A 134,921-nucleotide genomic window follows, 5' to 3' on the forward strand; every position below is an offset into this window, starting at 1 on the left:
GAGCATAGAGCAAACATAGCAAGAATAGCAGAGTTATAAGAGGTAGCAGATGGGGGCAGGCTTGAGCTGGAGGCAGTTTTAAAGCAGGGGAGAAGGTGGGAAGGGCTAGAATGAACTTTGTATTGTGTACAGATACTTGTGATTCCAACATGTGCTTTGATATGCTGATAAGTACCAAAGGTAGCCAAAAGTCCCTTTGGCCAGAGGTAAAGAAAATAGACTCCTTTTGGTTGAAGGGGACTAGTTTCCCAAATTCCTAAGGAATGCAGGCTTTCATCTGGCACAGAAATCCTCCTATAGTCCAGGTTGAGTTCATTTCTGGATCTTTGGACTCCCTTATGGGTTGTGGGTAATTTTGTTTGCTTTGGATCTGTGAAAATAAGAGGGGATCAATCTCTACAGAGGCATATTGTTTAATCAGGATGAATGTGGTAGTCTCTCTGGAGACTGTGCACTGGGAACTTGATGCCATAAAAGGGAAGTTGGGAGTGGGAAGATTTCAGTTTGCAGACCTATTTCCTGCTTTCCCAAAGACAAATTTTGATGGAGGTCCTTATGTTGGCACCCTTGTCAGTTCTTCTAGGCCTAATGACATGTGTTCCCTACAGGTGTCTCCCCCCCCCCAAAAAAAAGATACACACAACACACACACACAGAACCAAAAAAAAAAAAAAAAAAAAGATACCTACAGGTGTCTCCCTGGTGCTACTGCTATCTTGTCAATTCTTCCTGCTGCAGCAAGTTCTTCAGGACACCTCAGATTATTAGCCCTTAAGGTCTTCTCTTTTGTTTTTCAAGACAGGGTTTCTCTGTGGCTTTGGAGGCTGTCCTTGAACTAGCTCTTGTAGACCAGGCTGGTCTCGAACTCAGAGATCTGCCTGCCTCTGCCTCCTGAGTGCTGGGACTAAAGGTGTGCACCACCACCACTTGGTCCAATTTTTACATACCGATTTACAGGAAGGATCTCTTTTCCTTAGTAGATGGGTCATGAATAATCCACTCAAACATCACTTGGTCCAATTTAATTAAGTCTTGTCCTTCCAGTGATTCAAACATCACCAGTACATGCTCAGGCCTAATTTCCAGGTCAGTCTGTGGCAGTTAAGAGTTGGAGCCCACCTGGCAAAAGATATCAGGCTGAACTTCCATGAGTGACTACCAGTAGAGCTGCTAGCTACTCATCTTGCCATCAGTGGGCCAATGAGGGTAAAAAAAAAAAAAAAGAAAAAAAAAAGCCCAGAGGTTATAATGCAACTGTATGTGCTAGGTGGTGATAGTCCATGCCTTTCATCTCAGCACTTGGGAGGCAGAGGCAGGCAGATCTGAGTTCAAGGCCAGCCTGGTTTATAGGTAGGGATATATAAACACAGTTATAACCTTCCTGTCCCAGAAAACTTAGTACTTAGTATTTCAAGCCCTAAATAGATGGAGGATTCTATTTGTAATGGTCTTACAAGACTTTTGAGATCTCATGTACCCTAGGTTATGTGGTACTGGGGATCAAACCCATGACTAGGCAAATATAGCAACTGTGCTATATTCCCCAGGCTCTTTTTAGTTGCCCAGGCTGGCTTGGGGAAATCTTCCTGTCTTGGCCTCCCTGGCGATGGGATTCCAGTATTTAAGCCTCTTTGATTTCTCCAAGAGGGAATTTTAATATTTCACTGTATGTCTTTATACCACTGTCCATCACCATGTCAAGAACAATGAAAATTGCTATAGCATACATATCATTTGTGGCTGGGCTTATTTTTTGGCTTTCTGAGACAGTTTCTCTGTAGGTTTTGGAGACCATCCTGGAACTCTTTGAAGACCAGGCTATCCTCAATAGCACAGACACTGCCTGCCTTTGCCTCCAGAGTGCCAGGATTGGCTGGGCTTATTAGGGACTTGGTTAAGCTTAGAGCAACTAAGTTGAGAACTAACATTCACCTAACAAAGGGAGTTGTAGACAGTGAATCTGCAAAATGTACAAAAGGAAAACAAATGTTGGGCTTTTGAGTAACTACAAGGGCTGGATTGACTGATTTAAAAAAACTACAGAAATGAGCTAATAGGATGAGAGGAAGAACAAAAGGATTTCCATTTAAACTAAGCAAGTTACCCTTTGTCCTTTATATACTTAAAATTTTTCTGCTCATGTGGTTTGCCTGATTTATGTGTACCATATATGTACAGTGATCATGGAGGTTAGGAGAGGGTTATTAGAACCCAGGTAACTTGAATAAGCAGTTGTGGGCTGCCATGTACTAGAAACTGAATCAACGTTTTCTTCAAGAGCACCAAAGGTTCTATTGAACCATCTCTCCAGCCTCATTAATGAAAACATATTTTTTTAAGATTGGGTCTCCCACAGGTAAGGCTGGGTAGACACATCTAGTTCAAAATTCTACTTGTTAAGTATGCATAAAATAATCCTTACATGCAGCTCCTTCCTTTGATCTATATAATCCATTCACCATCATTCTAGCTGGCTGTTATTTACAGAAACACCCACCACACAAGACTCCAAAGCTCTAATCATCCAAGTGCTGGGTTATTGGCCCAGACTACCATACCACTCTTCAAAGTTGTTCCTAGCTAGGGGATGGTGGCGCACACCTTTAATCCCAGCAATTGGGAGGCAGAGGCAGGCGGATCACTGTTGAGTTGGAGGCCAGCCTGTTTTACAGAGTAAGTTCCATGATAGTCAGGACTGTTACACAGAAAAAAGTCTGTTTTTTTTTTATTTTGGTTTTTTGAGACAGGGTTTCTCTGTGGCTTTGGAGGCTGTCCCTGGAACTCACTTTGTAGACCAGGCTGGCCTCGAACTCACAGAGAACCGCCTGCCTCTGCCTCCCGAGTGCTGGGATTAAAGGCGTGCGCCACCAACGCCTGGCCAGAAAAAGTCTTTAAAACCCACTCCCCCAGCCCAAGTTGTTGTTTCTAATGTCTCAGTTTCTGATGAAAGGGACAATGAGCAAGTAGCATACAACAGACTTGTTATAAGGCACTTTATTAATATAAAAGTGCTCACATCCCTTTAATGCATTTACCTATGTCCTGAATAACACGGACTAATAAATACTGCACACCAATTTTGCCTTCTAATAGAAAAACTACTATTTTAATAAATTTGTTTCATTCACCTTCCCTTTACATATTTGTGTGTTGTGGTATTGCTTATACCTAAAACAGCTGCTGTAAAAAAGCATTTATAGCCAGTGTTTTTAATTGTAAAATCAATGCTACATATAACAGACTCAAACAAGAACACCAGGTAATTTAAATTTACACCAGTTTTGAGAAAACCATTTTTATTATCACTGCCCAGCTCGTGTGTGCAGATTATGTACCAAATGGCCAGATCTTCTAAAGAACATCTACATAACATTTCTTTCATGTTTCAAGAGATGAAAATAACTGTACAAGGTTAAGTACAAAAGTACACAAGACAGCGGACACGAGAAAATCTATGTATGAGATTTTATCCCACCCGAAGCTTTAATATATTTGAAAAGTAGAATTCATGAACTAAAAAATATTGTCCTTCTATAGTCCTGTCAAGTTTAATGGAAGTGGGTTTAACCTGATTACAACACTAACACCAGTATCACTGATCTGATATTTACAAAAAATCGTATTTTTCAATAAATTAAAGTCAATGCAACACCCATGCAAGCTAGAATACTAGCTGTTTGGTGAACAAGGACCGACATCAGAACAAGTCTATAAAGTCCCAAATGATATTTTTCAAACTGTATCCATTCCACGCATTGAAGATGTGAAACCCAAACCCATTCCTCTTTGTGTGTGGGTTTGTGATCTTGCCATTTCATACTGAGCATCAAGGTTCCGAAAAACTTCTTCTTGTTGCTTCAAAGTCTTGTAACTTTCTTCATCAACTGAGCTACAGCCAGCTTCATCTTCACTCTAAATATAATAACTTCCTGTTAGTAGTATGGTCAAGAATAGAGCAAAGATTGAGCATATAAATACCAATCATAGAGTGAAACAGGGATACACATGTTTCAGGAACAGAAGTGTTAGCTATTTTACCAGATTTAAAAGAAAAAAACCATGTAGGCTTTGGTGGGAAGAATAGTCGTTATAATGGTGGGGGTGCAGCACGTGGAGATTACTCTGTTAAATGGGAGGGAGAGAGGCGGTGGAGAGATGACTCAGCAGCTTTAAAAGTACTGGCTGCTCTCTTCCAGAGGTCCTGAGTTCAATTCCCAGCAACTACATGGTGGCTCACAACCATTTCTAGTACGGTTTGCTGCCCTCTTCTGGCATACAGTTGTGCATGCAGATATAGCGCTCAACAACAACAACAAAACAAAAAACAGCTTAAGCGAGCATCAAATTAATTCCCTACATATTAATGGTTAGGGATTTTTTCTTTTTCTGGTTTTAAGAGACAGGGTTTCTTTAATCCCAGCACTCGGGAGGCAGAGACAGGTGGATCACTGTGAGTTCGAGACCAGTCTGGTCTACCGAGTGAGTTCCAGGACAGCCTCCAAAACAATACAGAGAAACCCTGTCTAGTAAAAATCAAAAACAAGAGAGAGAGACAGGGTTTCTTCTGTGCGGCCTTGGCTGTTCTGACTGCCTCTGAGTGCTGGGATTAATGGAATTCACCAGCACACCCGGACACTTTTAACCTAAAAGAACATTAACAAATTCCTCACTCCTTTTTGAAACCTTAAGACCAAGAAAGATAAAACAAAACTCCACAGGTTTCCATGTAGCCAAGGCCATCACAAGAGTCTCTATGTGGCCTAAGATGATCTTTGGCCAGGTGGCAGCGCACATGTCCCAGCACTTAGGTCTACAGAGCAAGGGTTTGCCTCCAAAACCCAAAATGGTGAACTTGAGTCCTTCCTGCTTCTACTGCCAAAGTATTAGTATCACAGATTGCTAAGCAAGAAGTAGAGCCTGGCCAAGATACACTTCAAGATCCTATGGTATTAACTTGGAGATAGTCTCAATTACATACGTAGAACGGACATACCACAGAAACACATTAAAGCTGGAAATCAATCTTAAGGCACAACTCACCTTAATGCCCATTAACTTCCTAAATTTGACATTTTGGTCCTTGTTTCCAAAATTCAATTTTTCCCATATTTCAGCAGACTGAGATTTGTCCTGTTAAAAAGCACTGAATTTTAGAACATGTAAAACTTACTTCATAAATTCCACAATGCAGTCAAAAATCAAACAATTTAAAGAATCCAATTATTGTTAATTTATAACTATCTTAACAGGAGTTTTCAAGGAAAGAAACCTAAGTGAACATTACCTCATAATATATCCTGTGCCCATGGAGAAAGCATCTCACTCTGTAACCCACTCTAACTCCTGATACACTTGCTTCAGCCTCCCAAAAGCTGGGACTACAGGCATGAGCATAGTGGCTCATGCCTCTTCACAGACTAAGCTGCTTAGTTTCACACCCCTTATAAAGTTATGTAAACAATGGTTTTCTTTAAAAGCTTGGTTCAAGAGAATTCAACATTTTGACATTCCAGCACAGTGTTATCATCCAAAAAGGTCACAAATGAGTCACAATTTTTTCTAAGTTGGACATGTAACACATTTTCAATTTTAATTATGGCAAATTTGATCATTATAAACAGGCTTTTGGAAATGACAGCTTTCATTCCAATTTGTTTCATGCAATCATTAGCTATTGGTGAAATGACAAGGACACAAGAACTTACGCCTTCTTTCTTGCCTTGCCAGAGCATTTTCCTCTTTTTCTCTTGCTCAGCAAACTTCATTGGATTCACAGCAGCTGGGTTATAGTAGCTGGGTACAGCTATGCCAGTCTCTGCCAAAGCTTTCGCTTGCAGGGCTGCCATTTGAGCTGCCATAGCTATCTGAGGAGTCACTTGTGTTCCTGACGCCAACAGTGCAGCAACATTGAGAACAGAACCCCCAGTGGCCGCAGCTGCTGAAAAACAGAAATGGATTTTAAAATACATGTTAGTGTGTTAATCAAGACATTTGCTTATTACTGCCAAAGAAATATACACAAAATAAGGCATGATTTAAGTAAAATGAACTAGGGCATCAGTAGCAATTTGTGTATATGTGTGGTTTTTCAAGATAGGGTTTCTTTGTCTAACAGTCCTGACATCCACTTTCTAGACCAGGCTTATCTCAAACTACCTGCCTCTGTCTACCAAGTGCTGGAATTAAAGGCATGTGCTACCACTGCCCCACAGTCAGAGTCTACCAATAAGGAAGCTGCCAATGCAGAATATAGCTGCCACCTTTAAAGAAAAATATTCTTGGTTTAGTGGTGGTGGCACATGCCTTCAATCCTAGCACTCTGGAGGCAGAGGCAAGAGGATCTTTCTGAGTTAGAGGCCAACCTGTTCTACAGAATGAGCTCCAAGACAGCCAACCTTATCTTGGAAATCTGAGTGTTTGCTTTCATGTATGTGTATGTACCACATACATGCCAAAAAGAACAAGAAACCACTGGATTTTCTGGAATTGGAGTTACATATAGTTGGCTCTGTGCTGCAACGTGGCTACCAGCTACCAGGAATCAAATCTAGGTCCTCTGGAAAAAGTCAGTACTAGTAACTGCTGGAGCTGGCTCCTTACCCCATCTCTTTCTTTTTTCTTTTTTTTTGGTTTTTTTCGAGACAGGGTTTCTCTGTGGCTTTGGAGGCTGTCCTGAAACTCACTTGGTAGTCCAGGCTGGTCTCGAACTCACAGAGATCCGCCTGCCTCTGCCTCCCGAGTGCTGGGATTAAAGGTGTGCGCCACCAACGCCCGGCCCGACTTCATCTCTTAAGACAGGGTCCGGGTATGTAACTCTGACTAGCTTAGTACTAGCTAGCTATGTAGACTATGTTGGTAAGGAACTCAGAGACCATCTCTACTGTCTCCTGAGTACTAGGATAAAAGGCCTGAAGTATTATCCCCTACCAGAATACAGTCCTCTTAAAAAATTCTTTCTCCCATACCTTATGTTTTTGCAGACAGTCTTGCTGTATAATGAGCCCTGGCTTCCTTTGAATTTGTAGGGAGCCTCCTGAGTGGTTATGGGACACCATATATATATCTGGCTCTAAAAGTTCTTAAGCTGACATTATAGGAAGTCAGTTATGGAGGCTTATTACCAAGAATAAGCATTATTCACTCATCAAAAATTATCTGATCACAAGTCAAGTGAGATAGCTTGGTTGGTAAAAAGAAAAACCTGACCACCACAGAACTCAAAGGAGGAGGAGACAACTTACTTCAGAAGTTGTCCTCTCACATATACATGTCACCAGGGTATCTAAGTAGTTACTTAGACACGGGCACGGGTGGGCATGCATGCACACACACACACACAAAATCTTAACTGCTCATAATAAAGAAAAAGCCCTCCAACTGATATAGCTGGGTTTGGTGGCACACACCTATAATATTTAGTATCTAGGTTGTCATAGGAAGATAAAATATTGAAGGTCTAGCTGAGGTAAGACTGTCTCAAAAATCCAAAGACTGGGATAGGTGAAGGTGCCTGCACTAAGATATCAAAGAGTTTTTCCATGACCATCACATGCGCACTGTGGCACTTTCAGGCAAACACACACTAAAAACAAAACACAGACCTCTAATATAATATAAAATCTCATTACAATAAGAGAACAAGGGGCTGGATAGAAGCAGAGTGCCTGCTTGGCAGGAATAACACCTAAATTGGTTTTTTTGGTTGGTATTATTGAGACAGGGCCTCACTATTCAGACCAGGTTGGCCCTGAACTCAGAAATCCTCTTACGTCTGTCTTGTAAGGGCTCCCACTGAAACCACTCAGGGCCATAAAAAGGTTTCTGAGAAGATGAAAACACTCAAGATATTTATACAGTAAGGATAAAGGTGAATTTTTCCTACTACATTTTCTGTATTTTCCATGTTTTTTAAGAATCATGTAACTCATAGTAAGTTACCTGCAGCCATTTCTTGTTGCTTTTGCTTTTCAACCATCTCCTTTTCTCGTTGTTCTTGTAATTTCTTTGCCCTTTCCAATCTATCAAAGACAATTCAAAACAATTTGATGAAAATCAGTATGTATCTTCATGTATATATACAAACATTTTATACACAGAACTTTAAATTAATGAGTTATCATATTCTTCCTATCAACATTAGGCACCAGGTCAATTACTGAGTATGTCAATATAATTCTCTAAACAATTCTTTTTAGAGTAAGGGCTGTGGCTTATGTTGTCTTCTGTCCTTGAACTGCAGGGCTATAGCAGGCTACCAACCAGGGATGCAAACTTTGCTATATTCACCCAAGTAGGATATGCTTAGCCTTGAATTCCTGACTCCCCTGTCCCTACCAGACCAACATTTGGATTATAGGTGTGTACCACTGTGACTACTCTTAAATAATTTCTGAATTGGTCACAGCAAATTTTTTACAAGTACCCCTTCCACCCCAAATGCTTTAAATTAAAAAAAAATCTCTAGCCAGCCATGGCAACACAAACAGCACACAGAGGTTAAAGCCTTATTACTTGGTGAAAACCTGTCTAGAAAAATCAAAATGGTCCAAGTTGTGGGGTGTGCATGTCTTTTAGTCCCAGAAGCTAGGAGACACAAGAACTCAATGAGTTCAAAGCCAGTCTGGGGGGCTAGAGAGATGGCTCAGATGTTAAGAGCACTGGCAGCTCTTCCAGAGGTCCTGAGTTCAATTCCCAGCAACCACATGGTGGCTTACAACCATCTGTAACGAGATCTGGTGCCCTCTTCTGGCATGCAGGCAGAACACTGTATACATTAAAAAAAAAAAAAAAAAAAGCCACTCTGGGTCTTAACCCCCCCCCCAAAACACAAAGGTCTCCAATTTCTGTCAGTGCTGTCTATGAAAGCAAAGGTAAAATTAAAGCCAATAAACCACATATTGGTGCTAGGTAAGTTATAATGCATGCTTAAGTATTAAAATAGTATCTATAATATACTGCATAGGGAAGAATGCACCTTGATTAAAAGTAGTCTATTTAATATTCACTTAAAGGATCACTATAATCTTCAGTTCAGATAACATAAAACTCTTCTTTAGTCTACTAAACAAAGAAAACAAACAAACAAGCAAGAAACCCCACAATCTACTAGAGAGGACAAACTAAATCATGAATTCTGGTTAGCAAGGGAACTGGTATAACATAAAAATTTCAAAAAAGAAATATATATAAACGAATATAATGTTCAGTCAAATTCATTTTCTACATAACAGATCAAAAGTATTATCACTCAGTCAGTTCTTGAAAGAGAAACCCATAAATGCCACATTTTATTAATTTGGTTCAACTCAGCCAGGATTGAGAAAAAGGTTATCTTTTTGGTTTTCAGGCACACATATATTGTATTATAGTGACAGCAAACAGATATTTGTGTTTTTTTTTTCTTTCCCAGAGAGTGTCATGTGGTCCTGGATGGCCTCAAACTAAGGTAGAGAGAATGACCTTAAACCTATGAGAATTCTGGCTTCTACTATTCAAATGCTAGGATTAGATATGTGCCACAGTTGATTTTAGGCAGGGCTGAAGAACTCAGAACTTTTGCATAACAGCAAGGACTACACCAACTGAGGTACATCCTCAGTAGATACTTGTTACAACAAGGACACATAATTTATTTCCAAAACTGCTTTAAATTCTGACACTTAAAACCAAACAAAAGAAATACGTTTACAAGTTTCTTATAGATGAGTCAGGGACTCTTTATGTAGCCCCTAGAGTCTGTCCTAGAACTCTCCATGTAGCCCAGAGTGTCTTCTCTGCCTGCGTCTGCTCCTTGAGTACTGGGATTGAAGGCATGGACCAATATGCTTCAAAGGTTTCTTTTAGGGGGTTTCCTGTCAGATCACGATAGTCTAACCCAAACACCTTGCAATGCAAGGATTACAGGTATACACCAACATATAACAGACGCGAGTGTAATAAAGAATGAACTTCAATACTTCGAAAATACTATAAGTCAATAATTATATATTAGATTTTTAATTCTGTTGTTTGAAACAAGACAACTATTGGTCTATCGGTTGCACTTGTAGGGCCATTGCAGGTCAGAACCAACTCCACTCACTAAAGTGAATGGATGAAGAAGGGGTGAGCTCACACCTTTGCTGCTGCTGTTCAGTGGAGTTTCTGCCAGGCTGGCTTCACAGGGCAGCAGCACATCAGGTAACACTGTGATAACTGTATTTTTATAATGAAAAAAAAATACAAACTCAATTTTGTAAGGAAAAAAAAAACCCAAATTTAAAAAAATGTAATTTTCAGAATATGCGAAAAATTGCAAACAAGTGCTTGGTTTTGGCCTCCCGGGGCAGCTCTTTTCTTTGGCTGCTGCATGTTTCTGTCACAGACCTGCTCTAATGTGGCTACACAAACGCCCAACATTCAAACAGAACTTCAGAAAGGCAACATTCTCTCTACACCTCAAGAGAATGAATTGGCTTAGGATGTTTACCTACTAAAACTAAAACTGAGTTGACAGAATTCTCAGTGTTCAGGTGTTTTCTTTTCTTTAAAGAAAAAAAAAAAAAAATCAAGGAAAAGACAACTTAGAGGTTCCTCAACGATTTAAAACCCCAACTCTCCAAAAGCAAACAAAAGACATTTGAATATCTGCTTCTTTCATGGGGATGTTAATAAAAACAAGTTACAAAAGCAAAATCTTCTCAGTCTTTCAGCATGTGCAAATTAAAAACAAACTAAGAAAATCCCCACTAAAAACCTACTTAGATAGCTCTGTATCACAAATGTGCAACAGTATTTATGGTTAGATTTTTTTGGGAGGTGGGGTAAGGATTATGCTGAATTAAAAGCATTCAATTGCCCACACAATTGACAGCTACTTGAAAAGGAAAAAAACAAAAACAAACAAACAAACAAAAACCCAATGACTTAAATGGGAAAATACTCATACCTCCTAGCCAAAGCTTCCTGGGCGTCCATTGCTGTGTTTCTTCCTCTGAAGGGAGGTGGACTTGGTGTCCGGCTTAGGCTTCTGCTAAATCTTCTTGGTTTTTCAATTCTCTTCTTTCTATCTCTGAAACAAACAGTATTCTGTGTTTCATTATGACCATCCAATAATTATCTTCAACAAAAACCAAATTTCTTTACATAGCTCAACAAAAATCAAGTTATACATTAAATAAAGATTAAGAAAAAAAAATCCACATATCTGCCTATGCAATATTTACATGCCCGGCACAAAGGCCTTTTGGAATGGGGGTTCCAGATGAGTGTTGGGAATTGAACAAGAGCAACCAGTGCTCTTAAACACTGAGCCACCTCTTCAGCCTTATCAATCAATACATCTTTCATAGTAATTCTAACTTTTTTTACACATATGGTCAGTTAGCATCCATGTTACAGCTGGAATCACACTGGATATCCCACTTCTGCCTGCATATCTGGTGGCACAAAGATTTGCTTTATACATCCTGTATGTTAGTATGTACACAACGAAGATTCAAATATTCCTACTATTTTAAGTGGAAATATTGATGTCCAAAAAAATTCATCTAATGGGGCTGGAGATGGCTTAGTGTACCTGCTATTTTTTTTAGGAGGACTGAAGTTCAGTTCCCAGCCTGCATGTTGGGTGACTCACAACTGCCTGTAATGTAACCCTAGATCTAATGCCCTCTTCTGGCTTCCACTTCCACTTGTAAGATGTATCTAGGTCCTGTGCTCAAAAATAAACAGTAGGAAACCCAGGAATGTTAAACACACAGGATTGTTCCTTCCAAGAAAACATACCTGTTTTCTGCCCAGAAGGATACCCTATTTATCTGAGTCAAGCAAAGAACTATCCTCCTCCATACCCTTCATTGTTTACCTTGAATCTGCTTCCTTAATCTATAGAACATGTCTTCATGGAAGATGTCACTTGTACAAGTGTTTCAACATAATCATTCCTTAAGCTCTGTTGTGTACACCAACTGAGTTAATTATCATCAGGAAACTTTTTTCCCCGAATTGTGCTATGCTTAATAAACTACTGAGTGCCCGACTCTACTAAGCCATGCTGGACTGACTTGTGGTCAGTGCTGGAAGAGACCCCAATACCCACTGACATCTGTACACAAGGGAAACACACATACACACACACACACCCCAAATCTCAAAAAAAGGGAGAGGGTCACTGGCCTGAACCCATCTATAAGAAACATCAAAGTGAACTAATTGCTTGAAAAGCAACTAAAATGAGTTACAACAGACTATATTTAGGTATATATATATGTACATATAAATATATTTATGCATGTAGCAACAACTGATGAAGAAACCATGAATTTTTTTTTTTTATTTTTTCGAGACAGGGTTTCTCTGTGGCTTTGGAGGCTGTCCTGGAACTCGCTCTTGTAGACCAGGCTGGTCTCGAACTCACAAAGATCCGCCTGCCTCTGCCTCCCGAGTGCTGGGATTAAAGGCGTGCGCCACCAACGCCCGGCCAAAACCATGAATTTGAAGCGGGGAGGAAGAGGGTATACAGGAGGATTTAGAGGGAGGAAAGGGAAGAGAGGAGTGTAACTAAAATAAAATTCCCAAACTACACAGACAAAAATATCAATGAGTTAAAAGATGGTTGAGTGGTTAAGAGAACTGGCTGCTCTTCCAGAGGTCCTGAGTCCAATTCCAAGCAAACATATGGTGGCTTACAACCATCTGTAATGGGATCTCATGCCCTCTTCTGGCCTGCAAGCATATATGCAGACAGAGCACTCAAACCAAAAACCAAACAAAACTCCTCAAACAACAATAACTGACCCCCCCAACAAAATCACCTACCAAGGGAGCTCCAGAACAGCCAGGGTGAAGGACTACATAGAAAGGAGACCCTCTTTCCAAAAAAATGAAACAAATAGTACTTGCTCTGAAAGCAAGAGGACTGGAATTCAATCCCCTATCAATCCATGAAAAAAATTGGGCATGGCTATAACCCTAGTATTTGGGACTGTGGGGATAGGAAGATCCCAGGAGCCCGCAGGTCATCCTAGCTGAGTATGTGCCTCAAAAAATAATAAGAACAATAGAGGAAGACATCTGACATTCCCCTCTACAGGTACATAACAGACACACACACAAGCTAGAGATGACTCAGTAGGCAAGAACACTTGCTGCTCTTACAGAAGACCTGGATTTGGTCCACAACCACCAGCAACTTGTCATAAAGGATTTGATGGTACTCTTTTGACCTTAGGTACCATCATGCATAAAGACAGAACAAACACATCAAACAGGAAAATTAGGAAAACAAAACGAAATCAAATGATCTGATAATATACAGCATTAAATTAGCTCTTCTGATTAAAGAGAAAAAACAAACAAACAAACAAAAAAAAACCACCACCACCAACAAAAACCCCAACATTAATTGCTGGGCATGATGGCAAATGTCCTTTAGGGCCACACAGAGAAATCTTGTCTCAAAAAACCTCATATCAAACCAAACAGAACACACAATAAATTTAGGTTACTAATACCTTCAAATCACATACTAAGTGTGTAAGAATGCATAAAGGAATTTTTGTGATGCAGGACACAGAACCCATGGACAAAGCATACTAAAACACACCCACTGAGACCCCATCACTAGGTTCTACGTTTATTTGTATTGATAAGGTAACGACTTAAAATACTTTAGATCGATCAGTCTGCTGTATAACTGAAAAACAGATGGACAGTGAAGAGCATGCTCTATTCAGGAGAATGAACACTCACCGACTTCGACTCCTGGATCTGCTCCTGCTTCTAGTTCTATGCCTGTGTCTGGATCTTGATCGGGAACGTGTTCTAATCCTTCGTTTTCTATCCCGGCTTCTAGATCTTGACTTCTTCCTGTCTCTGCTTCTGGATCGAGACTTTTTTCGATCCCTACTCCTAGAACGAGACTTCTTCCTCTCTCTGCTTCTACTTCGATGGCGCCTGAAATTCAAGTGCATAAACATTAACTGATCATAATCATCTCCCTTTTAAAGGAAAGAGTCTTACTACATATCCCAGAAAGACCTTTAACTACTTCCTAATTCCTGAATGCTGAGACTGTATGCACGTGTAACCTCGACAACCTAATTGTCTTTTCCATTTACACTTTATAAACAAACAAACAAACGCTTGCACCTTAATGCCAGTTTGTTAGAAGCAGCACAAATTTGGTGCTGAGGCAACGAGTAGATTTTGATTCGGAAGTGCAAATGGTCATTCTTACCAATCTCCCAGCTTTGGCTTAATTTAAAACAAAATTTTATGCTATGTCAGCCAAAACTAGCATCCATCACTACAACGATAAAAATACTTAGCTGGGCACATGAAAAATACTACAGAGAGCCGGGTGTTGGCGCACGCCTTTAATCCCAGCACTCAGGAGGCAGAGGCAGGCAGATCTCTGTGAGTTCGAGGCCAGCCTGGTCTACAAAGCGAGTTCCAGGACAGACTCCAAAACAATACAGAGAAACCCTGTCACGAAAAATACTACAGAGCACATGCACTGGCTATCACTGAGCCACCTGCTTTTGTTATCAGAAACACAACAGAACAGACTGGTGAAAGCAAATCTTAAAACTTTTTTGTTTGGTTTGTTTTTTGGGTTTCTCTGTGTAGCTTTGGAGCTGGTCCTGGAAATCGCTTTGTAGACCAAGCTGGCCTTCAACTCAGAGATAAAAGAAAAACACAACATTTTAAAACAAGTTTGTCAAACTTTAGAACCCCCACACCACAGCTCAGTTCTCTTTCAAGAATTCCTAACATCCACTTTGCATAACTCCAGTTACAGGGAACTCTTCCGCACTTCATAGGTACCAGTCACATACATGGTATGCACACACACGAAGGCAAAATGCCCATACATATTAAAACATCAACATACATATTTGAATCACAACTCTATCTTCCAAAAGGTGTTTTATTGTGACTAAATATTATAATACAATGCTGTTTTCTTTTATGCTACTGAGATACAGCTTAAGATTCTAAAGAGCCGGGCGTTGGTGGCGCACGCCTTTAATCCCAGCACTCGGGAGGCAGGCGGATCTGAGTTCGAGGCCAGCCTGGTCTACAGAGTGAGTGCCAGGACAGCCTCCAAAACTACACAGAGAAACCCTGTCTCGAAAAAACCAAAAAAAAAAAAAAAAAAAAAAAGATTCTAAAAGCTTAATATCCTATTTAAGATTATGTGTGTGTAATGTTGGGCTAGGAATAACCTACAGGTTATTGGAAGATACCACACTACAACCCTGAAACTAGTTACCTTTCACGAGACCTAGATCTTGAGTGACTTCTGCCTCGTGATGACTTCCTTTCTTTGCGTTTGTGTCTGTCCTCACCATTTTCAGATGAATTTAATCGCTCTCTTCCTCTCTCAGAAGAATGTTCTTTGTCATTGTGCTCCTCAGACTTATGTCTCTTAGAGGACTTATCTTTGGATTCATGTCTTCTTGCCTGTTTTAACAAGAAGTTGGTTCTTTCAGGAAAATAGTGCAACAAAAAGAGTTAGTATGGGTATCAGAAAACAAAAATGTTGTGATGCAACATTAGTAACCTTAGGAATGTGTGGCAAACAAAATCATCTAGTTTCTTATCACCTAAATGTTGCATATGTAATTATAATTTTCTAATTAAGACACAAAATTGCAGCTTGTTCACTAAGCACTTTAAAAACAATAACAAAAATAGATACTGAAAAGCCATAGTTCAAGTGTAATCGGCAGTTTTCTTAAAAACAAAACAAAAAACGAACAAAACCCATTATAAATCCAATGGCTACACAGTTAAGTTTAAAAAATAGGACCAGATGTAGTGGCACACACCTTTAATCCCAGCACTAGGGAGACAGAGGCAGGGGGAATATTGGAGTTCTAAGCCAGTCTGGTTCCACGGCAGCAAGGGCTACAGAGAATCCCCCATCTCTAAAGAAACAATGACAACTCCCCCAAACCACAAAACAAACAAATAAAAAATACTGGAACTGAGGGATGTAGCTCAGTAGCAGAGCATTTCATGAGCATGCATAAATTCCTAGGTCAATCCCCAGTAATAACAAAAAGGAAAACTTAAAAAAGGAGAGAATAGGTAAAAATACAAAGCAACACCTCACAAAATGCACTTCAAATGAAGCAACTATTTTAACAAAAAGTTCATACTTCCTGCTATTTCAAATTATGCAGAGTAGCAATGTCCCATTTTAACTGACACTTCTTGTCACATTCTCTCCAATCACTTATCAGCTTGCATCAACCCCAACAGGCTTAAAGCTTTATTACATTGTATGAACCTAGGGTAGAAAATAGCAACTACCATTTTTAATTGAGAGTCAAAAAAAGTAGAGCAGGGATAACAATTCCTATGCCATCATAATATAGATACTTTGAACTCATGTGTATAATCAAATCACAACCCTACCACTCAAATGTAGAATTTGGAAGCATTATGTATTTCCCAACCCAAACTTGTGAAAGCCACCTTGGATTTAAAGCTTAAATCCCACGCAACTCAGGGCAGTTAAACTTAAATATAAGACACTCAGGTCCTCTACACATAGAAAGAGGTGGAAACACAAAGCTGCACAGTAATTCAACTGGCCTGGACCCGTCCTTAGCTGCTTGGGCCACCACTCCTCCACTGTAACACAACATGGACAGTTCCCACAACGGGACATAGCACACTTCTTTTGACTAGAGGCTAACTTAAATGCAAAGTCAAAAAAAATCAACCAGAAAGGTGGAGTCAATCATTTTGGAACATGCACAATGACACATCTGAAAATGATCATAGTGACTTTTTACTTGTGCAGAAAACTAAGAGACCTGGAGACACAAACTAAACTTTAGTTTTATGACCAGTTCTCTATAATATGACCTTAGAACTTTCTCAACTTTGCTATATAGTAGTAGACTAGAAAAGCTTTAAATGGTTAAATTTCCAGAAACTTAAAGAGTTTAAATTTCAAACATAACATTGCCATTAATTTTATAAAGCATTAAAACCCTTAACTGATTTAAGATATATTTAAGGGAAATAGGAGTTTGAATGACTAATAGTTACCTTATCATGAAGTAGGCTTATTATTTTGCTATCTGAGTCTGCAGCGTCTTCAGTTCAGTCTCTTCGCGCATTAGCACGCTGAGTATGATTTATTATAGAAATGTTATCATGTGAGCTAAACAAAATAGTCATTTTCACAAAAACTCTCCTAAATAAAAATTTAACAGAGCTTCCATTAGGGGAAGAGGTGAAGTCCCTGCCCATATTTGTTTTCGGAGTCCCTTGCCCAGCCCCCTGAGGCTCTTTTCCCTTTCTCACTGTTAATTTTCTTCCTGGGTAGCTCAGTCCTCATCTTCTTAGGTGGGTGAGGCAAGTTAACTCCTATGCAGTACAGCCGCTGCCTTTGCTTTTCCTAAGGCTTTACTGTAAATGGGACCTCTCCAACTATCCCTCACATTATTGCAATAGTATAAGGTTCATTGGCTAGCTTCACTAAAGAAAGGAAAGAAAACTCAGTACTTTCAATGAAGAAAAAGTAGCCCACAAATAGGGTAGCGATAAAGATGACTGATACTTAAAAATCTCAAGCAGTTGTTAAAGGATAAAGAGACCCGGGACCTCAGATTAATGGAAGCTCTGTATCACAGGCCTAAAAGTCCAGCTTATTCTTCATATGATATTTTTATTGTGAATATTTTTCACAATATAATAAAAGTTAATAGCTTTTGAAGGTACTTTTTATATAAACAACTATCTTCTTGAAAAAAAATGATGAATCAAAATCATGCTTATTTTAAAACCCAATTAACCTTTTAAATTTCAAGTTTTGGCACTTACCTTGACAATGGCAAATAGTCACACAAACATTTCTACCAGACACTTTACAAGAATCTTAAAGTACCTATTCACTACAAAGTGTTAATTACCTCTTTGCTTCTGCTCCGGCTCCTATGTTTTCTTCCTTCATTATCTGTGAACACACACAAAAACCCAAAGTACATAAACATATACAAACATCTTAAATACAAATTACAATGACGTAACAATAAAAAAGTCAGTAGTACAGGACTTTCATGACAAAGTTCAGGTTTGAATTAAAAGAGGTGAAAAAGCAAATCAAACAATCACTTCCTAAATTTCTAGTTAGGGCTAATTACATTGCCTTCCAAAGAGTCATTTTTTTTTAGTCATCCTTAAAAAAAAAAAAATCTTGAAATAGAATGGCTTTGCGGATCTCTGTGAGTTCGAGGCCATCCTGGTCTACAAAGCGAGTTCCAGGAAAGCCTCCATAACAATACAGAGAAACCCTGCCTTGAAAAACCAAAAAAAAAAAAAAAAAAAAAAAAAAAAAGCCGGGCGTTGGTGGCGTACGCCTTTAATCCCAGCACTCGGGAGGCAGAGGCAGGCGGATCTCTGTGAGTTCGAGGCCAGGCTGGACCGACAGCCTCCAAAACAGAGAAACCCTGTCTCGTAAAACCAAAAAAAGAGAAATAGAATGACTTTATGTTACGCTGGCTGGCCAGGGACTAGAACTCACGATGCATTCAAGGAGTCAGTTCCCCTCCTTTCACCGCTTATGGGGGCTCTGAGTGTCAAACCTTGATTGTCAGGCTTGCACATACATGTCCTAAGCTATCTCACTGGATGTCAGCTCCTGGCTTTCACATACCTGTTCTCACACACAACATACCACACACATACTAAACAAACACTCACACAAAACAAACAACAACAAATCCACACAAAACAAAACAAACAAAACTTCCCAAAACAAAGAGTTTAAAAAAAGAAACACATTTGGGTTGAGCACACAGAATCTCAGCACTCAGGAGAGTTAGCCTGGGTTACATTTGACATTTATAGTCAAAAGGATGTTAACTAAAATTTTTCTTTTTTATTCTTCCTTTTTTTAAAGCTGGGGTTTTATGGGCCCCAGAATGGATTTAAATTTTTGATCATCCTGCAATGTCATATCAAGCTTAATGTTTAATCCAAATGTGATCACAATGCCCAACAGATTTAAACACACCAAAAAAACTTGAGAATTATCTACATACACAAATAACACATGACTAAGCTCCATTTACAACCTGTAAACTAACTGTTCTTCTGTTTCTCACTTTATTCATTGACTTTTACCCCAGCCCTGCTTTCTTTCTTTCTTTCTTTTTTTTTTGGTTTTTCGAGACAGGGTTTCTCTATGGCTTTGGAGGCTGTCCTGGAACTCGCTTGGTAGTCCAGGCTGGTCTTGAACTCACAGAGATCCGCCTGCCTCTGCCCCCCCCCGAGTGCTGGGATTAAAGGCGTGCGCCACTAACGCCGGGCCAGCCCTGCTTTCTTTAAATAACAAAATGTTACCCTTTAAATGCTACTTATTTTCCTTTGGTTTTAAAGACTATTTAGCCTAGGCTGGCCTAGAACTACTATGTAGTAGTTCATCCAGTCCTTATAGCACTTCAAGGCCTGGGATATAATGCAATGGCAGGGACTACTTGGCAGAGTACTGGGCTTCTATTCTAGCCCTAGTGATAGAAGAAAAAAACATAGTTAAAACATACAGAATATACCACTATCTAGACAATGTCTCAGCACAATAAATTCCTTACCTGATTTTCGCTTTCTTTCTCTTGACCGTGATCGTGACCTTGAATAATGATGTTTTGAGGCTCTAGGAGAAATAGATACATCTGACTGTTCTTTTTTCTTTTCTCTATCTGGGGATGTCTTTTCTGGGGCTAGTCCATCTCGATCTGTATCAGTAGCCTAAAAGTTAAAAATAAAAATGATCAAAGTTAGTAATTGCATTTCCAAGTTTCTTGGTTTTTAAAAGGACAAGGAATGAAGACAGTTGAGTTTTACCAGAAAAGAAAACCAAAACCCAAGTATGGCTGATTTCCAAGTGGATGTATTTACAGTAAAGTAACAGATGTAAAAAGATTTGGCTGTTGGTATTTCCAATAAATATTTAAAGAAACTATAAAACTTTAGAGGTGTGAATTAAATTTGTTGACTTGCCAGTAATCAAATAGCTGTTCATTATTATTAAAAAGCTATCTAGAACTGAGTTGTTAAAAGGTCTAAAGGTACTTAGAATTGTAAGATATTAAAACAGCACAGGGAATATTTCTGGATTATAAAAGAATAAGCAGAAAATTACCTTACCTGAGAACCTAATTAACCTTCTTTAATGAAAATATCCCCTTGGCACAGAGGTACAGCAAAACATGTTCTGCATCTCCGTATTTATGCTCTGGGCTATGGAAACATCAAGCCGTTTCCATGTTAAAGCATTTTATAGGCAATATTACAATATAAAGTTTATTTTGATGTGCTAAGGATTAAACCCAGGTTTTTTTCCACGCTTGTTAGACAAATTCTCTATTACTGAACTAAATCCCAGCAAAACTAAAACAAAAAGCATAAAGGCACACATTTTCAGAGACCTGAGTACCTAAGGTTCAATTTCTTGTCATTTTCTAGTTTATAGAAGGCTATCTTCTGTACTTGTAACAGCAACCAGCACAGAATTCATGAATAAATGCTTGAGATATGACTTTCAGTCATATGCTCTCACTAATGATATTTCTGGTTGAAGACATAGGTCAGTGGTGTAAGTGCTTGCTTCAAGTGTGAAGTTCCATCTTAAAAATCACTAGAGCTGAAAAATAATCCTCAATCACCTCCAACCGTTTTACTATAAAACTAATACAGAGGGGTGGAATTGATGTATAGCTGTACTCATGTATGAAATGCTAGAAGATACTTTAATTAAAAGGAAAGCACCACCTACTACCTGGTGATGTTAGCATACAGCTTTTATCCTAGCACACAGGAGGCAGACAGATCTGAGTTCAAGGCCAACCTGGGCTACAAAGAAACCTGGGGGGGGGGGGCAAACACCCATTCACCCACAGCCACAAACAAAAACAAATGGACAACTGACTTAAGATGGAATAATAGAAAGTATTTTCAGCCAGGCGGTGGTGGCGCAAGCCTTTAATTCCAGCACTCAGGAGGCAGAGGCAGGCGGATCTCTGTGAGATCGAGGCCGGGCTGAACCAACAGCCTCCAAAACAATACCAGAGAAACCCTGTCTCATAAAAACAAAGAAAAAAAATTTTCAAGGATACACTAAATCCTGAAAGTTCCCTTGAACTGGGTTTGATTTTGAGATGACAAGCCCTAAAACTGAAATTACAGATAAATGCCACCAAACATTTAGTTGATTGAATTCTGGTAAGAGGAATTGGAAATAAACACATCTGAACCCTGTGCAGTGGAATGGTAGGTATCTGACAGGAGAAGGTAATAGGAAAATAAACCTGTTCACTCAGGCAACAGATCACTCAGGACAAGAGCTGGCAAACTACATTACTTTTCTTCCCTCCCTTTCCTTTGGCCTCTGCTGGGATTAAAGGCCTTTGTTACTGATCCTAGAATTTTTTTTTATATTTAAAAATCTTGGTAAAACAAGCAAAAAAATGAGAAAAATTGAACATCACCCACAAAACTAAAAGTATTTACCAGCTGCTTCTTTTTACTAAGTGTTTACCAATTTCTGACTTAGAACTTCAGAGGGCAGTTGGTGGTGCGAGACCAGCCTGGTCTACAAGAGCTAGTTCCAGGACAACCTCCAAAGCCATAGAGAAACCCTGTCTCCAAACATTACTAGCTACACAGGGGTTTCTCATTCCAGTATCCTATACTCTTGTTCCAGGACCGGTATAATTTTGTGCTGAAAGGCATTCATCCTCCAGAATCAAGGTCAACCTTACTTTACACCCAATACCCAGAAACATTACCTGACTCCCCTAAAATACCTGACTCAATTAAAATACTGTAATGTTTGCTATCAACTAGTAATACATGTTGCTCATTACAAACATTAAGGATGACACATTTTTTTCATTCTTGCTCTTACTATTCTTCAAGACTATCTCAACTTAAGGCGCTTCAAACACCAACCACAAGCACCCCCACCCCTGCTTTGAGATGATGTCTGCTATGAGTTCACTGCTGCCCTCAAACTTTTTAATACCCTGCTGCAGCCCCTCCCCCCAGTTGTTAGGATTACAGTAAAACACACTCCCTTTTCCTGAGAACCAACAGGAGGACAGATAACTATAGAAAAAGACATCACCTAGTCCACTAAGCCTGGCAACAGAGGAACCACTGTGTGACACAGGTTATTAGCAGTTACTTTCATATGTAAAACACAGACAAAAACACAACTTTTGTTTTCCTAAGAATATTTACAATACAACGGATATAGAAAGCCCAATTAGCAAAATCACTCAGCTTTTACTTCAATTTAGCTGAAATCCATGAAAACACTGCCTGAAAACTGCCTTATACTTATTCACTGGGTCTATCGGAAAGCCTTCTTCCTACAATTTACATCCTGACAACCCTAGATAAGTGAAGCACAGCATATAATTCCTTTCCCAGTGCAAAAGAAGCAAAGCAGCAGACTTAATACTAGGCCAGTCCTCTGGGGGATTGCCTTTATTGTGGAGGGCAGTGCAGAAACCAAATATTTGAATTCATTTCACTTAATGAAACACAAGAAAAACAATACTCCTATTTGCTTGACACACCTTAGAAGTATTACTCCCGTAATTTAAAAAAGCTTATGTACTCTTTGAAACCTCATAAAAATTATTTTTAAATTCAACTAGACATGAAGGGTAGTGAGATGTAGAAAAACCTACTTGTACCAATCTAATTTCAAATGTTCCAATTGTCAGGGAGAGCAATCCTCGTCTACAATATGAAGTTAAAGCCTTTTAGTCAGTAAAATGCTCGCAAACATATTTTCTCTATGTAACTAGAAACAAAACAGTCACAGGATAATATGATTCATTAAAAAATGGGCATAGTATATCCAGGGCAGGCTTCCTGTTCGAAGAGGTCACTTAGGTACGGTTTTTATTTGGGTCAAGAAAGGGGTCGTAAAGAAACAAGGCCCGCGGCTCTCAAAGACTTAAAATGGTAAAACGGATCTCTCTGAAGCACAAGTGTGCCAGGGAATGGAACTGGATAATTACAATAATTTTTGCTCATTAAAACCATCTCAACTCCAACCGAGAAGGTTCGCACCGACAAACACTAAGCAAAAAATTAGACAAAGTACCCCACGTAAGGGTTCGCCCAAAAGGATTAGGCTGTTTCCTCATACACTGTCCTTTAAACAGATCGCCAGAGACGATCTGATTTTTTTCTTTCCAGTCGCCACTTCTCCAATGTTAGCATTAACTCAGAAGCCCTACCAAAGCGCAACACATACCACTAGTCTGGGTCAACGAGGTGAGTCCCACAGCTCGGTGGGTTTCTTAAAATCTGGGGTGAGGGACGTGATGAGGAAAGTTCTGGAAAAAAAGAGCCATTCCCTGCGGCTCCCCACCCCCATCCACACCGCCTTACCTCCCCCTCCCTGCAGCAGGAAGCCATCATGGCGAGCGCAGAAGGCGGCCGCGGCGCCATTTTGTCCACACACAAGCACGGACAACAGCTCCGAGAGCTGTTCGCTCTGTGTAAAGAAACAAAAACGACCCCAGCCCTGGCTTCCAAACTCCAGTTAGCACCTACCGCCATCGTTTCTGAGTCCCGGCCGCAAAGGCGGCACCTCTGCTTGACGCGCTCAACAGTACTGGCCGCCCCGAAGCTTCGCCACAGACTTTCTCTGGCGCGAGAGACCCGGATGGCACAAAAGGGATGAGGCCTGGCGCGGCGCGCAGATTGCTGGGAGAAAAAAGGGGGTGGCGATAAGAGTTTCTATAACAACGCGGTTCGAGATGATGATTGGTTAGTCTTTCGAAGGGCGTGGCGCAAAGCCTGCGACGTGGGTGGGGCCAAGAATACACAGTGAAATGAATCCTCCCTAGCAGGGATTCAATTTGGTCTAGGGTGGGGCAGTTTCCTATTTCGAGTGTGAGAGAATTTTGGCCTGCTTCAGCCCCCGTAGAAGGGGTTGAACGCGGTGTTCTCCCGCCAATTCAAAGCAGTGGCATGGAACCTAAAATGAGTAGGAGCGGTTGTGTGGGTCAGGAAGAAGAGTGAGAAACTCGAGAGTTCTCTTTTAGTTTCTCCAGCTGCAGGTGAGAGGGCTCAGCCGCGCTGCTGTAGGGAAGCGGGAGTCGTGTCAGGTGAAAACAGACGGGGCTTCAGCCCATTTCGGGGCTTTTCGTCAGATTGACGCTGGCGGGAGAAAAGTTGGAGGCGATTCCAGCTGGCTGGCCCTCTGAGCGTTCGTGGATAACTTCATTAACTGTCTTATCTCGTTCACGATACTATATTGTCCCATCTGTTTTCCTCCCGCAGTCAACGATGCGAGAAGTCTGTGCTTATCACCTGTTCGCTTAGCTCGCTTCCTTGCACTAAGTAGAAAATTCAGTCTAAAAGACCTTACCTCTCTCCCACCGTCTCTGAGCTTTTGCACTCTTCCGAGTGCCTGCAATCACTATTTTCTTTGACATAGTTGGTTTCCCGTCGCTCAGGATTCAGCACCTCCTTTGCCAAACAAGTATTTTATTTAATTTTTTTGGCTTTTCGAGACAGGGTTTCTTTGTCTGGAACTAGCTCTTGTAGACCTGGCTGGCCTCGAACTCACAGATATCCACCTGCTTCTGCCTCCCGAGTGCTGGGATTAAAGGCGTGCGCTACCAATGCCCGGCTCTTTCTTTTTTTTTTTTTTTTAGAGACAGGATCTCATGTAAACCATGTAAACACTGCCTCCTGAGTGGTGGGATTAAAGGCGTGCACAACAACTGCCCGGCAAACAAGTATTTCTTAAATCCTTCACTTCTCTGGACCTTCTTTGCTGTTGTAATTATACAAGCATTCATTTACTTGTTGGGAGACAGTCCAAACAGTGTAACTTTACACTTATTTTCCGTAATATGGTCTGTTATCTCGCTGGTGTTAGAAATTAAATTCCTGGACCATAAAAGGATAAAATTGCCGAGCATAACACTTGACACGCCGGGAGTTGGTGGCGAGTGCCTTTAATCCCAGAACTCGGGAGGCAGAGCCAGGTGGATCTTTGTGAGTTCGATACCAGCCTGGTCTACAAGAGCAATTTCCAGAACAGCCTCCAAAGCCATAGAGAAACTGTCTCCAAAAAAAAAAAAAAAAACTTGACACAGTGTTCAACCCTTTGGTTACTAGTCTCAACTGTAAATCTCAGGGCTGGAAATGTAAGTCAGTTGGTACATTGCTTCTCTAGCATTTGGCCAGGGTAGGAGCCTCAGCAACACATAAATCATATCATCCTTGTCTACACAGCAAGTTTGAGACAAGTGTGGTTTACATGAGATCCTGTCTCTAAAAAAAAAAAAAAAAAAAAGAAAGAGCCGGGCATTGGTAGCGCACGCCTTTAATCCCAGCACTCGGGAGGCAGAGGCAGGTGGATCTCTGTGAGTTCGAGGCCATCCTGGTCTACAGAGCGAGTTCCAGGAAAGCCTCCAAAACAATACAGAGAAACCCTGCCTCGAAAAACCAAAAAAAAAAAAAAAAAAAAGAAAAAAGAAAGAAAGAAAGAAAAAAGGTAAACCATAATAGCAAAACATTTTTCTGTCTCATTCATAATTGTTCTAGCTCTCTCTTTTCAAGACAGTGTTTCTGTGTGTATCCCTCTGCAGACAAGGCTGACCTCAAACTCACAGAGATGGGGCCTGTCTCTGCCTCCCTACTGCTGGGCTCCAAAGCGTGTGCTGCCACTGCCCGGCTCATATGCTTAAAAGATAAAGATTCTATCATTCTTTTGTGTGCAGGTGCTTGTGGAGTCAAGAAGAGGTCATCAGATCACCTGGAGCTGGAGTTAATAAGTAGTTGTGAACCATCTGATGTGAGTGCTGGGCACTGAATTTTGGTTCAATGGAAGAGCAGCAAGCACTTTTAACTGATAAGCCATCTGTAGCACCCCCCTTCCTCTCAGATCTCCAAAGTTATCTAGGGACATTTTCTATCCTGGTGCTTTGGTTTCACTCGGTGTACAGATGATATGAGTTGTGTTTGTTAATGACAACAGCCTCGCCTGGGTTTCAAGTGTAGTTTTTTTTTTTGGTTTTACGAGACAGGGTTTCTCTGTATTGTTTTGGAGGCTGTCGGTCCAACCCGGCCTCGAACTCACAGAGATCCACCTGCCTCTGCCTCCCAAGTGCTGGGACTAAAGGCGTGCGCCACCACCGCCCGGCCATCAAGTGTAGTTTTTGATGAAGGTAGGAGCCGACTCATGAAGGAGGGCATAGCCACGATAGAGCCCTTTCCTGCCATGCACCTAACTTCAGTTCCACCCCAGTATCATATACAAACTGGAACCTAATCCCCCCTCTTTTGTTTGGTTTTGAGACAGGGTTTCACTCTGTAATCATGGCTGTCCTGGAACTCACCCAGTAGACCAGGCTGGCCTCAAACTCACAGAGATCAGCCTGCCTCTGCCTCCCAAGTGCTGGGACTAAAGGCATTCATGGCCTCTGTCCAGTCCGAAGAAGTTAACTTTTAATATATTGATACTACTTTTTGTTATTTGATTAACACTTCATTACCCAAAGAAGTGGATCCTATGCACAAAAATAATTTGGTCTGTAACTTTATTTGTTGTAGGAAAGACAGTAGTCCCTCCCTCTCACAGACAGTCTCAGAAGCATGTGGAACAGTGTTGAGCTGCTAACAAGTGATGACACTGGAAGTGGACATCTCAATGGTGGCTCAAGGAAAGAAAATGTGACTGCACTGTATCAAGTAGACCTGCTTGGGAGGATCTCCTCTGAGAAGGTAATGATCTCATACTGCCTGTGAGTCATCTTAGCAGCGTTTCGAGCGCTCCCTAATTCACAAGCAGGGTGGATGCAAGCTGCAGTATATGTGTTGGATCAATTCTGTGACTCCAGTGTCTGGAGGATGAGACAGGTGGGAGGCTAGCCTGAGTCATGGAATGAATCCAGCCCAGTTAGGGAAACATTAACCAGACACTGTCTCAAAATTAAAATAGAAACAACCCTGGGGGGGGTTAGTATATATAAACTGGTATAAAGAATTATAATCCCAACACTGGGGAGGCAGAGGCAGGTGGATCTCTGTGAGCTTGAGGCCAGTCTGGTCTACAAGACTTAGTACCAGGACAGCCTCCAAAGCCACAGAGAAATCCTGTCTCAAAAAACCAAAAAAAAAAAAAAAAAAAAAAAAAAGGAATTATCTGCTGTCTTCTTAGAAAATAAGATATTCCCAATAGATTTGAAGACTAGGGCTCCCTCCCTGATCTGGTCTGCCCCATTCTCTACCAAGATAAGCACTCTTAGGACTGGTGGTTGGAGTCCGGTGTTTCTACTTTCTGGGACTGTTTCCCAAAAACTTGAAAATAATAATTCATCCAGGCTCAGAAATAGTAAAGAGATTTTATTCAAGGCAAAGCAAAGCAATAGAAAAGACTAGAATGCCCTGTAGGAAAGCAGCAGGAGGAAGGATACTCAAGGCCTCCCTGGTTTGTGGCTTCCTTTTATGGGGTTCAAGAGGAAGAGGCATTTGATTGCTAAGAGGCATAATATAGGCAGTTCTCTGTTTTGATTGACAGATTAGGTCATAATCATTTTTGTTTGTTTTTCAAGACAGGGTTTCTCTGTGGCTTTGGAGGCTGTCCTGGAACTAGCTCTTGTAGACTAGGCTGGTCTCAATATCACAGAGATTAGCCTGCCTCTGCCTCCAGAGTGCTGGGATTAAAGGCATGGTGGTCATAATCATTTTTATGCTGCACATGTACTTTCCAATAATAAAGTAAATTGGGGATTTTCCCTAAAAACTTCTTGATACAATTTTGCCTTACTGCACATGTACTTAAAACCAGTTGAAGCCCAACCACGTTTCTGTGCTTTGTACCTAACTGCATTGGAAATACATTTGACTAGAAACTATTTAAATTTAATTGTTAAGGACACAGACATTTATTTTACTGTTCAGAGATTGGTATGAGTAGCCTGATGCAGATGCCAGTCTGAGGGCATTTGGAGGTAGTTAGGTGTATTGTTCAGAGGGGTGTGTGTGTGTGTGTGTGTGTACTACACAATCCAAGCCAAATATAGTCACAGGCTAAATGAACTCTGATAAGTTAGACAGTGAGGCTGAGGCAGAATTATTTTCACTAGACTTTCAATGTCGGTGTTAGGTATATCTATCCTGCCTTATATGGATTCTTTTTCAGGGAGGTGTATATTCTCTAGTTCACACAGTTCACCAGGGCTCCCTTCCCTAGTTTCAGTGTAATACTGAGACTTTAAGTCAGGCTTGAGTCATGTATTCCTCTTGATGCCTGGTACCTTAACTTGATAGCAGCTTTTGGGAGACAAGTGGTTAAACAAGATACCTTTGCTCTTCTGTGTCCATCCTGGTTCATATCCTTACTTAGGATCCTATATAAATTTGAGATATGCCATACAATATACAAGTACTTGATGACTGACTAGGCAGACTAAAGAGAAAAGTCTTGTCTGGTTATGTTTTAAAGTAAGGTATATGACAGTACTTTTGTTTGTTTGTTTTTTCAAGACAGGGTTTCTCTGTGAATCATTCTTGCTTGTCCTAGAACTCATTCTGTAGACCAGGCTGGCCTTGAACTCACAGAGATCCACCTGCCTCTGCCTCCTGAGTGCTATGATTAAAGGTGTGCGCCACCACTGCCCTGCTGAACCAGTCTGTTATGCCCCTTAGTTCTCTAAGACATTATAGCTGTTCCTAACTACATAAAGAACAAATGAATCAGATTGGTTGGATTGAAAGTCTTATAATTTGTGTTGGTTTACCATGATGGAAGACACAAGGAAAGTCCCAAATCTTTAACCTCTGATTGATGAAAATGGTAACTGTAACTTGACAAGAAATGTTTGTGGTTTTTTTGCTTATAAATCTGGCTTCTGTCCCTGCTTGGGACTGCCAGGAGAAACAAGGCTTCCAAGTCCTTTTCCTGCAGCCCTGATTGATCAGTGACCCGCTTAATACAAGACTCTCGAACCTGTAAGTGTTGTCTCCTACCTTATGATGTATAATGTGCTAGGTATAACATACTGAGTACTGGAATCTTATAAAAAAATGGTGTACACTGCTACACCTGGCTCTATGAAAATACTAGTAAGTACCATGAAGCTTATATGAAATTATTTTACTTTTGGTCATGTTTTCTTCTTCTCCAGGCCTCACTGAGTCCAAAGATACAAGCATGCAGCTTAAGCGATGGCTTTGTAATCGTTGCTGACCATACAGTGATATTGCTTGACAGCACATGTAGAGCACTTCAGTTGCATCTTATATTTGGTAAGTCTGACAGAGTAAAATACCTGAGAGTCAACCTGATTGCTACTGGATGCTTTTTTTTTTTTTTTGGTTTTTCGAGACAGGGTTTCTCTGTATTGTTTTGGAGCCTGTCCTGGAACTCGCTCAGTAGACCAGGCTTGGTCTCGAACTCACAGAGATCCACCTGCCTCTGCCTCCCGAGTGCTGGGATTAAAGGCGTGTGCCATCACCGCCCGGCTTGCTACTGGATTCTAATGGGCCTTGTTTTCTTTAATCCACTGTTATAAGAATTAAAATTAGGTGAATTTCAAGGAAATCATCAGTACTTGTTGGGCCTTAGGTTCAGAGGATGCTGACATAATCCTTGCCTCAGAATGTCTAGGGGGGCATTCATGTAAGCAAGCCTTTTATTTTCTTGTTGATTTTGTGGTATTTCTTCCACCTCTCCTCGGTTTAGTATTTGAATCCTAATGTTTGAGCCATTTGTGGTCAAATTCCTAATCTTGTACACATTGTAGGTTTGTACAGATGAAGGAGGCGGGTTGCCAAGTTCCTTACTTCTGGGATATACCACCCTGTAATAATCTTTTAGAATACACATGTGATACAGTGTGCAACCTGGCTATGTATAAATTTGTGATCCTCCAACCCTGAGGAGGCAGAAACAGGTGGATCTGAGGGATCTGAGTTGAGGGCAGTCTAGTCCATAGAGCAAGTAAATTCCAGGACTGCTGGAGCTACACAGAGACACCCTGTGGATCCTCATATCTCTGTTTCTTGTATGTTGGGATTGTAGGCATGCATCATCATATTTGGCATAGATTGCTATAAATCATTGTCTTGTTGGTGTGAAAATTTTGCACTTTCTAAATTGAAATTAAAGATTATTGAAAGTCTCCAGTAATGTTGATGTGATGTGAAATTTTCAGATACTGATGTGGATGTGGTGGGCCTGTGTCAAGAGGGAAAGTTTCTTTTGGTCGGTGAAAGAAGTGGCAACTTACATCTTATCCATGTAACATCAAAGCAAACATTATTCACCAAAGTAAGAGCCCTGTTTTCCATTTTTACCCCAACAATGTCTTAGATAACCTACTCTGGTAAGCTGTTACTTAACCTGCATTTTTTTTTTTTTTTTTTTTTTTTGGTTTTTTCGAGACAGGGTTTCTCTGTATTGTTTTTTGGACCATGTCCTGGAACTCGCTCGGTAGACCAGGCTGGTCTTGAACTCACAGAGATCCGCCTGCCTCTGCCTCCCGAGTGCTGGGATTAAGGGCGTGTGCCACCACCGCCCGGCTTAACCTGCATATTGAAGTAAAAGAAAATTGTTATCTTGAGTTTAAGAATCAGACTGCAGGAACATGCAAAGTAAACCCAAAAGTGAATTGTGAAGCTCTGAGCACACTGAGTGTGCTTGTCCAGTTTTCCCTTTCCAGGCCAGAGCATCTAGGGTGGAGTCTGTCATTGCTAATGTTAGTTGATGAGTAGGGCTTAAACAGTATACCCCTCACTTGTTATTTATCTCCGTTTCCTCTTGCTGTTTGGAATTCATTTGTGATTAGGCTTTTGTGAAGACAGCTAATGATGAGTATCATCGTACTTACCAGAATCTCATTATCGAGAAAGATGGTTCAAATGAAGGTAAGTTTCTTTGAATTTTTGCATGTTTTTTTTTATGAATAACCCAATCAAGTATGCACATTTATGTTTAATAAACATTGTAAGTTCATTGCTGTACCATCTAAATCACAGTACGGTTTCTGTCAATGCAATTAATACAAGAAACCAGTTTTGCTTGTTTTAGAGACAGGGTCTCACTATATAGCCCTGGCTAGCCTGTAATTTACTCTGTAGACCAGGTTGCCCTCAAATTTATAGAGATATGCTTACCTCTGTATCTTGCTGTAATGAAAGATTTGTGATACTATATCTGGCACATTTTTCTTTTTTGAGCAGAGTGGATGTAGATTATTAAGGAAAAGTAAGAGAGCTTCTGAGAATAGGTGTTTTTTAGATGGAAATATATTTTTAGCTTTTTTTCTCACAAATACAAATTTTTTTCATTGTGATGTTACATTCCTGTAAAATGTCTGTGTGGGGGCTAGAGAGATGGCTCAGAGGTTAAGAGCACTGATTGCTCTTCCAGGGGTCCTGAGTTCAATTTTCAGCAACCACATGGTGGCTCACAACTATCTACAATTCAATCTGGTGCCCTCTTCTGGTATGTAGGCAGAACATTGTGTCTGTGTAGGTTTTAGCATGTAAAAACTTTTTTTTGTTATCTTTTTTCTTGTTTTTCAAGACAGGGTTTCTCTGTGTAACAGGTCTGTCTGTCCTGAAACTCACTTTATAGACTAGGGTGGTCTAACATCACAGAGATCTGCCTGCCTCTGCCTCTGCTTCCCAAATTCTGGGATTAAAGGTGTATGCCACCACTACCCAGCTCATTTTTTTTTAATTTTTTTTATTTTTTTATTTTTTTATTTTTATTTTTTGGTTTTTCAAGACAGGGTTTCTCTGGCTTTGGAGCCTGTCCTGGAACTTACTTGGTAGTCCAGGCTGGTCTCGAACTCACAGAGATCCGCCTGTCTCTGCCTCCCGAGTGCTGGGATTAAAGGCGTGCGCCACCAACGCCCGGCCTTTTTTTTAATTTTTTAAACTACACTTGTTTTGTGTGTATGTGTATGCCCAGGACCAAATTCCTTGTTGACAGGTTTTAGAGCTGGTTCCCAGTATTGCCTTGACTCTCCTATTCACTTCCTTTTAGAGAAACTGGTTTTGATTTTATTTTACCAGGTACCTATTACATGCTGCTTCTAACAAACAATGGATTTTTTTATATTACAAACCTCCAGCTTTCACAAATTGAACAAGGTAATGTATTTTCTTATTGATTTGTGACAGTGTTTATTAGTTTTTAAGTAACTCTTCAAATATTCCCTTTAAGAATATTTTAACTTAGTTAAAAAAACCTGTGTTACTGGGTGTAATTTGAAGTATTCAGAGCACACATAACTCTTATCTGCTAAAGCTATGGTAGAATATGAAGAAATATCATTTGGTTACAGCCTTCTAACAGTTTATAGCTTAACTGGTAAGAAAAGACATATACAGTAGTAAATGACTTTTTGTAATACTGAACATAAGGCCCAGGGTCTTGTACATGCTAGGCAAGTACTTTACCATCGGACTGTATCTCAACTAAGTGGCTTTTTGAAGGAGAGAATGAACACAGTGGTGGAAATGACTAACCTTAAATATCAAAAAGTGAGCTGGTGAGATGGCTCAATAGGTAAGAGCACTTGCTTTTTAAGCGTGAAGACCTTGATTCAAATTCCCGTCACCTGTGAAAAGCTGGCATAGCTGCCTTAACTCCAGCATCATGGGTGGGAGTTGATGTAAGTGGATCTGCAGTGTTTGTTGGACAGCCAGCCCAGCTGAAACAGTGAGTTTCCTGTTTAGTGAGGGTCTCAAGGCAGTCAGACAGAGAGCACAACTATAGAGGTAGACACCCAAAGCCCTGTTCTAATCTCTGCATGTGTATGCAAGGTGCATGCACCCATACACTATCATGCATATACCATATATAACAAACACACAAAACAATGCACTGAGCCAGGTAAAACTGAGGAATTTGTTTTGACAAACTTTACCAACATCTATTGCAGGCTTAATAATATGTTAGGTCCCATGTATATGATTAGGTTTCATGATGCATCATTTTCGATTGCAGTGGTGGCACACATCCTTAATCCAAGGTCTGAGAGGCTAGAGCATCTCTGAGCTCTAAACCAGGCTGGTCTACATAGTTCCAGGACAGCCTGAACTACACAGAGAGACAAACATTTAAAATACATCATTTTTCATAGTTAATGCAGGATCAGAATAGGTAAAAAATGTTCTGAGCCAGAATGGGAAATGGTGAATTCTTTGCAGGTGAGACTTAGGTTTGAGTAGAAGTTGGGGTGGTATAGAGGTGCTTGATAAGGCTCTTATACAGCTAACACAGCCAATCTCTTGGGTATCTCTCAGGCTGTCAGGGAAGATCCTTGGTCAAAGAGACTAATTTATGGATCCTGACCTGTATCCTTTGGCCTAGGATGTATTAATTTCACTTTAACTGAAAAGGAGTTGTCTTATATTTAGTCTGTATGAATGTATGAATCTGTGGATCGATACTATGTCTAGATGACTTTTTTTTTTTTTTATGAAGCAATTGAGAACACAGACTTGGATTTGGCCAAGAAGGTAAGAAAAGAAAGTCATATTATCTTTTTAGAACTTTTACTTACTATGAATGTAGAGGCTGTTTCTGTGATTAATCATTGTACTAGTGGTACTTTAGGAATTGCTATAATATAACACTTCAGTAATGTTTCTGTTTAAAAGCACAGATACTGATTTGAACAGATTTCTGTGATTTTTATTCAACACACATATATACATGTATTATTCTAATTTTTTTTAAATTTTGCAGTTACAAGGACAGTTCAAATGTAGTTTCATTTCTACTGAAAATTACCACAGTCTTGGCTGTCTTAATCTTGTGGCTGGAGAATTTGCATGTGAAACTCCTGTGATAATTGGGGTAATTCTTTTTATGAATTTTGCTTTTACATAAAATGTTTCTTTTTAGTTAAAGTACAAATTAATTTGTAATGTGACAAGAACAGGGAAATCAGGGCTGGAGGCTCAGTGCTTTAGAGCCTTTGCTGCTCTTGAGAAGGATCAGAGCTTGGTTCCCAGCACCTAAATTGTGAAGCTCATGAATGTCTGTAACTCAGCTCCATGGGGTCTCATACCCACTCATGGCCCCTGGGTACCTATACATATGTGTATATACACAGAGAGATGCTCACTCACATAAAACATAAATAAAAGTAAATCTTTGTCAAAAGAAACAAGCCAGGCATAGTGGCACACAGCTTTAATCTCATCACCCTGTTTCCAAAAAAAAAAAAAAGTAGGGGTAAAAGGAAATTATAAAATTTCTATGTTAGTCATTAGGTGTTTAGTCTCTCTCTGAGATTCTTTACTTTTTTGACACGGTCTTACCGTGCAGCCCTGGCAGACCTAGAACTCAATGAATATACCAGGCTGACCTTGAACTTCGAGATCCGTCTGCCTCTGCCTCCTGAGTTCTGGAATTAGAAGTGTGTGCCACTGCTGCCTGGATTTTTTTTTTTTAAATTAACAAAGGCTATACTTAAAAGTGTTGGAAGAGGTTTTCTTTAGGATGAGATGTTTGAATATGTGTACTGAGATATTCAAGTGGTAACAATGAATATGAACACCTTACTGTTCTCCTCTGTCTGTTCTTTTATTTTTTTATGTGTGTGCCATGTGAGTTTGGGTTCCTGCAAAAGCCCTAAGAGGGTGTCAGATCCCTTGGAGTTGAGATACAGGCAATTGTGGACCACTGGTAGTGAATACTAACAAACAGACTCAGGTTTTCTGTTAAAACTGCAAGCTCTCTTAACCAGTGAGCATTTCTTCAGTCCTTCCAGTCTGCTCTTGAGCTAAGAGAAAAACTGAGATAAAAGTTCCTTGGAGCTGGGTGTTAGCCCATGCCTGCAAGCCTAACCTACAGACCTGTCTGGTTCGGGGGCCTCACACAGGAGGATCTTAAGTTTGAGGCCAGCCTGGGCAACTTAGCACAAGACACTGCCTGGAAATTAAGTAAAAATGGCTGGGGATATGGCATAGTAGGTGAGTGCTTGCTTAGCTTTGCTAAAGCCCTGGAGGGTCATGCTCCAATACCCCCACCCTATCCCCTGTAACCACATACACACGTGTGCTTGCACTCAGAATGTGTACAGCTTATGTGCATCTGCTTTGTGGAAAATCCTGGAAGGTTTGGGCTTGAGATTTCCAACTGATGTCTGTTTTCTCTTTCCCAGGGAGCTGGTAGTTGTGCTTTCTCAAAATGGGAATCAGATCCTACCAAAAAAGAAATGTCCCTTAAGAACTTTGTGGACACAGAGATTATTCAAGGTAAAGATAAGCCACTGACACTACTTTCTGTTGCCACTCTTAGATGTGCCCAGGCTGGACTCATGCTTGCTGTGTAACTGAGACTGACCCTGAACTTTTTTTTTTTTGGTTTTTCGAGACAGGGTTTCTCTGTGTAGCTTTGGAGGCTGTCCTGGAAGTAGCTCTTGCAGACCAGTCTGGTCTGGAACTCACAAAGATCCACCTGGCTCTGCCTCCCAAGTGCTGGGATTAGAGGTGTGCACCACCAATGCCCGGCACCTTGAACTTCTAATCCTCCATCCTTCACGCCGAAAGTGCTAGAAGTACATGCTTGCACTGCCATGCATAATGCATGTACTGCCAGAGATTGAATGATGTGTCTGTTTTTGTGTGTGCACATGCCGGAGCGAGCGTGCGTGCGTGTTAGAGGTTGACTCTCAGGAGTTGTTCTCTTTCCACTGTGGGTTCTAGGGCTTATTCTCAGGTTGTCAGTCTTGGTACCAACAGCCCTTTCCCACTGACCATCTTGCAGGGCTCCTGGTCCATTTTTACTTTGTTTTCCTTTTACATTTGTTTAGTTTGTACAATACATGTACAGATTTGGTTACGTTAATGTACGTGTGGCAATCAGAGGCAAACTGGGTATCTGTTCTCTCCTTTTACCTTGTGGGTTCCTTTGAGTGAGCTCAGGTTTTCAGGCTTGGCAAGTGCTTTTATGAGCAAGCCATCTTATCAACCCTGATTTTGGTTTTGTTCTTGAGGTGGACTCTTGCTGTAGTCTGTGCTGACCTGAAACTCACTATGTATCCAAGACTGACTCAGATTTGAGGCAGTTCTGTGGGGGTTTCTGTGATGCTGGGGGTATATGTATAAGCCACTTTTCCAAGCATGGGCCATTTTATTCCACAGTGAATGATCCGGATTCATTTGGTGATTCTTCACACATGTTCATGGTTTATTCCAATTGTTACCTTTGGAAAGAATTTGTTTTACTGGTCACCTTGAAACTAAACAATAACAAAAGCCAAAACTGAGGCAGCAATAGATGAAAATGGGAACTTCATTAAACTGTAGTCTACCTTTTCATGAAGTGTCACGTCTGCAGCGTGGCCTGTGTCCGAGAACGTGCGGAGGGTGTCGGGGATTGACAACACAGAGACTCGTTCAACGATATAAAGAGAACTTTAAACAGGCTCCAAAAAGGTTCAAGAAAACCTCCTAAGAAAAGCTCCCACCAGAGAAGCTTCTGCTCTCTCCTCTCCCCTGGCTGGTTCTGCTCTGACCCCAGAGGTGGATGTGTGTGGGTTTTTGAAGGTGCGGTTAGTCTTTGGACAAGGTCGAGGTCAGGGCGGTTTCCGTGGGAAGGCCTTTCCCAGGAACTTATTGTATCGTTTTTTAGTAAACATGTTTTTACTAAACATTGTCTTACAGCTGCCTACTCCCAGGCAGAAGGGGAAGTGGCCAGGAACTTATTGTATCGTTTTTAGTAAACATGTTTTTACTAAACATTGTCTTACAGCTGCCTACTCCCAGGCAGAAGGGGAAGTGGGTCTCTGCTCAAGGTCTGGTGTTCCCACAATGAAGATGGTAGTTTACAGCTGGAACAGGGTCCTATGTAATAGTGAAATAAAATCCTTAGGCATTTCCTTTCTCTTTCAGGTGCAAAGTCATTTCAGCTGATCGACAACCTGCTTTTTGTGCTCGATACTGATGTATGTTTTTGATACTTGTTCAGTGTTTTCATTTTACTATGACCACTTTTTTGTTATTTGAGCCTTTGCGCTATGGAGTCAGCTCACAACCTCATTAATGCCATGCGAGTGTTCTGTCATGAAGCTCCATCCTCCACCCTGATAATATGTCTATTAATAAAAATGTTAGACAAGGACATTAGCTGGGGTGCATTTGTGTGTGTGTGTGTGTGTGTGTGTGTGTGTGTGTGTGTGTGTATGCATGCATGCTTCACTTCAGTGTGCATTAAGGAACATAGCCTAAAGTTTAACTTTGACATGATAAAGATGTCTAACTGAATACTACTTCTGTAGAATGTGCTGAGCTTGTGGGACGCTTACACTCTCACTCCTGTGTGGAACTGGCCTTCTCTTCCCATAGAACAGTTTCTTCTCACAACAGAGGCGGATTCTCCCTCATCTGTTACCTGGTATGTTGGAGTCTAGTTAGTGGTGATTTTCATAGCACCAGGTTTATTCAGATCATTTATTATGGTTTGTGTTCAGAACCACATCTGAAACAACCTGGCAGAGGAGGACCAATTAATTATTTGCCAGTTTCTATTTGGCACAAATAGGTAATGTAATAGGAACTTGTACATAATTATATTAGACACAGATTCTGTGAAAACGGAATCCACGGTCTTCTCTGAATGTGTTTTAACCTTCCTGTGAGAATGTCACTTTACCTTAGCTTATACTTAGCGGCCTACAAAGCTAGTTTAACTTGAGCTTCTCTTCTCTTCTAGGCAAGGGATTGCAAACCTCAAATTAGTCACTCTGACAGCTACAACAAAGGAGAAGGTACTATGAGACTTTACTTCATAATTGTCTGTTTTGTGAGTTAGAAATCACAGTTATTAGCCACTTCTAGTGGCTCAGGCCAGTATTCCCATCTGATCTGCGAGCTGAGGCAGCATGGTCCCAGCTGAAGGTCTGCCTGGGTTACAGAGAGAAATAATGTCAAGTAATGCCCACAGCATGCTAAATTGGCATGCACATAGACTTTGAGAAACTTGAAGTAAACCTGCTGAACTGGTTTCCATTTTTCAGAGAAAAAAATGAAAATCTTGACTCTTCATTTCAAACAGAATATTTTAGGAATCAAAAAGATTGAACTTATTTGAGCTAGATGTGTTATCACACACCTGTAGTTGTAGGATTTAGGAGACTGAGACAGGAAGGTCATAGGTTCAGGGCTAGTCTAGGATACCCCAAGCAAGTCCCTATGACAAAAGCCAAAGGATGAAGATGAATGAGTGACTGCCTAGTGTATGCAAGGCACTGAGTTTACTCTCCAGAGCTGGAAGAGAAGGAATGGGATGGCAGAGAAGAGGGAAGATAAAGAGACTAAAAAGAGAGGGAGGGCCCAATGGAGAGAACATTTACTAGGGTGACTGTTGTGACAGTGTAGCACTGTAGAGTTAACTGAGGGGATTTGTGTGCGTGTTTTCGTTCAGCGGATGGAGAGATAGACCTGGCCATTGTTTCTGTCTTTATTTTAAAGAACACAATTTTGTATATAGCATTTAAATAATACCAGTGAGAAGGTTGTGACTTGTGTTTAGCTTTGTGCAGGATCTTTTAGTAGATGTCCTGATGGGACGAGCTGACTTGTGTTGATCAGTTTGTGTTAGCTCACTGAACTGTTTGCATCTCTTGTAGATGAGAAACCTCATCATCTATTCTTTGCCTACAATGGAAATACTGTATTCTTTGGAAGTATCAAGCGTTTCTTCTTTAGTTCAAACAGGAATTAGCACGGTATGTGTATGCACATTTTTAACTACTATGGTATAATTTTCTTCCTTAACTTTTACAAGTAAGAAAAGCATGAGTAGAACTTATCACTGCCTAGCAATTGTGATCCTTTTCAAAAAACATTTTAGTATATTTATTCTATCTCTTTTTACACACACACACACACACACACACACACACACGGATGTTATATTTTCCCACACATTTTGGAACTTGTATACTTCTTGATCTTTCACCTCTAAATTCCTCAGTATCTTTTAAGAATGAGGCTATAGGATTGGAGAGATGGCTCAGAGGAACTGTTTGATTCTCAGCACCCATACAGTAGCTCACAGTTACCTGTAACTCCACTTCCTCTTTACCATATATGTGTGTGTGTGTGTGTGTGTGTATTTTTTTTAATTTTTGTTTTTCAAGAGAGGGTTTCTCTGTATTGCTTTGGAACTTGTCCAGACCAGACTGGCTTCGAACTCACAGAGATCCTACTGCCTGTGCCTCCCGAGTGCTGGGATTAAATGTGTTCACCACCAATGCCCGCCTCACCCAATATATTTTTATGGCCTTTGTGGGCACCAGGCACACAACCCTTGCACTGACATACATGCAATCAAAACACCTATATACATAAATTAATAAATAATTTAAAAATTATTTATATGTGTGTGTGTGTGAATAGTAATGAATAGTAACTTTATTCTTGGGACCTGGAGAGATGACTCAGTGGCTAAGCATGCCTGCTGCTCTTGCAGAGGACCTGAATTTGGTTCCCAACATGGTAGCTCATAATCACCTCCAACACCATTCTGATGTTCAGGCCCATGCATCTACATGGTGCACGTACACATACTCCAATACCCACATAAAATGTAAATAATTCTTTTTAGAGAATAAGGCTATTTTTAAGACTAATATGATGGCTTATGATGAAGTTGTTTGTCACCACATCTGGTAACCTGAGTTTGTTGCCTTTAACCCACATGATGGAAGAAAGAACTGTATGTTGTCCTCTGACCTCCACTTACTAAGATACTTTATTTATCTTGCACTGTGACATGCAGGCACAGGCACACATTCTATATAATTACATGTAAAAGGTAAGAATAGGGCAGTTCTGTTGAGTGTGATTGTACAGGCCTGTCATCCCAGCACTTTGGAACAGGAAATTTAGACATTCAAGGTCATTCTCAGTTACACAGTTAATTCCAAGCCATTGTGGGCTACATGTGACCCTGACTCAAAGAAGAAGGCAAAAATTATGATTTTCCAATACACTAATATGCTAGGAAATTTAACATTAATACAAAAGAATTAGGAAATAAACCTTGGAAACTAATATTTTACCAGTTATGTGTATTATTCTAGAGCTTTTACCATTTATTTTGTATGGGGGCAGTGCACCTTTGGAGGTTAGAGGACAAGCTGTGGACATCTGTTCTCTCCTACAGTGTGGACTCTGGGGATCCAACACAGGTCCTCAGGTTTAACAGCCAGTGCCTTTATTGACTAAGCCATCTTGCCAGCCCCTGGAGGCGTTTTGGAACTCTTTTTCCTCATCCAGGATCTAATCCAGGCTCACTTAACTGAATTTGGTTATTATGGCAGGGAGTGGCTCCCTGGTCCTTTATGTCTTTTGAGACATTGACAGTTGTGAAGTTCCAGCCTGTTGTAGGATTTCCCTCTGGATTTGTCTGCTTGCTTCTTTTTTTTTTTTTTTCCCGAGATAGGGTTTCTCTGTATTGTTTTGGTGACTGTCCTAAAACTTGCTCTGTAGACCAGGCTGGCCTCGAACTCACAGAGATCTGTCTGCCTCTGCCTCCCCAATGCTGCTTGCTTCATTTTAATTCGATTCTTGTAAGGTGTTTTGGCAAAATACTACACCGATCACATGTCTCAATGCAGCAAGTTGAGGTCCTTGTCCTAACTTTTTTATCCTGTGATGGTGATATTATACTGTTACGTGCTTAAGACAGCCCCTAATTATTCTAATGAAGTGCCTGGTTGGATTTATATTGGAGTTTTAATTTTTTTTTTTTTTTTTGGTTGTAGGATACTGTATATCTTCTGGAAGGAATTCACAAAAGTGATCCTAAGTAAGTTATGCTTTGTTTACCAGATAATTATTACATAACAGCTAAGTTAGAATTTACTTCATGACAGGGGCATCACAATGTAACATGTTCTTTTTCAGTCTATCTGAAGACTCCGTTTCTGATTTAGTACTTAGGTACCTTACAGAAGTGTTACCAGAAAACAGGTAACTTCTCATTTTTAAGCCTTATTTGCCCTTTATTGAGAAACTTAAACTCCCCGATGAGTAGGCATCTTGTGAAATTTCTTTCAACTCTTCAGACTGAGCCGGTTACTTCACAAGCACAGATTTGCTGAAGCTGAGAGCTTTGCCATTCAGTTTGGCCTGGATGTTGAGGTAAGCATTCATTTGTTCAAGTTGTTATTGGACAGACATTTCTTAGTGTGCTAGAGGCTCAGGAGATGCAGAAGGGCTTTATTTGAATTCATTAAAACAAGAGCTCTAGGGGCTGGAGAGATGGCTCAGGGGCTAAGAGAACTTGTTCTTGCAGAGGACTAGGATTTAATTCTCAGGACCCATACAGTGGTTAACAACTGTCTATAACTCCAGTTATGGGGAATATAAGTAGGCCAGACTGGTGGGCATCATGGCACAAACCTGTAATGTCAGCACTTCGAGAACCAGAAGTAGTCAGGTCTCTGAGTTTCAGGCCAGCTATTGTAGCAATTTGAAATGACACATTTTTTTTAATGCCAGTCATGACGCCGTTTAATAGACCTCTAAAACTTACTCCTGTGTTTACTGGAAGACTCCGCGCTTTGATAAGCTCCCCTCTTCTGTTCCCTCTAGCCCTTTCACAAATAAGCAACATCTTAGCTTTACTCCTGTGAGTTCTGTTGATTTGGGTTGTTCATCATCCTTCCGTACCTGTAAAGTGTCACTAGCCTGATGTCCTGCAGTTTGGTCCATGTTGTCAGTTACAAGATTGGCTTCTTTTCTAAGGCTCAGTAGTCCTTAGTTGTATATAGACCATATTTTACTGATTGGATTTTCCACCGATGGAAGCTTAATTAGATTGGATTTGTGTCTTAACTTGAATAAAGAAAGCTTGAACACTCCAACATGTCAGGATCCCACCTAGGATGCTGATGAATGATAGGCCTTCAGCAGATCAGAGACATTGAAGAGGAGGTGCAGAGTAGGCAAACTACTGGACAGACAGACATAAGAGCAGTTTTCTGAGGGCCAAAGCTTAGTTCTTCATTTTATTATTCTTTCTGTTGCTTGTTCCACTCTATCCGTTTTCTCTTGTGTTCTTCTACCCTGATGTTTCTCTTTGCTGATGACTTTCTTCTCACTACTTCCTGATGCCTTCCTTCTCATTTATTTTTTCCCTTATAGCTTAAATCTTTCAAGCAATAGAAAAATTACAATGTGGTTACCTTCTATTTTTTAAGTGAATGATTACAATGAATACAAGTAAAAAATCATGTTTCTTATTTCCCTTACATGAGTAAGCATTTTATGTATTACAGGTGAAAAACAAATTGTCCCCAAGAACTCACACACAGTTAAACATTTATCTTTGAGACTTCCGATAGATAGGGGCCTTTCAGCTATAACCATTTACAAAGGCAGTAGTTTTTAAAAATGCCAGAAAAACAAGTTACTAGTTTCACTTTTCATATTTTGGAATCCTGTCCACTTATCTTAACTATCCATCCAATTCTTTGTTTTCTTTTTTCCCTATTTCTTTCTTGCCTTCTTTCTTCTTTCTCTTTTTCTTTTTTCTTTTTCTTCTTTTTTTGGTTTTCGAGATGGGATTTCTCTGTAGTTTTGGAGCCTGTCTCAGCTCTTGTAGACCAGGCTGGTCTCAAGCTCAGAGATATCTGCCTCCCTCTGCCTCCTGCGTGCTGGGATTAAAGGCGTGAGCCATCATTGCCTGTCCAATTCTTTATTTTCTAGTTACATGAAATCAGTTGTTTAAAGTTTGTTTTAGCTATGATACACACCAAAACCCATGAACACATTTCCCAATACCAAAAAGAACTTGAGCTAACTCCTGGAACTCAATTTTTTTTTCCTTAATCATTAGCCTAAATCATAGTCTATGTGGCTCCTCAAGAGAAACTCGTAAGTCCTAGCTGTGTGACACTTCCTTGGTCCTATTTTCTATTGTCTGCAGCCCTTGCTTTATCAGGGTTGGGTGCAATACTATATCCTACCTTTAATTTTCCCACTGAACTAACCTCTGTCATAATTCTTTACTACATTTATTAAATTTCTTATTCATCAAAATTCTATTTAAACTAACACTTATTGTATATAATCATTACTTCACTTAAATAGTACAGCTTAAGAGAAAATCATCTTCATAATAATTCACAAATGTCCAGTAGAACGGGCTATTTCCATGAGATAATCAGACTACATTAAAGGCAGTGGGGATTCCCCACACCCATTCGCACCCTATCAGCCAGATGCTAGAGGAAAATAACAACAGCAGCAAACGTGTAAAGGCACAGCAATAGCAAGGGACATTCTGGAGCCACAGTGCCTTGCCTGTCTGGGATTCCCCCATCATTGCCCTGAGTCTGGTGGCTGAACTGACGCCCAGGTGCCACCTGCTGCTCCTCTGACATGACCATGGGCACATAAAACCTAGCTTTCATACATAACTCCTAATAATCTGGTGTGCCTTCCAGATAGGTAAGAGTTAACTTTCACCGGGCATTGATTGGGCACACCTTTAATCCTAGCACTCTGTAGGCAGAGGCGGTTGGATCTCTGTGAGTTCAAGGCCAGCCTGGTCTACAGACTGAGTTCCAGGGCAGTCTCCAAAACAATACAGAGAAACCCTGTCTCAAAAAAAAAAAAAAAAAAAAAAAAAAAAAAGAGTTAACTTTCTCTCTTCCTTTCCCGATCCTCCTTCCAGCCCTGGCTGGCATAGAGCTCCTGGTAATGAATGTACAGAGATCTCCCTACTCTACCTCCCAAGTGCTGGATCTAAGACCTGTACCACTGTGACCACCAAAGCTGCCTTGGTTAAGCCTTGTTCCTGAGGGAGGGAGGAGTCTCCTTTTCATGGCATCCTGTCTTCCTTAGCCTCCTGAGACAATGTCACGCTCAGATCCTATGCTTCATGTCACTTAATATGGCATGTTTGTGTTATAGCTTGTTTATAAAGTCAAATCAAATGATATATTGGAGAAACTGGCTTTGATTTCTTCGGACACCAGTGAGCAGACCAAATGGCAGCAACTTGTAGAAGAGGCTAAAGAAAATCTCTGCAAAATCCAGGTGTGTTTCCATTCATCAGCTGGAGTTTTCAGGCTGATGTCCTAGCTGGCATTATTAAGTTGCCTTCATTGTATGTTTGAGACAGGATGATGACTTCGTGGTGAATTTCTGCCTCAAGGCCCAGTGGAGAACCTATGAAACCACCCAGGAAATGCTCAGTTATGCCAAAACTAGGGTAAGCTGTTTTCCTTTTAGAAAATTTGCTTTCATTGCTCATGATAATTCTCTCAGCTCAAATGTATTTTCTTGTCCTTCAGTTTTTTTTTTCTTTAAGTTTTTTTGTTTGTTTGTTTTTTGAGACAGAGTTTCTCTGTATTGTTTTGGAGGCTGTCCTGGAACTCGCTCTATAGACCAGGCTGGACTCGAACTCACAGAACCTTCCTCTGCCTCCCGAGTGCTGGGATTAAAGGCGTGCGCCACCAACGCCCGGCTAAATTTTTTTTCTTAAATTACCCTTTTCCATCCAGCTTTGAGACAGTTTATATAAGACACAGTTTGCCTGTTGCAAGTTCAGGGTTCCTAGCATACTCATGGAGCTATGTGCATCCATCAGCACATTCTAGAATGAGATGTGTGTAGTTTCTTTCTGGCCCCTCTTTCTGATAACTGCTCATCTACTTACTGTGTAAATTCTGGATATTCTTATTTATTTGTTTGTTTGTTTAGGTTTTTCATGATAGATTTTTCTATGTAGCCCTGGCTGTCCTAGAACTTTGTAATCTTGGCTTCCCTTGAACTCAGATCTGCCTACTACTGTATCCCAAATGCAGGGATTAAAGGTGTACGTGCCCGGCTTGGGCAATTTCATATGTGACTAGATTATGTTATCTGAAAAAGGAGGTCTAAGATATTCATTGAATATATAAATTGCTCACAGGGAAATAGGAGCTCTGGGAACGTGACTAGCTTGAGAGAGAGAGAGAGAGAGAGCGCTTTTGCTTTCTCTTCCCCTTATATTCTCACCTGTCCCATATACCCCTGTCCACGCCCCTTTGGAGTGTGGACAGTATTGTGGGCTCACCCCTACAATTCCCCTTTTAGTCTAAATAAAAGATTTAAACTTGATACAAAGTTCAAACATATGCAACATATATACATAGACGGTGGGTGGTAAGAAAGTTATAATCTACTTATATCCTAAACTAAGCATATCTATCCCATCTAAATCCTAAACTTATCTGAAAGAGATGCCCAAGTCTGAACACCTTCCAATCCCAACCCTAAAATAATTGAAAACTAACACTAACAGGTGTAAACTATCCTATATAATCAACAGTAGGGAAAGGGGGCATATTATTCTCAAAAATTATTTCCTGCTGAATTGGGACAATCTCATGGGAGCCTGTGGGAAGAAAATGTTAGTATAACAAGAGTCTTAAATAGATTAAATAGTCTCTGTTTGACAGGAGATGCTTGATTGAAGTTCTTGACTGAAGTTCTAATGTTGATTGAAGCTCTTGACTGAAGCTCTGGCCAGATTGTAGAAGGTGTACCGTATCAGTTCATTGGTCTGGAGTTGTGTTGAGCGATGTAGTTCCAAACCGGTTTCAGGATAAGTACTTGTCAGGTGGAGTCAATGATATGGGGCAGTTCAGATGCATCAAGTCAGATCAGGTGGAGTCATTGAAGTGGGACTCCATTTTCTTTCTGCAGTGTTTGAAGATTGCTGTCAGGAAATTCCTTGTTCTCTGGAAAACTCAAACACTAATGTTAACAGAGAAATTTTCCACTTTTATATGTATGCATACCAGGAAAGGCAACAATAAGGAAGATAGTAAACATGAGACTTTCAGAAAAGGAACCGAGTATAAACAGATGACAATCCCTAGTTATGTTTTCTTCTGTCTTATATCAATGGCTCTTTGACATAATACAGAAATTCTGAATTTTATTTTAACAATATGCTTGCTTGGATTTAGAGTGGGAGAGCCAATCCAACTCCAAAGCCAGCTTCAGTTAAATGAGTTGGGACTAAAAGAGTATTAAGAAGCAAGGAGAAATGGATATTATAAGAACAAGATGGAGAGAGTTAGACACTGATACCACACAGTGGATTCTTGTTTGTTTGATGGTCCTCCGGGAAGCTATCTTCTCTTCTTCAGGTATTCACCATACATCCAGTATTTTTTTCACTGTTTGGAGATGAGTTTTCCTGTGAAGACAAAAACAAAACACTTCTCTTTCCTTTTATGAGGTCTCCTTACACATATTAGAATATGACCTTGTAGATGAACTGTCATCTTTCCTCCTCCTGAGGTTTCTTCTGTTCGGATCGAGTCTTGATGGAATCCAAAGTTTTTCTTCTCCTGTAATTAGAGTACATTGCAAGACTTCTTGCCTTTTAAAAAATGTACCGGTACCCAGAGTTTCCCTTTCAACTCATTTAATTTCAACCAGCTGTCAAAAAAGAGCCAATAAACAGACACTGTATTTCATACATTCTATTGCATCTTTAAATCCTCAAACTCCAGACTATAGAAACATCTTGTGTGTCTCAACCTGGCCACCCATTAATTTTCCACACACCACAGGCCACTCGTAGATGCAAAGGCAGGGGCACGCTCCGAGGTCTACTTGGAGCCAGTAGAGAGGAGAGCGATGAATCCAGATGAAGCACTTATGCAATATTTTTATTAATATATCTTTATGATTTACTTTTATTTTATTTATTTTTGAGACAGGATCTCACTTGGCTAGCCTGGGACATGCTCTGTAGAACAGGCTGACAGAGAGACCTGTATGACTCTACATCCCAGTATTAGGATTAAAGGTGTGAATCAGCACACCTAGCTGCTTTTATTATTTTTAAATGTGTGTGTGCATGTGAATGCAGGTTTCTTCTGAGGCAACAAAAGGCACCAGGCCAGGTAGTGGTAGAGCACTTTAATCCCAGTACTTGGGAGACAGAGGCAGACGGATCTCTGTGAGTTCCAGACCAGCCTGGTCTACAGAGCTAGTTCCAGGACAACCAGGGCTGTTACCCAGAGAAATCCTATCTGGAAAAAGAAAAAAGAAAGAAGAAGAAAGCAAGAATAGGGCATCAGATCCCCTGGTGCTGAACCAAATTGGGGTACTCAGGAAGGACAGTACATACTCTTAACAGCTGGTCCCCCTTATGTCATTTCTTTATTGCTTAATACCATTGCATATAACATATCCCTTTCATTTTGGGCTTAAATATGATTTACTTTCAAAGATAATGTTTTCTGTCAAGTCACAGAAAGTCCACCCTCTATGAAAAGCAACATGTCTCCCTGTGTTTTTTCTTCTTTCTTTTTTTTTTGCACTGATACATGATGTATTTTGACTAGGTGCATCCCCGGAACATTCCTGTCCTAACATGTCCTCTTTGTCTCACCATCCATGTTTAGCTTCTAAAGAAAGAAGACAAAACCCTGCCTGCCTATTCTGATGGCTTCATGGAGGTAATGGCATTGCATTGGTAGTTAATTTGTGGATGAAGACATTTTTTGTTTTCAAGGCAGATTGGTATTAAGTGACTGTTCAGTACCTCAGCTTTCTTAGCAACAAAATGGGTCTTCAAGTAGTGTGCTGGTTTTGGAGTCAAACAAGCAATCCCATAAAACATTTCTGTCTAGTCCCTGACAGTTGCTAAATGCTCAATAAATGGACTGCAGTGATCAGTATGGGCATACATACGAGCACATGTGCATTTAAATTCCCAAAATAAGGCAGACAAGATGGCTTAGTGCTTGTGCCAAGCTTGAAGACCCACGTTCAGACCTTGAGACCCACTTGCTAGAAGGACCAACTCCTGCAGATTGTTCTCTGCCTCCCATTTGCTGTGGTACATGTACCCACCTCCCCCTCCACACAAGCAGCATAATAAATGTTAAAAACTATTAATTTCTCAAAATAAATGTTTAACCCAGATAAGTTATCCCTTAAACAAATGTAAATGATTAAGTAGAATACCCACACTTAATATTCATTTGCCTTTATAATAAAATATGACTAGAAATGTTTTCTTTATTTAGTGTGTGATATATTAAATAATAAAAGTTGTATGAATGGGAATTCAGCCATAATATGAGTTGAAATGAGAATGAATACAAGGCTTCTGTAGAAGAATGACTTTTGTTTTTAGCATTTAAAACTTTTAAAATCTCAATGTCATCACTTTGTGTGTGTGTGTTGTGTTGTGTTGTGTTGTGTTGCATGGATGGAGGTCAGGAGGCGACATTGTGGAATCAGGTCTTTCCTACATTTCAGTGTGTTCCAGGGACTGACCTCAGGTCACCAGGTGTACAGAGCAGGTACCTTTTGAGCCATTTCACCAGCCCACACATGTTATTAAAATTATCAAGTGATTTTTTTTCTATAGGTGCTAAGGGCTCATGCAAAGTTAACTACATTTTATGGAGCATTTGGACCAGAGAAATTCAGGTATGTGCATTCTATTTTTAATTTTTCAGTTATAAAATAAATATGTTTGGGATATGAGAAAGATAGTATTCCTTTGAGTGAATTTGTATACAAGGGAAGGAAGAGTCTATGTGTTCAAATGACAGGAAATGTTATCTTTCCAGCAATATGGCTTAAGAACTTTGTCGTCATTCCTGTCTTGCTCATGGTCATTGCCTGTTTTCTTTTTTTTTTTTTTTTTCTGAGACAGGGTTTCTCTGTGTCTTTGGAGGCTGACCTGGAACTAGCTCTTGTAGACCAGGCTGGCCTCGAACTCATAGAAACCCACCTGCTTCTGCCTCCCGAGTACTGGGATTAAAGGCATGTACCCTGCTCATTGCCTGTTTTCTAGTGGCTTAACTTCCCAGTGCTGCTAAACGTGTCTTGTATGTGTAAGTAATTATATATATATATATATATATATATATATATACATATATATATATATATATATTTTTTTTTTTTTTTTTTTTTTGGTTTTTTCGAGACAGGGTTTCTCTGTGTAGTTTTGGAGGCTGTCCTGGCACTCGCTCTGTAGACCAGGCTGGCCTCGAACTCACAGAGATCCGCCTGCCTCTGCCTCCCGAGTGCTGGGATTAAAGGCGTGCGCCACCAACGCCCGGCAGTAATTATATTCTTGGTGTGTGTATGTGAGTATGTCTGTTTGAATTCAGTTTCTGGGATCATAGTTGCTAAGGCAAAATTTCTACATATCTACACATGCCCTCCAAATATATTTGTTGTGATAGATGGCTTAGAAAATGTCTTTTTTCCATTCATTCTCTTTGTCAGAAAACTCTGTTTTGCTATTCTAATTTGTAAAAAGTTTTACAAAACTGACTTGATTTGGTTTGACTCAATTTTTAATGACTTTTGTTTTTGTTTGTTTTACATAAGAAATCCTTTTTTAATTTTTTTTTTCTTTTTTGGTTTCTTGAGACAGGGTTGTTTGTGTAGCTTTGTAGACCAGGCTGACTTTGAACTCACAGAGATCCACCTGCCTCCGAGTGCTGGGATTAAAGGTGTGCACCACCACTGCCTGGCTTACTTTTTTTTTAGAGACATCATTTCCTGTGGCCTAGGCTCTGTAGCTGGCTGAACTCTGCTGCCCCCCCCTTTAAGTTTTATGTGCACTGTTTTTTTTTTTTTTTACCTGCATGTCTGTGTGATGGTGTCAGATCCCCTGGAACTGGAGTTATAGACAGCTGTGAGCTGCTGTATGGATGCTGGGAATTGAACCTGGATCCTATGGAAGAGCAGCCAATGCTCTTGACTACTGGGCCATCTCTCCAGGTTGTCTTGTGATTGATTATCTGAACTGGGTGCCTTACTGGAGAGTCACTGCCATTAGTGAAGATGACAGGAGTTCTCTAGATTTGCGAATGGAGGCTTACTTGGCACTATGGAATTTTTAGATCATTTTTTTAAACTTAATTATTTAAAACAAAAAGGTGGAGAGATGGGTCATTGATAAGGTACACTTTTTCTTGTAGAGAACCCATGTTTGGTTCCCAGCATCCACATTGTAGCTCTCAATAATTGATAACTCCAGTTCCAGGGAGTCAGACTCCCTTCTCTGACTCTCCTGTAAGTTGTCCTCTTACCTCTACATGTGTGCCTACCATAGTTCCCCCCACTAAATAAATACTTGTTCAAAAAAAGTGGTTAAGATGTATAACAACACCTTTTTGGAAAGTATGTTTTTAAACTTCTAACTTGGCTCTTCCCTCTGATTTCTCAGTGGTAGTTCTTGGATTGAATTCCTGAATAGTGAAGATGTTCTCAGAGATATTTTTATGCAGTTAAAGGAAGGAAACCTTGTTTGTGCTCAGTATCTTTGGCTTAGACATCGGGTAATGTATTCTGCATTTTAATTTATTTCTTGCTTCTGAAATGGGTGGTTGAATATTGAGAACTAACAGGCTGACAAGTGTGACTGGGCAGCAGAGTGTTTCTAGATTGATAGGCTATGACCTGACCCAGGGCAGATTATCCCCAGATAATAGTAGGTCATAGGAGTGCTATGGTATGCTGATAGTGCCTTATTTTATCCATATTCAGAGTCCGATTAGCTCTAAGTCGTTCCTCAATGGGCAATATTTTCATTAAGTGACCTATTAGTATCATGCTTCTGCCGATATGTTCGATGTAGTAAGAGAGGATGTTCCTACTATATGGATTGTAGTAAAGGAATACTCTTTAAAGGTGTTTATCTGAAGGCTGTGTGCAGTGGCACATACTAGATCCTCTGGAGGCTGAGGCAGGATTGCTTAGTCAAGGAGTTTCAGGCCAGACTGAGCAGTATAGACACCATCTTATCTACTGATAAACTGTTTATTTAAATCCTCTTGTGTTGGCTAATTGACTTACAGCATTTAGATTAAAAAAGTATTGTGTTATGCCACTCATGGGCATTCTTATTAGTATTTGTATTATCATCTCCAGTTGTATTTTCTTTAGGATACAATCTCTTCTGTGTGTGTTTATTGTCTATTGCTCACTAATACATTATTTCATGAGTTGTGACTCGCCTTCATTTGAATTAATTGCATAAAGTTCTTTCTCATTCATTATTGAATCAGTAACATCGCTGGGCAATATTGGTGCACGCCTTTATCCCAGCACTGAGGAGGCAGCGGCAGGCAATTCTCTGAGTTCCAGGACAGCCAGGACTACACAAAAACCCTGTCTCAAACAAATAAACAAACAAACAAAAAATTCAGTAACATATTCTTTGAAATGGCTTTAAAACTTTTTAAGTAAATAATTTGCTTCAGTTAGCATGTAAAGTAATGGGTTTTGCCAAGGCATTTCATGCATCTGTATCATTGTACTTCATGTTTTTTTTTTTTTTTTTTTTTTTGGTTTTTACGAGACAGGGTTTCTCTGTATTGTTTCGTAGGCTATCGGTCCAGCCTGGCCTCGAACTCACAGAGATCCGCCTGCCTCTGGCTCCCGAGTGCTGGGATTAAAGGCGTGCGCCACCACCGCCCGGCCTTGTACTTCATTTTTATTTTTCCCCTCTCACTGCCTTCCCCAAAGATCAAGCAGGTCTTTGTCCTTTGGGGGACTGTTGGTTTAAATTTGTCAGACAAGTCTTAATTTCTAATTCTGTAATTCAGGCTGACTTTGAAAACAAGTTTGATGTAAAGATGCTAGAGAACTTGCTGAACTCAATTTCTACACAAGTGTCCTTGGAAAAACTTTGTTCGTGGTTTAAAAATGATGTGATCCCATTTGTGAGGAGGATTGTGCCCGAAGGACAAGTGAGTTTCTTTTAGTATTTCTACTCTTTAAGACTTAATTTAATGCTTCATATTAGATTACTGAGAAAGCCCTTTAAAAAGGTGATATAGCTGAATGAATTAGTGCACATTTCTAATCTCAGCACTTGAGGGGCTACGGTAGAAGGATTGCTAGGAATTTGAGTCCAGTCTGTATAGCAACTGCATAGCAAGTTCCAGGCCAGCATGGGCTATAAAGCGTGGCCTTGTCTCAAAAAAAAAAAAAAAAAAAAAGCAAGGATAGTGGTGGTAGAATACTGACTAACTTGCTGGCATGTGTGAGGTCTCGGGTTCAGTGTAGCCCAAGCAGTGTAACTGATAAATAATAACTTCTAAGAGATGCTATAGGCCTGGAGAGATGGCTCAGTGGTACAGATCACATTCTAGTCTTTCGGGAGGCCTGGGGTTAGTTCCCAGCATCCACATTCTGTACCTGACAACCATCTGCATGTCCAGCTGCACCCCTTACACACACATGCATTCACATACAATTTTTAAAAATTCTTAAAACTGATTATAGAAATTTTTTTGTGTGTGATTATTGAGAATTTCATTTTTAAATGTATCTATTTCAGAGCATTCTTGCAAAGTGGTTGGAACAAGCATCCAGGAACCTAGAGTTAACTGATAAGGTAATACTTGTATATTAAATATGAAAATGACATTTGTTCCCTCACAGCAGCTTCAAATTTGATTTTTAACAGTCTTTCATATTTGTAAAAGGCAAATTGGCCGGAAAATGGACTTCAGCTAGCGGAGGTGTTCTTTACAGCAGAAAAGACAGAGAAGTTTGGATTTGCATCCTCTTGGCACTGGATTTCCTGGGTATGATGTCAATACAAATTTTATGATGAAATAATCATATCATGGTATGGGAAGTAGCAGCAGAAGGATTAGAAATTCAAGGATATCCTTGGCTATGTATCAGGTTCAAGGCCAACATCGGCTACATGAGAGCCTCTCTAAGAGACAGAGAGAGAATTTATATTTAGGTCTTGAGAAAATTGTTCTCCTCCTGCCAGTTTTCAAACTTTTTCCAAAGTAAGTTTTAGATTCTGATTTCCTCCTCTGTGTACTTGTGGCCAGTACTTATTTCACTGAGATAAGTTTGGCAGAGTTTCCCTATCACATTTATTTGTGTCCATAACGATGTTGATGCTTTTGTTTTAGAAAGATTATCAAAACACAGATGAAGTCCAACAGTTGCAGAAACTGGTAATCAAGTTGCAGGAGCTGATCACCCTGCATAAGAAATACAACTGCAAACTGTCCCTCTCTGAGTTTGAGAAGGTAGAGTTCCAGCCCCCGGAGTGCTGTTTTGTTTGGGTATCCAGTTGTGGCCAGACTCTGCATCATTTACACCATCTTCTCTGTCTCATCTCCAGGAAAACGCGACCACTATAGTGTTCCGGATGTTTGACAGGGTCTCGGCTCCAGAGTTGATCCCCTCTGTCTTAGAGAAGTTTGTGAGAGTTTACATGCGGGAACAGAATTTGCAAGAGGAAGAACTTCTTTTGCTTTATATAGAGGTAATATTTTAACTTTTTTTTGTTTGTTTGTTTTTTGTTTTTTTGGAGACAGGGTTTCTCTGTATTGTTTTGGAGGCTGTCCTGGAACTAGCTCTGTAAGAGCAGGCTGGCCTATATTTTAACATTTTAAGTATTCATTTCTTATTGTGTGACTGTGTGCTCACAGACATGGTGCCTGTGTGAAGGTCAAGAACAACTTGGGAGACTTAGTTCTCTCCTCCCTCCACATGGGTGCTGGGTGTCTAACTCATGTCATAAGCACCTTTACCTGCTGAGCTGTCAGTCCCACTTTTTGATTCTGAAATCTGTGCAGTACATCGTCATGCTAAATGTTTGACTCTGTAAGGACTGCCCGGCTTTACCACTAGCACCTATGAGACATTTGAATTGATCAAGAATGTAAACTAATTCTGCTATAACTGTCATAGGGCTTCCTGGCTTAAATGCTAGGGTCACTCAGGGCCAAAAGTTCAAAACCAGCCAGGCAGCATAATGAGGTCCCATCTCAAGAAGAAAAAGAACAGTAGGACTTTTCCCAAGGAATTCCTGTGAGGTTTTAGAGTAGAAGCTCAGTGCATACTGGTTTTGGACAGGACAAGGCGCTAAGGATCAGACCTTGAGTCCAAAGCTTGGTCTGTCTCATTGAAGGTGTGTGCCACCACATCCAGCCTGTGAGCTTCTAATATTTGAAAAATGTTTATTTCTCTTCTCAGGATTTACTAAAGAGATGTAGCTCAAAGTCAACGACACTCTTTGACACAGCGTGGGAAGCGAAGGCCATGGCAGTGATAAGATGCTTGTCAGACACAGATGTAAGCAAACACTGACTGTTGGGTTTTCCTGTTTGAAGTAGCAAGTTTCATTTTGAACTCTTAAAGCTGTTTTCTGGTCATAAAAATGACATGTATTAGGGAAACTTTTTGTAGAATGTAAAAAAAAAAGATAAAAACCATACATAATTCTATTTCCTTTGGTTATGGAAAATGAAATGAAAATTTACCCATTTCTACTACCAAAAGAATTAACATGATCAGTTGGATTCCTCTGTTCGGGAGCTGGAATTACTCAGAAATAAATCTCTTAACTTGTTGGTGCTGGGCTTTACAGTGATTTCCCACTATTATTAGTTCTCATTATAAAGGAAGAGGTGCATGTGCTCTTAGTTCCAGCATTTAGGATGGGAAGTCATATATGAAGCCTTGTCTTGGGAAAACAATAAAAAATAGGAAAATAATTAAATATTTAAAATACAAGGGCAGCCCTGATTGACTATAGGTTAGAGAATGAGGACATGAAGTTAGGAGGATCTGTGTGAGACTGGGGGCAGTTAGAGGAGGTAAATGGGGGTGGATATGACCAAAATACATTGTATACATGTATGAACATGTATGAAATTCTCAAAAAATTAATGAGATTACGTTTACATTATGGGAACTACTTTTAAGTATGGAGACTGCTGAGCATATAGGAAGAACGCCGCAGTTGCTGACTGACAACATCCTAGGTACTTCTCTGAATAGAACTGCTCAGTTTTGTTTTATTAAAGATAAGGTATCAAGTAGCCCAGGCTGGCCTCAAATTCACTCAATAGCAGAGGGTGCTCTTGATCTTCTTTTATTTTAGATTTATTTTTTATGGTTTTTTTTTTTTTTTTGGTTTTTCGAGACAGGGTTTCTCTGTATTGTTTTGGAGGCTGTCCTGGAACTCGCTCTGTAGACCAGGCTGGTCTCGAACTCACAGAGATCCACCTGCCTCTGCCTCCTGAGTACTGGGATCAAAGGCATGCTCCACCAATGCCCGGCTTATTTTTATGTTTCATATATTAATGTTTTGCTTGCATACATGTTTGTGCACTGTGTGTGTGCGCATGGTGTCCATTGAAGTCAGACGAGTGTGTCAGATTTCCTAGAACTGGAGTTAACAGATGGTTGTAAGTAGCCTGATTTGGGTTCTGGAAACTGAAGTCAGGTCCTCTGCAGGGGCTGCAAGTGCTCTTACCGTTGAGCCATCTCTCCAGCCCCTGAAATTTTCCTTTGTATGTAAGAATTGGAGAGAATATATGCTTTTGCATGCAGATGAATGCTCTCACTCTGCCCTTCACCTGATGTTTGCTGTGCCAGTCACTTACATGAGAGGTACGGCTGAAGGCTGGTCATTGTCCCTGTGTGGTCTCTTTGTAGCTCATCTTTGATGCTGTGCTGAAGATAATGTACAAGGCAGTGGTTCCCTGGAGTGCAGCTGTGGAGCAGCTGGTCAAACAGCACCTGGAAATGGACCACCCCAAGTAAGTTTGCAGGATACTAAATGATGTTTTTGTGCCCTGCACCAGCTTCCTGCTTTTGGGGTGACAGCCAGTTGGGTTTTTCCATTGGCTGTTTCACATAGTCATGTTAATATCAGTACATTTTGTTCAGGGTCAAGTTATTGCAGGAAAGTTACAAACTAATGGAGATGAAGAAACTTTTACGAGGCTACGGAATCAGAGAGGTGAATCTCTTGAACAAGGAAATAATGGTAAGTGCTGGTTGGATTTGGTTCCTCTTGTTTCTGGTAATTCTAGAGCAGAATAGGAAATTGGCTGAAGATTTTCATATTCATACAGTTAAGAGGGCTAGATTTATTATGTGGGAATGGGTCACACATGTGCCACGACAGTCATATGAAAGTAGAAGGAAAACTCAGGCGTTGCTTCTCTCCTTGTACCACGTAGGGTTTATGAAGTGAGCACCTTTACTCACTGGCTCCATAGACCATGTGTTATCTTAGGTGCAGTTTGGTTGTTTTGCTGCATTTTAAAAATATTTCAGGCATTTTGCCTTCATAAGCAAATGATTTCTGGTTTCTGTAAGTCTTCATGTTAAGAAATACATGTTGTCTCTTTCAGAGGGTGGTCCGATATATTCTCAAGCAAGATATCCCGTCTTCTTTAGAAGATGCTCTGAAGGTGGCTCAAGGGTACAGGCTGTCTGATGATGAAATCTACAGTCTAAGAATTATTGATCTGATTGACAGAGAACAGGTGTGGAAGTTTTAGATTGTCATGGGGCTGCTTTGTTGACTAAATGTCTACAGAAATCAAATTGTCCAAACTACTTTCACAAAACAAAGTAAACTGTGTCAACATGAAAACATAGCATATTAAAATAACTACTTTAAAAAAAAAGTATTCTTTAGTAGATAATGGGCTTTTACACTCTAGTACAGCTCAGACTTAGGTATTACACATAGCATAGGAATCTTAGATTCTAAAATAAGGTGTGTCTGTTTTGTGGGGTTTTTCCACTGATTTTTTTTGGGGGGGTGCGTGTTCCAGACAGGTTTTTCTGTGTAGCTTTGGAGCCTGTCCTGGCATTCTCTTTGTAGACATGACTGGTCTTGAACTCAGAGATCCCCCTACTGTGCCTCCGAGTGTTGGGATTAAGGGTGTGCACCACCACTGCCCAGCTCCAGCCCTCAGATCTCCCCACCTCCCAAGACATGTTTTCTCTGTGGCTTTAAAGGCTGTCCTGGAACTAGCTCTTGTAGACCAGCCTGGTCTTGAATTCACAGAGATCTACCTGCCTCTGCCTCCAAAGTGCTGGGATTAAAGGCATGTGCCACCATCGCCTGGCTATTATTTTTCCTTCTAATACCATTCACAGGGGGATGACTGTCTCCTGCTACTGAGGTCTCTGCCTCCGGTTGAAGCTGAGAAAACTGCAGAAAGAGTCATCATTTGGGCTCGATTGGCATTGCAAGAAGAGCCAGATGGTTCTGAAGAGGTAGGATGTCATTAACTGAGATGTGGTGTTGGTGTATACCTAGAACTCAGCAAACACGGTCAGGGAGGGAGGGAAGGACCTTGAATTCCATGCCAGCCTAGCTCCCTTTCAAGTCCTTGTTTCAAAGGAAATCAGTGCCCTCAGCTGAACGTGCCCTCAGTAGAGCCAGTCACTCCTTTAGAGGTAAGAGTATCACAGGGTGTATAGCATATGATTCCAATGCCAGCCAGGTAGAGGCTACCAACCTGCTGATCCACGAAGTGAGTTCCAAACCAGCCTGGGCTACATAATAGCCTGTCCCTGCTTCCACTCCCAACAAAAAATTTTTTTTACCAAAATAGTTGGGTTTTCTCAAAAATTTATTTATTTGTTTATGTGGTGTAGTGTTCTGCTTGCAAGTATGCCTGCAGGCCAGAAGAGGGCACCAGATCTCATTACAAATGGTTGTGGGTCACCTTGTAGTTGCTGGGAATTGAACTCAGGACCTCTGGAAGACCAGCCAGTGCTCTTAACCTCTGAGCTATCTCTCCAGCCCAAATAGTTTAATTTTTAAGTCTTAAGAAATGCCTCCTAGCTTTAAATAAATTGTCTACTCCTTTTTCACATCAAGTTGGGATGTAGGTCTTATTGTAGATTAAGTGCAGAAAATGAGCTTCTAAATGACTTTCTGGCTTATTAGAAAGCAGCAGAGCCTCAACTCAGATTTGTTTTGGTAGTACCACTGGTGCTGTGAGTTTGTGCTGGTGATGGAATGCAGTGTCTCCACTGTCCTCTGCCTCTGAATCACACTCCACCTCCATCATGCCCTTTTTTCCTTCTCTCTGTTGTTGGATCTTCTAAAACAATGGCTAAAAGCTAATTATTTACTCCACTTAAATTGCCTAAGTTATTTATTAGCCTTCCACTCTGTTCTCTTAAGTGTTTTTCCTGAGAAAGTTTGTAAAGCTTAGTGTGACTCCGAAAGAAAAAGAAAGGTCTGTCAAGTAGTGTAGTCGAAAGGATATAGGTTAGCACACTTTCCTGGTATTTCTAAAGTTCATATCAGTGAGTCTCCCTGTGATGCTCATAGCCCCTTGCAGCTACACATAACCTTCAATCGCTTCTTTTATTATTTTTCTGATTCCTTCATTGTTTTTTTGTTTCCTTTATATTCGTGTGTGTGTGTGTGTGTGTGTGTGTGTGTGTGTGTGTATTTCCAGATAGGGTTTTTCTGTATAACAGCCTAGCTGTCCTGGAACTTGCTCTGTAGATCAGGATGGCCTTGAACTCACAGTGATCTGCCTGTTTCTGCCTCCCAAGTGCTAGGATTAAAGGCATGCACCACCACCACCTGTTGATTCCATTGTTCTTATATGTGTTTTTGTCTGTGTTCAGCTGAGGTGATCAGTAAAGATGTAGATTTCACTTTGCCTATTTTAGGACAAGGCCTGGAGAATGTCTGTGGCGAAGACATCAGTGGATATTCTCAAAATCCTGTGTGATATCCAGAAAGGTAGTTTCTCTAGCCTCTGTTCCTCAACTTGGTTTTTGTCACAAAGCTTGACAAGGCTCTGATTGTCTAATTTTACCCATTAGGAAAAGTCTAACCTTTTTTTAGTCATATTAGACCACAGCATGTAAAGTTGATTTACTTTCTGTTTAAATGTTCCAGTAAGCTGTTCATTGTTGAACCAGATACCTGATGTATCTGTTGGTAATAAAGGAAGAAAACCTATTTAAACTTGGATTTAAAAAAGTTGAGAAAAACTGGGCATTGGTCTTGAAAAACCAAAAAATATATATATATAAAACAGTTGAGAAGGTAACTTTCTTGGGGGCAGGGCATAATTTGTTTCAGAAGAATTGCCATTCTTTTTATTCTATTATTTTTAATTATGTGTATATGTGTCTGCTGTGTGTGTATGTGCATGTGTCCATACAGGCCAGGGAAGCTGGACCCCTGGAGTTGGAGTTACCTGATGTGTGGGCTGGGAACTGAACTCTGGTCTTCTGAAAGAGCAGGGCATCCTGTTAACTACCGATTCTTCTTTGCAGCCCCTATCAGTTAATTGTATTATAACCCTTAAACTTCCCTTTGCTGCCTCCAGAAAGAAGTTTCTTTTTTTCAAGTTTCATCTCTTTTTTTGCACTTCAATTATGTCATGTCAGGAGCAGTGCGATGGCTCATCAGGTAAAGTCACTTGACAGGCAAACCTGCCAACCTGAGTTCAATCCCTGGAACCTACGTCAATGTGCAAGGAGAGAGCCTAATCCACAGAGTTGTCCTCTGACCTCAATATGCATGCTAGGGCATGTGTGTACTTGTGCACACATGTGCACATATGTGCACACACACATGTAAACTATAAGTAAAAATTTAAAAATTGTTACATTAGCAACTGAAAAGCAACACGGAAGACTTAGAAGAAAACAAAGGGTAATTAATATGTTAACTTTTAAAAAATTCTGATAATATGGTATGTTATTGTCTTATTGGGTAACTTAAAGAACAGTGGTTTATTTTGCTCATAGCTCTGGAGACTGAGAAGTTCAAGGGCATGGTGCCATCCTTTGCTCTGGGTCTGCCAGGGGCCTTGCTGTGTTCTCACGTGAGGCGTCATGCATTCAGAAAGACCAGGCTAGAGCCATCAGCACTCTTGAAATAACCTATTGATCCGTGACTAGATGAACCCATTCATGATGACTTTGCGGTCCTGCCTCCTGCCAGAGATCCTACCTCCTGTCATTGTGTCATTCTGGGGGAATTCAAATTATAGTATATGGGATTTGTACATCTGCTGTAACTTTTAAAAATGCAGTTACAGGCAACCTGCAGAAGAAGGATGAATCTGAAGAGTTCTTGAAGCGATTTAAAGTGGTTGCTAGTTTACAGGTAAAGATACTACACACCCACCCAGTCAGTGCAGCTGACCTTAGTTTGCTCAGCTTCAGAGTGTGACACACTGGTTCCTTCTCAGCAACTGTATTGAGATGTAATTCTTGTATTGCACAGTATAAATTGATAAGTTTTGGTATATTATATTCCTAGTTTCTTAAAATTATAGTAAAATAATATAACAAAATGATGTGTTCTATTTTTCTGCCTTCATTTCAGTGGCATTAATTACTTTTGCAGAGTAGAATTACCTCAAACTAATGGTTAACCCTCCTCTTTTGCAAGGCTCCCCACAGCACAAAATTACCTGGACCTAAATGTCAAGAGTGCTAAAATTGAGATGCCCTTCTCCATAATTATGTTTTCTTCTTTTCCAAACTTTTAGTGTTGGTATTTTATTACTTTTGAGCCATAAAAATTGAAATTCCTAATTTATAAGTGAGTAATTTCTCAAGGAGGTAAAGCTCAATGCTGATTTGTAACCCTGAGTAAACTTGGGGCTTCGTCTCATTTTGCTGCAGGAGAACTTTGAGGTCTTCCTTCCGTTTGAAGATTACAGCAACAGCACCCTGGTAGCCAGTCTTCGAGAACAGTGTATTAAGGCACATGAAGATGCACAGGCTGAGCACAAACTCAGGGGACCCGCAGGGCCCACCCTGGCCAGGGGGACAGGCCTGAGCATGGAGTCAAAGCTGCACAGACAGGCCCTGGCCCTGCAGGTGTCCGCACAAGAGCTGGAGGCAGAGTTGGCCTTAAGAGCCTTAAAGCACGGGAAGGTGGGAGCAGCACTGAGCAAATGCAGGTGACACTGGGACCCCGCCTTGCACAGCTTGTCAGAAATGACATTTGCACTGTCCATTCTGTCAGTGATAGGCGTAGGGCCAGGGCCACTTTCATTTTTACAAAAGTGATTCTGGGTTTCCTGAGAGCCTGTTTTAGGGCCTCTTTATCTAAAAATAGTGGAAGGAAAATAGACCCTGTTCAGTTGGTCACATGACTGTTGAATGTTGACTCCTGTGCCTTGATCCTCAAGCATAACCAAAGTACTTTGAAAATGGATCATACTTAGTACAATGAAAAAATTTTTGTTGTTGTTATGATTTTATGAGTATGAACGTTTTGGCCTGCTTGCATGTATGTGCTCCATATTGCATATTTAGTGCCCTTAGAGGTTAGGAGACTGTGTCAGATGGCCTGGCATTGGAGTTATAGATGATTGTGAGCCACTAAGAGGGTGCTGGGAATGGAACCTGGATCCTCTGCAAGAGCAAGTGCTCTTAACAGCTGAGCCATCTCTCAGCCCCCATAAGAAGCTTTAAAGACTTCCTTTGTGTTGCTGTTAGTGGTTAATTAGTGGTTAGATACAAATGCAAGCAGGATGAATGGATGTGCTTTTTTTCGAGACAGGTTTTCTCTGTATTGTTTTGGAGCCTGTCCTGGAACTCACTCGTTAGACCAGGCTGGTCTCGAACTCACAGTGATCCGCCTGTCTCTACCTCCTGAGTTCTGGGATTAAAGGTGTGCGCCACTAATGCCCGGCGATGGATGTGCTTTTGATCTGAATCTTAACCCCACAATTCTTTCCTCTGCAGACACTTGCTTAACTATTACTGCAATGCTGACACAGGGAGGTTGGTGTTTCTGGTTTGTCAGAAGCTTTGTCATATGTTGGCTAATGACGTCCCAATGACTGCACCAGTAGGACTGAATCTTCCTTCTGAGATACATGATCTCGCATGCCAAGCTGCCACCATCTGCAGTCCAGGTGACAAGATGTATAAATCTTCATAATCTTCCACACGCTGTCTGTGATAACTGCATTCTGGAAACCACACAAGGGACAGCTTCTTCTTACACTAGGATACTATAGTTTTTTTTTTTTGGTTTTTCGAGACAGGGTTTCTCTGTATTGTTTTGGAGACTGTCCTGGAACTCGCTTTGTAGACCAGGCTGGCCTTGAACTCAGAGATCGCCTGCCTCTGCCTCCCGAGTGCTGGGATTAAAGGCGTGCACCACCAACGCCCAGCAGGATACTATAGTTTTAAAACATTAGCAACCCACTTTAGTGCTGAGTTAGGTGACTGAGAGACAGGAGGATCATCAGCCCAAGGCTAACCTGGGCTACTTGCCAATTAGTCAGCCAATCAGTCAGTAAATTCCAGAACCCATTAACAGTGTCATTTCTCACTATTGATGACATTTACTTTTGTTTGGTCATGGCGTTTCTGACCTTCCCACATTGATCTCTTCAGGCAAGCTTAAGCATAGTCAAGAACTATATTTACATCCTTCAGCTTTCCTGGGAATTTTAAGTGGTCATTAGAATAAGGTTGTTTTCATTATTCTAAAAGAATAATATAGGAGTTTGGTGATCCTGTGCACTTTCTTTCAGACATTTTGCTGGATGCTTTAGAACTAAGTAAATACACTTTAACTGCTGTGGAGCTTTCCAGACAATGCCATATGGATGACTGTGGGATTCTGATGAAAGTAAGTCACCTCTGAGCTTTACTTCCGTAAACAGACTGCTGCTGCCCGGCATGTGGCCCTCCACATCACCTGCACGGCTCACACAAATGCCGATTTACTGCTTACTCTTTTGTTTTTGTTTTTTGTTTTTTTTGTTTTGGTTCTCCTCTAGAAACCTGTGCTTTAAAAAGCCATAGATCCAATTCTCTTTCCCGGGCACAGTTGTTCATTTCGATTTGAACTGTTTTTTGAAATATAGCACTTTAACCAAGGACTCTCTGGGTACTGACCTTCTCTTAAGAGTTTATTTGTAGTGATATTTTACAAGTTGCCAACTAGAAAAAAATACTAGAATGTAACTTTCCCTCAGTATACACAAAAGAAATTGGTTCCAGGGCCATCGTTCTCCTCAGAGCACCAGGATCTGTGGATGCTAAAATCCCTTATCCAAAGCTGTGTGCCATTTACATATAACCCACATACTTCTCTCTTTCTTTCAGTTCCAAGCACCCATATCAGGCAGCTCACAGCTATCTGTAACTCCAGCTCCAGGTTCTAACACTCTGGCTTCTATATGCACACATAGAGACCTATGTATAAAGGCTAAAAAAAAAAATGTTGCTTTTTTTGTTTGTTTGTTTGTTTGTTTGTTTTGTTTTTAAGGCTGTTGGGCTGTTATACCTCACTCCCTCATTTGGCTTGGTGAAGGTGGTATGTGTTGCAGCGTATGTACTGCTGTCTTTTCTGTGTGGTTTGCTGTTTAGGCTGCTTTTGGAACTCATAAGGATCCATATGAAGAGTGGTCCTACAGTGACTTCTTCAGTGAGGATGGGATTGTTCTTGAGTCACAAGTAGTGCTGCCAGTCATCTATGAGTTGATTTCTTCAGTGGTGCCTCTTGCAGGTAAAATCACTTGTGTCATTATTTTCTGTATGTTTTTGCTTTATGAACACTGGAGCTATAGATGCTTGGAACCAGAACTACATTCAATAAGATAAATTTATATGCTTAAGGATCCAAGCACAATGGAACACATGTTGCATATGATTTCGTTTATGCAAGGAAAACAATGGGTTCACACTAAGCTATGGTATTTGAAGTCAGGGTAGTGGTTAGCCTTAGAGATGGTAGTTAAGCCACTCTTTTGTTGCTATGATAAAACACCATGACCAAAAGCAGCTTAAGAAAGAAGGAGTTTATTTTGGCTTATGGTTAGAGAGAGTAAGGAGTCAAGCATAGCAGCAAGTGGCAGCCAGGGCAGCAAAAAAAGGGAGCGAAGAGCTCACATCTTCAACAGCAACCAGGAAGCACAGAGAGCAACCCTGAAATGGTGCTAAGCTTTAGACATTGACAGCCCCCTACAGTGGCTGACTTCCTCCAGCAAGGCTGTACCTGCTCAACCTCCCCAAACAGCACCATCGATGGAGGACCGCGTTTTCACATACCCAAGTCTGGGGGACATTGCTCATTCAAACCACCAGCCTGAGTCATGACTGTAGAGGGAATGAGGGGCTTCTGAGTATAAAGTTCTGGTTCTTGATCATGGTGCTGCCATAGTCAGTTGAGTTACTTATTAGATTATACACTTATCTGGGCATCTGGATGTGCAGTTTAAGACTTCTTGTTAATTTGGTTGGTTGCGTTTATTTTTTGGATTTGTTTTGAGAAAGAACATCACTACGTAGTCCAGGCTTGCCTCAGACTTGCAGCCTTCCTGCTACCTGAGTGCTGGGATTTCAGGCATGTGTCACCATCCTCTGCTTTGAGTTGTGTAATTAATTTTGCTTCTTAAAGCAATTGCTGCTTTGCAGCATTGTTTGATAATACAATTTCAATGATAGCTGAGTCTGGTGCTTTGTAAGAGTTATGTTATTAAAAAAAGAGTTATGTTATTTAGTCTTAGTTCATTTCTTTTTTCTCTTTTCTAGAAAGCAAAAGATATCCTTTGGATTCCATAAGTTTGCCATACTGTTCGACTGGCAAAGGTATTTACAATTAGAAATGTATAATATTATGTTATAATTTTACAAATACACAAATGCCAAGATAATTTAAAGCTTGAATTCATATATACTGAAATTTTGAATATAAATTTGTCATAACATCCTTGACGATGTAATTGTTTAATAATTTCACTCTTACGTTTTCAGAAGTCAGACAATCGTGTGATTTGCCTAATTGTATTAACTTTAATGACTATTCATAAATTTCAGTTTTCTGTATTGAGAAAATGTCTTTACCTGCCAATAATTTAAGCATCTAAACTTTAAAAAAAAATCCAGATTTTATAACCAACCTGATTTAGTTATTTTCTGATTTAAGTGTTAACTCTTATTAACACTCATGTATAGCCGGGTGTTGGTGGCGCACGCCTTTAATCTCAGCACTCAGGAGGCAGAGGCAGGTGGATCTCTGTGAGTTCGAGACCAGCCTGGTCTACAGAGCGAGTTCCAGGACAGCCTCCAAAACAATACAGAGAAACCCTGTCTCGAAAAACCAAAACAAACAAACAAACAAACAACAACAACAACAAAACACTCATGTGTTAACTCTTTCACAAGACTTTGGGAGTGAATTCTATGGCTGTCAACTCTTTGAGGAAACAGGCCATTCCTGAGAGTAATTTCCCACAACAGTGATGGCTCTCTACTCCCGCTGACACCCTCTTCTGACCCCCAAAGGCTTCTGCACACCCATAGTGCACACACACATACACATTAAATAAATAAGTAAATATTTGTATGAGTTTTTTATTCTTAAAAAAAGACAAGTATTGAAAAAAAATCTCTTCTCACATTGCAGGAGACAGCCTTATTCTCCCTATTGTACATTCCATCTCTACTCTGCTCTGGAACCTTCAAGAATCTAGTCAGTGGGAGCTGGCCCTAAGGTTTGTGATCTGTTCCTTTGGTGCCTGCCTCCAACACTCTATGTCAAACATCATGAGTGCCAGTTTGAGTGAAAAGGTATGACTTTCATAATAAATGATGTGATTTTTGGGTAATTAGAGAGTGAAAAGCTCTGGGGAGCCAATCTTCTGTTGGCCCCATAGCAAAGACATTGATGACTGTTAAATGCAAAATCTGTTTGTTGAGCATCTACTAAAATTCTAGTACATTTGCACATATTTTTATTAATAGCCCTGAGAGTCTCCACTTTGCAAATGAAGAAATTCAGAACTGGGCATTTATCTACTGGGGGTTTTAGTTTTTTTTTTTTTTTTTTTGTAGGCATTTATTGCTGTTATTGTTTGATGACTTTTCTTCACAGAGTGTCTTGCAACCCAGGCTGGCCTTGAACTCACAGAGATCTACCTGCCTCTGTCTCCTGAGTGCAATTTTCAGAATGGTTCATCTAACGATTCTTCTGTTCTTTTCTGAAAGTTACTTGGGGAGACCACATTGGCGAACTCAAAGCAAATCGTTATAGAATTGAAAGAAAAGTCCATCATGTTTATCAGAGGAAATGCCACAACACTCCTGCATAAAGTGAGTATTTGTGGTTGGCTTGTTTGTTTTGATCGAGTCATGAATCATTTGATAGCGTTCTACTATTCAGAAACTTCAAGAGCCAGTGTGACCTGCAAACATTGTTGCTGTGTTACTTTGTGGTTTATGTTAATGATATTTTATCGAACATGGATGAAAGTGTAATGATTCCTGTCCATTTCTTCTTGATTTTGTTATTTTAAAATTTTTAATGACTAAAGGATAATAATAATCATTACTTATAGTTTTTGTTGTTGTTGTTGTTGTTTGTTTTTCCTCGAGACAGGATTTCTCTGTGTAGATTTGTAGAACAGGCTGGCCTCGAACTTACAGAGATCCTCCTGCCTCTGTCTCAGGACTAAAGGTGTGAGCCACCATGCCCAGCATATAAGGTTCTTTAGCCTTAAGTATCCGATGTTTGAGCCGGGCAGTGGTGGCGCACGCCTTTAATCCCAGCACTCAGGAGGCAGAGGCAGGTGGATCTCTGTGAGTTCGAGGCTAGGTTGGACCGACAGCCTCCAAAATAATACAGAGAAACCCTGTCTCGTAAAACCAAAAAAAAAAAAAAAGTATCCGATGTTTGTTTCCTTTGGGTAAAGATGTTCTCTTGTTTAGTGGCAGTGCAGGTTTCTCCATCACTAAATATAACAGTGATATAAAGACTTGTATTAATTTAATGCCCACATTCTAATTTAATTTCATCTCTTTTGTCAACTGTGTATATTGGTACAAGATCTAGATCAATTCATATACTTAATGAGCCTGTAAACTAGCAGCTGTTAGCTTTTATAAAGTTTTCCTAGAACATGGCCATGCTCCTTGTGCGTTATCTGTGCCTGCTGAGGCTGCTTTCCTGACACTAGAGACACAGTAAGTTGTTGCTGCAGAAGTATGCCTGCAAGGCTGAAATGTTTACTATGTTGACATTTTTTTAAAAGGTCCAAGTCTTGTGGCTGCAGAGATGGCTCAGTAGTTTAGGGCAGAGACGTCCAGGGTTTGAATCTGAAGACCTAGATGGCAGTTCACAAGGGTCTGTAACCTGTGAATGCAATGCCCTCTTCTGGCTTCTGCAAGTGATGCACACATATGGTGCACATGCATTCATACAGACAAAACATCTATACAGAAAATCATAATAATTTTTTTTTAAATCGCTATGTCCTGGTGTTGCTTTTAGCTAATCATCTTTTAGCCAGCTTTAATCTGGGAGCCTACACTTTAAGGAGCACTGCATCTTTCTCTTTAGCGTTCTCCAGAGCCTGGTGTTTATTTTGTTTTGTTGTTAAATAGAAGAGAGAATATTGAGTCACCAGAGGAAAGAGAGTAACAGTTGTAAGTTAGAGGACTCTGGCAAGAGCATGCCCTTATATAGATGAGGGGGCTGGAGATGGGGTCCACTGACATGTAAAAGCTAGGGACATTCTATTCGGTTGGTAGTGTTGACTGATGTGTGTAGGTGAAACAGTGCAGACTCATGGAGTATACCGACAAGAACTAAAATGGCATCTTGGCCTTATGGCACCACTGTTGTACATGCAGTCTGCCAGTGACTACATGGCTCTGTTGCAGAGCTCACAGCTGCATTTGGGTTCAGATCCAGAAGGTGGAGTGGATTGGCTGATGGGAAGATGTGGTAGATCTCTTCTGGTTCCTTCTGATTTCTTGGCTTACTAAAATGTGGGGTCAGTACTAAAGAGGCAAAGGAGGTTTGGTGGGAGGTTTCAGAGACTGAAGTCAGCTGTAGGGAGAAGGAAGGTGTCTGTGCCTGCAGAGCTCACTGAGACTCCTTTCCTTCCATTTCCAGTCCTGGCAAAGGTGCCCCAAGCAAACCTCTTAGAGCTGTTTCTCTAAATTACTTCCTGAAAGGCTTGCTCTTCCTGGAGGGCTTAAACCTCAGCTGGGGAAGTGAACTGAAGGTCTTTCTGCTGCTTTGCTCATGGAGTCTTTGCTCATGATGCTTTCTCCCCATAGGTGTTTAACTGTCGCCTGGTGGATCTGGACTTGGCCTTGGCTTACTGCACTCTCTTACCTCAAAAGGATGTGTTTGAAAACCTCTGGAAGCTCATAGATAAAGCGTGGCAGAATTACAACAAAATTCTGGTATGCCTTGAGCATAGAAGCCTGCTCCTGTTGACATGTTAAAAGGTTTGGGGGACAAAGTGAAGGACTTTGCTAGCAAGTCTCAACTGTGTAGTGATCTGTCTCATATGGTCTCTACCCACTTGTGCTTGCCTGGTGACACACTGGTGATAAGCATTGCTTAAAGAATTAAGACAGTGATCCTGCCTGCTTGCCTCCCTCCTTCCTCCCTCTCTCTCCCTCCCTCTCTTCCTTACTTTCTCCTTTATTATTATTTTTTTTTTTCTGAGACAGGGTTTCTCTGTGTATCTCTGGCTGTCCTGGACCTTGATTTGTAGACCAGGCTGGCCTTGAACGTTAGAGATAGACTTCCTTTTCATCCCCTGAGTGCTGGGATTAAAGGAATGCACCACCACTGCCTGTCAATAACTCTTCTTTCTTTCTTTCTTTTTTTTTTTTTTTCTGAGACAGGGTTTCTCTATATTGTTTTGGAGGCTGTCCTGGAACTTGCTCTGTAGACCAGGCTGGCTTCGAACTACAGAGATCCGCCTGCCTCTGCCTCCTGAGTGCTGGGATTAAAGGTGTACACCACCAGTGCCTGGCCAATAACTCTTATTTCTTAAAAAACTAAAAAACAAACAACAAAAAATAGCTATAGCTAGGTGTGGTGATTATTGGATTTCTAAGTTAGAGACCAGCCTGGTCTACAGAGCAAGTTCCAGGAAAGCAGAGACTACACAGAGAAATCCGGTCTCAAAAAACAAAAGAAAATATTTAAACCTGTGCATGGTGGTACACACCTTTGATTTCAGTACTCTTGGAAAACAGAGACATGCAGAGCTGGGGAAAAAAAAGGAATTGGAGAGACGGCTGAGCAGTTCAGAGTACTGGCTGCTCTTCCAGTGTACCTGGATACTATTTTCCCAGCAGCCTCGTGGCAGCTCACAGCTGTCTGTAACTTCAGTCTCAGGTTGTATAAGCCCCTTGGGCACAGCATGTACGTGGCACAGACATATATGCAGGCAAAATGTGGCTAGTTTTGCTCTGTGATCTTCAGGCAAGCTTTATTAGATCATAAACAAAATATCAGCAGAGTGCTGGCCTAGCATGCAGAAGGCTTGAGTTTGAATAACATTATGTAATGTTATGCATTGCATAACAAAGTGTGATTGCATATCTGTAATCGCCCCACTTGAAAGGTAGAGATAAGAGGATCCTTACATACATAGCAAACTTGAGGCTACTTTGGACTACCTGAGACCCTGTCTCAAAAAAACTTCTATGTATGGTATGTGGGGGAGTTGCTGGAGAGAGGACTCATCAGTTAAGAGCTGCCTTTGCAGAGGACCCAAGTTCAGTTCCCAACACCAGTGCCAGGCAGCTCATGGCTGCCTTGACTCCAGCTCCAGGAGATTTGACACCTTCTGGCCTCTACAGACACCTACATACATGTGGCGTACACTCACATGGACATATACACATATAAATCAAAACAGAGACTGGAGAGATGGCTCAAGGGGCAAGAGCACATACTACTCTTGCAGAGGACTGGGATTTGGTTCCCAGTACCCACACTGAACAACTCACAAAGCCCTGTAACTCCATCTCCAGGGGAATCTGATGCCTGTGGCATCCTTGAGCACCTGTACACAGGCGCTCTTGTACATACAGAGAGACATGTAATTTAAAGCAATAAAAATCTTTTAAATCAATAAAATGAATCTTTAAAAAAGAAGTAGTGACCATACAAACCATTATGTAGCAGTCTATACTCTTATCACAAAAAGATTTATAGGGTTTAGACAGTATGGGAAGTCAGGATGGTACCCAGGGCTTCATACATGCTGGGCTATGCTTTAGCCCTAGGCCATGTCCTCAGCCCAAGTTTATGAGTTTTCTGTTCTCAAACAGGTTCTTGTGTGTAGTTTGGCTGCCCTGACACTCTCCAGCCCAGGCTGCCCTTAACCTCTCAGCAGTCTTCCCCAGTGCTGGGATTACACAGTGTTGCTACACCTGGCCTTGATTCTCCTCTCCCCCTTTCTGACTTTCATATAAAATGTATTTGAACTAATACTGTTCGATCTTGTTTTAACTTTTTAGGCATTATCTTTGGTGGGCTCTCAGCTGGCAAGTCTCTATCAGGATATTGAAACAGGACTTAGGTTCCATGAACTCATTGTTGATGCTCAGTGGGGTATTCGTCTTGGTAAACTTGGTGTGAGTATTCATAGTGCTTTGATATTTAGTCTGTCTTGAGAATTATCTAGTCTGAGAATATAAGCCAACAGTTGCTTAATAATGTTAGAAGGAGCCTGACACTTTTTACCTGCTTAACTTTCTCATGTATAGATGTTTGTCTAGTACCAACTGACATTTATACTCTTTGAGTCTTAACCCATAGCCTCATACCATCTGTTGTTTACTTACTAGTTTTTGTCATTTCCTTTTGGAGATAGGATTTAGCTATGCTGCTCAAGTCTTGGACTTGGTTTAAACAGATCCTCCTGTCCTGCCTCCTGAGTAGCGGGGATTACAAATGCATGCTACTGTTCCTTCTAGGGTAAAAATGGTATTAAGGAGTAGCAGTGATACATACCTGTCATCCCAGTACTTGGGAAGCTGAAGCAGCAAGATGGTGAGTTTGAGGCCAGGTTAGGTTACAGAATGAGACATAAAACCTTTTATTTGCAAATAGACTGCTTATGAGGAAGGTGATCATTGCCAAAATGCTATGTGTTTTGGAACTTGATTCCTATGCAGTGGTGGGGCTGGCTCTATCAACACTAACAACCAGGCTTCCTTGAGGAAGCAGCAAGAGGTTATGGTGGCAAAGATTCCTCAGGTTTCACAATGTTCTGGTTGAACAGATAAAAATACAATTCAGAGCCAGGCAGATGACTCTGTGAAAAGATGCTTGCCACCAAGCATTAGGACCTGAGTTTTTCCCCTAGAACCTGCATTCTAAGAGAGAACTGACTCCTACAAGTTATCCTCTGACCTCCATAGGTCAGCTGCAGCAGGCACACACACAGGCATGCACACATGCTATAAATAGACAAATAAATTTAAGAATAAAATTTGGAGGAGCTGTAGAAAATGTTTCTTTATAAAAATAATAGTAAAGTAAAAAGCTGTGTTAGTGTTGTAATGTTGCTCTATTTCTGATACTGAATCAGTTTAGAAGTTCAGGGTTTTTTTTTTTTTTTTTGGTAGTTTCATTTTTTTTCATTCTGTATTCTTTGTTTCTAGATTTCTTTTCAGCCTGCTTTCAGACAAAGTTTTCTTACCAAGAAAGACCTCCTTAAAGCTCTTGTTAATAACATAGATATGGACACAAGCCTCATTCTGGAATATTGCAGGTAAGCTTTAAATGTTAATGGCATGTTTGCTGTTGGCTTGGCCAGCTTGCAACCCTTACTCTGAGAAGACAATAGTCAAGGAGGTATTCATGCTGCCTAGAGACCTCTGTTTTCTTTTTCTGTGGTCAGCCTGAGCAGACACAAAACCAGATTTGGTTGTCTGGCCTGTTACTGAAAAATACAGAAACACTGATCTGAGCTGGTGTCATGTCTCACACTTATCTATAGTCCCAACACTCAGGCAGGAGAATCACAAGTTCAAGACCAGCCTGAGCTACATAATGGAATCCAGAATCAAAAATAAGGAAAAAAAAGATAGATTTCTGGGTTCTTTTTCCTGGGAAGTCTTGACTCAGCAGGTCTGACCTGAGAAGCCCTGAGATCTTCAGTATTTAATAGGGCTCCATGTGGATGACCCCTATGATGAGAAAAGCATGGGTGATATTCTAAGTACAGTACTACGGTCTGCCTGTGGGAACCATTGCTAAGTAGGTCATATACGCAGCATGGATACACTGGACAAAGTGAGGAGACAAGGAGGGGGAAGGAGAGGTGAGGGATGGGGAGAATATGTGATATGGTCATGGTCAGCTAAATGATAAGTGACTGTTTCTCAAATAGTAAAGACTCACTCTAAGTGCATTGTGAGGTTTTTATTGTTGTTTATTTTGATCTTGGATCTCATGTAACCCACAATAGCTTCAAATTTGCTATGTAGCTGAGACGGGTCTTAAACTCCTGATCATCTTTATCTCCACATGCTAGGATCATAGGTACATATTATTATATCAGCTCAGATCTGAGTCTCTCTACTTTTGTTTCGGTGCTTGGGATCAAATCCATCTCCTCAGGCACATTGGCTACACTGCATCCCAATCCCCAGTGCCTAAATTACTGACAACAGCTGCTTGGAGAACTCTTTCAGCAGCCAAGCATCTAGTCGGTCCCTCTTCTCCTGGGGGCAAGAGTCATGACCCTGGCTCTCTCCATACTGAGGCTGCAGTCAAGGACTAGGAGCTGCCCAGAGCTCTAAGTAGCACTGACTCAACTGAACATGGAAATGAAACTGTTCCAGTCTTCGGTTTTGAGAACTTCAAACACTAGTGGGGTGCATCTGCCATTCTTTACAAAGTTGAACCCCAGTGGACTTCTGAGTGCTGCTTTATGTAACTGCTCCCTTCCTGCAGTTTAAGTAGCCATGGCAATATTGTTTGTTTCAGTCATTCAGCAGAGGCCTTGGTCATTTGTGTTAGTGGTGACACTTTGCCTGAGGCAATCCATGTGAACTAACTCAGATGGCTTTTAAAGTTTTTCATTTGGTTTTTGTTGTGGTGGTCCAGGCTAACTTACAACTCCTTATGTCACTCAAGCTGGCCAGCAGCTTGTGATCCTGTTGTTTCAGCTACTTAAACACAGGGATTACAGATGTGAACCACCGCAGCACCATGCCCAGCTAGATGGCTTTTAGAATACCAGGGGACTTGACTGTGATGGTTGTTAAAGCATTGCTTCATATCTCAGCTACCATGCACAGCAGACAAAAGGCTCACTGTCTCATTCTAAGGGCCTAAGGAGGTGTTTCAGTTGTTACTTTGTCTATACTGAATAAGACCTTTTTTTCCCCTTAAATTATACAACTTATTTTTGTGGGAAATAGGGTCTCATGTAGTCTATGTGGCTGAGGATGACCTTGAACTCTTGATCCTGTTGGCTACCTCCCAGAGGCTGGCATTAACAACATGTTCTACCTGGCCCAGCTAGACTGTCTGGTTTGAAGACAATAATTAAACCAGACATTGTGGTATAGGCCCCACTATTGTCTGAGGCAGGAGGATTACCTCAAGTTTGAGTCTAGCCCCAGCTGCTTATCAGACCCCTTAAAAAAAGGAAGGGCAGTATTAGCTTTGATGATGCATACTTTCTGATTATGAGGCTAGACAAGAGCAAGGTTAAAAGGCTTGAGTGATTGGAGCATGCACTGAGTTTTTCTGTCAGAGCCCTTGCACACCTTGGCGATCAGCCAGCCTCTCACTGCCCGCTCCTTTCAGCACCTTTCAGCTGGACTCTGACGCAGCTCTGCAGCTGTTCATCGAAACCCTGCTCCACAACACCAACAGCCAGAGCCAGGGAGATGCCAGCCTGGAGCCCACCAAGCAGCAGCATTCCAGACTCCTGGCCAAAGCCACTGAGATGGTCCCTTTACTGGCGAGCACAAAGGATTTGGTGGTCAGTCTTACTGGGATCCTTTATAAGGTAGGTGATGAGGAAGTGGATGCCTCTGGTCACCAATCTCCTCATCCTTAATTAATTAGCTACATATACTAACAACTGGATTTATTAAGTCCTGAAGTTTTCGGTTTTGTTTTGTTTTAAGATAGGATCCCATATAGCCCAGGCTAGACTCAAGCTGAATCTATAACTAAGGATGATCTTAAATTCCTGAGTCTTCCTGGTCTACCTCTCAAATGCTGGGATTATAGGTGTGTGCCACCACACCCTGCTAAATTCTGTGTGTACATGGCTGTCTGACTGTCTGTGCGGGTGAGGGGGACACATGTTACTGATGCCCCCAAAGCCATAGGTTTACCAGAAACTGGAGTTACTACCTGCCTGGCAAGGGTGCTGGGAAACCTTGGATCCTCTGGAAGAGCACGAAGTGGCTTCTAACCACCGAGCCATCCCTCTAGCATTAAGTTCTTTATTTTCACACAGCAGTCTATCAACACAGCATTCCCTCCTGTCTTTTCTCCCCTCAAAATAAAGCAGCATTTTCCACCAGAGTTTGTTTTCCCTCAATACATGGCTTTTTGAGATGGTCTCAAGTAGTCCAAGCTGTTCTGGAATTTGCTGTGTAGTCAAGGGTGACTTTGAACTCCTTCCTCTATTTCCCAGTTGCTGGAATGACAGGTGTGTGCCACCATGCTTGGTTTCTTGGTTTTGTTTGTTTTCATCTTACATTTATTTATGTTGCATCTATTGTGGGGGCATGCTCATCATGTGTGAGGAGGTCAGAGGACAGCTTACACAGGCCTCTATTTCTACCATGCGGGACCCAGAGGTTGAATTCAAGTTGTCAGGCTTGACAGCTCTACTTAGATTTTTTTTTTCCCCCTGAGATAGGATTTGTCTGTATAGCCCTGGCTGTCCTGGAATTCTGTAGACCATGCTGGCCTTGAACTCACAGAGATCCACCTGCCTCTGCCTCCGAAGTGCTGGGATTAAAGGTGTGTGCCAGCAATGCCTGACTCCACTCAGATTTTTTAAATAGCAGACATCCTTTGTCAAAGAATCAAATGAAAAAGAAAGCATAAATTTCAAAGGGAAATTTCTCTGTGTGTACTACCCTCTAGAATGGGATAAATTTTAACAGCTTAGTGTAGTGCCATCCACAGTAAGTATCTGGTCCATTGCCTGTCCTGTCTAATACCCCACTGCTTGGGGGATACTCTGCATTTGACAAGCCTTTCATGAATAGAAGTTTAAATCATACATTTCAGTATTATAAATAGTTGCATTGAATGAATATGTATTTTCCTATTGTGCTTTTTTTTAAATGAACTTTTCTGCAAATTGGGGGTTGGAAGGGAAGTAGCAGAAGAAATGAGGTTATCAGACTGTAAGATGAATTTCAGTTTTATATTTTGCCTGTAAGTCAGCCAGAAATTATAGACTTGCTCCTAGGTATGATGAATCTTCTTCCCACTTTGATAATTATATATTTTAGTTGGCATTTAAAACATAGAAAATGCTGTGTGGGCAGAAAGGAGGAGCAGAGAGAAATTTCTTTTTGTAAGCCTGTACAGATACCATCCAGTTAATTCTTGTGTTAGGAAGATGGTTAAGGCTAAGAGTCCCTCAAGAGCCTCAGACACGTTGTAGTTAAGTCATTTCTGATGTAGTCTTCTTCCTATTCTAATTTCCATCATAAGTAGAACAAATGGAACTTCAATTCCAAATCCTAACAAAACTGAAAATTTGACCATATGTTTATTCTTTCTGTGTATTTAGCACCCTAGAGGCATCTGTCTTCACTGAAACAGTACTGCCTTGTACAGCTTTTTAAACTACATTTCAAGACATTTCAGATGAGGATGCTTAGCCTAGTAGGGTAGTTTTAGAACTGAATGGCTGTGAAGGGCAGCCTGGGCTTCAGTTCGTGCTGAACTTATTATATTTGCTATGTGTGCGATGAACAATACCAAATAAAGTGTGTGTGAGTGTGACAGTGTCTTCCCAGGTTTTGACATATTTTTGCTTTCGCACAGCTGGATCCGTATGACTATGAAATGATTGAAGTTGTACTGAAAGTCATAGAACAAGCCAACGAAAAGACAACCAGTGTGAACATTAATCAGGTATAGAAATGTGTTAAAGATTGGAAACTCACCTCTGTGCTTTATTATGATGATTATTATATTAAGAATATGATCCAGGTTCTTTCTGGGTTGTTCTTTGATCTTCCTTTAGATTCTGAACTTAATTTTAAATAGGCTTTTTTTTTAATGCAATATTTTTAATTCTTTAAAATTTCAACCAGCAGTGGTGGTTCACACCTTTAATCCCAGCACTTGGAAGGCACAGGCAGGCAGATCTCTGAGTTTGAGGCCAACCTGATCTACAAAGTGAGTTCCAGGAAGCCAGAGCTGTTACAAAGAGAAACACTGTCTTGAAAACCAAAAAGAAGAGAGAGATAGAGGGAAAAAAAGAAAAAAATTTCATAAATGAATAACGAGTATTTTGATCATATTTACCCCTCATCTACTTCCCCAACTTATCCCTGGCACACACCCCTAGCTTTCTTTAATTTATTCATTATTTTTATTACTGATACTTGCTTTTTCCATTTTTGAAACATTATTAAATTTGTGTGTGTATGCAGTGATATCTGCTTGTGACTGAACAAGTGTGCTGCCAGTATCATGCGTACCGTGTGGGAATTGCCACTTTCCTTCCATCTTTACATAGGTTTGGGGATTAAACTCATTCAGGCTGTTAGACTTGTACAACAAGCACAGCTGAGACATCTATATGCCCATGGTTTTGTTTTTTTGAAACAGGATCCCATATAGCTCAAGCTAGTTTTTCTTTTCCTTTTTTTTTAAATTTTGAAACAAGGTTTCTCTGTGTGGCCTTCACTGTCTTGGAATTTACTCAGTAGACCAGGTGGCCTTGAACTTGGTGATTTGCCTGCCTCTGCCTCTACAGTGCTGGGATCAAAGGTGTGTACCACTACCTTCCTAGATTGCTTGCTGTTTATAATCTAATTCTGTAGCCAAGTTTGACCTTGAATTTCTTGGTCATCTGTACCTCCCCAGTACTAGGATTACAGACATTTGTTACCACACCTGGCTGGTCTCTGCCTAATATAGGTGAAGATTTTAAATTAGCTTGGGAAACATAATATGATCCCACCTCAAAAAAATTGGAGTACTTGTAAATGAAAACTTTCAGCTTCAATGTTTTAGACTTCTGTCCCAAACTATTTGAAGACTTTTTCCCCAATGATACCCTCAGTTCCTCAGAATGTGATGTCTCTAGTTCATATAGCATGCTTTAGGAAACATTGATATGGAAAAAGTTAGAAATGGACTCTGTGTTGATTGTGTGTGTGTGTGTGTGTGTGTGTGTGTGTGTGTGTGTGTCAACACCTGCATGTGGAGGTCAATTTGGCAGGCATGGTAGCTAGTGCCACTGACCCTAGAAAAGCCTTCAAGGAATAGGAAGTGCATGTTCCAGACCAATGTTCCATGATAAGGTGACCCTTACAGGTCTCTTGCTCATTTCCACACAGGCTCTGAATCTTCTGAGACACTTGAAGTCATACAAAAGAATCTCCCCACCAGTGGACCTCGAATACCAGTACATGCTGGAACACGTGATAACTCTGCCACCAACTGCCCAGACTAGACTGCCTTTTCACCTAATATTATTTGGCACAGCACAGAACTTCTGGAAAATTCTCTGTATGTTCGTTAACTTCTTAGGAATTTTACTAAATAGCCAACTGATTTTTTTTCTCACATGTCATGTCCCTCTACTTGTTTCCAGCCTCAGAGCTCAGTGAAGAGTCGCTTCCAACCCTGCTCTTAATTTCTAAGCTAATGAAGGTAATGGGAGGAGCCTCCTAAGGAGCTTCTTGTCTAGGTCCCCTGAGCCTGGCCTCGGGACCTTACACTACTTCCCGCCTCACTGTCCCTCTCCTCTTTCCAAAGTTCTCCCTAGATACTCTCTACGTGTCTACAGCCAAACATGTTTTTGAAAAAAACCTGAAGCCAAAGCTCCTGAAGTTAGCACAAGCCCAGTCAGCCCTGATGAGCAAGGAAGTGGATAAGCTCACACAGACCATCGAGTCATACCTCCTATCCATAGTCAACCCGGAGTGGGCCGTCGCCATCGCCATCAGTCTTACCCAGGAAATCCCAGAAGGTGCACAGCACTCTGCTCATGGGACCTGCAGTGCTTGCTGATAGTTTGTGTTTCGGTTTTATCCCTTTTTTGGGAGGGGGTAGTGTTGGGGATCTCTTCAGGGTCTTGTACATGCTAGGCAAGTGTTCTGCCCTGGTGTCATTTTCCAATCCTTATCAGCTGGGAGCTGGCTGGAAGCTCCTGGTCTATCCCAGTGTTTGAAGAGTTTATCAAGTCTTATCCTATGAACAACAACATAGCTCAGGCCCATTCATAGCTTTTTTGAAAAGATATTTGAAAAGGCAATGTGGATGGTATTATTCTGTCTGCCCCCACATACACAGAAAACTTAGAAACTAGGAATAGACTGGAAGCTGAAGAAGGATCTCTGTGGTGTTTGAGTTTTCTGTTTTTTTATCCTGCTGTCCCATTTCCCTCATCTTTTATTTTTATTGGGTGTTTCATTTATAATTTAATTTAATATTTTTTTTTGAGACAGGGTTTCTCTGTATTGTTTTGGAGGCTGTCCTGGAACTTGTTCTATAGACCAAGCTGGCCTCGAACTCACAGAGATCCACCTGCCTCTGCCTCCTGAATGCTGGGATTAAAGGCGTGCGCCTCCAACGTCCAGCTAATTTTAAAGTTTTGCTGCTTTGATAACATGTTGTCTCAGAGGGTTTGGATTTGCTCACAAACCTTTGTCCTTCTAGGCCCCTTCAAGATGACTAGTTTGAAATTCTGCCTGTATTTGGCTGAAAGATGGCTGCAAAACATCCCATCTCAGGTGAACTATGGTTACTTAGCAATTATTTCATCCCCAACCCTTATCCCAGGACCCAGCAAGGAGAAGAAAGCCTGCAGTTGTGTATGATGAGTGTTTAAGGGTGCAGATAAAGCAGGGAGGGCCATGATAGCTAAAGATGGGGTGCCATCCTCCCTTGAAATGTTATGGCAAACCTTTCTCTCCACTTGGAATTTTTTAAAGGATGAGACACGTGAAAAAGCCCAGGCCTTGCTGAAGAAGCTTTATCTCCAGTTCCGGCGCTCCGGTACCGAAGCCGTGCTCATAGCCCACAAGTTGAATGTTCCAGAATATTTAAGAGTGGTGGGAAAGCCAGCACATCTCATCGTGAGCCTCTATGAACATCCCAGCATAAGCGAAAGACTTCATGCTACATCTGGCAAAGATTATCCTGGTGGGAACAAAGCTTCCTTTTTGGTCCAGGAACAGCTACTGTTTTAGCTCCCAGTTGTCGCGTGCTGAAAACCTGAGTTTTTACTTTTGTACTTTTTTTTTTCTTGATTATCTTAGATATTCATGCAGCAGCTAAAGAAATAGCTGAAGTCAATGAAATTAATTTGGAAAAAATTTGGGACATGTTGTTGGAGAAATGGTTGTGCCCCTCCACAGTACCTAGTGAGGTGAGTGAATGCTCACAGCCCCAAGTCTGTGGTTAGGAGCTGAGTCACCGGTCACCTGATGAGTTTCAATGAGGTGGTCTGTGTTTGCTTTCTATTATTCTGTAGCTATTCTAAAGTTTACCTCATGACTTCAGACACATTCTTATATGTAAGAGGCCTTTTTTTTCCCTTTGGATTGATGAGATTAACTTTCTTTTTAAAATAATTGAAAATGGAATAGGAAAGTTTAAGAACAGTGCAGAAATATTCCTCTACACTGTTTACTCAGATTCGTTAGTTTTTAACATGTCTCTATGTTTACTTCTTCTACTTCTATCTGTTGTACTCCTTTTGTATTTATTTCTTTCTATTGGAGAGTATATTGCATACGCCATGTCCCTTGGCCCCTTAGTATTTAAGTGCCTGTTCCTTAAGAGCAAGCATTTGCTTAACTACTACAGTTTTAACTTAAAAAAAAAAATCACAGCACTTGGGAGGTAAAGGTGGAAAGATCATTGCAAGTTTAAGGCCAGCCTTGTCTACATAGCAAAGTTAGACCAACCAGGGCTACCTACTAAAGACCCTGTTTCAAAAGGAAAGATTAGAGTATTAAATATTCAGACAATGCCCAAGTTGATAGCCCTCTTACAGTTTAATCAGTAATGTTCAATAGCCAGGCCCACAGTCTCTGTACTTGTCCTCTCTGGAGTCTGTCTTAATCTGAAACCTCCCACGTCTCCCTGATCTCTTATGATACTGACAAGTTTTGTTTGCTTTTTAAGTATTTTCACTGTATGTATTGATTTGTGGAGGTGAGAGGTACTGTTCAAACAGTATTCAGGGAGGTCAGAGGACAACCTGTGTGAGTCCACTCACTCCTTCTACCATGCGGGGTCTCGGAACTAAACCTGGGTCATCAGACTTTGTGGCAACAGCCTTTACCTGCTAAGCCATTTGCCAACTGACAGTGGCAGTTTTTAAAGGTGTTGACTGGTTGTCTTTTAAACTGCCCTTTCACTTTGTTTTACCTAATATTTTCCTATGATAGACTTCAAATTTTAGCGAGGTGTTTTTGGTGCCTGCCATTAATCTCAGCACTCAGGAGGCAGAGGCAGAGGCAGTATGATTGTGTGTAGTTGGAGGCTAGCCTGCTCTCTGTGTAATTAGAGGCTAGCTTGCTCTGCATAGCAAGTTCCAGGCCAACCAGGACTACATAGCAAGACCTTGCCTCTGAATAAATAATCATCAAAATCAAATTTTTTGTTTGGGTGTCATGTTGCTTAAATGATGTTGAAATATGATATTTGGGAGAACATATTTGTTTGGCTCTTATAGATGGTATTAATTTACTAGTGTGTAGGGGGGTGTTACTTATGCCCACATGTGCCATAGCCCACACATGGAGGTCAGGACAACTCTGTGGAGTCAATTCTGTCTTCTCTTTTAAGGTTATATTAATTTAGATGCTCATCGTGGCTAAGTTGCTTCTCTAATACAGTCTGTTCTTCTATTTATAGTTAGTTATTGGAAATATTTTGAGATAATACAGCATAAAATTCTCTACAAATTCTTCCCCTTACTTCATCTACCCACCCCCTCATGTTAGCTTAGCAACCATTGATGACTTTTTAACATGTTTTAACTGGGTGGCACATTAACAATTATGAAGGGTATAAGTCAATTGCTTTATAAATGTCATTGCTTTGCCTACTTTTTTCTGTGATTTAACGTAGGTTATGTGCTTTAGTCATACTGTGTCGGTGATGTGTTCTTTCCAGTGGAACACAGTAGGCGGCACATAATGCTGGGGGTTTTTTGTTTTTCAGAAATAGTATAATTAGCATCTAACATTTGTGGAACGAGTTAGCAATCTCAATCCAGATTTTTCAATAGTTTCTCTGAATTTTCAGGTAGAACTTAATAGTAGATTCTATAATTTCTATACTTACATAGGAAAATAATATTCTTGAAATGTATTTGTTAAAAATGGCATAAGTATTAGAACCCAGTGCTCCATGCTACCATGCAAGTTCTGCACGCCTGGAGTCCAGCACTAGCCTCCTTCTACCAAGAACAGTGACTGCTTCAGTGGGAATATAATGCAAGCCCACGTTTATAACCAGCATTTCTGTGTTCCAAGCTCCACATTAGCTCAGATAGTCAACTGAAAGGTTCTGGCCACTAAGAACCAAACCTGGCACAGTGCTTTGGAGTTCTGATGAATACATGTGAAATTGGTGAATGACTCATTTAAATTATGTGGAGTAGCTCAGTGGCAGTACACTGGCTGACATGCCTGACTGGGGCCCTGTGCACTGGGGAGGCTGAGGCATGGGAGGAACCAGCCTAAGCTACATAGTGAGACTCTGTTTCAAAAACAAAGACACAAATCTTTGGACCCTTTTTGTTTCTTTCATATAGAGCTGTTGGACCTGAAACTTGAAGTTGGTATATAGACCAGTCTTTCCTTGAACTCACAGAAATTCGCCTGCCTCTGTTCCTAGTGTTAGGTTAAAGGTGTATTTTACCATGCCTTGTCCAGTTCCTTAAAAGAAAAATCATTACGAATACAGTGTTCTGTCTGCATGTATGCCTGCAGGCCAGAAGAGGGCACCAAATTTCATTGTAGATGGTTATGAACCACCATGTGGTGCTGGGTATTGAACTCAGGACCTCTGGAAAAGCAGCAGTGCTCTTTTTTTGTTTTTTGAGACAGGGTTTCTCTGTATTGCTTTGGAGCTTATCCTGGAACTCCAAGAGATCCGCCTGCTTCTGCCTCCCAAGGGCTGGGATTAAAGGTGTGGGGCACCACCAACGCCTGGCTAGCAGCAGTGCCCTTAACCTTTGAGCCGTCTCTCCAGCCCCTCTTTTTAAAATTTATACAACAAATGTCACCTCCACAAGGACCCAAATGTTTGTTTACTTAAGGCCATGTGCTCTAAATCCTAGATTGGACTTTCACCAAAAAAGTGCTCAGAATGTATTTATTGTGTGAATGAATAAGTGTGGAACCTCTATTTAAGCAAAAGTCATCATTAAACAACTAATCACACTATATCCTCCACATAGACATAGTTTTGTTTTTAAATCATTTTACTATTTTATGTGTGTGAGTGTTTTGCTTACATGTATGTTCATGCACCGCATGCATGCTTGATGCCTGCTAAGGTCAGAAATGGGTGTCAGGACCCCTGGAACTGGAGTCACTGACAGTTGTAAGCCACTGTGTGGGTACCGGGAGTTGAACCTGGACCCTCTACAAGAGCAACGAGTGGGCTCTTAACACTCCAACCCTATAAACATGGCTGTGTGATTTGGGTTTTTGTCAGGTATATTTCTCTAAGATGCAAGTTTGTGTGTCTACAGCCTGCAGTCTTTAACTTGTATTCTTCTCTGTTTTCAAAGAAAGCATCAGAGTTCTTTGAACTTGAAGAGGATGAAGTGCTGCATAGGTATGCTTCCCTTTGTGGCCGACTCCTTGGGGGATCTTAGTGGGGATCTTATTAGGAAACAGATTTAGAAGTTAGAGTTACAGACTTCTTGATATAACCTGGGCCAGTCTCGGAGAAGAATCATTCATTGCTATGGCAGAGCCTCCACAGGCTGGGGAGGGAGTCAGCAGCCAAGACTGAGGATTTGAGCCCCTGTGAATGTTCTAGGACTTCTGCAACAGAGAGTGTCCCAGGGAAAGGAAAATGCTTCTGTCAGCTAGAACCTTGGCCTGGGGGCCCTGTGTATATTGGCATTCTAGAAAATGGTGTGGCTCAGGTACAAGCCCCAGATTCCTTTGTCTGAGACCAAGATCTGAGGAGCTGTGAACTTGTTGTCAAATGTGCTCACTGCTTGTTCTATTGAGGAGACTATATGTAGGCTTGCATCAGAAGGAATGAGGTCGCTTGACCCCAGCATAGAAAGAGGGCGTGGTGGTAAGCTGCCAGATCTGCCATTCCTGCCCTAGACCAGAAGCAGCTGAGAGGCCTACAAGACCCTATGGCTGCCTCCTCTCTGAAAATCAAATAGTGATGTAAGACTTGCAAAGCCCAGAGCAAGAAGATAATTGTTCCTAGTTTTGAGTAGAGCTGGCCACCTACCGGCTCTCTGCCTCCTTCCTTCCTTCTGAACCCACCTCCTTGCTTGTTTGGGAGGGGAATTGTTATCTTTACTTGTTTTTGTTTTTTGTTTTTTATTTGGGGCCTAACAGTGTGGGCAGTTATACTGATCTTAAACTTGGCATCCTCCTGCCTCAGCCTCCCAAGTGCTGAGATGACAGGTGTGCAGTACTGGACCTAGCAGGCTCTTGTGTAGCGCCCCCACCCCCGACCCCCAGACAAGGTTTCTCTGTGTGGCCCTGGCTGTCCTGGAACTCCTCTGTAGATCAGCCTGGCCTCAGACTCAGAGATCCACCTGCCTCTGCCTCTGCCACTTGAGTGCTGGAATTAAAGGCGTGTATCACGCCTGGCTTCTTGCTTAGTCTTTTAAGGGCAGGTGTACCTTTGTCCAACTCAGATACAGCTCCTGTCTAATGAACCAATTACGTAGAAAGCCTTAGAAGAAATTCAAACAGTAACAGAAGGAATCCCCAAAGTGTACCTGTGAGACCAGAACTTCTGTCTTTTCTACCTGAGAGCTCCCTCTCCTCCAGTTTATCTAATCCCTCTGGACTTTCCTAAGAGTGGCCTGCCAGCCCTGGAGCTAGAGTCAGAATTATGTCACTTACAAGGTCCTCCTGGGTACTGGGAAAACAATTTCCAGTGTGTGACACTCAGTGTGCCAGACGCTGTGGTTTGTGTCATTTTCATTCCTAATACCTGTGTTACAGAGAACTCTGAAACCAGCGTTTGTTCCGTACATTGTCATCTTTTGTTGTGAAGAAACGCAAGAAAAAGCTAAACATCCATACTAGAGACATGACGCATTGATTAAGAGCACTTTGTTCCCAGCACCCACATGACAGCTCACAACTGTCTGTAACTCCATTTCCAGGGGACCTGACACCCTCTTCCGTGTCTGCACATACACACAGTCCACAGACACACATGTAGGCCAAGCACTCTCACACGCAAATTAAATAAAGTTTTTATAAACACCTTTGAAAGGGAAAACAAAGATGCCATTGGCGCCGGGAGGTGGTGGCGCACTCCTTTAATCCCAGCACTCGGGAGGCAGAGGCAGGCGGATCTCTGTGAGTTCGAGGCCGGGCTGGACCGACAGCCTCCAAAACAATACAGAAAAACCCTGTCTCGTAAAAACCCAAAAAAAAAAAAGATGCCATTGGCCAATGTCCTTCGGGCTTATATCTAAGATGTTTCCATTTACTGTGGACAGAAGCATAGCTCTGTCATATTGGTAGACTGTTTTAAATATCTTTCTTTTTTTCCTCTAGAGTCGTGTATCTCCTCCAGTCTCGTCCGATTGATTATAGTTCAAGAATGCTGTTTGTATTTGCCACCTCAGCCACAAGTGTAAGCTCTAGAAATTTAATTGGAACATGTGGACATCTCAGCTTGACATTTTCTCCGTGTTTTTTCACACTTGGTTCATAAACACAATCGAGATAATGCTCACTTACATACTTACCAGGCTGTGCTGTTTGATGAGCAGGAATCACTGCACGTACCACACTGCATTTAGTACCGGGGATTTAGCGTCTGCTTCGCCGGCCACACAGTGCACCTGTTGGTAGCTCCCAAAGGTGCACTTTGTTCATGGCTACTAACTGGGAGTTATCAGTCATCATTTCTGATACCAGGGGACTGTGCAAACTGATCTACTTGTCTCCATGTCCCTGTATGACCTGCTCTGGGTCTAATTCCCCACTAGCTCTCCCCATGCTAAACTTCAGTTTCCCTGAGGGGACATACAAACTCTTTATAGTCTTCATGATTTTTAATATAGCAGTTTTGTTGGTAGTTTGATGTTGGGCAGGGCAGAAGGTGTTCATTTTTTATTTTTGTTTTTGTTTTTGGGACACAGTCTGGCTTAGACTGTGTAGCCTAGACTGATCTCAAATTCCTGGCAAGTCTCCTGCCTCAGTCTCCTTAGTGCTGAAATAGCAAGTGTGAGCAACTGCACCCAGTTAACAAAATCCTGTGAGGCAGCTAGAGTCAGTCAGCAGAGGAAGACTGAGGAACCATCAGGCTCATGGTCCTTAGAGGGGCAAGAGGCAAACCTGAGATACTGGATCTAAGCACATGATGGTTCTTACAAGGGAGTCTGTCCTTCAGTGGTTGTTTAAGTACAGCGGCTGTGCATTGGCTCAGCAGGGAGGTGCTTTCTTCCTGATGCACTGTCAGTAAGCAAACTGTCCATTCTGCCAAGAAGAATACCGATGAGTGAATCGTCATTAATGTTAACATGTGTTCAGAGGTGAATTCATTGGCATGCTATATACAAGAGTTGAGGGATTTAGAAAATTAATTTTTATTGCTTCATCAAAAACATTTCAAGAGCCAGGTGGTGGTGCTGCACACCTTTAATCCCAGCACTCGGGAGGCAGAGGCAGGTGGATCTCTGTGAGCTTAAGGCCAGCCTGGTCTACAAAGCGAGTTCCAGGACAGCCAAGGTTACATAGAGAAACCCTCTCTCTAAAAAGCAAAAAAGGAAAAAAAATTATTTCAAGGGAAGACCTCTTTGGTTTCCAATGCTGGCAGTGGCTGCGAGCAGCCAGGGGTCACTGCCATGATTCTGCCTGTAGTCTTACCCACTACTCCCTTAGTACCAGCAGTACAAATATCAACATCTTGTAAAAGCCAAAAAGCAAAGAACCATAAAAGAGTCTCAGGAGTTCCCTCCACAAGTCATGTGGACTACTCTGTTCTCTGCTCTGCACTGATTAAAGGCAGAGATAACCATTCAAGAAAAATGGAAAACAAACCAAGGAAAGGGACATTTTCTTTTTTTTTTTTTTTTCTTTTTTTTTAAAGTTTTTCGAGACAGGGTTTCTCTGTATTGTTTTGGAGACTGTCCTGGAACTCGCTCGGTAGACCAGGCTTGGTCTCAAACTCACAGAGATCCACTTGCCTCTGCCTCCTGAGTGCTGGGATTAAAGGCGTGCGCCACCACCGCCTGGCGGGAAGGGACATTTTCATTACCTAAGTTGAAGTCATTTGTCTGACCTCAACTGCAACTGTGCAGTTTGACTCTCCAAACCTCTTGGTTTTACAGACACTGGGCATGCGCCAGTTAACCTTTGCCCATAAAACACGAGCTCTTCAGTGTCTCTTCTATTTGGCTGACAAGGAAATGATAGAATCTCTCTTCAAAAAGCCCACTGAAGAAATGAAGTAAGTAGAGCTTGATTTATTGTATTAGAAAAAAAGCAAACAGATTTTATTTTTTCTATTTATACCTGAGCTATAGTTTCTGAGCCCTTGATGGAGTGAATGGCCGCCTCCTAGTTGCTATATAAATAACAATCCCATTCTATTGATTCTTGAAATTTTTTAAAAGGGAAACAGGCCTATGAGAACATCTTGTCTCCATCATTTCTTAGCTACATTTAAAGACTGAATGTTTTCTTGTTCAAGTTGATTTCTATCTATATTATATCCTGTGACAATATCTGGAAGCCTAAATGAACATGAAACAAGATTGCCTCTTGTCCCCTGCAGTAGCTTTGGTTTTAGATGTAAATGTGAGTGAAAAAAATGATCCTTATAGAGCTGGAGAGATGAGTCAGTGTTATGAGCTCTAGCTGCTCTTCCAGAGGTCCTGAGTTCAATTCCCAGCAACCACATGGTGACGCACAACCACTTATAATGGGATCTGATGCTCTCTTCTGGCATAAAGGTGTACATGCAAATAGAACACTCATACATAAAATAAAGAAACCTTTTTTAAAATGTATTTCTATATGCATTGGTGTTTTGCCTGTATGTATGTTTGTGTGAGGGTGTCAGATATTGTAGTTATAAGCAGTGTGAGCTGCCATGTGGGTGCTGGGAATTGAACCCAGGTCCTCTAGAAAAGCAGTCATTGCTCTTAACCACTGAGCCATCTATTCAGCCTCAAGTAAATAAATCCTTAAAAGAAGAATGATCCTTACAAGCACCTCTGTTTTCCAGATCCTATCTGAAATGTATAACTTTCCTGGCATCATTTGAGACATTGAATATTCCCATCACATATGAATTATTTTGCAACAGTCCCAAGGAAGGAATGATTAAGGGCTTGTGGAAGAACCATAGCCACGAACCTATGGTATGTAGAGTCACCGAGCATGGCCAAGCATGGTGCTACCTTCCTTACATATACAGTGTGAGTCACTCAGTCACCCTCCAAGCCTCAGCTGACCAGAGACCCTTTGCCCCCAGTAGGTCCAATGCCTTAAATGTCTCCTGCATTGCAGCCTGCGGTATGGAATGATAGGGAGGTTTGGAAGGTCCTTTCTTCCCTCCTAGAGTACACGGGCTAGTCATGCCTGAAGATAAGGAGGAGCACTTGTGCTTCCTTCTAAGGCTTGCCCGTGGGGAGGAGTATCGTTCTCTCCCACTTTGTCACCTTTGGGAAAGTGGTCATTGTTGCAGTTGGAGCTGGGACAGGAATGAGGCCAGTAGGCATGCTGATCTTGATTAGAAGAGAAACAGGAAAGAGAAGAACCTCCTTTTTTTCTTTAGTTAGAAAATGGAGTCCTTGACTGAGACTAGGCATTAGACATTTGTGGGCTATATCCATATGTCTTATGAGGCTGTTGGATTTGCTTATTAGTGTCTTAAAGCAATGTAATTTTGTTTTTTTCTTGTTCGGTGTTTTGGCTTTTAGGCAGTACGACTGGTGGCAGAGCTTTGCTTAGAATACAAAATCTATGACCTACAGCTTTGGAATGGGCTCTTGCAGAAGCTTCTTGGCTTCTCCATGGTAAGACTTGGGCTTCCTAAAGCACGACATCCCCAACATGTGTTGAATCAGCATGGGTTATTGATGTATGCTGCAAGCATTGCTCTTGGGCTCCTGCCAGACTTAAACTGTTAGAGAAAGGCAAATTCAAGATGACCTGGAGGGGCTGGGAACATAGCTCAGTACCCAGACAGTGCCTTGTGTCTGCAATCCCAGCACTCGGGTGGTAGAGGCAGGAGAATCAGAGATGTGGTCATGTTCCTTTGCATATCTAGTTGGAAGCCATCCTGTGCTAAATGAAACCCTGTCTCAAAAAGAAAAAGAGGAAAAAATATGCACAATTGCTCAATGCGACGATACAGCTGCAATCCCAGCACTGCTGTTTTTGCCCCAGAATTGAAGGCCAGCCTGAGCTGTGGAGTGAGGCCTTATCTCAAATACAATTTTTTACAAGTTCGATATTTTGTGTTGAGGTATTGAAACTTAGCATTTTGGTAATCCTTAAAATCTTTCAATTTTCTTTCCTTTTACAGATTCCTTACCTAAGGAAAGTTCTATCCTCCATTTCCAGCGTCCATTCATTGTGGCAGGTATGCGCTTTTCCTTTAAGGCACATTGCATCAAGTTCAGTCTCTGGGCACCTTGTGCTGAGCCATCACCTTCTCAGTAAAGAACAGAACAGATCCACCCGTGTAGGGCGGCATCCCACCCAGCATCTCAGCTGGCATTTCGCCTTCTTGAAGGCACTGCCTTCTGAGTTCCTTAGGCTTCATGAGTCATTTGGCACTACTACGGTAGCATTTGTCACAGAATAATTTATTTTAGTTACACATTGGACTGCCCCCTCAGACCTTAAAGATCTTTAAAGTTGGAGGCTTTATCTGTTCTCATGAGTTATGTATCTACATAATCATTGTATAGAAGTAGATCATTTAAGGGGCCAGTGAGAGATGGCTCAGTGCTAAAGGCATTTGCCTCCAAGCCTGATGACTTGAGTGCGAATCCTGGGTCCCACGTGATAGAATGAGAGAAAAAACACCCACAAGTTGTCCTCCAACTGTGGTGCATCACTAGCTCACAAGAAAAAAATTCATGACTTTTTAAAAGTTTTAAAAATAATTAGATACTATATTGCCGGGCGGTGGTGGCGCACACCTTTAATCCCAGCACTCGGGAGGCAGAGTCAGGCGGATCTCTGTGAGTTCGAGGCCAGGCTGGACCAACAGCCTCCAAAACAATACAGAGAAACCCTGACTCGTAAAACCAAAAAAAAAAAAAAAATTAGATAATATATTAATATAATTATGAGAATATACTAAGTGAAACATTAAAATTCCCCTTTACTTAGCCAGATGGTGGTGGTGCACACCTTTAATCCCAGCACTCAAGAGCAGAAGCAAGTGGATCTCTGTGAGTTTGAGGCCAGCCTGGTTTACAAAGCAAGTTCCAAGACAGCCAAAGATACAGTGAAAAACCCTATCTCAAAAACAACAATAAAATACTCCTTTACTAATCCTTCTAGAGGTACTTTCCTGTTACATGAGCATACTTGTGTGTATGTGTGTACATACGTAAATGCAGTCATGTGTTTGTTAGTTTACTTGTTTTTTTCTAGACAGGGTTTTTCTCTAGCTTTGGAGTCTGTCTTGGAACTCACTCTGTAGACCAGGCTGACCTCAAACTCACAGAGATCCAGCTGCCTCTGCCTTTCAAGTGCTGGGATTAAAGGTGTGCGCCACCACCATAGCCGTGTTTTAAGGTGCTATTTTTCTTTAAGTATGTGCATTTGTGTGTGTGTCTGTGGGTACCTGCACATGAGTGAAGTGCCTGAGGGTGTTGGATTCCCTGGAACTGGAGTTAAAGGGAGTTGTGGAGCCACCTGACATGGATGCTGGAAAATGAACATTTGTCCTCTGCATGAGCAGCCAAAATTCTTAACCACTGAGTTGTCACTCCAGTCCTTCAGGTGGTGTTTCCACAAAACAGGAGTATCTGGGAGACTGTTCAGTCTCAGGACACGTAGATCTATCTTTGTTTATTAGGGTAAAATTCACCCTTTCAAAGGAATATCATAAAGTGACTTTTACTATATTTATGAAGTTACAAAACCATCTCTATTAGCTAATACTAGAATGTTTTCCTCACTTCAGAAAGAAATGTCAGAGCTGGGAGTATAGGTCAGGGTCATATACATTAGGCCCTAGGCTCAGTCCCCAGTACTGCCTGAAAAAGAAAAAAGAGTCCCATATCTGTTATCCATCCTTTCCTTCATTTATCCCCTAGCAGTTTCTAATCTTTGTATGGATTTGGTTTAGACATTTCACATCAAGTGGATCACACAGTATATGGCTATTTCCATCCTTCATTTCTTTTTGTTTGTTTTTCGAGACAGGGTTTCTCTGTGGCTTTGGAGGCTGTCCTGGAACTCACAGAGATCTGCCTCCTCTGCCTCCCAAGTGCCTGGCCCATTTTTCATTCTTTTATTACCAAATACATGCAAATATAGTAGACCCTTGATTTCTGTGTGGGTTAGCTCTAGGATACCACCACTCTGCAGATTCCATGTGTGCCTGAGTCCCATATGTGAAAAAGCAAACTGTTTGCATGTAACATACTCACTTCCTTCTATAAATGTATCTTTTATTTATTTATTTATTTATTTATTTATTTATTTATTTATTTATTTATGGTTTTTCGAGGCGGGGTTTCTCTGTATTGTTTTGGAGCCTGTCCTGTCCTGGAACTCGCTCGGTAGACCAGGCTGGTCTTGAACTCACAGAGATCCACCTGCCTCTGCCTCCTGAGTGCTGGGATTAAAGGCGTGCGCCACCACCACCTGGCTATCTTTTATTTTTTATTACATTTTCCTTAGTTATCTTGTGTGGGTGCATGTGTGTGTCATGTAGTATGAGTGGCAGTCAGATGGCAACTTGTGAGAGTCAGTTCTCACCTTCTACCATATCGGTCCTTGGATCAAACTCAGGGTATCTATCTTGGCAGCAGACACCTTTATCCACTGGGCCACCTCACCAGTGTATATTTTAAGTCATCTCTAGGTTACTCATAACACACAGCACTGTACACATTGCTTATAATTGTCATACTGTATCATGTAGGAATCATGACAGTGAAAATGTCTATACACGCTTACTACATACATATGATTTTAGTCTCAACATAAGCTTTGATTGAGCCATTCTGTGACTGTGAAGCAGTTTCTAGTGTTCCACACATGGGTTCTTCAATGTCTATATTTCCACAGGTTCCCTACTTCAGCAGGGCTTGGCAGCGTGTGATCCAGATCCCTCTGCTCTCAGGTACGCTTCTGGCCTCTCCACACTCACAGTAGCATGTTTGGGTGGTTTTGTGATAAGACAGGGTTTCGCTCTATAGCCCAGGCTAGCTTTAAACAGTGTTCCTGCCCCAGCCTCCCAAGGGCTGGGGTTACAAATTGAGCCACTATGCCTAACATTAACGCTTGATGTGTTCATTACCTTTTCTCTTCAGCTTCCTGTCCTTTAAGACCCAGCCAGTTATCAGATTGCTGTGAGAGTCTCATCGCCATCCTAGAGTGAGTAGATTTGTGTTTTCTTTTTTTTTTTTTTTTTGGTTTTTTCGAGACAGGGTTTCTCTGTATTGTTTTGGAGGCTGTCCTGGAACTTGCTCTGTAGACCAGGCTGGTCTCAAACTCACAGAGATCCGCCTGCCTCTGCCTCCCGAGTGCTGGGATTAAAGGCATGCGTCACCACTGCCCAGTGATTTGTGTTTTGTTACCAAGAAAGTAAGACTTGTTGCTTTGAAGTTCCTTTCCAGTTATCATCTCTGAACACAGTGGCCTCCATATCCATGGTTACTCCCTCGCTGTCAGTCATCATGTTGCTACCATTTTTCATGTTCTTTTGTTTTGCTTTTGACACAGGGTCTTATGTAGCCTGGCTGGCTTTTAACTTGCCTTGTGATGAGACTTTTGGTCCTCCTGCCTCCACCTCTAGAGAGCTGGGATTATGGGTGTGTGCACCACATGTAGCTTCAGAAACTTTCAGTTTTGTTTTGTTTTAATAAAAGTTCTCATGTAGCTAAAGCTGGTCTCAGACTCTGTGCAGCTGACTTTCAATTCTTGCTACCTCCACCTCTTAAGTGCTGGTATTACAGGCTTGTGCCACAGTGCCCAGTTTTATGACATGCTAGTGATCTATCTCAAGGCTTTGTGCATTCTAGGTAGGCACTGTTACCAATTTAGCTACATTCCCAGCATCAAAAGTAGTTCTTAAGTTTCAAATTGTACACCATTCTGAGTAGCATGAGTTAATCTTATGTCTTCCCACTTTTGTCTATTGTATCCATACTGTGTGTGCTATCTGGTGGCTATCACAGTCCTTATGTCCAAGTAAACCTTATTTAGTAATGGCCCTACAGAGTTAGAATGGTGAGGCTATCTGTTTTATTATAGAATCTCATACTTTTCTATTTTACTGTGCCTCATTTCTTTTTTTTTTTTTTTCTTTCTTTTTTGAGACAGGGTTTCTCTGTATTGTTTTGGAGACTGTCCTGGAACTCGCTTTGTAGATCAGGCTGAAATTTTTTTATATATTTTATTTATTTATTATGTATACAGTCCTCTGCCTGCAGAGGACACCAGATCTCATTCAAGGTGGTTGTGAGCCACCATGTGGTTGCTGGGAATTGAACTCAGGACCTCTGGAAGAACAGTCAGTGCTCTTAACCGCTGAGCCATCTCTCCAGCCCCCTGTGCCTCATTTCTAATCTTTTACTGTGTCTCATGTATAAATTAAACCTTATTACAAATGTGTATATGTAAGGGACTGATTGTGTGAATAGGTTTTGGGAAAATCTACAAATGTCCAATGGAGGAAGTCTTGGAATAGAGCCCCCACAAATAAGGAGGGGGACTGCTGTTATTCCTTCCTTTTGTTGTGGTTTCAGGTTTCTCAACAGGCATTGGTGGTGCACGCTTTTAATCCCAGCACTCAGGAGGCAGAGGCAGGCGGATCTCTGTGAATTTCAGGCCAGCCTGGTCTACAGAGGAGTTCCAGGACAGCCTCCAAAACAATACAGAGAAACCCTGTCTCGGGAGGGAGGGAGGGAAGGAGGGAGGGAGGAAGGGAGGGAGGGAGGGAGAGAGAGAAGACAGGGTTTCTGGGTTTCTCTGTGTAGCTTTGGAGGCTGTCCTGGCACTCGCTCTGTAGACCAGGCTGGCCTCGAACTCACAGACATCCATCTGCCTCTGCCTCCCGAGTGCTGGGGTTAAAGACTGCCACCACTTCACTTGTTTTTCCTTTTCTTAAGGACATTAACTTTTACTTCCATAAAATGTATCTATTATTTTTGCAATGCCACTTCCACATGTGCTGGAATGTTTTCTCTGAAGCTGATGGTCACCACCCTCTGAGATTAGTGCCTGATGTAAATGTAGGCTTACAGTTCCTCTTCTTGCTAAGTCCTGTAGTGTTGTCACATGGATCCTAGGCATCTAAGAATTTTGCTTGTTTGTTTTTGTTGCCCCACCACCGCCCCCAGACAAGTTTCTCTGTGTAACCCTGTCTGTCCCAGAACTCTGTCTGTAGACCAGGCTGACCTGGAACTCACAGATCCTCCTGCCTCTGCCTCCCAAGGGCTGTGCTGTTCTCAGAGGCTCGGTCCTTGTGAGTAAGAATGTGCTGTATATGCACTCAGGCATTTACAGTAATTGACAGTGGACGGGAAACTCCATGGAAAGTGAGAAAGGCTAATTTGGTCTAGTAATCCGCCAAGCCATTAACTAATTACTGCCTCTCTCCAAGATGCCCAGTTTCAGATGACCTCGACATGATGGGAGTCGCCAAGCAGTATGTGCAGCTAGAGCTTCCAGCTTTTGCACTGGCTTGTCTAATGCTAATGCCCCACTCTGAAAAACGGCACCAGCAGATTAAGGTATTTTATATGTTGTTCCTCCAGGGCTGCATGAACATGCTGCCTGTCACTCACAAAAGTACATTTCCTGTCACCAAACCTACAAAGCATGTGTACTCATTGTTACTGATGGGAAGTAACAAGGCTGATTGATGTGAGCTGAAAGGTAGCTTAATAGGAATTTGGACATTATTCTGTTATCTCCGGGAAACTGATTTTCTAGGCAGAGCAAAACGAAGCAAGAAAAGCAGCATTTTATCAGGACTGTCCTCAAGCCAGGTGTGGCACATGCATCTTTTTTGTTTTGTTTTGGTTTTCAGCACAGGGTTTCTCCATGTGTCCATGGCTGTCCTGGAACTGTAGACCAGACTAGCCTTCAACTCAGAGATCCGCCTGCCTCTGCCTCCCAAGTGCTGGGACTAAAGGCGTGTGCCACCACCACCCAGCACATTTTTTTTCAATTCTTACTAGAACTGATGAACTTTTAGTTTGAGGGAAAGTGTGTATAGAAGTGACCCTGAAGAGAGTTACACAGCCCCAGTGAACATCACTCTCCTTCCTTTTGGCCTGGCTTTATCCTTCCTTCCTTTCCCCCACCCCTCTTTGAGAGCACAGGTCTCCAGTTCACCGTGTGGCCAAGGACCACCTTCCTCCACCTGAATGCTGGGACTACAGGCACACTCACTATGCCCAGTTTCTTAAGTCTGGGTCTAGAACCTGGGGTTTGGTGCACACTGGGTGGATACTCTACAAGTGGGTTCATGCCCAGCTCCTAAAGAAAATTTTAAAACCTTACAGACTTGACAGCAACTGGTAATAATAACCCTTTTTAATTATGCTTTAATTTTTTCCCCTAGAATTTCTTGGATTCATGTGATGCTCAGATCATTTTACAGCAATTAGAAGAACATATGAGCACTGGCCAACTAGCAGGATTTTCGCATCAAGTAAGGGGCAGTTTCATTTTGCTATGTCTGATCATAGAAAGTAATTCTTACCCCCCAAATAACACTAAAAATGTAGTGTTTTAGTAGTCAGGTGCCTGGCTGGGGATGTGACTTAGTGGTGGAGCACTTGCCTGGATACTCGAGAGCCTGGATTCAGTCCCCAGCATTACCTAAAAATAAGAGTAAAAACAAGTGCCATGCATGTCTTGTTTACTGCTGTTCCCACTGGAGAAATTGTGCCTATAAATACTTGTAATTAGATCCTCTTTCTCACTTACAAAAAAATCCCCAAGTGAGTAACAAGAATAGCTTTTTATCTGTGTACTGCACTAAGCCACATACCTTGCTCCTGGAGACTTAATCCCAAAGAACTAACAATTCATGTCTGTCAGAAACTTGTCATTGACAAAATACTTAAAATTAAACACATTTTTGATATAAGGATAACTTTCATTCCATAGATTAGAAGTCTGATATTGAATCATGTCATAAATAAGAAGGAATTTGGAATTTTGGCAAAGACAAAGTATTTTCAATTGTTGAAATGGCACATGATAAACACCAACAATATCACTGAATTGGTAAACTATCTGGCAAATGACTTGAGGTAAGTTAACATGGGGGGACCCCAACTTGCTGTAGAATGTCCTTCAAATGTGTCTTGATTCTGGAAAAGAGTGGCATGGTAAAGCTGTGTGGCTGTGACCACAGCTGCAGTATTTTTGGTTTTACGAGACAGGGTTTCTCTGTATTGTTTTGGAGGCTGTCGGTCCAGCCCGGCCTCGAACTCACAGAGCTCCGCCTGCCTCTGCCTCCCGAGCACAGCTGCAGTATTAGCAGCATCTCTGCACATTCCCGGGAGTTGGTCTTCCTGTGGCTGGGAACCTTGGGACATGAGTCTGTCATCCAGTAATTAAAGGAGCTGTCTGGATTCTCAAAATAGTTTCTCACGGGCCTGTTCTGAACCCTGAATCGCAACTTTATCCCTAATGCTTGCATGGCACGCAGTTGGTATTATGTGACAGGATTCTACACCTGCAGATTCAGCCACAGTGAGCTGCCTGAGCTGGGGTCAGGTCTGGATGTGGAAAGTAAGAGGGAAAATGTCAGCTGACACTAGGAGGGAAAGTGCAGTCAGGCAGTGGCCATGGCTCTGTCCTCCAGCTGCCTCTCCACACACCATGACTCCAGCTGCTTGTTCATCCTCGGGATCCAGTCATGGTTGCATTGCGGAATATGGATGAATGTTAATTTTTGAGTTAAAATTGATTTGTGTGATAAATTTCATGTGAAGAATACAGCTTGATATATTTTGACATCTCTATATATTGTTGAAGTCATCACCACAGAAATCACCCGTGAGGGCCTCCTCAACACCTGCCTTGTTCTTTCTGGTTCCAGTTTAGATGAAGCATCAGCTTTGGTAACTGAGTATTCAAAGCATTGTGGGAAATCTGTGCCCCCAGATACAGCTCCTTGTGAAATCCTGAAGGTAAAGCTAGCTGATTATTGCTTCAATTCAAATATGAGACCACTTATCTATTTAAATTAGTGTGGGTGTGGGTGTGGGTGTGGGTGGGTGGGTGTGTGTGTGTGTACGTGTGTACCCATGGTCACATGCACACACATATAGTGTTCAGTCTTTCCACTATGGATTCTGTGGATCAAATTCAGATTGTTGAGCTTACATGGCAAGTACTTTTTCTGTTTGTTTGTTTGTTTTTCAAGACAGGGCTTCTATCTGTAACAGCCCTGGCTGTCCTGGAACTCACTCTGCAGACCAGGCTAGCCTCAAACTCACAGAGATCCGCCTGCCTCTGCCTCCCAAGTGCTGGGATTAAAGGCGTGTGCCACCACTACCGCCCAGCTGCATGGCAAGCACTTATATGTGCTAAGTACCTTGCTAGCCCTACCATTTCTATTTCTAGTCTTGCAGCAGACTATATTTTCTGGCAATAATCATGTTCTTATGTGCATGTACATTAATTTATCATATAACTATGGCTTTCTTCTGAGGACTATGTTATGCCAACTTCACAGTGTACCTCCACAAACCTAGATGGTCTTGGTATGTCAGTGTTCCAGTATGTCCTCTTGATGCAGGTGGAAGAGACAGGAAGCCCGAGTCTGCTGTCAGTACAGTACTGCAGAATCTTCTACACTATAAAGTGTGTTCTTTAAATGGGAGTACATGCTAAAGTAATGGTTCTCAGCCTTCCTAACACTGTGGCCCTTAACACCACAATAGTTCCTCATGTTGTAATGACTCCCAACCATAAAATTATTTTTGTTGCTACTTCGTAGCTGCAATTTTGCTTGTTATAAATCATAATGTAAATATTTTGGAGATAAAAGGTTTTCCAAGGGGGTCATGACCCATAGGTTGTGAACCACTGCACTAAAAGAATGATTAAAAAGTATGTGTGGTTAGTAGACTAGCAACATCACTTATGATCACCTTTTTGTTGTTGTTGTTCTGAGATAGGGTTTCTCTGTGTAACTCTAGCTGTCCTGGAACTCACTATGTAGACCAGGCTGGCCTCAAGCTCACAGAGATCTGCCTATCTCTGCCTCTACCTCTGCCTCTGCCTCTGCTGTACTGAGGTTAAAGGCGAGAGCCACTATGCCCAGCTTCATTAATAAGTATTATTTGCTCGTGGTTATCTATGCTACATTTGGTTTGTTGACACCAGCCCCTCCATAAACATGAGCAATGTGTTGTGCTAGTCTACTACAGCAACTATGATACCACTAAAGCCCCACAGGCTAAGTGACCTGCCTGCGTCATTTCTGCCTAATGGTCCAACTGTGAATGGAGTCCCAGGGCCCCTTGACGAGCTGCACTCCACCTGTACTTGTTTGTTACCTTCCATAAATAACTACCTGTGTTCATGTCCAGTCACTGTGCTCTGTGGCTATGCTGGCTAGACACTGTTGTGACAAACACTGAAGAGAAACAGCTCAAAAGAACAAAGATTTGTTTTGGCTCCATTTCCAAGATTGCAGTCCACGCCATGGCTCATTTTCATCCTTTGGCCAGACAACACCACTTCACAAAGCTGCTCATCTCAAGGTAGAAAGTCAGACAGGGACTGGCAGGGCCAGGAAACACCTGTCAAGGCACAGCCTTAGTGAGCTGAGTCCTCTAACCCAGAACTAGCCCATCTCTAGGTGCCACCACCTCCCAGTGAAGCCAACAAACTGACATCCAGTAGGAACTGCTCAGCAGTGCCACCAGATAGAGATCAGTGTCACCCAATGCTGACACCGTAACAGCACAGTATTGACTGTAAAAGGAAAAGTTGAAACTATGGGTTGAGGCAAATTTGTAACCTGTAAAGTTTGTTTCTCTCTAGTCATACCTGCCTTCAAATTGAGGAGCATTTATATGTGTAATTAGCAATAGCTGAGCCATAGGTTGTGTACCTTATCTAATAATTTTCTGTTTAAAATCTGGAGTTAGGGCCAAGCAGTGGTGGTGCACGCCTTTAATCCCAGCACTCGGGAGGCAGAGGCAGGCAGATCTCTGTGAGTTCGAGGCCGGGCTGGACCGACAGCCTCCAAAACAATACAGAGAAACCCTGTCTTGAAAAACAAAAACAAAAAAATCTGGAGTTAGGGCTGACAAGATGGCTTAGAAGGGAAGAATGGGTGCTGCCAAGCCTGATTATGTGAGCTTAATCCCTAAGACCCACAAAGCTGTCCTCTGACACCCATGTGCATGTGCACTCATACACACACACACACACACACACACACACACACACACACACACACACACACAGTAAGTGTAATAATAATGATAATGAAACCCTGACACTCATACATTATGCTTCTGGTTTTTTCCCCTTCTAGGCATTTCTTGGTGGATCATAGTAAGTCAAACAATTTTTTCAAAAACAAGAAGAAGTTTGGAGTCTGCTACTAATTTATTGCAGTTTATAAATTGTTCAATTTATATTTCATTATCCTGAAATGAATAACTAAGACGTTTAATACTAATATAACCATGACTTAAGTATCTCACATGCTGAATTAATAAATTATGTTAATATTGGTTCCTTGTGTAATTTGGAGTCTCAGTTTTTTACACTGTACATGAAAATAGTTGACCCGACAGGCAGTGGTGGCACACACCTTTAATCCCAGTGCTCCACAGGCAGGCTGATCTCATTGAATTCAAGACCAGCCTGGCCTACAGAGTGAGTTCCAGGCAGCCAGAGCTACACAGAGAAACCCTGTCTCAAAAACAAAACAAAACAAAACAAAATAGTTCACTATAAGACTGGAGAGGTGTCTCAGCAGGTAAGAGCACTGACTGCATTTCCAGAGGACCCAGTTCAGTTCCCAGCACCCACATGGCAGCTCAGAACCATTTAAATCCAGTTCCCAGGGACCTGGTGCCCTCTCTGGCCTTCATGGACAGCAGGCAGACACTCATAGCGTTAGAATAAATGGTTGACTCCTCTCTTGAAGAAGAATCCTGTACTTAAATTCCTGTTTCTTCCATGTATAAAAATCCTGTCTTGCGGTGGATGATGGCTCAGCTGTAATGTTCTGTCATGCAAGCACCAGGAACCAAATTCAGGTCCTCAACATCCACCTAAGCCAGGTCTGTGGCTTGTACTTGTGTATTTCTGTCAAATTAAGAGAAACTGTCGGCCGGGCGTTGGTGGCACGCCTTTAATCCCAGCACTCGGGAGGCAGAGGCAGGTGGATCTCTGTGAGTTCAAGGCCAGCCTGGTCTACAGAGCTAGTTCCAGGACAGCCTCCAAAACAACACAGAGAAAACCTGTCTTGAAAAACCAAAAAAAAAAAAGAGAGAGAGAAATTGTCTAAGCAACTCAGTGATAACTTCAAGGAAAACCAAAAGACTTGTTTAAATAAAGTATTTTTTTAAATGCATGCAGAAAAATAAGTGGTGGATTTTCCCCCCCTTTAAAACGGTTATGTAAGGTTGACTGGGAAGAGTCTCACTGTGGGGCCCTGACTGCCTGGAACTCACCTTTTAGACCCTGTTGCCCTCAGACTCAGAGCTTTACCTGCCTCCGCCTCCATAATGCCACACCACACAATAAAATTACTTTAAAAAATGGACTGTTGTTTTGTTTTCCTTGTTCTTAGTCATGCTGCCTGGCTGATTTAGTTGTGTGACTCAATATGGCTTCAACCTTAGGCTTTCCTGCCTCTGCCTCCCATACCCACATTAAAGTTGCTGTTAAATCGTGGGATAGAGCTGGTGAGTTTGCTGAGCAGATAAAGTCACCTGCCCCCAACCCTGATAACTGTGTTCAATCTCCAGGTCCCACAGGAAGGAAGTTTCAGGGTCATCTTTGACTATGTAAGTAGTTCTAGGCCAGTGTGGGATACATGAGACTAAAAAGTAAAATAAATATTGTTTTTAGCTGAGTATGGTGATACATGCCTTTAATCTGGTAGGTAGAGGCAGGAGGATCTTCAAAATAAAATAAAATAAAAAAGCATCGTTGACCAACCAAGAATATGGCCCTGTGGTGAGAGCTCCTGTAAAGTCCATCTCTGGTATTGTTGGTGTCAGGTTTGCATGTTTTACCCTCCAAATTCACCTCAATAACAAAAGTCAGTTGGGACCCATGCCTCTGGAAGATAGGATGTACATATTTTGTGCTGTTCCTCCTAAATACAAATATAAGCTCTGCACGTGAAACTGAAAAGTGGAGAAATACAGGTGGCCGGGGACCTCAGCACAGTGCACTACACATTTGCTGGTGGCACCTTGTTGTGTAGCCCAGGTTGTCTTGACACACACCAGTGAGGCTGCTGGGAAAAGTCACAATGTAAAGTACTCTTGGTAGCCCGGGGACCAGGGCAGAATCAACCTGATGAGGAGGTATCCCAGCAATTAGGAGGTAGATTTCTAGGCCATTGAGCTTGTATACTAAGAATCTGTCTTAACCCCCACCCTCCAAAAATATCAGCTGAAGACAGCATCAAATGCCCTGGAGCTGGAATTACAGGCAGCCATGAGCTGCCTTATGTGGGTACTGGAATCCCATCTCTGGTCCTCTGAATGCAAGAGAGCTCATTCCAACCCTCACTAATAGATTTCTACAGATTTTCGTATTTGGAGTCGTTTCCATAAGATACATTCCCTGGGCCAATGAAATGGCTTAGAGGGGGAAAGTGCTTGTGGCAAAATGTGAGTTACCTGAAATTTTAAAGCTACTACCTACCTGTCCTGCACATTCCTGAACTAACTGCATTATGCACTTGAGAAGCTCTTATGTCCTTTCCTGCTGGAAAGGCAATGCTTTACTCTGTTATACCCAGCACTCAGCAATCTTGTCTTTAAAATCTGTTGTTAATCTCATAGGTGAACATGTCTCATTATACACATTTATATTTGTATTTCTCTTTTTGTTTGTTTTGAGACATGGTTTCTCTGTAGCTTTGAAAACTGTCCTGGAACTTTCTTTGTAGACTAGGCTGGCTTTTGCCTCTCAAATGCTGGGACTTAAAGCATGTGCCACCACCACACAACATATTTGCATTTCTTTAGTTGCTAAAGTACTTTCAGGCATGTGCAAAACCCTGTGTTCAATTCCCAGCCTGGCATAAGCTGGGCTTGTTGACCCATGCCTGAAATCCTAGCACTTGAGCAGTGAAAGCAGGAGGATCAGGAGGTCACGATCATTCTCAACTGCACAGTGAGTTTGAGGCTTTCATGGACTACATGAGACACACACATACATACACACACACAGACAAGGCTTAGCAGATAAAGACTTGCCACCGAGACCTGAATTGGAGCCCCAGGTCCTACACATGGTGGAAAGAGAGAACCAACTCCCATAAACTGGCCTCTGACCTCCGCACATGCACCTCCCCCCAAGTGAATGAATTAATATCATATTTTGAAATATATACTTACTTGTGATTGCATCTTTTTTAATATTTTTTTATTTTATCATTTTTTAAAAATTTTAAATAGCTTGTTTTACATGTCAATCCCAGTTCCCTCTCCCTCCCCTCCTCCCGCACTCCCCTTCCCCCCCACCCTCCCACCCTATTGCCAAATCCTTCCACATATCTTAACCAAACATAAGGCTGAATTCGCAAGTATGCAGTTGTGTGCTTGGCTACAAATGCGCAAACTCTAGGAGGGATCACATGGTGGCACTAGAACTTAACAAATAGAAATGAGTCTGCAGGTTTTGCTAAACCCGAAGCTCAGCCAAAAGGAGCTGCTTCTCAATCTTTACTCTGGTTTCCTTGGGCAGAGTAAAATTCTGATAGGGTGGTGGGTTTGCCAGAGAAGTCATGTGTGGAAACATAAATGTGCACTCCAATACGCAGTTCTAGGATCTTTATTGTTACATTGATTATAACTTGTCTGTGGTCGTTTCTGCTGTTGCATGTGTTTCCTATGCAGTCATGGCTCTACTATTTCCTATGGACACTGTTACATAAGCCAGACCCTGTCACAGCTGACCTCAAGCCTTTCACTGCCTCCCCTGTTCACTTACCCTAAAGCCCAGGATGCTAGCTGAGGCACACCAACTGTTCAAACTGGAAATGGGTGAGCTCCAGGAAAGCAGAAAGAGCTGCTATAAGAATGCACCCCTCGGGGCTGGAGAGATGGCTCAGAAGTTAAGAACACTGACTGCTCTTCCAGGGGTCCTGAGTTCAATTCCCAGCAACCACATGGTGGCTTACAACCATCTACAATTCAATCTGTCTGGTGCCCTCTTCTGGCATATAGGCAGAACACTGTATATGTAATAAATAAATAAGTCTTAAAAAAAAAAAAGAAGGTGCTAGTATATACCTGTAATCCTCACACTGAGATGGCAGCAGAGGCAGAAGGATCTTGAGTTCAAGGCCATCCTGAGCTACATAGCAAGTTTCAGACAAGCCAAGGGTCTTAGGCTTTCTATTACTTTGAAGAGACACCGTGACTATGGCAACTCCTTGTAAAGGAAAACATTTAATTGAGGTGGCGGCTTACAGTTTCAGAGGTGTAGTCCATTATTGTCATGCCAGGGAATATGCCGGCGTGCAGGCAGACATGGTGCTGGCTATATTCTTGATTAGAAGGCAATAGGGAGTGGACTGAGTATCACACTGAGTATATATGCGACCTCAAAGCCCACCTCCACAGCGACACACTTCTTCCAACAAGGCTATACCTACTGCAACAAAGCCACACCTGCCAATAGTGCCACTCTCTTTGGGGACATTTTCTTTCAAACTATCACACTAAGACTCCATAGAGACACTATCTCGGGAAACCAAAGTAAGGACATCCAGGTAGCTCACTGAGTAAAAACTCTTCCCCTGGAGCCTGGTAACCTGAGTTTAGCCCACAAGACCCACACGGTGGAAGGAAAGATCGAACTCCTGCAAGTTGTCCTCTGACCTCCACATTCCACTACACGGTGTGCACGCGCAGGCACACACACACTAAATATACTTTTGTCTTGATTTTTCCAAGACAGGGTTTCTCTGCGTAGCTTTGGAACCTATGCTGTCACTCGATTTGTAGACCAGACTGGTCTCGAACTCACAGAGATCCACCTACCTCTGCCTCCCAAGTGCTGGGATTAAAGGCATGCGCTACCAATGCCCAGCTCTAAATATACTTTTTAAAGCCCCAAATAATAATATATAAATAAACAAAGGCACACCTTAAGAAAGGTCACATTTTTTCTTCCTAGTTATCAAGAATAAAAACAACTTGCTTATTCTTTTAAAAATCCAAATACTTCAGAGACTAAGCCCCGCCCCTCCCCCAGAATAACACAGGCTGTGGCCACCATTATTGACTGTCTACCAGAGCTTGGTGGTAAAACATTATTGCTGAAGACACCACACACTATTCCATGAAGACAAAATCAAGCTGGCACTAAATTGGAAGCTTCCTCCCCGCTGGCAACCTTTCATGGTACTAGAAGGTGCTATATAGGCTATTGGGGGTGAGAGGGAGCCACCAGTAGTCTTACCTAGCTATGAACCCTGTGAGCTACTGTAATGACCTACGTGTCCAGAGAGTCTCATGTGTGCAATAGAGGCATGATCTTTATGGGGGCAACCAACCACTTTCTGCTTGGATTTAATACCTGTTCCACGGGAAGAAATGCATGCCTTACCACTGTAATTCTGACCAAGAACCCATGGTTGGTAACCACACCAGGGGTGAACTCTACTAATATTATTCTTCTAAATGGACACAGTGTCAATCCCTCTCAATTTGTGTCTGTACTGCTAGATTAGTACAGTTCTTAGGCCTCATTGGTTTTCTTTGTTGGTTAACTCAAAGTTCACAACTGATCAAAGTGCAAAGAATGCGTGCGAGTGGCATGCTCAGCCTCAAGCAGGACATTTATATCACCCAACCTCCCACCCCCAGCTACGGGCCAAGAAATGTGAAAGAGGAGATGGAAAGACTGTAAGACCCAGAGGGCAGGAAGGACTGAAGCAAAGCAGCGTCTTCTAGACAGGACTGCTGCACTCATAGCTCAAAGCAGCTGAGGTTGCCTGAACAAGATCAAGCCAGTTACTGGGCATGGTGATGCGCACCTTTAATCCCACCATTGGGAGGCAGAGGCAGGCGGATCTCTGTGAGTTGGAGGCTAACCTGGTCTACAGAGTGAGTCCCAGGACAGCTAGGGCTATAGCACAGAGAAACCCTGTCTCAGAAAACAAACAAATCAAGCCAGTTAACATTCCTTGAAATATTTATGAAATTACTGAATTTTTGGCAACTCTTTCTCAAGATAAAAATAATCCTTGAATGTTTCATGGTCACATGGACAAATGACACAGGACAAAAAGGGGGAAGTTAGCACTGACTAACTTCCAGGCAGCATGTTGGGTCCTTGAGACTTCCGTGTGCCCTTCCATCATCTACAGTGGAGTGGGGCAGCTAAGGCTTCATTCCCTTGGCTGCTTCGAGTGGCACATTAGTTTAGGAGCCATTCTTTCACTCTTAGGGGCAGAAAGCTTGGCCTGGAAAGAATAAGATCTTACTACTGTTTCTCCTCAATGAAATCCATTGTCTGTGCTTCGAATATTAATTCATGTGTCGATCCCTGCTCTAACGTGTGTGTGTGTGTGTGTGTGTGTGTGTGTGTGTGTGTGTGTGTGTGTTGTGCTGGGGATGGAACCAGGACCTCCAACATACTAAACACAATCCATGACACCAAGTAACGCCCACAGCAACATTTGTATGGTTTGCATTCTAAAATTATTTTATTTCAAGACTGATTTATTCTATGTATATGAGTATAGTGTCCACTGAGGTAAGAAAAGAGCACAGATCCCCTGGAACTGAAGTTATACATAGTTGTGAGTTCTCATGAGGGCCCTGGAAACTGAATTCAGGTCCCTGAGGCATCTCTCCCATCTATTACTTCTATTTATGAATATGTATGTATATCGGTGTGAATGTGTGCAGGTGCCCATAAGGGCCAAGAGAAGGCATCAGATCCCTAAGTCATGAGGCACTGACCATGAGTTAGAAACTGAACTTGGGTCACCTGCAAGAGCTGTATGCACTCTTAAAGACTGAAACATTTATCCAGCCCCTCTTGAATGATTTTTGATGGATGATTATGTTTTTTAATTTTTAAAAATTATTTTATGTGTATGGGTGTTTTGTATACCATGCCTGTGACTGGTGCCAATGGAAGCCAGAGAAGTCATTGTGTCAGAACAAGTTCCAAGAATGGAGTCCTGCCAGGCAGTGGTGGCGCACGCCTTTAGTCCCTGCACTTGGGAGGCAGAGGCAGGTGGATCTCTATGAGTTCGAGGCCAACCTGGTCTACAGAGTTTGTGCCAGGACAGCCTGGGCTCCACAGTAAAATCCTGTCTTGAAAAAAAAAGAATGGAGTCCTCTGAGGAGAATTCTGAGTATTTGCGAGAACACTCCAAGAAAGCAAGAGTCTTGTGACTTCAGTGTCTTCAAGACACAGAATTGTTCTTGGCATAGGTTTTCATGGTCCTCTCAGGTGTAGCAGCAGATACGAACAACTTTACTTCAGATTACGCATTATTGCTTGCTAGTGTTATATTCAATTAAATGTTTAAACTATCTCATATGTGCCTCCATGGGGAAAATGTTTACCATTTGCAGCTTATCCTTGCCATTGTATACAGTTTGAACTCGTGAGAGCTTTACTCATGTGATTTCTCTGAACCTTCAGAGTATAAATTGTCTGAAGCAGTGAATGGAGTTCACTATCACATGAGACTTTAGTCTGGTTCCGTTCTCCCAGGTCCCACACTTCTAGAGGGGTGGCAGCATTGGATTCTCTGGAATGTTAGTTAGGGAGGTAAGCTTCCATAGGGTGCTAGAAATAGAACCCAGTCCTCTGCAAAGGGGCAAGGCGTTCTTAACCACTGAGCCATCCCTCCAGCCCCACGATGAATTTCTTGAGTAAAAGACATGCCTATTTGAAAGCCCATAGAGAGTTGACTCTGGCACAAGACACTGATGTTACCCAGGAATTTGCAAAGGTTTAGTAACCTGTCCAGATTTGAGGTCAGGCCTCATTCCCTTCAGGAGCCAATACACACACTCGGGCATGTCTTCATGTCTTAACTCTTTGAGAAGTCACACTCAGGCCTCTTTCCTCTCAGTGCCTCTCTCCCTGGATGCCTGTGCTCAAGCTTAAATTAGAATATCTCTGGCTGGTGAGATGGCTTAGCAGGTAGAAGGAGATAACTGACCCCCACAAATGGTCCTCTGATCATCACATGTGTGTCAAGGAATACACACACACACACACACACACTGTCAAAGTAAATAAATGTAATAGAAAAATTGTCGAGATAGGCAATAAGAAGAATATGCACTATGTATGAAGCAATAAGACACTCTTTGTGCTGGAAGAGACAATGTGTGAAAGAAAGGGAAGGAAGGGCTGACTTCAAAAGCAAGACTAACTGTTGTCTAATTTTCCCCAGTGTTCTTTATATAGGCTTCATTATCATTGTAAGTCAAAAATGGCTACATGACATAGACATAGCACATACTGTATTTCACGTCTCAAAAAGGAGAAGTGGTGACTTGCAAAATTTCTGCTTCTGCTTCCCACCCCATGATGTCAGGTGCCTGCACTTGGTGCTGTGGTCATATGGGGTCATATGTCTAGGAAACTTTCATCATCAAATCCTGGGAACCCGTTCAATGAGGTGTCCTCTGTTTGAGTGACTCATGGCCATCTGTGATATAAATGGCAGTTCTATGGTTATAAACTTACTATGTAAATAATACAAACTGGCCGTGCGGTGGTGGCAAACACCTTAAATCTCAGCACTTGGGAGGCAGAGGCAGGCGGATCTCTGAGTTTGAGGCCAGCCTGGTCTACAGAGTGAGTTCCAGGACAGCGAAGGCTACACAGAGAAACCCTGTCTCGAAACACTGCCCCCACCAATACAAACTGTGTACACTGGGCTGGTGTGTCTCCATGGTAACCTGTTTACATAGCATGCATGAGGTCAGGGGTTCAATCCTCAGTGCTGCTGACAACAACCAGATTCTGCAATGTAGTATTTTAGGAGGCCATTTCTTTTGGTTGTGAGCTTAGCCTTTAATGACTGAGCCATCTCTCCAGCGCTAATAGGCCTTTTCTTAGGAAGCCACTTTCTTGTGCCTCAGTTGAGTTTTAACTTTTTTTTTTTTTTTTTTGGGGGGGGGGAGAGGGAGGTTCGAGACAGAGTTTCCCTGTGTAGCTTTGGACCTGTCCTGGAACTCGCTCTTGTAGACCAGGCTGGTCTCAAACTCACAGAGATCTGCCTGCCTCTGCCTCCGGAGTGCTGGGATTAAAGGTATGTGCCACCACCATCCATCCAGTTTTAATTTTCCCTCACAAGCTTACAGGGAACAGGGAGTGTATCTGATAGGATAAAAAAAATGTATATGATAAAGGTTGTAACATAGTGGGAAAAAAAAGAGGCCAGGCGCCTGGTGTCTAGTGCCTTTAATCCCAACAGTTGGGAGGCAGAGGGAGGCAGATCTCTGAGTTCAAGGTCAACCTCCTCTACACACAGAGTTCCAGGACAGCCTGAAATACATAATGAGGCCCTGTGTGGTGGTTTAATGAGAAATATTCCACCTGAGCTCAGGTTTTGAACCCTTGGTTGCCAGTCAGTGGAGGCGTTTGGGGAGGTGGTGCAGCCTTGTGGGAGGAAGTATGTCACTGAGATTAGGCTTGGAGTGTTTATAAGCTTGCCCCCACTTCAGGGCTTTGTTCTCTGTGTTAGGTTTGCCTTTGACGATGTGCTTTCTTGGCTTCCTGCTCCTGCCGCCGTGCCTGCCAGTCACTGGCCGCCATGCCTTCCCACCACAATGGACCCTTATTCTTCTGGAGCTGTAAGTCAAAAATGACCTTTGTTTCATAAGTTGTTTTCATTAATGGTGTTTTATTACAGCAGCAAAAAGTAACTAATACATCCTGTCTGAAATAAAATGAAACAAAAACAAGCAAAAAAATCCACACAGGAAATTTTAAGTGGATGTTTCTCTCACCCTCTGGTTCCCAAATAACTGCTTAAAGGCTTAATATTAATTACAAATGCTCGGCCAGTAGCTCAGGCTTGTTACTAGCTAACTCTAAAAAAATCCATTTTTATTAATCTATGTATTGCCACATAGCTTGTGGCTTTACCTGTCCTCTAGTATGTCTTGCTTCCTGGGTGACTTGCTGGTGTCTCTCCTGACTCCACCCAGCTTCCCATCATTAGTTTGGCTTTCCCACCCAGCTTCCTGCCCAGCTTTCTACTAACCAATGAGAGTAATGCACATTCATAGTATAGAAAAGGTTTGTTCCACATCAGGAAATGAAAAAGAAAGGTTATCGTGGCTGTGTGTCTATGGGGGGGGGGTGCTGCTGATGCTGATGGAGGGGTCGTTTGTTTTATTTTGTTTCCATTCTAAAGATAGAACCCAGAGCCTTTGATGCTCCAGGCAAGCACTGAATCACTCAGCTGCATCCCCAGTCCAAGAGAAGAGACCTTCAGAGTAAAATGAGGAAGAGCTGACAGAAGCCTGGTGTCCGTAATGCCGGCAAAGCCCCCTCTCAGCAGCCTCCTTGGCTGGGTCTCTTGAGAGGAGGCAGGGGAGGGAGCTGTCAGTTTCTTTCCATGTGTTTGCTCCAAACAGCTCTGTGTTCCTTTCATAAGGCTGCCACCAAGGACAACCAATCATCAGACAGTTTAAAACACCAGGCGTTAGCCGGGCGTTGGTGGCACACGCCTTTAATCCCAGCACTTGGGAGGCAGAGGCAGGTGGATCTCTGTGAGTTCGAGGCCAGCCTGGTCTACAAGAGCGAGTTCCAGGAAAGCCTCCAAAGCCACAGAGAAACCCTGTCTCGAAAAACCAAAACAAAAAAAAACAAACAAACAAACAAAAAACAAACCACCAGGCATTTGTTCTCTCCCAGTTCTGGAGCCAGATGTTAGGGTTTGAACCTCCAACGCCTCTCACGGGCTCCCCACCTAGTAGAAATATTTTGAAGATTAGGGAGTTTGGGGAGCGGGGCCTGTGTTCCCTGCTTCTTGGTAGGCTATGACATGCTGCTGCGTGCTCCCACTGCGGTGAATACCGTCGTGCCTTCCCCGTACAGTGGACTCAACTCCTTCTGAAAGCACGAGCCGGAGTAAAGCTGAGCTGGCTAATTTCACGTCAGCTTTCACAAGCTAGAGTCACCCGAGGGAACCCCAGGTGAGAAAATACCTCTACAAGATCAAGCCATAGGCAGACCTGTAGGGAGTTTTCTTAATTAGGGATTGATGAAATTGGGTCCAGCCTCTGGGCTGCTGGTCCTGGGTTCTATAAGAAAGCAGGCTGAGCAAGCCATGGGGAGCAAGTCAGCAGCACCCTCCATGGCTTCTGTATCAGTTCCCGCCTCGAGGTTCCTGCCCTGACTTCCTTCAGTGATGAACAACGATGTGGAAACATAAGTAAAAGCCAAACAACAAAAAACCCTTTTCTTCCCCAACTTGCTTTTGGTCATGTTTCATCACAGCAACAGAAACCCTAACTCAGATTAAATCATTGCTCCTTTAAATTGTTTTTGGCAGGCATTTGATCATGGCATCTCAAAGTGATTAATATACCCCAGTTCCCAAATCCAGGTCCTTGGTTTCTGCAGGATGGTACTCCCTCCAGTTAAGTCCTCAAGGAATGAGGCTGGGCCTGGAGACATGGGTTAGCTGCTAAGGTGTCTGCCATGTAAACATGAGATCTCTAGCACCCGCATCAAAAAAAGCCAGCCTCCATGGTTCAAAGGCTGTAATCTCAGCCCAGGGGAGGTGGAGGCAGTCTGGCCTATCTCTTGAACCTGCTGGCTGGTCATTGTAGCCTGATCAGCAGTGAAGGGTCAGTGGGTTGGCTCAGTTCATAAAGCATTTGCTCTGTAAACCCAATGACCTGAGTTCCATCTCCAGAGCCCGTGGTGGAGGGAGAGAACCACCTCACCTCCCAAAGTATTTTTCTGGTCTCCACATGCATGCAGTGTTATATAGACACCTACATTCGCACACACAAAATAATAAGAAGGCAGAGCCAGCAAAGATGGCACAGAAGATGAAGGTGCCTCTCCCCAAGCCTGAGGACCTGAGCTAGACCCCTATGGCCCACTTGACGGAAAAAAAAGACCAATTCCTGCTGGGTGGTGGTGGCGCACGCCTTTAATCCCAGCACTCGGGAGGCAGAGGCAGGCGGGTCTCTGTGAGTTCGAGACCAGCCTGGTCTACAGAGTGAGTTCCAGGACAACCTCCAAAACAATACAGAGAAACCCTGTCTTGAAAAAAGAAAAAGGAAAAAAATCACACTTGTACTATAACACACACACACACACACACACACACACACACACACACCACGCAGAAGCCTGAGGTCTGGAGATTCTTCCTCTTCTTGTCACTAATGCCCTCCTTGGCTTGGGGCTGCATCACCTCATTTCTTCCTCTGTCAGCACGGCCTCCTCTCCAGGTGTCTCTGTCTTGTTCTGTCTCTTACAAGAACACTGTCACTGGATGAGGAACCACCTGTCTGAAATCTCACCTCAATGCTCAATTACATGGGCAAAGATCCTATTTCCACACCTAGCTGGTTCTGAGGGTCCCAGTAGACCCTGGACAAGCAACCAGTGCTCTTGACTCCTGACCCACCTTTCCAGCTTTTGATTTATTTTAAAGATTTTTTTGAGTATATGGGTGTTTTGCCTGAGTGTCTATCTGTATACTGCATGCATGTAGTACCTGTAAGAGTTCATAAGAGGGCATCAGATCCCCTGGAATTTGAGTCACTTATGGTTGTGAGCTACCAAGTGGGTGCTGAGATTCAAACCCGGGATCCTCTGGAAGAGCTGCAAGTGCTCTTAACTACCGAACCATCTCTCCAGCTGCTTTGCTTACAACTTTTGAGTTGTGGGGGATTTGACTTAGAGGCTCGTTCATGCTAGACAAATCAGTACTACTGAACTACATCCTTCTTTTTCTTTTCTTTTTATGTCAAGACAAGGGTCTTACTCCGTAGCTCAGACTAGCTTTGAACTCACTCTGTAGCCCAAACAAGCCTTGAGCTTCCAGTCTTTGTTCCAGAGCTCCTGGCATAGCCATTGCTTAGTTGAATTTACAGGGCTACACCCTTGGGCCTGACTTTCATGTATATTTTAATGATCCCATTTAATCTATAGAAACTCCACATAGTCCACAGGTACAGGAATGGGTAAGGACTTGTGTGGTATTGCTCAATGGACCATTCACAAGACCCTGGGTTCTAGTCCCAAGGAGGTCAGGAAAGGCGTTGGATCCCCCTGGAACTGAAGTTACTGATGGTTAGGGTTGTACCCAGACTCTGAATTCCCAAAGCCACCAAGAGACCAGATCCTATGCAAAAGCAAAGAGTCTTTTTAATTTACTGGAGTTAACTCGGGTCCTCCATCCATCTGACACAGATGGTGGAGTAGGAGGGACCCCAAGCAGTTATGGGGCAGAGCATATATTGGATTACAGCAAGGGGAGCGTCTGGGGGTCTGCTAGTTGTGTAGCAACAGCCTCAGGACTGGTGCACCTCTGGGCTTGGGCAACCTGTCCTGAGTTGATTGGTCAGCTGCAGAAGAGTTGCTGTACCTAGAGGCCCTCCCAGGGTGGTTACTACGCCCTGCATTCTACTATTATCATCAGTAAAGCACGTCCAGAGCCCTCCAGCTAACTTCTGATTGGTTCCTTGCCACAAGGAGGGCATCTGGCTACCTAGTGATTTAGGGCAAGGCCTGGGGCTCAGCACATTTTGCTGAGTCAGGGGCCTATGTCTTGCTGGGTCTTTTCTGCAGCCTGTCATGGCTGCCAAGGAGGGGGCTGGGTGAGGATGTGGGGGCTTCAGTTAGGAACCATCGTGTGGATGCTGGGAATCAAACCCAGGTCCTCTAGAAGAGCAGTCAGTGCTCTTAACCGCTGAGCCATCTCTCCAGTCCCATTGGTTACCATCATCATCATCATCATCATCATCATTATTGATATAGTCCCCAGCCTGGCCTATAACTCACTATGTGGCTGAGAATGGCCTCAAACTTCTGAGCCTCCTGCCTCCACCTCCTGCTAAAGTCATAGGCCTATGCACCACACCCAATTTACAGGACCCTGGGGATCCGGCTGGGGCTTCATACATGCTAGGCAAGCACTATTCTACCAACCATGTCCCAGCTCCAAGTTTATTTGCTTGTTTAAAGGGTTTTGTTGCTCACTGTATTGGCCAGGCTGCCCTCAACCTCACAAATACTGGGACTACAGTTGCTCCACCACATCAGGCTGAAAGGCAATTCTGGGGGAGAGTCCTGTATTCTTTCCCCTCAGATCACTCAGAGGGAGCTCTGTACCCCTCCTAGCCCCAGCACAGGTCCATCTACCCAGATCTCAGCAGTTTGCTTGATTTGACACAGCCTGATACTGGCAGATGTCTCAAAAACGTCAGCAGGATTCTGTTTTGTTTCCTTTTATTTTAGCTCTCTCACCCATTGTTTTGGAAATATCTTGCATTCCAGGCAATTCAAGTCTCTAAATAAACAGCTCACCTCTGCATACACAAGACCCACCGAACACAGAAATTCTCAGCTAAGTGCTGAAGGAGAAAGGGAGAGAGCCCAAATGAAGAGACAGATAGGAATGTAATTCCTTTCCCGATGTTCTCAGAGCAGAATTGGAGAGGGGGTGACTCTGTGCTTGCTTCCTTCTAGAACAGCGGTTCTCAGCCTGTGGGTCTTGACCCCTTCAGGGTTGCATAACAGATACCCTTCATATCAGATACTTATATTATGATTCATAACAACAGCAATGGAATAATCTTATGGTTGGGGTCACCACACATGAGAAGCTGTATTAAAGGGTGGATGTAGGCATTTTGGGCTGGATTGGGATGGGTCAGGTAGTCTGGCACTTGGGAGTCACAGAATACTGAGTGTTACACAGCTCAGGTGGAAAGGTATCCTGGAACTCGGGAGCCAAGGACCACCACAGGTTGTAGTAAGCTTGGCTATTTACAGCCCCGCCTCAGGGAAAGGTTTCCCAAGTGTATCGGCTCCGGCAGGACAGGGTCTTCCAGCTGGGGATGTTCGCCCAGTGTAGCAGTTTTGCTGGACAGGAGGTTTCTCGGGCGAAGTTGCTACAGTTCAGCTCTGCTCCCGGAGAGAGGAGAATGGAGAGCTGAGAACCAGAGTGTAACAACTCTGCTCTGCCAAGGGAAGGTTTCCCCAGCAAAAGTGTTATAGCCCTGCTCGCTCTGCTCTACCGAGAGGGTTGCCTCTGCTCCGCTGCCGCAAAAGATGATCTTCACCCAAAGCTCATTGAAGAGGTTTATTGGAAGGAAGAATCCAGGAGAGTGGCTGCCCTCTGCCACACGAACAGACACAAGAGGACCAGACACAGGGTTTATATAGAGCTTCCAGGGTGGGGATTGGCCAGATTTTAGTACTCTAGATTGGCTAGAGCTCTGCTCAAGGTTTTCTGCACAGGATTACGGTCAGATTTGGCTCTGTTTTCAGGGCCAAAGTGTGTTTCTTTCTCTGGTCCTTTTTAGCCTTTTGGCTCCAATTTTAGGGCCAGGATGCATTTCTTTCACTGACTCTGATTCCAGGGACAAAGTGTGTTCCTTTGGCACTGGTTTCAGGGTCAGGGTACATTTCTTTGGTTCTGGTTGCAGGGCCAAAGTGTGTTTCTTTGGCTCTGCTCAGGCTGTGTTTCTTTTACTGGTCCCTTTTCCCTACAGTGGAAGAACTGGGGAGGTTGGGAACCATTGTTCTAGAGGACCAGAGTCCAGTCCCCAGTGTCCAGCAGCTCACATGCCAGGCAGGATCCAATGCTCTCTGACCTCCATAGGCACACATATGTGTGTAATACATTCTCACACACACTTGTGAACATACACTCACACTCACACACACACACACACACACACCCTTAGGTAAAAACTTTTTGTTTTTGTTTTTCAAGGCGGGGTTTCTCTATGTAGCTTTGGAGCCTATCCTGACACTCATCTGTAAACCAAGTAGGCCTCGAACTCACAGAGATCTGTCTGCCTCTGCCTCCCGAGTACTGGGTTTAAAGATGTGCTCCACCACTGCCTGGCTCAGAGGGATAAATCTTGATGTATCTTCATCATGGCTAATTTCCTGCAACCTCATAACTATTATAAAGGAACTGCTAAATCATCTGGATTGGCTGAGGGGACATGAAAATCAAAGAGGGACTGACCCCTATACCTAATTCTTTCATCAGAGCATTGAAGGGCCACAGTCTCTTCAGGAGTGGAGACTGTGTACCCAGGTGAGGAGGCTTGGAGCTTTCTAGGCAGAGAAGAGAAGAGAACTTTGGGATGGAAGATTCCAGATGCAGATGTGTTCCCCTGCAGTCTCAACGTTGTAAATGCCAGTGGGAAATGGCGGTGGTGGTCAGGGGTTTCCTGTGTCCTAACAGCCTGCAGAAGCTGTTACCAGGTGCCAGCTGTCCTGTCTGGAGTTTCTGTCCTCCTGAGGTGTCTGAGCTATTAGCCCTTGAATAGAACAGTTTGGTGAGCTTCAGAGCAGGACCTGTTTCTCTTAATCCATCAGCTGTGCAAGCAGATTTTACTGTAGGCGACTTTGGACGTTTATTTTCAAAGCTGATGTGTTATGCAACGACTTGGGTGTCGGTGCTAAGAAATATAGAAAGATCCAGTCCGACAGCACTTGCAGGCATTAACCCCTAGATCAGTCTTCACACGCCCCACTCCGAAGCTTGGCCAGATTCCCTTCTCTTAAAGCTTCCTCCCATGTGGAGTGGCAGGAACCTTCTAGGGAGCTGTGCCAGAATGTTCCAGAACTGTGGAAGTGTGAGCAAGGAGGAACTGCTTATTTTCTTCACTCTCCTAGTCACACCCAAGAGATAGAACTCAAGGGCTGGGGATTTTTTCTGAGACAGAGCACTGCAGAGTATGTGTGAGACCCCCACCTTTAACCTTCCATAAAAACCAAGCTGAACCTCACACAGGAAGAGCGAGCTTTCTAGAGGTCTGTCATGTTTGGGAGTGGAGTTGTAGGGTCAGAAACTGATTCAACTCTCCTGAGAGAAACCACACAGACTTCCAGGGTACGGCTAGAGAGCCTGTCTCGCCTGTACACTCAACAGCTGGCAACTGTGGTTATTTAAACATCGCACCAAAGGTAGTCCATCCTGTTTTCTGGAACACAAAGACTAGCAGGAGATAACCAGGAAGATGGGACCTGGATCATCTCAGGCCACTCTCCCTCCCTTGCTCTTGTTCTCTGTCTGTCTGTCTGTCTGTCTCTGTCTAGCTTTCTCTATCTAAAGCTCCCTCTCCCCCTCTCTCTCTCACACTCTCTCTCTCTCTCTCTCTCTCTCTCTCTCTCTCTCTCTCTCTCTCTCTCTCTCTCTCTCTCTCTCACACACACACACACACACACCTTGCTGCCCTACATCTAAAAAAGAAATCTGGGACTTTATTTTATTTTTGGTTTGCTTTTTTTAAACAGGGTTTCTCTGTGTAGCTTTGTAGGCTGTCCTGGAACTCGCTCTGTAGACCAGGCTAGCCTTGAACTCACAGAGATCTGCCTGCCTCAGAGTGCTGGAATTAAAGGTGTGTTGTAGGCTCCAAGGGACGCTGTAACAATAAGCGACACACAATTACTGAAAGTAAAACTAAGTATTTATTGTAGAAATTACTCACAAGATAACAAACAAGTAACCCAGATGAGCCAAGCAGTTTTCAGCTGCCGAACCGGAAGCCGAACTCCAGGAAAAGAGACCGAGACTTCCTGTGTGCTGTCTTTTATACCTTCCCCCGTAACGCCCCCTAGCCATGTCCAAAAGTGGGCCTGGCTAGTGACGTAGTTCCGCCCAGGTACGTAAACATCTTTACATCCAGCCGTGTACGTCTTTAGTCCTGTCTAAAGTGGGTGTGGTTAGCGGTGTGGTAAACCGCCCTTTTATTACCTCATTTGTATGCGCCTCTTATAAGTCACATGTTTAATGGCGGCATACAGACTTCCTCCTACAGTGTGTGACACCATACCTGGTTTACGGTGCACCTCTTAAGCATGGCCTAAGGTGAGCCCACCTTCCTAGTGTGGATTCTGGCCAAGTGAGTGACAGGGCCCAATAGGAGTGCTAGGTCTCCACCCAGGCCAGAGGTTCTATCCTCTTGGCCGGGAAGCGATTTTGTTTTGTTTATTCTAATACTTTGACTGCACGTGATTGATAATTCAAGTAGAAATGGCTGCACTGCACGAAAAGATGGTACCTGTAATCTTGCATAATCGATAGCTCTGGAACAGGCCACTGACAGAGTCGAGAACCTGTTTCATAAAGTGGGTGGTGGTGGCGCACTCCTTGAATCCCAGCACTCAGGAAGCCCAGGCAGGTGGATCTCTGTGAGTTCCAGGCCAGCCTGGTCTACAGTGTGAGTACCAGGATAGGCTGAAAAGCTACACAGAGAAACCCTGTCTTGAAAAACCAAATTTTTTTTCTGGTCAAGGTGTTCTTTTTTTTCTAGCATTTGTCTCTCCCATCATTTGGTGTCCTGGTTTCCCTGAATTTGTCACCTCAAGATACAAAAAAGGCTTGGTTAGGCCAGGGAGGTGAGGACCCGAGTTTGGTCCCTGGGACCCATGTGGGGGAAGAAGAGAACAGACTACTGAAACAGCCCATACACACACGTGTGTGTCCTTGTGCCCATACACACATGTGTGTGTCCTTGTGCCCATACACATATGTACATACATGTAAGTAAAAAGTAATAAAAATACACAGTGGGGAAAAAGAGGTTTGGTAGAAGCCGGAGAGATTGCTCAGTGGTCAAGAGCCCTGACTGTTCTTCCTAAGGGTCTGGGTTCAATTCCCAGCACCCACATGGCAGTTTAAAACTGGCTGTGACTCTGGTTTCAGAGAATCTGACACCTCGACACCAATGCACATACAATAAAGTTAAATTATTTTTTAAAAAGAGGTTTGGCTACTGTATGAACCATATCCTTGCAAAATTTCTATTATTATCATTGTTATTATTGACATAAAATTAATATAGTATATAACTACCCTTTTTAAAAGGAGAAAGTCAATGATCTTTAATACTTTCCCCTGTGTTCTGTACCCAATATCTCTGCCCAGCTTCAAAACCTTTTCATCATCCCCGAAACGACATTCAGTACCCATTAGACAGTCGCCATCCTCCCGCCCCGAGGCCCCTAGATTCTGTCTCTTCATTCTGTCCCTAGACTTCTCTCTTCTCGGCACCTCACTTTGAATAACCTCATGCAGCCTTTGGCCTTTCATACCTGGCTTCTTCCGTTGGCACCAGTTTCTGAGGAGCTTATGTGTTACAGTGCGGATCTACACCCCCTCCCTGTGTGGCTGCATTACGTTCCCTGTGTAAAGAGACCACATTTTATTTGTTCATCTGTTCTGGTGGGACTATTTCCACCTCTTGGCCATTGCAAAAAAAGTCATCCAGTGCTTTTATGTGCACACCTGTATGTATATTGCTTTGGGTGACCTGTTTTTAATTCTTCGGGCATTTACTTAGGAGCTGCTGGATTATATGAGGTTGCCACAATTCAGGCCCTGAGGAGGCACCAAATTCAAAGCTCCCAAGACTCTCACTATGTGACTGAGGATGGCCTTAAACTTGTGACTGTTCTGTCTCCACCTTCTAAATGCTGGAATTACAGGCATGTGCCACCATGTTTTATGTAGTATGGATAATTGAACCCAGGGTTTCATGTATGCTAGGCAGATACTCCATGAGCTGAGGTACATTCATGGCCCCCAAAGCCCTTTAGAAAAACCAAGAAACTCTCTGCCAAGCAGCCCTAACTGTCACATCTCCATGTCCACGGCACTGTCTAGGCAACTGGCCAAAGCTGATTGATCGCACCCTACTCTGTAGCTTGGTTGGGATCCAGTCACCTCCAAAGGGCACAGTTTGCTTGGAGGACAGTCCTTTTTAGAAGGCAGGGCCAGTGAGTGGTGACTAAGACACACAGGTTCAGTGCCAGCTGTCCCTGCCACATCCTACAGCAATCTTCATTCCATTCCAGGTTATCAGTGTGTCAGTCACTCTTTGGGGAGTACGTACCTCTCTTTGTTCCTTTGTGTGTTTATTCTACAAACATTTGTGTGATTGAGCAAAGTGTGGGAACCAGAGTCATGTTAAACAACGAGCTTCATTTGGAGCCTAGGTCCAGCCAGTGGCTGTGGTTCCCACCTCCCCTCTGAAACCTAAGACCATATTTGCCTACTTCCCTTTTGGCTCTGGTATGTGTATGTGCAGGTCCACATCTATCCAACAACAAATAACTTTTTTCATTTTGGATAGTGTCTCTTTATGTAGCCCAGACTGGCAGGGAACTCTATGTAGACTAGGGTGGCCTGGAATTCACAGAGATCTGCCTGCCTCTGCCTCCCAAATTCTGGAATTACAAGTGTGTGCCACCATAATAGCTAGTTGTGCCAGTTTTATCTGTATTGTAAGTATTTGGGGCTTATGGGTCACACTATCTCTGTCTCATACTCTGCCTTGCCTTATACTGTCAAAGCAGTATAGTTGGCCCATAAGTGACCCAGGAGAGAATAGATACAAGTGGGAGGAGAGACATCCCTGAGTGTGAGCTATGGGAAGACACACCCTTTCAACTCACACCAGAGCAGAGACAATCCTAAAAAGCAGCAAGGCCCTTTTGCATTTTACACCATGGCTGATGCACTAGCCTGACCCCCATTCCCTGGCCTGTGAACAGCCATGTCCAAGTACAATGTTATTTATGAAAAAGCAGCAGCAGGGCGGTTTGGCATGTGGGCTGTAGTTTGCCACTTGACTCTCTTCAGCCCCATACTTCTTAGCCCACACGAGTCTCCCAACCTCTCCAACAACCAGTGTATTTCTTTATGCTGTTCTGGGTTAACCTGAAGTCACAGATATTTTTTCTCCCTTGTTTTAGAAAAACAGGAGACAACATGCATTTTGTTTTTCAAGACAGGGTTTCTCTGTATTGCTTTGGAGCCTGTCCTGGAGCTCCCTTTGTAGACCAGGCTGGTCTTGAACTCACAGAGATCCGCCTGCCTCTGCCTCCCAAGAGCTAGGATTAAAGGCATGAGCTACCAAAGTCTGGCCAACATGCATTTTTTTAAAGCATCAGTAATTTGTGGAAATACTATGAATTGGTGATGGTCATTATCCTTCATTATTAATTAAATATCCCATAGGAAAGATAACATAACTCATTCAATCATTGCCCAATTTCTTTGGATGGGCATTCACTCTGTGGCCAGTTTTCTGACCCCTCCCACCACCTAAAACAACGAAGAATAGACTTCCCATAAACATCTTTAAAAAATACTTGAATATTGCTGTCTTTTTATTTCTTTGGGACAGCTTCCCACGAATGGGATTAGCATGTCAAAGGGGACATTTAGTTTCAGTGTAATAGACATTGCCAGATTGCTTCCCCAATGGCCACAGAGTGTATGAGAATGGCCTTTTCTCCACATTTCTGCCAGCAATGGACACCATTTCTCCTTCCTGTCCATCTCAGTTTGATGCATGCAGTAATGTCTCCTTGGCTTCTTTCTTTTTATTTGCTTGTTTGTTAGATTTATTTAGATTTGTGTTTGAGGGGCGGGCTGTTGGATCCCCTGGAGCTGGAGTTACAGGTGGTTGTCAGGTGACCCACATGGGTGCTGGCAGCCAAACTCAGGTCCTCTACAAGAACAGGTGCTCTTATCCCGAGAGCCATTTCTCCAGCCCCTGGTTTGTGTTTTTCTGACTGTTGTTGAATTTGGGGTTCTTTTCCTGAGCCCATTAGCCATTTGGGTTTGCTCTTCTGTAAATAGTTCATTTGTGTGTGGCTTGGCTTGCTCAGGTCAATTTGTAAAAGCTCTTTAAATAGTGGCTTTTGGCTTCCATCTGAGGGGTGACGGAGAGTGCTGCCAAGGGTCACATCTTGATTCTGCCCTGCCTGCTCATGTAACCTCAGCAACTTATTTAACCTCGTCATGTCTCAGTTTCTTCACACGTGGAATAACCAGTGCTATCATGGCCATGATTCCTGCTTCAAAGCCTGTGGAGTAAGCAGGCTGCTGCCTGGCACACGGTAACAGTCAGCAGGTGCTGGTGGCTGTTATTTATATTGCAAATATTTTTTCAGCTCTGCCATTTAAATTGGTTTTATTTATGGTGTCCTTTGTCACACAAAACAGTTGAATGTCTATGCAGTCAAATGTATCCATCTTCTCCTTCGTGGCCTTTGAGTTCCCAGGCTTGAGTAAAGTCTCTCTTTGCCCTTTGTGACAAATCTCCTTGGAAAAAAGTATATGATTGTTTCCTATGCTGGCATGCACCATTGTCTGTCCTCCTTGGTCTGTTTCCTGTAGGTTTATAGTTACCTTGCGCGTTCATGGCGGTTCGCACACCAACTCTGTGGGCTTTCCGTGCCCAGTGAGTTTCCAGTTCTCTTTGGACACTGTTGGGATTTGAATCTGAAATGCCACCCCCCCCAGGTTCCCAGTTTGAATGTTTCCTCCTCAGCTGGTGGAGCTGTGAAACCTAGGTGCACCCCAGCTCGTGGGAGCAGGCCTCCAGTGGTGACCTTTGGCTGCTGACCCTATCATGCTCCTGGTCCACTGCAATGTGAACAAATAGCTTCCTTCGCACAGTCCCCCTGCTGTGAGCTGAGCTGCTCAGCAATGCAGCAATGAACAGAAGCCCAGTAAAACGAAAGTCCTCCTTCATTTGTGCATCATTTACTTTTCTGTTGCCATGATAAGACACCAGGACCAAAAGCCGCTTGAGAAGGAAAGGGTTAGTTGGAAGAAGCCATCTTCTGTCTTTCCCCGCTTTCCCTGATAGGCAGTGAAAGACACCCACTCCCCACCCTCCTCTCCGGGACTTGACTGAGAGAATGGTATTTTACAGTTTTCCTGACAGAGGATGCGTTTGAAATCCGTCTCTGTTACAAGAGTCTGATGAAAACCTGTTAAGACCTGAACCGTCTAGAGCGCATGTGTCTCAAACACCCTTTCTCTCCTTTTCCTGATACTTGTTTTGGCTTACTGAGGCAGGGTCTTCCTGTGTCGCTCAGACAGGCTGACTCATGACTCTCCTCCCTCAGCCGCCCGCCCAGGTGCTGGGATCACGCCACCACACCCAACCTTCTCAGGTTTCCTTTTCAAGTTCACGATGGCTTCATCAGTCTTTTCTCAAGTGCTTTCAACAACTGATGGTGCCCTGGGTACCCTTTTCTGTCTTCTTCCTTTGTGTAGCCCTGGCTGTCCTGGAACTCACTCTGTAGACCATGCTGGCCTTGAACTCAGAGAAAGCCCGAGGCTTTCAGCCTTTGTTTTCCAGTTCCCATTGTCTGCCCTTCTCTCATTTCCTATGTGCTCAGAGCCATGAAACCAAAGTCTGTGGAGTGAGACACTTGCGTTTGCTCTCCTGGTTTATCATTGACCTGATGTATGGCTTTGGATAAGTTCCTCAAACTCTCTGGGCCTTGGTTGACTTCTCTGTGAAATAGGAAACCACCCCTCTCATTATAGGAGATCACCCGGCTAGGATCAAACAAGCGTTTACCTGGCTGAGACTGGGCCCACCTGATCCTGGAAAGCAAACCTCTGGGGTGATGACTCAGGGTGGTAAGATGGTGGTGATACTGGGTTACAGCTCCTTTCAGAGGGAGGCAGTCTGTCATCCTTCCTGCCACCCCATCAAAACCATTCCCCACCGCCCCACTGTCACGGATTTTGCAAATGCCAAGAGGGGACCAGCTGCTTTCCAACCCAATGACACCAACAGAAGAGTTTGCTTTCTCTACTGTCTGCAGTGTAAACCCACATCTGGGTGTGGTCAGGGCTCCTGGTGCATCAGTACTTGGTGTGAGCCCTCCTTTTCCCACACAGGGCCGTGGGATTGTGGACCTTAGGTCAGGCCCACATGTTTGCAATGCCCGGCCCCAGCCCCTTTTCCCTGAAGAGACAGAGTGCAGCCAAATGTTACAGTTGGGCCCAAAGGGGATTCAGCACTGGTTATGAAATAGTCATGTTCCTTTGGCCATTGAAGACAAGGAAGGGACAGAACTGTCTGTCTGTCTGTCTGTCTGTCTGGGAGTGGTTGCCTGTGTGTGCTGCTGTATGTGTGTGTGCAGAGTTCAAGCTCAGGTGTCACTCCTCAGGAGCCATCCATCTTGTTTTATTTTTCATTTTTCTTACGTTTATTTATGTATTCGTGTATTGTGCACATGCGTGTGTGTGTGTGTGTGTGTGTGTGTCTGTGCACATCTGTGGGTGTATCCATGTGTGCATGAGTGGATATGAGTGCCATTGAGCACTGTACAGGTCATAGAACAACTGGTGGCAGTTGGTTCTCTCCTTCCACTGTGTAGGCTCTAGAGACTAACGTCAAGTCTTCTAGCTTGGTGGCAAGCACCTTTACCTGCTGAGCCATCTCCCCAGTTCCCAACCTCTTTCCTGAGACAGGATCTCTCATTTGGCTTGGAGCTGGACAAGTAGACAAGTATAGCTGGCCAACAAGCCCCATGGATCTGCCCGTCTTCATCTCCCTTGCACTGCGATTACAAGTGGGTGCCTCTATGCCCGTCTTTTTAGGTGAGTTCTGGTAACCAAATGTGGGTCCTCATGCTTGCCTGGCAAGCATTTTACCAACCATCCCTTCTTTGTCCCAAGTTTATTAAGCAATATATAAAGCAACAAAGACCTTCATTGTCCAGGACCTTTGACCGAGTGTTTTGAAGCTCATGGGTAAGTGGGTTTGGGCTGGCACTCTGTACATGGCTCCCGAAGGTTGGTGGGTGTGGTCGGTAGGAACAGCTCTGTATTATGGCTGACATGGCAGAATTTTTGCAGAGAATTGAGATGGGCTTGACTGACAGCCCAGCCATGCCGGTGAAGTGGAGGATTCCCTTTTGTTTGTTTGTTTGTTTGTTTGTTTGTTTGTTTGTTTTTTGTTTTTCGAGACAGGGTTTCTCTGTGGCTTTGGAGGCTGTCCTGGAACTCACTTGGTAGTCCAGGCTGGTCTCGAACTCACAGAGATCCGCCTGCCTCTGCCTCCCGAGTGCTGGGATTAAAGGCGTGCGCCACCAACGCCCGGCTTGGAGGATTCCTTTTAACCTGACCCGAGGAGCACCCGGCAGTGAGCATCTCTTTGTACAAACTAGTTTTAAAATGCCATTTATGCTGTGACTGAAACCAAGATAGCCTGGAGATGCTCAACTCTTCTATGAACTCTGGGCCAGTGGGTCAAAGCTGGTTGTGCTCTTTACTATCTGAGGCCTCCCTAGTGTTCTGTCACCACTCAGCTTCTATACTAGGGATATCTCAGGGATCCCCAGGACCACCACGGCTGCCAGTGCCCCTTACGAATTATAGGACCTTGTCTGGCATGCCTCCATACCTATAATGACCCCCAAGGCCCTAACTTGGAGTAGCTGAAGCTGTGATTATCTCTGTTGGCAGGGAAGAGGCATCTCCCCTATAGTCCCTGATGAAAACATAAAACTCAGCACTAGGAATGTAGCTCAGTGGTAGAACACTTGCCTTGTACTCTCAAACCTCTAAGATGGAGCCTCTGAGCCGGGCAGTGGTGGCGCACGCCTTTAATCCCAGCACTCCGGAGGCAGAGGCAGGCGGATCTTTGTGTGTTCGAGGCCAGGCTGGACCGATAGCCTCCGAAACAATACAGAGAAACCCTGTCTCGTAAAAACCAAAAAAAAAAAAAAAAAAAAAGATGGAGCCTCTGAGAACTACAATAAATAAACGTACAAATCCAAATGCCCACGCATGCACACACAAGCTCACATGCATCACCACTGCCCAGCTCAGATCTCTGTCTGTCTGTCTGTCTATCTATCTATCTATCTATCTATCTATCTATCTATCTATCTATCTTTGGTGAAATTCTTCAGTGACTGAGTCTGGAGCTGTTCTTGTATTAAACAGGCAGACTTCCTGAAAAGAGATTACATTTATTTCTTCTTATACTAATAGGAAAGTAGTGTCTGTTATAACAATTTAATGCCAGGGTCCTTATTCTGCAAATAACTGCAGTATATTTCTGCTGTGCAGCTGTGTCCTCCAACTTAAAACGTTACCTTGAGAGGGAATGCAGGATGCTCATGGAACTCACAAGAAAGTGATAAGCTCCAGATGGCTGGGGATCTAGACACAAACAGTAAATTCTTGCTGTGGAGGGGAGACTCTTCAGTGGAACTACCCGCAAGTTGTACTTGGGACTCCAGAGATAATTCTTGTGAGTTGTCACCAGTGCTGGAGTGGGCTTTACAGTCATACAGGCACCTCTTGTTCAGCTGTGTTCCTGACAGTGACCTCAGTAAAGTCATTGGTTCACTGAGCTGGACTTGAGCAGACTCCGAATTGTTTTGTGTCTGTCTGAAATGTCTTATCTGAGGTGAACCGACATTTGTTTATATGGTGTCAGGAAATTCAGGCAGCTTCAGATTAGGTTGCCCAAGAGATTAAAAGTAGAGAGGAAGGATCCTTGAGAGGAAACAGAGAAAATGGACCAGGCAGGATGTGAGAGCAGTGTGTCTGTAGGTAAGGCAGAGGATCATGAGTTCAAGATCTGCCTGGACTACGCAGTGTGTGTAGGGCCACATGGTGAATCTCTATTTAAAGAAATATAAATTAGTCTTGGGAAGCTCTGGGCCGGGACAGGTCCTTCACCTCACTCTTACCTACCAATGAGACACAGTCTGTCAGTGAACATGCCTGTCAAGTCAGATTTTCACACAGGAGAAACCACTGATTCCAAATCACTGTTTAGAAAATATTTTGAGCCAGGCAGTGGTGGTGCACACATTTAACCCCAGAGACAGAGGCAGGTGGATCTCTGTGACTTCAAGGCCAGCCTGGTTTACAGAGGGAGTTCCAGGACAAGCTTTAAAGCTACAGAAGGAAGCCCTGTCTCAGAAACAAAACAAAACAAAGCAAAAGATGTGTACCACCGCACCTAACTCTCTCAGGCATCTTACCCACTGAGCCATTTCCCAGCCCCCTTTTTTGTCTCCTTTTTTGTCTGTTTTGAGACAAGATCTTCCTATATTGATCAACTTGGCCCCAAATTCCCAGGCTCAAGACATCCTCCTATCTCAGCCTCCCGAGTAGTCCTCCGGCCTATTCTACAGGTACAGCCTTGTTCCAATGTGGAAGACATCACCAGTTGAACCAAAAGATGGGCAAAGTGGAGATGATCCAAATCCCTTGCTGCTGGTAAGTGCTGCATTTCTGGGACTTTACCAAACCCTTTTGCTGTCTGAGGCACCTGGAACAATGCTTCCTTAGCTAAATCACTGATTACAGAAGCAAAGTCAAGGGCAGGGATGAGGCCAGAGGCCCCTGGACAGGTAATGTGTGTGGACAGCTGAGGTTTGTCAACAGTGGAACCAGCACCGCTGCAGACCATGTCCAGGAAGTGTTTTGAATACTAACCTGAGCCACACGTGGAGGGCCAGGATGTGTTGTCATTAGTATACTGGATGCTGCTCAGGGTTCTCTGCACTAAGGAAGGCCCCAGATCAGGCTTGAGGGTAACTACTCTAGAAGGGATGAGAATTCCTGACATCAGAAATTGACATGGTTTTGAACCCCGGGTTTCTTGTGCTAGATTTGGTGGGGGGTGATCTCTCTACGTCTGGAAGAGGTTGTTGGGACTAGCTAAAAGGAAATCTCTCTTTACAAAGTTCAGAGTAATTGGAATGTGCATCCCCTAGAACGGCCACACCCCTAAAGTCAAGAAAGCATCTGCAAGATAGATGTAGAGGGCGTAAAAGACAATACATGCATAAATTATTGTAGCCAGGGTAACGGGGCCAGCACTTGACTGCAAGCTGAGTTGTTGCTTGATCCCCAGAACCTGAGCTAAGACAGGAGGAGAGGCCTGGGTCCACAGAGTTCTCCTCAGTGGTGCAACACCCACATCACATACACAACAACAACAACAACATTAAAAAGCAAAGCTTAAAGGAACTATTATGACTACTCTTTCTAGGCAGCACCTATACTATATATGTATCCATACACTGAGTTCTAGGACACCCATGGGGTCAAAATGCAAGGATGCTCAAATCCCTTGTCTAAAATAGCACAATATTTGTATCTATGGCCTCAGTGGGCAGAGTGCTTATCTAGCATAGAGGAAGCCCTGGATCTGACCCCTAGCACCACATAAACTGGATGTGGTGGCGCATACGTGCCTGTAATCTCGGCAAGCAGGGATTAGAGTATTGTTTCTATGGACTGAGTAGCAGAAGGATTGCTGGCAACCTTTTTTTTTTATTGTTTTAAGTCACTCATTTTTGTGGTCCTTTACTCACACACATAAAATTCACGTGGTTCTAACTCACAGCTATCAAATTCATAGTCACCTCAGTACCTTTCCACGCACTTACTCACCCAGCCTCCTGAGCCCGTATTTTTTCATAGTTTGCTCCGCTTTGTTAATCCTGGCTCAACTCAATGTCACTTCCTCCTGGAGGCCTTCCCAGTCAACCCCACCCCAGCCATCCCCGCCGTTCCCATCCTGATGCTCGACTGCCTTCACAGCGCCATCCCTCCGCGTCTCTCCTTCATCACCGTCGGCATCCCTGCTTTGAGTTTGAGTTCAGTGAGGAGACCATCTACCTCCCTTGTTCCTGGCTGTGTTTCCACCACCTAGAATAGTATCTGGCACACACAGTTGCTGTGTAGTACATGAAAACCAGATGAATGAATGTGAGCTGTTGACTTGAGCCTCTGAAGGACTGGGAGTTTCACCACTGGCCTCCCTATGACTCATGCATGTGGGCTGGGGAAATCCCTGCTCGGCTCTGAGCTCCTGCCTGCCATCTTCCACGAGAAGGCAACCCCTGCTTTTAAGTTCCTACCTGCAGGAGCTGAAGGTAATAGAGACAGAAACTGCAAGCAAGCACTTGAACCTGACTGCCCATCTGTCCCTTGTTTCTTGCCGTCCACCTGGGGCTGAGGAATCAGAGTATTTGAATGCTTATCTGCATCCAACTCAGGAGGAAAAAGTTAGCCTCATCTTGCCAAAGGATCAAGGAGGGACAGAAACTGGAAATGAAATTACAACAGAAACTTGGACCCATGGCAGACTCAAACCAGTACATCTCCTTTTCATTTCTGAACTGGGAACCGAAACCATTCCATAGGAAGCTCCCCCTTCCACTTCCTGGGGGTGGAAAAAAATCCCACTGTGGTCTGATTCTTTTTTTAATGTACAGTTATTAATAGCAATGCTCACCAAACTGTAAAGCAGAAAGCTCCATTGCCGACTCTCCTATACAGCCTTCCCAAATGCAAGGGCCTATGTTTTCCCCACCCATCCCCGTAACTGTCTCATGACAGAGCTCCATGCCCTTCTGTGCTTTGCAGGGCGCTGGATTTTTCTGCTAGGATACAATTCATAGCCCATGTAGGTCTTTAGTAAGAAGCGCATTTCTGTGAACTCTAACCCAGACAAATGCCGCAGTAGACCATCTCCGGTTGAAATTTATTGCAATGGTAGATGGAGGTACAGAAACACAAGCGCTTGAGCCCAGGAGGACCCTTCCCACCCTTCTTAACCACGGACACATTTAAATCCCCTTTAAGAAGAAAAGCAGACAGAGGAGGGAAGCAGCCGTCTTCCCCGAAGCCTTTTAACTGCTCAGCTGAATTTCTGGCTGAATGTTTAATTCCCTCCAACACTGTTAGCTCAGCCCCTCCTGGGGCTATCCTCTTCTTACCACCACTGGAGATTCCAAGAGCAATCAACGCTTTTGAATCTCCTTAACCTCCTCCATTTCTGCTGAAGTCTGGCCAAAAGGTGAATTGGTTCCACAGAACCCAGGTGACCTACTGGCTTGTTCAGTGACACCTGGGTAGCGGTCCTCCCCAGATCCTTGGCTCTCCTTGTCCCCACTGGGGGTCCGCAGACAGGCTAGGCAGGACCCTGGGGGCTGGAGGACCATCCGAGGCTTTGAGCAGACTGAGGAAGGAAGGCGAGAAGTCATCCGTAGGGTGGGTGTGTCTGGGGCTCAAACTCTGCAGGACTCTGTCCCCTTCAGCCCCGCAGGCTTGGGAGACTAAGAAGTTTCCACAATCTGGGAACTTTACTTTCTGATCCTCTGACATTCCTACGGTATCACCTTGCAACTGACTCCACCACGGCGTTTCTCTGAATCAGGTTCTCTGGACCTAGACGTCTGTTCCGAGAAAGTGCGAGCCAAGTCTCATGATGTTACTCTGTGCAACGGCCAAATTGTCTCTCCAGAGAGCTCAGGCCTGAGGGGCAACCTCCCTTCTTGGCATAGTGGCTTAATGAGATGTTGGAGCCAGATAAGAGGGACTGCGTGGCTCACTGGGGTCATCCATTAATGCCTCTGGAATACTTCTGACTGCGCTGGGGTCCCCCGTGAGCTCCACGCTTGTGCTCCGGTTATCTGTTTCACCCAGCGATTTCTTCCGAAGGCAGCGGTTGATGCACGTGGAGAAGAAGTTGGGGAAAGACGGGCTGGAGAAGTAGTAGACCACCGGGTCCAGCATGCTGTTCATGTAGGTAAAGCTGAGAGTGGTGAAGAAGGCCAGGTCCGCCGAGGAGTAGATGCCACAGTCGTGCACATTATTTTTGTAGAGGAGCCAGAAGATGCGGATCCTCACAGCCACGCTGGGCAGGAAGCAGATGATGAAGACAATAGCCACCACCATGATGAAGTTGATAGCCCTCTTGATCTTGGCATGTCTGTCCATTTGCCTCTGCCGTAGGCTCCAGATGATCCTGGCTGAGCAGAACAGGATGATGCCCAGTGGCAAGAAGAATTCCAGGAGGAACATTGCGTCATGCCACCTGAAGGTGTAACAGATGCTAAAGCTGCTGCACAGATTTGCGTTGCCGTTGGGGGTCATCTTGTTCGTATAGAGGAGATGGACTGTCAGGCCGATGGTGACACCCCACAAGAAGCAAGAGATGATGGCTGCCGCCCGGTTGGAGATCTTGTTCAGGGAATGGTGCGGATGGACCACCCGGAAGTACCGGTCCACAGCCACCACCGTGAGGAAGATGATGCTGCCTTGTCGGTTCATGGCCAACATGAAGAGCATCAGACGGCAAGGGATGTCTCCAAATCTCCAGTCCCACTTTTTGACATAGTTGTCCATCAGGAAGGGCAAGCAGATGATCAGGAGAAAGTCAGCCACAGCCAAGTTGAACAGGAAAATCCGGCTGGATTTCCAGGACTTGAGATGGAAACAGAAAATCCACAGGGCAAGGCCATTGCCCAGGAGCCCAAACACAAACTCCAATCCCAACACCGGCGGCAAGACTCTGGCAATGTTTTCATCTCTGAACACACAGCAGTTCTTGCCGTGTATCTCCAGAAAATGGTTCTGCTTGGTCATGAGTGGATCTGGTCAGTCCGCCCCAGAGCGCCTCGCCTAGCAAAGGCTCAAGGCAAGTGTGTGTCTGTGTGGTGAACGTGCGGTTCAGCCCTCAGCTTTATGTCATGTCAGGGTGTTGAAAGAGATGACTGAATGGTTACCAGGAAACTACGAAATCATTTAAAAAAAAAAAAAAGCCAGCAAGGCTCTTATGCAACATGCTGTTTGCATAAACAAGTAATAAAAAAAATCCCCTAGGCAGACAAGATCCCACAAATTTTTCTAAATGTAAAGGATAAGTTTAGGCAAGCAGGCTGGCAGTTGTAAATAAGTAAAATCTGGGGGCATTCCTTCTGAAGGCTGCATGCATGCACGCTGGTTAGTTAATTGGCCTTGGAGAATTCATTCACTGCCATTTGCTTGGCTTACATAATTAACAAATTAACAATGGCAGTAATCATACACTGTGCTAAATGAACAGCAAGGATTTCAGACACAATAAGAATTAATGTGAGATTTTACCATGCATTAGTAATGGGGATTCAGTGTCTTCTCTCTCTCTCTCTCTCTCTCTCTCTCTCTCTCTCTCTCTCTCTCTCTCTCTCTCTCTCTCTCTCTCTCTCTCTCCTCCTCCTCCTCCTCCTCCTCCTCTTCTTCCTCTTCCTCCTCTTTCTTCCTAGGACTTACTTGTATTTTTAATTGTATGCATGCATGTGCATCTGTGTGGGTATGTACTTGTAACTGCAGGTGCCCCCAGAGTCTATTGGACGCCCTGGAGTTGGAGCTGTAGGCGGTTGTGAGCCACCTATTGCGGGTGCAGGGAGCTGAATGCAGTTTTTCTGCAGGAGCAGTGTGCTCTTAACTGCTGAGTCAGCTGTTCGGCACCTCGCTCTTTGCTTTCTTTCCCTCAGACAGAATCTTGCCATGTTCCCAGTGGTCTCTAAATTCTCCCTCTTCCTGCTTCTTCCCAAATTCTGGGATTGCAGGCATGCAGCACCATGCCTGGCTGTTGCGGCCTTTGTACAATTAGGTTTGGATTTTAAGCCCCAAGAGGATGTGGAGCTTTTTAAGTGTGATTGTCATCCTCTGGAGTATTTTGGCATATATATACACATATACGTGCATAAGGTTTATGAATTTTTTGGTTCTACTTTGAGTCAGAAGTTGGAATTTTATCCCTTTAGTTGCATACCAACATCCGCTGATGGCATTTGGTAGACCTTTGTAGACTAGACTCAGAGTGACCTAATCTTGGATTCCTATAGGATTAGTGATACTTCATGGAAATAATAGCAATGAAGATGGGGGTTTTGAGGTCAATGGTGCCCACATTGCAGTTTCTAATGTGCCAGACTCCACGCCTTAAAGAGTCATTGAATTTTTAATGTGTATGGGTGTTTGTGTCAGAATGCTAGGGACACCACATGTTGCAGTATGAGGTGTGGCCAAAAAGGCCATAGAGGGCATCATATCCCCTGGAACTAGAGTTACAGATAGTTGTGAGTCACCACGTCGGTGCTGGACACAGAGCTTGTGTCCTCTGCAAAAGCAGCCAGTGCTCTGAACGGCTGAGCCATTGCAGTCTCTCTAGACCACGCTTTAAATATATCATCTTGTTTTATCCTCTGTAGCGCATGGGCCACAAACTCTTGTTGGTTATAATTTCCAGATGAGGCAGGTCTTGGGTTGAATCTGGTGAACCTCCAAACCTCTGCCCTCATCACTGTGGTATATTTTTTGTTTATTTTATTATTTTTTTTTTAGTTTTTTGGTTTTACAAGACAGGGTTTCTCTGTATTGTTTTGGAGGCTGTTGGTCCAGCCCAGCCTCGAACTCACAGAGATCCTCCTGCCTCTGCCTCCCGAGTGCTGGGATTAAAGGCCTGCGCCACCACCGCCCAGCTACTTTTGGTTTATTAGAAAATTTTAATTGCATTCATTTATTTGGAAAGGGAGGAGATAAATGCCATAGCATGTAAAGGTCAGAGGAGAACCTAAAATAATCGATTCACTCCTACCTGAGTATTGAACTCAGGCTGTCACACTTAGCAGTCAACACCTTTACTCAATAGAACACCCTACCAAATGATATTGTTTTTATTTTTATTATTATTATTATTATTATTATTTTTGGTTTTTATGAGATAGGGTTTCTCTGTATTGTTTTGGAGGCTATCGGTCCAGCCCGGCCTCGAACTCAGAGATCCGCCTGCCTCTGCCTCCAGAGTGCTGGGATTAAAGGCGTGCGCCACTATCGCCCGGCTTAAAAAAGATGTTTTTAAAACATTTGCTTTTTAAAAATGTGTGTGGGGGCACGTGTGTGTTTGTGTGTCTTTGTGTAGGTGTGTGCATGTGAGTACTGGTGTCCTCAGAGACCAGAAGAAGGTGTCAGGTTCCCTGAAGTAGCAGTTACAGGTGGACATGAGTCACCTGATGTGGGTGCTGGGTCTTGAATTCAAGTCCCCTGCAAGAGCAAGTGCTCTTAGCTGAGCCATCTCCCCAGCCCCTTAAGCAGGTTTTGAGACAGCATCTCCCTATGTAGCCCAGGCTGAACTCAAGCGCCACGCCTGACCACTGCCTCTTCTGCGATTGCCTTAAGAGTTAGCTGCCTGCTGCCTGTAGAGCTCCCGCTCTGGATGAATGTGGGCTCACTGATGGCATGCGTTGTGGCTTGGATGTAAAGAGTCCTCCTGCGGGCTCTCAGGTTTGAACAGTTGGTCCCCACGTGCTGGTGCTGCTTTGAGAGACTGGAGAACTTTGGCGATGATAGCTGGTAGAGACAGATCACTAGGGGTGGGGCCTGGAAGGTTACGTCCACTTTTGATTGAGGCCTGCTCTCCTGTTTCCAGATGCCTGTGAGGAGCTCTGCCATGTGTCACTGCTACCATGTACTGAGCTGCTCCCAACATCGTGCTCCTGTATGCCACAGTGGACTGTGACACTTCTTCAAAACAGACCTCTCTGCTCTAAGTCTTTTCTGTCAGGCATTTGGTCACAACAACGTGAAGGCAACTAGTGGACTAAGACTTGGAGAAACCACTGGTACTCACTACTTCTGGCATCCAGAACCTGCAGGGTCTCCTTCCTAAGTGTTAGGATTTTATAAGTGTGTGTGTGCATGCATGTGTGTGCAAGTGTGCTTCTTATGTATGCACGTGTGGTGACAGAGGGCTGACTTTTAATGGCTCCTCGAGCTGCTACCCACTTTCTTCTTTTGAGCTAGGGTTTCTTATTAAACCCAGGACTCACTGTCTAGCCAGCGAATCCCCAAGAGCAACCTGTCTTGACCCACCTGGGGTTACAGGCATGTGCTGCCATGCCTTCCTTCACATACGGGTGCTGTAGATCTGAACTCAGGTCCTTGTGCTTACACAACAAGCTCTTTACCCACTGAGCCATCTTGCCAGTCCCTTCCCCCTTTAAAATAAAATTGTAAACAATAAAGCTGGGCATTCTGTAATCCCAGTGTTTGAAAGATAGAGGCAGAAAGATCAGGAATTCAAGGCTAGTCTCAGCTCTAGAAGGAGTTCAAGGCCATCAAGGCCAGCCTGAGCTACATGAGACACTGTCTCAAGACAAAGGCAAAGAAATGAAGAATTAGAAGAATGATGATGATGATGAAGTTGATGAAGAAGATGAAGAGAAGGAGAAGAAGAAGAAGAAGAAGAAGAAGAAGAAGAAGAAGAAGAAGAAGAAGAAGAAGAAGAAGAAGAAGAAGAAGAAGAAGAAGAAGTAGCAGCAACAGCAGCCATTATATTATTATAATGGCTAGCTCTAACCTAGTCTCATTTGGAAAGAGTGTCATTGAGGGATTGTCTCCATTGAGTTTGCCCATGGGTATGTCTCTAGATTTGTCCTGATTAAGCTAATTGATATAAGAAGACCCAGACCGGGCTGGAGAGATGGCTCAGAGGTTAAGAGCACTGGCTGCTCTTCCAGAGGTCCTGAGTTCAATTCCCAGCAATCACATGGTGGCTCAAACCATCTGCAATGAGATCTGGTGCCCTCTTCTGGCCTGCAGGCATACATGAAGTGCTGTATAATAAATAAAATTAAAAAAAAAAACCCAGACCACTATGGCCAGCACCGTTCCCTGGGTAGGGGGTCTCCGATTAAGAGTGGAGAAGCTGAGCTGAGCTTAACACAAGTAAGTGAACCTGTATACATTCGTCTCTCCCTGCTCCTGAGTGTGAACCTAATGTAACCAGCTACCTCAACTTCCTGCCTTCACTTCCCCACAAAGGGGACAGGGAAGACAAACTGAAATAAATCGTTTTCTCCCTTACCCTGCCTTTTACCAGGGTATTTTCTCACAGCAAGCAGAAATGAAACCAGACAGTCATGAATAAATCTTTCTCTTTTTTCTTGGGGGGGGTTCCTTTTTAGAGACAGGGTTTCTCTATGTAGCCCCGATTGTCCTGGAACCCACTCAGTAAACCAGGCTAGCCTGGAACTCGGAGGTCAACCTGCCTCTGCTGGGTTTAAAGGCATTTGCCACCACCCCTCAACCTATCACAGATGGATCAAGAGGTAACAACTAATAGTTTGGAAAAGAGAAAAGCTGGCAGCTGATTTTGGCTCCATCCTTAGTGGGCTGTGAAGCCTCCCACTTGCCCCCTCAGCTTCCTCTGGTGGAAACTGAGGAACTAGGTGGCACCGCCCCTCCCTCCACCCCAGCCTCCTATAACGCTCACATTCAAAGTTTCTAAACAGGAAGTTGGGAGCTGCTCGCAGGGAATGTAAATTGAAGTGTCTGGGTGCCAAGACCTGGTACGGAATTTCCAGTCTTCCCACCTTGGGAGGGCACGCCTTGTCTTGCACTGGTCTTTCTTTTCTGTATTATTTCTTTCCTTACGGGTGCATGAGCTGTACAGAAACTTGTTACGACGAATCATCCTGAGGTGGGTCGTGAGTCTACAGTCTGGTGGGAAGGAAATGACCCTCTCAAGAATGACTTCTCAAACCAACGTGAGCCCTATGCTGGGTGGGACAGCTTGGAGGTGTGCCTGGCACTCAGAGAAGTTATTACTAATTAATTTTTCAGATGCCTAGGGTCTCAAACATGCTCCCTGGGCTAACCTTAAGCTCCTGGGCCAAGGGACTCTCCTTCCTCAACCCTCTGGCTAACAGGCTAGAGATGTCTGCCACTGCACCCAGAAAACAGTTTTTGAAGTTTG

General features: G+C 42.7%; 3 protein-coding genes across 6 annotated transcripts; 1 reads left to right on the forward strand and 2 right to left on the reverse strand.

The window, feature by feature from the left end:
* Positions 1 to 3,279: 3,279 nt before the first annotated feature.
* On the reverse strand, positions 3,280 to 23,753 carry Rsrc2 (arginine and serine rich coiled-coil 2). Of its 4 annotated transcripts, none has more exons than XM_040731147.1 (12): positions 23,578 to 23,753; positions 20,152 to 20,244; positions 19,596 to 19,752; positions 17,916 to 17,959; positions 17,050 to 17,127; positions 15,257 to 15,469; positions 13,732 to 13,935; positions 10,928 to 11,050; positions 7,939 to 8,018; positions 5,706 to 5,935; positions 5,041 to 5,130; positions 3,280 to 3,912 (listed from the first exon to the last, which is right to left on the reverse strand). In XM_040731147.1, the coding sequence occupies exons 5-12, from the start codon at positions 17,055 to 17,057 to the stop codon at positions 3,733 to 3,735; spliced, it is 1,128 nt and encodes a 375-aa protein (XP_040587081.1). In that variant the 5' UTR covers positions 17,058 to 17,127; positions 17,916 to 17,959; positions 19,596 to 19,752; positions 20,152 to 20,244; positions 23,578 to 23,753; the 3' UTR covers positions 3,280 to 3,732. The 4 variants fall into 4 exon arrangements, with proteins under 4 accessions (XP_040587081.1, XP_040587080.1, XP_040587079.1 ...); XM_040731146.1 differs by having other exon boundaries at positions 5,706 to 5,938; positions 23,578 to 23,752; XM_040731145.1 differs by lacking the exons at positions 17,050 to 17,127; positions 20,152 to 20,244 and having other exon boundaries at positions 15,257 to 15,447.
* A 105-nt stretch (positions 23,754 to 23,858) lies between these two features.
* Kntc1 (kinetochore associated 1) lies at positions 23,859 to 98,885 on the forward strand. The gene is made up of 65 exons (XM_040731143.1): positions 23,859 to 24,086; positions 25,761 to 25,834; positions 26,593 to 26,763; positions 29,169 to 29,289; positions 30,198 to 30,313; positions 30,831 to 30,909; positions 32,065 to 32,142; positions 33,482 to 33,516; positions 33,746 to 33,856; positions 35,169 to 35,262; positions 36,901 to 36,953; positions 37,287 to 37,402; positions 37,721 to 37,775; positions 38,637 to 38,735; positions 40,779 to 40,822; positions 40,921 to 40,986; positions 41,082 to 41,157; positions 43,936 to 44,061; positions 44,147 to 44,236; positions 47,433 to 47,486; positions 48,407 to 48,468; positions 50,228 to 50,339; positions 51,609 to 51,752; positions 52,346 to 52,402; positions 52,494 to 52,595; positions 52,941 to 53,060; positions 53,156 to 53,299; positions 54,013 to 54,111; positions 55,480 to 55,583; positions 55,714 to 55,813; positions 56,184 to 56,318; positions 56,941 to 57,060; positions 58,480 to 58,552; positions 59,859 to 59,932; positions 60,457 to 60,737; positions 61,528 to 61,700; positions 62,328 to 62,425; positions 63,169 to 63,307; positions 64,333 to 64,389; positions 65,207 to 65,370; positions 65,788 to 65,892; positions 67,864 to 67,992; positions 70,072 to 70,188; positions 71,221 to 71,330; positions 73,379 to 73,583; positions 75,596 to 75,685; positions 77,122 to 77,293; positions 77,379 to 77,437; positions 77,543 to 77,756; positions 78,446 to 78,519; positions 78,721 to 78,931; positions 79,048 to 79,157; positions 82,542 to 82,588; positions 84,520 to 84,598; positions 86,301 to 86,419; positions 87,200 to 87,335; positions 87,897 to 87,992; positions 88,505 to 88,561; positions 91,234 to 91,288; positions 91,479 to 91,542; positions 93,773 to 93,902; positions 94,739 to 94,828; positions 95,290 to 95,435; positions 96,230 to 96,320; positions 98,684 to 98,885. Exons 3-65 carry the CDS (start codon positions 26,635 to 26,637, stop codon positions 98,702 to 98,704), a joined length of 6,627 nt encoding a protein of 2,208 aa, XP_040587077.1. The 5' UTR covers positions 23,859 to 24,086; positions 25,761 to 25,834; positions 26,593 to 26,634; the 3' UTR covers positions 98,705 to 98,885.
* Positions 98,886 to 128,686: 29,801 nt separating this feature from the next.
* On the reverse strand, positions 128,687 to 129,766 carry Hcar2 (hydroxycarboxylic acid receptor 2). Its single transcript, NM_001319637.1, has one exon. The coding sequence runs from the start codon at positions 129,764 to 129,766 to the stop codon at positions 128,687 to 128,689; it is 1,080 nt and encodes a 359-aa protein (NP_001306566.1).
* Between the last annotated feature and the right edge of the window lie 5,155 nt (positions 129,767 to 134,921).

Source organism: Mesocricetus auratus, unplaced genomic scaffold (genome assembly GCF_017639785.1).
Source record: "Mesocricetus auratus isolate SY011 unplaced genomic scaffold, BCM_Maur_2.0 Super-Scaffold_100025, whole genome shotgun sequence".
Lineage (NCBI taxonomy): Eukaryota > Metazoa > Chordata > Mammalia > Rodentia > Cricetidae > Mesocricetus > Mesocricetus auratus.

Bases quoted from the DNA above. Each gene is read 5' to 3' on its own strand.
- Rsrc2 (XM_040731144.1), bottom strand. The intron at 15,448-17,915 runs GTAATTAACACT...TTGTTAAAACAG, and splicing joins GCCGGAGCAGAAGCAAAGAG to GCAAGAAGACATGAATCCAA. The intron at 5,131-5,705 runs GTAAGTTCTTGT...GCTTTTTAACAG, and splicing joins GGCAAGGCAAGAAAGAAGGC to GACAAATCTCAGTCTGCTGA.
- Kntc1 (XM_040731143.1), top strand. From the start codon at position 26,635: ATGTGGAACAGTGTTGAGCTGCTAACAAGTGATGACACTGGAAGTGGA. The intron at 36,954-37,286 runs GTATGTTTTTGA...CTACTTCTGTAG, and splicing joins TTTTTGTGCTCGATACTGAT to AATGTGCTGAGCTTGTGGGA. The intron at 95,436-96,229 runs GTAAGTTAACAT...TTCTGGTTCCAG, and splicing joins TATCTGGCAAATGACTTGAG to TTTAGATGAAGCATCAGCTT.
- Hcar2 (NM_001319637.1), bottom strand. From the start codon at position 129,766: ATGACCAAGCAGAACCATTTTCTGGAGATACACGGCAAGAACTGCTGT.